The sequence below is a fragment of the Pseudophryne corroboree genome, chromosome 2 (assembly GCF_028390025.1).
Source record: "Pseudophryne corroboree isolate aPseCor3 chromosome 2, aPseCor3.hap2, whole genome shotgun sequence".
Lineage (NCBI taxonomy): Eukaryota > Metazoa > Chordata > Amphibia > Anura > Myobatrachidae > Pseudophryne > Pseudophryne corroboree.
Window position 1 is genome coordinate 640,151,384 of NC_086445.1, and position 144,179 is coordinate 640,295,562.

The following is a 144,179-nucleotide window of genomic DNA, read 5'->3' on the forward strand; positions in this document are numbered from 1 at the left end:
TGGCTGCCCGGGGTGTCTCGGCTTTACAGCTTTGCCGAGCAGCTACTTGATCTGGGTCGAACACTTTTGCTAAATTATACAAGTTCGATACTTTGGCCTCTGATGACCTAAAGTTTGGTCAGGTTGTTCTGCAGGAACCTCAGCACTCTCCCTCCCATACTGGGAGCTTTGGCACATCCCCATGGTACTAAAATGGACCCCCAGTATCCTCTAGGACGTAAGAGAAAATAGGATTTTAATTACCTACCGGTAAATCCTTTTCTCATAGTCCGTTGAGGATGCTGGGTGCCAGCCCAGTGCTTCGTTTTCCTGCATTATTACTTGGTTCAGTATTGTTGTTTCAGCCGTTGCTGAATTATTCCAAGTTGGTTAGCTTGGCTTTCCTTTTTGTTATGTGTGAGCTGGTGTGAATCTCGCCACTATCTCTGTATTTCCTTCTCTCAAAGTTTGTCCATCTCCTTGGGCACAGTTTCTAGACTGAGTCTAGTAGGAGGGGCATATTTAAACTCTTAAAGTGCCAGTGGCTCCCAAAGGACCCGTCTATACCCCATGGTACTAAAATGGACCCTAGCATTCTCCACGGACTACAAGAAAAGGATTTACCAGTAGATAATTAAAATCCTATTTTCAGAATTAGAGCTGGGAATTTGGCACGTCTAGCAAACCAGCAAATTGCCGGTTCTCAGCCCATACCCTGGTAAAGAGTAGGGGTGTTGACCCAGACATAGTTTGCATTCACACAAAGCAAAATCCCAGGTTTCTGTGGATTCACGTGCAAAGACTGGGGCAGGTTGAAGGCCCCCCTAGGCACAACAGTACTGACTACCCCCCCCCCCCCTCTCCCAGCATCCAAGTGCCGCTCCCCAACAAGTGCCCCTAGGCACGTGCCTCACAGGAAATTCACCACTGTCAATGACTCAGGATTTTGCCTCTAGGGTGATAGGGGTATAATTCTACGTTCAAACAGTATTATTATTATTATTATTATTATTAAAATTTCTTTATAAACCGCTATAAGTGTTTAGCAGCACTGTGTCACGATCCGGGTATCTGGACGCCATTACTTACCCTTCAGATGCCTCCTAAGGCTGGCTCAGCGTTCCAGGACCGGATCCCGCTGTTCCTGAGTTTCCACATGCAGAATGTCAGAGTGGTGATTTCATCAGCCGCGGCCTCCGCTGTGCCCGCGTGGTTAAATGTGCGCTTGTCAGTCTGGCGTCTCCTGTCTCCTGTGGCCGGCGTCGCCATTACTGTTTCAATTCTCACATGGATTACAAACCAAACTTCCCTCCAAGTGTCTGCATGGGCGCAGCCATCTTGGATTTTGTCATCTGATCATTTCCACCAATCTGTTGTCAGTATTGTTAATCTGCATAATTGCCAAGCCAATCCCTTCCTTGCTGCAGGTATAAATACACTGTGCCTGAGCAAGGAAGGCGTCAGTGCTTTGGTTGTCTAACCTAGTTCCAGTTTGTCTCTCTCCTGTGGTTGTCTTCCAGGTTCCAGCTCCTGTCTCCAGACTTCTGCTATAGAGACCCGCACCAGCATTCCATCTGCGGTGTAGCCTGACTCCCCGATCCATTCTGGACTCACCTGTTTCCAGCTACAACAATCACCTGCTTCCAGCCCAGCTTCCAGCAGTGTACAGCTTCTCTTAAAGGGCCGGTGTCCTTTCTGCAGTTTACCACTCTCCACCGGTATTATTATTTCACCGCTCTCAAACAATCACCTGCTTCCAGCCCAGCTTCCAGCAGTGTATAGCTTCTCTTAAAGGGCCGGTGTCCTTTTCTGCAGTTTACCACTCTCCACCGGTATTATTATTTCACCGCTCTCAAACTCCAAACTTCATTATTATTTCATCGCTCTCAAGTTCGTTTATTATTTAACTGGTTCCAGCCAGTATCCACTCCGTACCAACAACAGTCTGGTTCCAGCCAGTATCCACAGCAGCCGTTTTACCTTCAGCAGCCCAGCCTTTCCTGGAACATCAGCTGGTACGATCCTGGGTTCTCTCCATTGCTACAGTCAGGCCTGGTAAGGACTTTCCAACTAGAAGATTATAAGAACTGTCTCACACTACCAGTGCCTGTGGCCCTTGCCACCCTGTAGTACCCAGGAATTGTATTTATCCTCTGTTGACTTTTATGTTTCCTTTACTGCTGCTGTGTTACGGAATTTGTCATAATAAACATCATTGACTTTTATCCTGGTTGTCGTGGTCACGCCTTCGGGCAGTTATTCTACATGTTACTTACATGTCTAGGGGTCTGATACAACCTCCCAGGTTCCGTTACATCTCAGCCCCTACAACTGAGGCTGCCTCCCGTCAGCTCAGGCCCTCAGTTGTGACAGTAAGCACTGACCTAATGAATCCAGCCGGAGACCAGGATCAAGCTGCCAGGCCGATGCAAGAACTGGCAGCCCGACTTGAACATCAGGAGGCTGCACAGGGCCACATCATCCGCTGTCTCCAGGATCTCTCTACACGGCTGGATGGGATTCAAACGACCCTCCGTGGACCTGGCACGTCCGGTGCGTCCACTACAGTGACACCAGCTGTAACCCCACCCACCTTACCCATTTCCAGTCCACATCTTCATCTTCCAACGCCAGCAAAATTTGATGGATCTCCAAGGTTCTGCAGGGGATTTCTCAATCAATGTGAAATCCACTTTGAGCTTCTACCTGGCAATTTCTTCAGTGACCGTACCAAAATTGCCTATATCATCTCCCTTCTGAGTGGCTCAGCCCTTGACTGGGCATCACCTTTTATGGGAGAAGTCTGATCCCCTGCTATCCTCATATACTGACTTTGTAGCTACATTCAGGCGTATCTTCGACGAGCCAGGCCGGATAACATCTGCTTCATCTGAGATTCTCCGTTTACGCCAGGGAACACGTACTGTGGGACAGTATCTTATACAGTTTAAAATCCTGGCATCCGAACTGGCATGGAACGACGAGGCCCTGTATGCTGCATTCTGGCATGGCTTATCAGAACGCATCAAGGATGAGTTAGCTACCAGAGACTTGCCCTCTAAGTTGGATGAGCTAATTTCTCTTTGCACGAAGGTTGATCTACGTTTCAGAGAGAGAGCAACCGAGCGAGGAAGATCATCTACTCCTAAATCTTCTGCTCCTCCTCCTCGTCAACCATCTCCATCCAAGGATGAGCCTATGCAAATTAGTCGTTCCCGTCTATCTCCCGCTGAGCGCCGAAGACGTCTCTCTGAGTCTCTCTGTCTCTACTGTGCAGCTCCGTTGCACACTATCAATGCCTGTCCCAAACGCCCGGGAAACTCCAGATCCTAGCTCGCCAAGGGGAGGGCCGGCTAGGAGTAATGATCTCCTCTCCATCTCCTCATGACTGTAACCTCCCAGTGTCGCTCCAAATTGCTCAACGTTACAGGAACGTCATTGCCCTCCTTGATTCCGGAGCAGCTGGGAATTTCATAACCGAAGCTTATGTTAAACGGTGGTCCGTACCCACCGAGAGACTGTCCTCGTCCATCTCTTTGACTGCCGTGGATGGCAGCAAGATTTTTGACGCAGTCATTTCCTTAAGGACTCTTCCAGTTCGTCTGAGAGTGGGAGTTCTTCATTCTGAGTATATTTCTTTTTTAGTGATTCCAAGAGCCACACATCCAGTGGTTTTAGGCCTTCCATGGCTCCGTCTCCACAACCCATCAATTGACTGGACGACTACGCAAATACTGGCATGGGGTCCCTCCTGTGCTGAGACTTGTTTAGCCAAAGTTCTTCCTGTTTGTTCTTCCTTCCCCAGGTCATCTGATGTTCCGCCTCCTCCATATCAAGACTTCACGGACGTGTTCAGTAAAGCCTCTGCTGATATCCTTCCTCCTCATAGAGAATGGGACTGCCCAATCGACCTCATTCCAGGGAAGGTTCCACCGCGAGGTCGAACTTATCCGTTGTCTCTGCCTGAGACACACTCCATGGAAGAGTACATCAAAGAGAACCTGGCGAAGGGTTTCATCCGACCATCTTCTTCTCCAGCCGGCGCAGGCTTCTTCTTCGTTAAGAAGAAAGACGGTGGTCTGCGTCCGTGCATCGACTACAGAGGTCTGAACGACATTACCGTCAAGAACCGATACCCTTTACCCCTGATTACCGAGCTCTTTGATAGAGTTAGTGGTGCAACTATTTTCACAAAGCTGGACTTGAGGGGTGCCTACAATCTCATCCGAATCCGTGAGGGTGACGAGTGGAAGACCGCCTTTAACACCCGTGACGGACATTATGAGTACCTCGTCATGCCCTTCGGATTGAGCAACGCTCCAGCAGTCTTCCAGCACTTCGTGAATGAGATTTTCAGGGACATCTTGTACCGCCATGTCGTGGTTTATCTAGACATCCTCATCTTTGCTAATAATCTCGAAGATCATCGTTTCTGGGTAAAAGAGGTTCTTTCCCGTCTCCGTGTCAATCACCTCTATTGTAAATTGGAGAAGTGTGTGTTTGAAGTTAAAACCATTCCGTTTCTAGGTTACATTGTGTCCGGTTCCGGACTAGAGATGGATCCTGAGAAACTCCAAGCAATCCAGAATTGGCCTATACCCTTAAGCCTCAAAGGGGTCCAGAGGTTCTTAGGGTTCGCCAATTATTATAGAAAATTTATACGAGACTTTTCCACCATTGTGGCGCCTATCACTGCATTAACCAAGAAAGGTGCTAATCCGTCCAAGTGGTCCGAGGAAGCTACACAGGCCTTTCACCTTCTGAAGCAACGGTTCATCTCTGCACCAGTTCTGAAACAGCCCGACACCGACTCTCCTTTTATCTTAGAGGTAGATGCCTCCTCCGTTGGAGTAGGAGCAGTGTTATCCCAGAGGGTCAAAGATGGACATCTACATCCTTGCAGTTTCTTCTCCCGGAAGTTCTCCCCAGCTGAGCGCAACTATGCCATTGGCGATCAGGAGTTGCTAGCCATCAAGCTCGCTCTGGAGGAGTGGAGATACCTGTTGGAGGGAGCTTCCCACTCAATCACCATACTTACCGACCACAAAAATCTTTTATATCTCAAAGGCGCACAATGTCTGAATCCTCGTCAGGCCAGATGGGCACTTTTCTTCTCTAGGTTTGACTTTAAACTCCAGTTCTGTCCGGGTTCTCAGAATCGTAAGGCCGATGCCCTTTCCCGCTCATGGGAGCAAGAAAATGAGTCCGAGTCTGCAGACAAGCATCCTATTATTAATCCGTTGGCATTCTCCACGGTAGGGATGGACTCTACGCCTCCACCAGGGAAAAGTTTTGTTAAGCCAGTTCTAAGGAAGAAGCTCATGCATTGGGCCCATGCTTCCCGTTTTGCTGGACATACAGGCATTCAGAAAACCCTTGAATTTATTTCTAGGTCCTACTGGTGGCCAACTCTGAAGAAGGACGTTATGGAATTTATTGCCTCCTGCCCAAAGTGTGCCCAACACAAAGTCTCCCGCCAGTCGCCTGCGGGGCAACTGGTTCCATTATCTGTTCCCCGTCGACCTTGGACCCATTTGTCGATGGACTTTGTTTCCGATCTATCTATCTGCAACAAGTTTAATACCATCTGGGTGGTAGTTGACTGGTTCACCAAGATGGCACATTTCATCCCTCTCACCGGTCTTCCGTCAGCTTCCAAGTTGGCTCAAGTGTTTATACAAGAGATCTTCCGACTTCACGGTCTTCCTGAAGAGATCATCTCGGATCGTGGAGTACAATTTGTAGCCAAATTTTGGCGAAGTTTGTGTCAAGCCCTCCAAGTCAAGTTAAAGTTTTCCACGGCTTACCATCCTCAGACCAATGGTCAAACCGAGAGGGTGAATCAGGACTTGGAGGCCTTCCTCCGTATATATGTGTCTTCCTCTCAAGATGACTGGGTTCAACTCCTTCCTTGGGCCGAGTTCAGCCACAACAATCAATACCATTCCTCATCTTCTTCTACACCATTCTTCATTAATTATGGATTCCACCCTAAAGTCCCAGAATTCCAACCGCTTCCCGCAACTTCTGTTCCAGCAGTGGATGTCACCTTGCGTCAGTTTTCAAATAACTGGAGGAACGTCCGCACAGCCCTGCTTAAAGCCTCATTCAGGTATAAGAAGTTTGCCGATAGGAAGCGTAGAGCGGTTCCTGCTCTCAAGGTGGGTGATCGTGTGTGGCTGTCCACGAAGAATTTGAGGTTGAGAGTTCCCAGCATGAAATTTGCACCTCGCTACATCGGACCCTTCAAGATTGAACAAGTCATCAATCCTGTTGCCTACAGGTTACAGTTACCATCCTTCTTGAAAATACCCAGGACATTTCATGTTTCTTTGTTGAAACCGCTGATCCTGAATCGGTTTCATTCCGCACTTCCTCCAGCTCCCAAAGTTCAGACTCAACGGGGAGTCGAGTACGAGGTGGCCAAGATTTTGGACTCACGTTTCCGTTACGGTCAGTTACAATACCTCATTGACTGGAAGGGCTATGGTCCTGAAGAACGCACTTGGACCAATGCCTCAGACGTCCATGCTCCTGCCTTGGTCCGAAATTTCCACGCAAAGTTTCCTTTAAAGCCTAAGAAGTGTCCTGGGGCCACTCCTAAAGGGGGGGGGGGGTGCTGTCACGATCCGGGTATCTGGACGCCATTACTTACCCTTCAGATGCCTCCTAAGGCTGGCTCAGCGTTCCAGGACCGGATCCCGCTGTTCCTGAGTTTCCACATGCAGAATGTCAGAGTGGTGATTTCATCAGCCGCGGCCTCCGCTGTGCCCGCATGGTTAAATGTGCGCTTGTCAGTCTGGCGTCTCCTGTCTCCTGTGGCCGGCATCGCCATTACTGTTTCAATTCTCACATGGATTACAAACCAAACTTCCCTCCAAGTGTCTGCATGGGCGCAGCCATCTTGGATTTTGTCATCTGATTATTTCCACCAATCTGTTGTCAGTATTGTTAATCTGCATAATTGCCAAGCCAATCCCTTCCTTGCTGCAGGTATAAATACACTGTGCCTGAGCAAGGAAGGCGTCAGTGCTTTGGTTGTCTAACCTAGTTCCAGTTTGTCTCTCTCCTGTGGTTGTCTTCCAGGTTCCAGCTCCTGTCTCCAGACTTCTGCTATAGAGACCCGCACCAGCATTCCATCTGCGGTGTAGCCTGACTCCCCGATCCATTCTGGACTCACCTGTTTCCAGCTACAACAATCACCTGCTTCCAGCCCAGCTTCCAGCAGTGTACAGCTTCTCTTAAAGGGCCGGTGTCCTTTCTGCAGTTTACCACTCTCCACCGGTATTATTATTTCACCGCTCTCAAACAATCACCTGCTTCCAGCCCAGCTTCCAGCAGTGTATAGCTTCTCTTAAAGGGCCGGTGTCCTTTTCAGCAGTTTACCACTCTCCACCGGTATTATTATTTCACCGCTCTCAAACTCCAAACTTCATTATTATTTCATCGCTCTCAAGTTCGTTTATTATTTAACTGGTTCCAGCCAGTATCCACTCCGTACCAACAACAGTCTGGTTCCAGCCAGTATCCACAGCAGCCGTTTTACCTTCAGCAGCCCAGCCTTTCCTGGAACATCAGCTGGTACGATCCTGGGTTCTCTCCATTGCTACAGTCAGGCCTGGTAAGGACTTTCCAACTAGAAGATTATAAGAACTGTCTCACACTACCAGTGCCTGTGGCCCTTGCCACCCTGTAGTACCCAGGAATTGTATTTATCCTCTGTTGACTTTTATGTTTCCTTTACTGCTGCTGTGTTACGGAATTTGTCATAATAAACATCATTGACTTTTATCCTGGTTGTCGTGGTCACGCCTTCGGGCAGTTATTCTACATGTTACTTACATGTCTAGGGGTCTGATACAACCTCCCAGGTTCCGTTACATCTCAGCCCCTACAACTGAGGCTGCCTCCCGTCAGCTCAGGCCCTCAGTTGTGACACACTGTACATACAACACACATTAGAACAATACAGGGTATACATAACTTAACATCACAGAAAACTGAAAACAGAGCACGGGTAACAATTAGCCTCATAGTTCTCAGTACACAATACAGCTGAGATGTCAGGAAGCAAAGAAGTAATCGGTCTACTACTGGGGGCGGGCAGCCGTTGGAAGAGATGAACAGTCACGAGCAAGAGGAGATGCAGGTATAGACAGTCACTGAGTAGGAGAGAGCTGTAACTGAAGTGCAAGAGAAGAGTGCTGCGAGAACAGGAGGGAAGAGGGCCCTGCTGCAAGGAGCTTAGAATCTAGGGGGAGAGGGAGACAGACAGGTGACCTGAGGTACAAGTAAGCGGAAGCTGGCCTGGTGTCAGGCAGTAAGCAAGGCAGAGATGTCCAAGGCGTAAAGATGGGAGAGCAGCTTCAAGACTGGGTTATGCGGAAGGGTGCGCTTTGATGAACAGGTGAGTTTTCAGTGTCCCCGTTTGCAGCTTTGTAAGGTTGGGGAGAGTCTAAAAGAGCAAGGCAGCTTGTTCCAGTTAAGAGGGCAGCGTGGGCAAAATCTTGGATTTGCGCATGGGATGTAGTGACCAGGGTAGACGAGAGGCGACGGTCATTGGCCGACCAGAGTGAGCAGACGGGAGTATGAGGTTGGAGATGTATGGTGAAGTGTAATTAGCGAGGGCCTGGTATGTGAGGGTGAGGAGTTTGAAGAGGATTCTGTGAGGGAATGGGTGCCAGTGTAGGTTTTGTCGAAGGAAGGGGCAGATGTGGAGCGGCGAAGTCTAGCTGCGGAGTTGAGAATAGATTGTAGTGGAGCAAGATGGGAGAGTGGGAGGCCAGTGAGGAGAATGTTGCAATAGTTGAGCCGTGAGATGACTAGCGAGTGGATAATAAGTTTAGTCGCACTCAGAGAGGAATGGCCTTATGCGAACGATATTGCATAGCTGGAATCGACAGGATTGAGCCAGAGATTGGATGTGGGGGGAGAAGGAGAGTTATGAGTCAAGAGTGACACCCAGGCAGCGGAGTAGGGGAACAGGAAAGATGATAGTCTTGTCAACAGTGAAATAAATATTTGGGGGGCTCGGGGAGACTCTGGATGGAGGAAAGATGATGATCTGTTTTGTCCAAGTTGAGCTTCAGGGAGTGCTCAGACATCCAGGAGGAGATGGCAGAGATGCAGCTGGCTACCCAAGAGTATAGAGGGGAGAGGTCAGGAGAAGAGAGGTATAGTTACGTATAATCCGCATAGAGGTGGTATTGGAGGCCGAAGGAGCATATGAGCGAACCCATGGAAGAGGTGTACAGGGAGAAGAGAAGGGGTATACTATCTGTCAGAGATCACAATACTGAGTACTAAGGGCCAAATTCAAGGTTGATTGCAAAATAACATTTTCCTCTAATGCAGGGGTGGCCAACCAGACAGAGACAAAGAGCCAAGAAATCTTGTAAGGTACATCAAAGAGCCGATTTTGAGCCGAAGGCGCACTTGCAAAAATGGGGTGTGACCTTGTGCCTGCTAGGCATAAAATACATTGAAAATGCCAGATCCAACATAAAATACAATGAAAAAGCCACTTCTACATCAAACAATTGAAAAAGCCAGATCCACATACAATATATTGAAAAGCCAGATTCACATAATACACTTCAGTGTCACTCCAGCCAGCTCCCCCATGTGTATTTGACTCCCTCAGTTCTCAGTCTACGTAGTGCTGCTGCATGTCTGACTGGAGTGCAGCGGTTTACAGATCTCTTGTGGTCACGTGACTTTGACTGTTGAGAGCCACATTTGAATGAAGAAAGAGCTGCATGTGGCTCAAGAGCCACGCGTTGGCCACCACTGCTCTAATGGGTAAAACCAGGTGCACTGCAGATGGGGCAGATACAACATGTGCAGAGAGAGTTAGATTTAGGTGGGTTATATTGTTTGTGTGCAGGGTAAATACTGGCTGCTTCATTTTTACACTGCAATTTAGATTTCAGTTTGAACACACCCCACCCAAATCTAAAGGTGTGTACACACGGTAAGATATTTTCTTCCGATTCTGACTATATAGTCAGAATCGGAAGAAAATATAGTGCAGATCGCAAGGTGACAGTCACCTTGCGATCCCGATCCGATGCCGATGCGCGGCCCCGCGCGGTCGGCATCGGAAGAAAAAATAGGCTGTGCAGGCAAGTCAATCCTGACTATCTCTATAGAAGAGATAGTCAGGATTGAAATCGCACATAGCCAGCATCGCAAGCACAGTTATTATGTGCTTGCGATACTGGCTAAGTGCCGACCCGGCCCCCTGTCGCACGGTGAGAATCGGATAAGTCCGAATCTCACCGTGTGTATGCACCCTTACTCTCTGGACACTGCATGCATTAGGCTTTATGGCAGGCATCCCACCGATGTTAGCAGGCAGTGCTGATTACAGCAGGATAGATTGTGAAGTTCAGCTGAGAGTGGCTAGCACTAGTGCAGACTGAACCGCAGGGAAGGAGCACTCAGGATCAAATTCAGGTAAACTTTATATCTTGCTTGAGCTCTGGAGACAATGGGGGTCATTCCGAGTTGTTCGCTCACTAGCTAGTTTTAGCAGCCGTGCAAATGCTATGCCTCCGCCCACTGGGGAGTGTATTTTAGCTTAGCAGAAGTACGAACGCATGTGCAGCCGAGCTCTGCAAAAACAGTTTGTGCAGTTTCAGAGTAGCTCTGAACCTACTCAGCGCTTGCGATCACTTCAGCCTATACGTGTCCGGATTTGACGTCACAGCGAACACCCTGAAAACGATCAATTAACACCCAGAAACGCCCCCTTCCTGTCAATCTTCTTGCGGCCATCAGTGCGACTGAAAACTTTGCTAGAACCTGTGCACAACCACAACGGGCTTTGTACCCGTACGATGCGCGTGCGCATTGCGGTGCATAGCAGAAAAGCCGTTTTTTAGCCTGATCGCTGCACTGCAAACAACGGCAGTTAGCGATCAACTCGGAATAACCCTCAATGTGGGTAATTGTAACTGAATGAAGCTGGAGATCTGGAACAATGCAGATGCTGGACCTCAGAGCACTGGAACCGCTTCTGTCACTTAAGACCAAGACTCCTACAAGACTGATACTGCTGATACACCGAATTGCCGGGTCGCACCCAGAATTTTGTAGCCGACTACAACCCAGATCAGTCTGGTGCCAGGGCTCGGCTTATTGCCGGGTTGGTAACATCAGTGGTCACGTGTGCAGTGATGGTGCTAGGACTTGAGATCATCTCTTAGCGCTGATTTTCCTATGCTGTAAATGGATCCTGGGTCCCATCAACCTGGCTTACCCATTTACCCATTTACACTGCACCGCAACCCGGGCCCTTCCCAGGACCAACCCTGCAAGCTAGCCGGGTTGGATTCCTAGGTCACTGGACCCGGGTAAACCCTTTTACACCAAGTCATGACCCGGATTAACAAGGGGTCAAAAGCTTGGTGTAGAAGGGGTATTACTGTACTGGCAAAGTACATGTGGCCAGAAGAAGTTTATATAGGGAGCTCTAGGAGTAGATTGGTAATGTAAACATGTGAGCAAAGGAATGCTGTGAATGTCTGGAATGACGCAGCTGAGCTTAAGCAAGATAGCGGTGCCCTTGCTGCCCCCAGACCATACTTGCCTACTCTGCCGGAAGTTGCGGGAGGCTCCCGATTTTTGGGGTAGCCCCCACACCCCCGGCAGTTCTCCCGCTTCCTGCCCGCACCCTAGTGATGCTGGCAGGATGAAGAGATACTCACACTGGTATATTCGCGCTTCGTCGGCCTATGCGGTGGGGGAGGGGCTAAAATTACACAAATTGCTTTATTTTGGCCTCACCCACGGACACGAGAATAGTAGTGATGAGCGGGTTCGGTTTCTCGGAAACCGAACCCCCCCGAACTTCAGCCTTTTTACACGGGTCCGAGGCAGACTCGGATCTTCCCGCCTTGCTCGGCTAACCCGAGCGCGCCCGAACGTCATCATCCCGCTGTCGGATTCTCGCGAGGCTCGTATTCTATCGCGAGACTCGGATTCTATATAAGGAGCCGCGCGTCGCCGCCATTTTCACACGTGCATTGAGATTGATAGGGAGAGGACGTGGCTGGCATCCTCTCCGTTTAGATAGAGAGTGAGACACTTGATTTACTGGAGCATTAGGAGTACTCAGAGAGTGCAGAGTTTTGCTGATAGTTATACTAGTGACCACCAGTTTTATTTATTATTTAATATAATCCGTTCTCTGCCTGAAAAAAAACGATACACAGTCACATACCATATCTGTGCTCAGCCTCAGTGTGCTGCATGATAATATCATCTATGTATATCTGACTCTGCTGAGTAGTGCTCACTGCTCACACAGCTTAATTGTGGGGGAGACTGGGGAGCCGTTATAGCAGGAGTACATATTTAACAGTGCACACTTTTGCTGCCAGAGTGCCAGTGTGACTGACCAGCAGTGACCACCAGTATATTGTCTGCCTGAAAAAGTTAAACACTCGTGTGGTGTTTTTTTTTTTTATTCTATAAACGCATTCTGCTGACAGTGTCCAGCAGGTCCGTCATTCATTATATTTCTATCTTCTTCATACTAGTAGTTTAGGAGTCTGCAGTGCTGACAGTGTCCAGCAGGTCCGTCATTATATAATATATACCTGTCCTGCAGTAGTGATATATATATATTTTTTATATCATTATCATCCAGTCTATACTAGCAGACGCAGTACGGTAGTCCACGGCTGTAGCTACCTCTGTGTCGGCAGTCGCTCGTCCATAATTGTATACCTACCTGTGGTGGGTTTTTTTTTTCTATCTTCTTCATACTAGTAGTTTAGGAGTCTGCAGTGCTGACAGTGTCCAGCAGGTCCGTCATTATATAATATATACCTGTCCTGCAGTAGTGATATATATATATTTTTTATATCATTATCATCCAGTCTATACTAGCAGACGCAGTACGGTAGTCCACGGCTGTAGCTACCTCTGTGTCGGCAGTCGCTCGTCATCCATAAGTATACTAGTATCCATCCATCTCCATTGTTTACCTGAGGTGCCTTTTAGTTGTGCCTATTAAAATATGGAGAACAAAAATGTTGAGGTTCCAAAAATAGGGAAAGATCAAGATCCACTTCCACCTCGTGCTGAAGCTGCTGCCACTAGTCATGGCCGAGACGATGAAATGCCATCAACGTCGTCTGCCAAGGCCGATGCCCAATGTCATAGTACAGAGCATGTAAAATCCAAAACACCAAATATCAGTAAAAAAAGGACTCAAAAATCTAAAATAAAATCGTCGGAGGAGAAGCGTAAACTTGCCAATATGCCATTTACCACACGGAGTGGCAAGGAACGGCTGAGGCCCTGGCCTATGTTCATGGCTAGTGGTTCAGCTTCACATGAGGATGGAAGCACTCAGCCTCTCGCTAGAAAAATGAAGACTTAAGCTGGCAAAAGCACAGCAAAGAACTGTGCGTTCTTCGAAATCACAAATCCACAAGGAGAGTCCAATTGTGTCGGTTGCGATGCCTGACCTTCCCAACACTGGACGTGAAGAGCATGCGCCTTCCACCATTTGCACGCCCCCTGCAAGTGCTGGAAGGAGCACCCGCAGTCCAGTTCCTGATAGTCAGATTGAAGATGTCAGTGTTGAAGTACACCAGGATGAGGAGGATATGGGAGTTGCTGGCGCTGGGGAGGAAATTGACCAGGAGGATTCTGATGGTGAGGTGGTTTGTTTAAGTCAGGCACCCGGGGAGACACCTGTTGTCCGTGGGAGGAATATGGCCATTGACATGCCTGGTGAAAATACAAAAAAAATCAGCTCTTCGGTGTGGAAGTATTTCACCAGAAATGCGGACAACATTTGTCAAGCCGTGTGTTGCCTTTGTCAAGCTGTAATAAGTAGGGGTAAGGACGTTAACCACCTCGGAACATCCTCCCTTATACGTCACCTGCAGCGCTTTCATCATAAGTCAGTGACAAGTTCAAAAACTTTGGGCGACAGCGGAAGCAGTCCACTGACCAGTAAATCCCTTCCTCTTGTAACCAAGCTCACGCAAACCACCCCACCAACTCCCTCGGTGTCAATTTCCTCCTTCCCCAGGAATGCCAATAGTCCTGCAGGCCATGTCACTGGCAATTCTGACGAGTCCTCTCCTGCCTGGGATTCCTCCGATGCATCCTTGCGTGTAACGCCTACTGCTGCTGGCGCTGCTGTTGTTGCTGCTGGGAGTCGATGGTCATCCCAGAGGGGAAGTCGTAAGACCACTTTTACTACTTCCACCAAGCAATTGACTGTCCAACAGTCCTTTGCGAGGAAGATGAAATATCACAGCAGTCATCCTGCTGCAAAGCGGATAACTGAGGCCTTGGCATCCTGGGCGGTGAGAACCGTGGTTCCGGTATCCATCATTACTGCAGAGCCAACTATAGACTTGTTTGAGGTACTGTGTCCCCGGTACCAAATACCATCTAGGTTCCATTTCTCTAGGCAGGCGATACCGAAAATGTACACAGACCTCAGAAAAAGACTCACCAGTGTCCTAAAAAATGCAGTTGTACCCAATGTCCACTTAACCACGGACATGTGGACAAGTGGAGCAGGGCAGACTCAGGACTATATGACTGTGACAGCCCACTGGGTAGATGTATTGACTCCCGCCGCAAGAACAGCAGCGGCGGCACCAGTAGCAGCATCTCGCAAACGCCAACTCTTTCCTAGGCAGGCTACGCTTTGTATCACCGCTTTCCAGAATACGCACACAGCTGAAAACCTCTTACGGCAACTGAGGAAGATCATCGCAGAATGGCTTACCCCAATTGGACTCTCCTGTGGATTTGTGGCATCGGACAACGCCAGCAATATTGTGTGTGCATTAAATCTGGGCAAATTCCAGCACGTCCCATGTTTTGCACATACCTTGAATTTGGTGGTGCAGAATTATTTAAAAAACGAGAGGGGCGTGCAAGAGATGCTGTCGGTGGCCAGAAGAATTGCGGCACACTTTCGGCGTACAGGCACCACGTACAGAAGACTGGAGCACCACCAAAAACGCCTGAACCTGCCCTGCCATCATCTGAAGCAAGAAGTGGTAACGAGGTGGAATTCAACCCTCTATATGCTTCAGAGGTTGGAGGAGCAGCAAAAGGCCATTCAAGCCTATACAACTGAGCACGATATAGGAGGTGGAATGCACCTGTCTCAAGCGCAGTGGAGAATGATTTCAACGTTGTGCAAGGTTCTGCAACCTTTTGAACTTGCCACACGTGAAGTCAGTTCAGACACTGCCAGCCTGAGTCAGGTCATTCCCCTCATCAGGCTTTTGCAGAAGAAGCTGGAGACATTGAAGGAGGAGCTAACACAGAGCGATTCCGCTAGGCATGTGGGACTTGTGGATGGAGCCCTTAATTCGCTTAACAAGGATTCACGGGTGGTCAATCTGTTGAAATCAGAGCACTACATTTTGGCCACCGTGCTCGATCCTAGATTTAAAACCTACCTTGGATCTCTCTTTCCGGCAGACACAAGTCTGCTGGGGTTCAAAGACCTGCTGGTGAGAAAATTGTCAAGTCAAGCGGAACGCGACCTGTCAACATCTCCTCCTTCACATTCTCCCGCAACTGGGGGTGCGAGGAAAAGGCTCAGAATTCCGAGCCCACCCGCTGGCGGTGATGCAGGGCAGTCTGGAGCGACTGCTGATGCTGACATCTGGTCCGGACTGAAGGACCTGACAACGATTACGGACATGTCGTCTACTGTCACTGCATATGATTCTCTCCCCATTGAAAGAATGGTGGAGGATTATATGAGTGACCGCATCCAAGTAGGCACGTCAGACAGTCCGTACTTATACTGGCAGGAAAAAGAGGCAATTTGGAGGCCCTTGCACAAACTGGCTTTATTCTACCTAAGTTGCTCTCCCACAAGTGTGTACTCCGAAAGAGTGTTTAGTGCCGCCGCTCACCTTGTCAGCAATCGGCGTACGAGGTTACATCCAGAAAATGTGGAGAAGATGATGTTCATTAAAATGAATTATAATCAATTCCTCCGTGGAGACATTCACCAGCAGCAATTGCCTCCACAAAGTACACAGGGAGCTGAGATGGTGGATTCCAGTGGGGACGAATTGGTAATCTGTGAGGAGGGGGATGTACACGGTGATATATCGGAGGATGATGAGGAGGTGGACATCTTGCCTCTGTAGAGCCAGTTTGTGCAAGGAGAGATTAATTGCTTCTTTTTTGGTGGGGGTCCAAACCAACCCGTCATTTCAGTCACAGTCGTGTGGCAGACCCTGTCACTGAAATGATGGGTTGGTTAAAGTGTGCATGTCCTGTTTATACAACATAAGGGTGGGTGGGTGGGAGGGCCCAAGGACAATTCCATCTTGCACCTCTTTTTTCTTTCATTTTTCTTTGCGTCATGTGCTGTTTGGGGAGTAGTTTTTGGAAGGGCCATCCTGCGTGACACTGCAGTGCCACTCCTAGATGGGCCAGGTGTTTGTGTCGGCCACTTGGGTCGCTTATCTTAGTCACACAGCTACCTCATTGCGCCTCTTTTTTTTTTTGCGTCATGTGCTGTTTGGGCGGTGTTTTTTGGAAGGGCCATCCTGCGTGACACTGCAGTGCCACTCCTAGATGGGCCAGGTGTTTGTGTCGGCCACTAGGGTCGCTTAGCTTACTCACACAGCTACCTCATTGCGCTTCTTTTTTTTCTTCTTTGCGTCATGTGCTGTTTGGGGGGTGTTTTTTGGAAGGGCCATCCTACGTGACACTGCAGTGCCACTCCTAGAAGGGCCAGGTGTTTGTGTCGGCCACTTGGGTCGCTGAGCTTAGTCATCCAGCGACCTCTGTGCAAATTTTAGGACTAAAAATAATATTGTGAGGTGTTCAGAATAGACTGAAAATGAGTGGAAATTATGGTTATTGAGGTTAATAATACTTTGGGATCAAAATGACCCCCAAATTCTATGATTTAAGCTGTTTTTTAGGGTTTTTTGAAAAAAACACCCGAATCCAAAACACACCCGAATCCGACAAAAAAAATTCGGTGAGGTTTTGCCAAAACGCGTTCGAACCCAAAACACGGCCGCGGAACTGAACCCAAAACCAAAGCACAAAACCCGAAAAATTTCCGGTGCTCATCACTAGCGAATAGCGGCATTTTCCAAATGTGGGAGCAGGGCTTGATGTCACAACCTTGCCCCCCCCCCCCCCCCCCAAAGTTCCCTGCACTGTCGCCTCTCCCGCCGAGGATAAATTAAAAGTAGGCAAGTATGCCCCAGACTGCAACCTAAAGTGAATTCTGATATGACTAGCCAGCCAGGTGAAGTAGCAGCTGCGAATATGGTAATCAGGTTTAAGCATCCATTTGATATTTTTTTTTATCAAATATTTCCTTACTATTGACACACTTTTGTTCTAGTTTTAGGTCTGCTGTATATTTCTGTTGTCATTAGAGAAGAGGTTTCTCCTTTTAATTTAACCAATAAATGTTATATTTCACTTATTACACCACCAAGAACAATTACTGTCCTATCCTCCTTTCCTCTTAGTTCATTAAATATTATCCACCAACACATTTACATTCCTGAAACAATAAAAACTTCACTTGATTGGATGTTGTTAGGATTCAGAAATTATTACTTGGAGTTGCAGGAACTGGGTGTTTATGCATGCTCAATCACAGCAATAACATCAAAAATTGGCTGCAATCTCAGGTTAGGGTTTTCCAGATTCTAATAACATCACACCTGTGAAGATGCAGTGCTCACGTATGTCATATTGGTCTGCCACCCCTTTCATGGTTTGAATTAAATATCTTTGCTGCAGATTTTCAATGAGCTGGCAGAATGAATGAGCAGCTACTGGTCTCTTATAAAAGGAAATGTGCCATCTGGTGGTTAGCTGGCTTTCCTTTTGTTACATATCTATTAAGCAATGCTGATATATATTTGTCCATCTAGTGCGGGCTCAATACAGAGCTGATGGGAGGCAATATCCCCTCCCTCTCCTCACAGCCATTGGCTGCCAGCCCCGGCCACAAACTACACTTGAGGAAGGTCCCGACCTAGATCAACCACTACCCCACTGCTGGATCCCACCCCCTAGGTCTGTGTTTGTGTGCTCGGCTTGGGCAGCTGAGGGAGAGCTGGAGGGTTGGAAGGAGGCGGCTTTCGTAAGTATAGAAAGTATGCAGTAGGGAGGGGAGACAGGAGAGGAGTGGGGGGGGGGGGGGGGGATAGGTGGAGTGGGAGAGAGAATAGGGGAAAAGAGATAGGATACAGTGTGAGAGAATAGAAGATAGAGAGAGAGAGATGGACATTGGGAAAGAGAAGAGGGGGAGATGGAGAGATAATAGTGTGTCAGAGTGGGATGGGTAGACAGAAAGAATTGGGAGAGATGTTAAGAGAATAGTGATGATGGGGACATAGGGGTATATTCAATTAGAGTCGGAAACTGCCGTCTTATCGGAAAGATGGCAGTTTACGACTAGAATAGGTCGGAAGGGGTTCCAACTTACTCAATCCAGCCTCATTTTTTCAGACAAGTCGGGAAATCCGACTTGTCAGAAACCACGTGGATTGGCGGAACAGCCGCCGATCCGCGTGCTTCTGACGGAAAGGGGACCAAATCCGACAGGTTTTAGCCCCGTTTCCGACAATGTCAATCTGACTTTTAAAAAGTCAGATTGACACTGTCCGGACCGGGCCAAACCTAGCACAACAAAGCCCCTTGCGGGCTTGCTGCGCTCTCCACAGGTTTTATTCCCACTCTAAGGGTGTCGTGGGCACCCATGGAGTGGGAGTAGTCCCTGTGTGTCAGCATTCTGATTGCTCAGTTTCCCGGCATTGGCATGGTGACCACTGGGATCCCGTGCGACGGTCACTGTATCAGCTCATCTTACTGCAAACTTAGAGGATTTAAATAAGAAATACAATATCAATGTTGGATCTGTTACCTGGATTATGGTTGTAATTGGTTTTTCAACACATTCTATAATTTCTATTGTTAGAAAAATATGGTATAATTATTAACTATGCATGATTAAAGATATCTGGAAAACGCCTTTATTTAAAAAAAAAAAAAAGATTTTCATTACCTACCGGAAAATCCTTTTCTCGTAGTCCATAGAGGATACTGGGGATCCATTCAGTACCATGGGGTATAGACGAATCCACTAGGAACCATGGGCACTTTAAGAATTTGATAGTGTGGTTTGGCTCCTCCCTATATGCCCCTCTTACCAGACTGTCTAGGATACTGTGCCCGAGGAGACAGACAAAGGGGGTCATTTTGACCCGATCGCACGCTGCAATTTATCGCAGCAGTGCGATCGGGTCAGTACTGCGCATGCGTCGGCACATGCCAGACGGCCGGAGGCCGTCGTTTCCTAGCGATCGCCTCTGTCTGACAGGCAAAGCCGGTCGCTGGGCCTGAGGGGGCTGGATGGCGTCGTTTAGCTGCCGTTGCGACCCGGGCAGCCGTTGCGACCCGACACAGCCGCTGCGACCCGGGCAGCGAAGAGGTTCCATTGCCAGCCGCAGGAGCTGCCCTGGCCGGGAGTTATTCCTCAAATGCAAAAGCATTGCCGCTGTGCGATGCTTTTGCATTTCTGCGGGGGGGGGGGGGCTTTACTGACATGCGGGGCGGACTAGCCCTGTGCTGGGCGTCCTCCCGCATGTCTGAGTGCCTGATCGTAGCCGTGCTAAATTTAGCACAGCTACGATCAACTCGGAGTGACCCCCTAACTATGAGAGAGGGATATAAAAGGATAGTGGTGAGATTCTGAACCAGCACACACAAACAAGAGGAAAGCCATGCTAACCAAGCTTGGAACAGGAACAGCTGAACCAAACAACAATACTTAACCAAGTAACAGTGCAGGAAGAACGAAGCACCGGGCAGGCGCCCAGTATCCTCTACGGACTATGAGAAAAGGATTTACCAGTAGGTAATTAAAATCCTATTTTCTCTTACATCCTTGAGGATACTGGGGATCCATTTAGTACCATGGGGAAGTACCAAAGCTCCTAAACCAGGTGGGAGTGCTGAGGTTCCTGCAGAACTGATTGACCAAACTGAAGGTCCTCGGAGGCCAAAGTATCGAACTTGTAGAACTTGCAAACGTGTTCAAACTTTACCAAGTAGCAGCTTGGCATAGCTGTAAGGCTGAGACACCGCGGGCAGCCACCCAAGAAGAACCCCCCCACCTAGTCGAGTGGGTCTGTGCAGATTTAGGAACCAGCAATCCTGCCTTGGAATAAGCATGCTGGATAGTGAGCCTGATCTAGCGCGCAATTGATTGCTTTGAAGCAGGACACCCAATCTTACTGGGATTGTAAAGAACAAACAGCGAGTCCAACTTCCTGTGACGAGCTGTCCTCTTCTCATACACCTTCAAAGCCCTCACAACATCCAAAGACTTTGAAGTAACAGAGGTGCGTCTGTGGTTAGCAGAATCCAATTCGGTATCCCGAACCGTCGGCCCTCGATTAGGCGAGAAGTCTGTAGCCACCACAGAAGGGAGAGCCTGGCCTTTGGTGACCAGACGGATTCTCTGGTGCATGTGAAGACGTGAGCCAGGCCATTTGTCCAACAAATTGAGCTGGAAGGGTCTTGCATGAAACCTTCCGTACTGAATAGCCTCGTAGGAGGCAACCATTTTCCCCAGAAGGCGAATGCATTGATGCACCATCGACTGGATTATCAATGCCGTTTCCAACGGAAGAAAAACTTTCTGCGACTGTGTGTCCAGTATCATTCCCAGGAATGGGAGCCTCCGAGTTGGCTCTAAGTGAGATTTCCTGAAGATTTAGAATCCATCCGTGATCCAGGAGTAGTTTGGTTGTGAGGCCAATGCTGTTCAGCAACCTCTCCCTGGACGGTGCCTTTATCAGAAGATCTTCCAGGTATGGAATTATGTTCACTCCCTGCTTACGAAGGAGAAACATCATCTCTGCCATCACCTTGGTGAACACCCTCAGTGCCGTGGAGAAACTAAAAGGCAGGGCCTGGAACTGGTAGTGACAGTCCTACAGTGCAAATCGTAGATAAGCCTGGTGAGGTGGCCAGATCGGAATGTGAAGGTACGCATCCTTGATATCCAGAGACACTAGGAATTCCCCCTCCTCCAGACCTGAGATCACAGCTCTGAGACTCCATCTTGAATTTGAACAAGTACGGATTCAACGATTTTAGATTAAAAGTCTGCCTTACCGAACAATCCGGTTTTGGTACCACAAACAAGTTGGAATAATGGGGGTCATTCCGAGTTGATTGCTTACTAGCTACTTTTTTCAGCTGTGCAAACGCAGTCGCCGCCCACTGGGGAGTGTATTTTAGCTTTGCAAGTGTGCGAACGCCTGTGCACTGCAAAAATAGTTTGTGCAGTTTCTGAGTAGGTCTGAACTTACTCAGCCGCTGCGATCATTTCAGCCTGTCCGGTCACGGAATTGACGTCAGAGACTCGTCCAGCAAACGCTTGGACACGCCTGCATTTTTCCAACCACTCTCTGAAAATGGTCAGTTGACACCCATAAACGCCTTCTTCATGTCAATTTTCTTGTGATCGGCTGTGCGAATGGATTCGTTAAAGCTATCGCCCAGCAATGATCCGCTTTGTACCCGTAAGACGCGCCTGCACATTGCGGTGCATGCACAGTAGTGACCTGATTGCTGCGCTGTGTAAAAACGGCAGCGTACGATCAGGTCGGAATGACCCCCAATATCCCTTGTTTTGGAAATGAGGTTGAACTGGAACAATGACTTGAGTCTGTACCAGTCTTGATATCCTGTAAGGTTATACTTGCCTCTGTTGGCTGTAGAAGAGCCTCTGGCTTTGCCCTTAAACTTGGCAATCCGAAAGGACTGAAGAGTAGGTCCTGAGTAAGTCTTCCTGGTTGGGGGATCTGTAGAATGACGATATATGGATACATGGACTTACCCACAGTAGCTTTGGAGATCCATTTGTCTAGTTCATCTCCAAATAAGGCCTCTCATGTAAAGGGTAGGCCTTCCACGCCTTTCCTGGAGTCCACGTCCGCAGTCCACTGGCGTAACCATAAGCCCCTGCGTGCTGATGCTGTCATAGCAGTGGTGCGTGCATTAAGCAAACCTACCTCTTTTATGGCTTCCACCATAAAGTTCGCAGAGTCCTGTATATGTTGCAGGAGTAACACAATCTCCACCCTAGATAAGGAATCCAACTCTTCAATGAGGTTACCCGACCATATAGCAATGGCTTTAGTAATCCACGCACATGCTATAGTGGGTCTCTGAGCCACCCCAGCAGCTGTGTACAAGGATTTGAGTGTAGTCTCAATTTTGATATCAGCTGTGTTTTCAGGGAGGCTGCACCAGGGACAGGTAATACAATCTTCCGTGACAACCTGGACACAGATGCATCCACTATCGGTGGACTTTCCCATTTTTTCCTATACTCAGCAGGAAAAGGAAAAAGGAAATTTATGGTAGACTTACTATAGTTAAAATCTTTCTGTGAGGTACACTGGGTTCCACAGGGAATATATCAGGGTGTACAGTTGGATCTTGATCCAGAGGCACCAACAGGCTAAAGCCTTGACTGTTTCCAGGATGCATTGCATAGTCTCCTCTATAACCCCACCTCCGGACACTGGAGCTCAGTTTCGTTAACCAGTTCAATGCAGTAACAGGTAAAAGAGAAGGCAGATGTTAGTCACATAGAACCACACTCTCATGACATGAAAAGGGATCAGCAGCTAATGCCATACAAACCCAAAAGACACTAAGTGCGTCAGGGTGGGCGCCCAGTGGAACCCAGTGTACCTCGCAGAAAGAGATTTAACTATGGTAAGTCTACCATAAATCTAATTTTCTGCAGCGGGGTACACGAGCCTGCCTCGGGTACGCCTGACCCTTTGCTTTCCCGGGAGGTCGAAAGGAACAAAAAGTGGTACTCTTAACCTTCGGTGCAGAAGGATTAGTACTTGGTAAAAATGCAGTCTTAGCAGTCGCCAAGTCACTTCATTCACCCCTCCACACGCTTATGCGTTGGTTCCTTCAGTGGGGTGACAGGCAGAGTAGATGGCACCACAAGACGGGCGACATGAGAGTCCACTGGCGGTTGATTTTCCCACTTGTTACTCAACTCCGTAGGGATAGGAAAATGAGCTAGCATCTTCTTAGGGAGAATTTCTTTCCTGGAGAAGACCAGGATTCCTGACATATGTCGATTAAATGGTCAGAATGTGGTAAGACTACTTTAGCAACCTTCTGACGTTTTCTTAAACACCGTAGTGGGATCTACCTCATCCTCAATTTGTAGAATCCGCTTAATAGCCTCCACTCGGTCAGGAACATCAACCTGATGTAGGTTCCTCGTCAGAAGCAACTGTATCAGTGTCTGACGGATCAGTATATTCCCCATCCTCAGAAGAATTATCGGAAATATTAGTGGATTGTGAGGAGGAAGCAGCCCGCTTAGATGACCCTTTGACCCTAGAGAGACATGGGGTAGATTTTTGTCCAACCAAAGATTGATTTAATTGTTGTATCTGGGTAGACAGAGTGTCCGCCCAGGGCGGATTAACTACAGGGACAATATGTTGCTGTAATGGCACAGGAGGTCCCAAAGGGGGCGTAAGACGCGTCACAAGTGTATTCAGCATACTTGAGAATGCTGCCCCAGGGGGCTCCTGATTGGCTGCGGGCTGACTGGGAGATATATGGCACCCAGTACACAAACCATCAGTTAAAACCTCCCCCTCAGGTAAATCCTTGGTGCAAGCACTACATGATGCAGAAGAGTCCACAGATTTCCTGCCCTGTGTGGCAGACATAGTGAATGTAGCCGTAGAGCGTAACAGTACAATATAGCCAGACAAATACAATACCTGCAAAAAAAACCCTGATTTATTTATGCGACAGTAAATACAGGACAAACAGAGAATTAAAGCGGTATGAGGTGACTGAAAAACACAGTAAAATACACTAAACAGTATATACTGTGCAGCACTATATGAGACTCTGACGCACCTAGCCCCCCAGGATACAGAATACAGTGACAGCAATAGGTGTGATACACGAGAAATGAAATGCACACGGCAGCTACAGGCACGCTCAGTCACAGTTACAATGCAGAAATTATTTCAAACAAACAAAACTGCACTGGACTAGTAAAACTAACTAATATATATATATATATATATATATATATATATAAAGAATTTACTCACCGGTAATTCTATTTCTCGTAGTCCGTAGTGGATGCTGGGGACTCCGTAAGGACCATGGGGAATAGCGGGCTCCGCAGGAGACTGGGCACTCTAAAGAAAGATTTAGTACTATCTGGTGTGCACTGGCTCCTCCCTCTATGCCCCTCCTCCAGACCTCAGTTAAGGAAACTGTGCCCGGAAGAGCTGACATTACAAGGAAAGGATTTTGGAATCCAGGGTAAGACTCATACCAGCCACACCAATCACACTGTACAACTTGTGATAAACTTACCCAGTTAACAGTATGAACAACAACTGAGCATCACTCAACCGATGCTACATAACCATAACCCTTTGTTAAGCAATAACTATATACACGTATTGCAGAAAGTCCACACTTGGGACGGGCGCCCAGCATCCACTACGGACTACGAGAAATAGAATTACCGGTGAGTAAATTCTTATTTTCTCTAACGTCCTAGTGGATGCTGGGGACTCCGTAAGGACCATGGGGATTATACCAAAGCTCCCAAACGGGCGGGAGAGTGCGGATGACTCTGCAGCACCGAATGGGCAAACACCAGGTCCTCCTCAGCCAGGGTATCAAACTTGTAGAACTTTGCAAATGTGTTTGAACCCGACCAAGTAGCAGCTCGGCAAAGCTGTAATGCCGAGACCCCTCGGGCAGCCGCCCAAGAAGAGCCCACCTTCCTTGTGGAATGGGCTTTCACTGATTTTGGATGCGGCAATCCAGCCGCAGAATGAGCCTGCTGAATCATGTTACAGATCCAGCGAGCAATGGTTTGCTTTGAAGCAGGAGCACCCAGCTTGTTGGATGCATACAGGATAAACAGCGAGTCAGTTTTCCTGACTCCAGCTGTCCTGGCAACATAGATCTTCAAAGCCCTGACTACATCAAGCAACTTGGAATCCTCCAAGTCACGAGTAGCCGCAGGCACCACAATGGGTTGGTTCAAATGAAAAGATGACACCACCTTTGGCAGAAACTGCGGACAAGTTCGCAATTCTGCCCTATCCATATGGAAAACCAGATAGGGGCTTTTACATGACAAAGCCGCCAATTCTGACACACGCCTAGCTGAGGCTAGGGCCAACAGCATGACCACTTTCCACGTGTAATACTTTAGCTCCACTGTCTTAAGTGGCTCAAACCAGTTGGATTTCAGGAAAGCCAAGACCACGTTAAGATCCCAAGGTGCCACTGGTGGCACAAAAGGAGGCTGAATATGCAGCACTCCCTTAACAAACGTCTGAACCTCAGGCAGTGAAGCCAGTTCTTTTTGAAAGAAAATGGATAGGGCCGAAATCTGGACCTTTATGGACCCTAATTTTAGGCCCATAGTCACACCTGACTGTAGGAAGTGCAGGAATCGACCCAGCTGGAATTCCTCTGTAGGGGCCTTCCTGGCCTCACACCAAGCAACATATTTTCGCCATATATGGTGATAATGTTTTGCTGTCACGTCCTTCCTAGCCTTTATCAGCGTAGGAATAACTGCATCCGGAATGCCCTTTACTGCTAGGATCCGGTGTTCAACCGCCATGCCGTCAAACGCAGCAGCGGTAAGTCTTGGAACAGAAAGGGCCCCTGTTGCAACAGGTCCTGTCTGAGAGGCAGAGGCCATGGGTCCCCTGTGAGCATTTCTTGCAGTTCCGGGTACCAAGTCCTTCTTGGCCAATCCGGAACAATGAGTATTGTTCTCACTCCTCTTTTCCTTACGATTCTCAGTACCCTGGGTATGAGAGGAAGAGGAGGAAACACATAGACCGACTGGAATACCCACGGTGTCACCAGTGCGTCCACAGCTATCGCCTGAGGGTCCCTTAACCTGGCGCAATACCTCTTTAATTTTTTGTTGAGGCGGGACGCCATCATGTCAACCTGTGGCAGTTCCCATCGATTTACAATCTGCGTGAAGACTTCTTGATTAAGTCCCCACTCTCCCGGGTGGAGGTCGTGTCTGCTGAGGAAGTCTGCTTCCCAGTTGTCCACTCCCGGAATGAACACTGCTGACAGTGCTTGCACGTGATTCTCCGCCCAACGAAGAATCCTGGTGGCTTCCGCCATTGCCACCCTGCTTCTTGTGCCGCCCTGGCGGTTTACATGAGCGACTGCCGTGATGTTGTCTGACTGAATCAGCACTGGTTGGTCTCGAAGCAGAGGCTCCGCTTGACTCAGGGCGTTGTATATGGTATCCGTTCAGATGGTCGAACATGTTATGGTCGACAGTCATTAGGTCGACCACTATTGGTCGACATTGACATGGTCGACATGGACACAGTCGACACATGAAAATGGTCGACACATGAAAAGGTCGACATGAGTTTTTTAACTTTTATTTCTTTTGGGGAACTTTTCCATACTTTACGATCCACGTGGACTATGATTGGAACGGTAATCTGTGCCGAGCGAAGCGGTAGCGGAGCGAAGGCACCATGCCCGAAGCATGGCGAGCGAAGTGAGCCATGCGAGGAGACGCGGTGCACTAATTGGGGTTCCCAGTCACTTTACGCAAAAAACGACACCAAAAAAAGTTAAAAAACTCAGGTCGACCTTTTCATGTGTCGACCATTTTTCATGTGTCGACCATGTGTCCATGTCGACCATGTCAATGTCGACCAATAGTGGTCGACCTAATGACTGTCGACCATAACATGGTCGACCATTCATACCGGAACCGTTGTATATGGCCCGTAGCTCCAGGATATTTATGTGCAGACAAGTCTCCTGACTTGACCACAACCCTTGGAAGTTTCTTCCTTGAGTGACTGCCCCCCACCCTCGGAGGCTTGCATCCGTGGTCACCAGGACCCAGTCCTGTATGCCGAATCTGCGGCCGTCGAGGAGGTGAGCACCTTGTAGCCACCACAGAAGAGACACCCTGGCCCTGGGGGACAGGGTGATCATCCGATGCATCTGAAGATGCGATCCGGACCACTTGTCCAGCAGATCCCACTGAAAGATCCTCGCATGGAACCTGCCGAAGGGAATGGCTTCGTATGACGCCACCATCTTTCCCAGGACTCGTGTGCAGTGATGCACCGACACCTGTTTTGGCTTTAGGAGGTCTCTGACCAGAGTCACGAGCGCCTGAGCCTTCTCCTCCGGGAGAAACACCTTCTTCTGGTCTATGTCCAGAATCATGCCCAGGAAGGGCAGACGCGTCGCAGGAATCAGCTGCGACTTTGGAATGTTCAGAATCCAGCCGTGCTGACGCAACACTTCCTGAGAGCGTGCTACGCTGATCAGCAACTGCTCCCTGGACCTCGCCTTTATGAGGAGATCGTCCAAGTATGGGATAATTGTAACCCCTTGCTTCCGAAGGAGCACCATCATTTCCACCATCACCTTGGTAAAAACTCTCGGTGCCGTGGACAGGCCAAACGGCAACGTCTGGAATTGGTAATGACAGTCCCGTACCACAAACCTGAGGTACTCCTGATGAGGCGGATAAATGGGGACATGCAAGTAAGCATACTTAGTGTCCAGAGACACCATAAAATCCCCGTCTTCCAGGCTTGCAATGACCGCTCTGAGCGATTCCATTTTGAACTTGAATTTCTTCAGATAAATGTTCAGGGATTTTAAATTTAAAATGGGTCTGACCGAACCGTCCGGTTTCGGTACCACAAACATAGTGGAATAGTAGCCCCTTCCCCGTTGAAGGGGGGGAACCTCTACCACCACCTGCTGGAGAAAAAGTTTGTGAATTTCCGCCAACACTATCTCCCTTTCCATGGGGGAAGTTGGTAAGGCCGATTTTAGGTAACGGTGAGGGGGCGTCACCTCGAATTCCAGCTTGTATCCCTGAGACACAACTTGTATAGCCCAAGGATCCACCTGTGAGCGAACCCACTGGTGGCTGAAATGTCGGAGACGCGCCCCCACGGCTCCTGGCTCCGCCTGTGGAGCCCCAGCATCATGCGGTGGATTTAGTGGAAGCCGGGGAAGACTTTTGTTCATGGGAACTAGCTGTATGGTGCAGCTTTTTTCCTCTACCAAGAAAGGACGCACCTCTGACCTTCTTGCTCTTCTGAGAACGAAAGGACTGCATTTGGTAATACGGTGCTTTCTTAGGCTGTGGAGAGACATAAGGCAAGAAATTTGACTTCCCAGCCGTAGCTGTGGAAACTAGGTCCGAGAGACCGTCCCCAAACAATTCCTCACCCTTATAAGGTAAAACCTCCATGTGTTTTTTAGAGTCGGTATCCCCTGTCCATTGCCGAGTCCATAAGACCCTTCTGGCAGAAATGGACATTGCGTTTACTCTAGAGCCCAGCAGGCAAATGTCCCTCTGGGCATCCCGCATATATAGGACCGCGTCCTTGATATGTGCCAGGGTCAGTAGAACAGTGTCCCTGTCCAGGGTATCTATCTCCTCAGACAGAGTATCCGTCCATGCAGCTACCGCACTACACATCCAGGCCGAAGCAATTGCTGGCCTCAGCAGTGTGCCAGAATGTGTATAAACAGACTTCAGGATACCTTCCTGCATTCTATCCGCAGGATCCTTTAGGGCGGCCGTATCCTGAGACGGCAGGGCCACCTTCTTAGACAAGCGTGTCAACGCCTTGTCTACTCTAGGGGAGGATTCCCAGCGTAACCTGTCCGTTGGCGGGAAAGGATACGCCATAAGTAATCTCTTAGAAATTATCACCTTCCTGTCAGGGGAATCCCACGCTTTTTCACATAATTCATTTATTTCATGTGAAGGGGGAAAAGTCACTTCATGCTTTTTCTCCCCATACATATAAATCCTCTTGTCAGGGACAGGATTTTCCTCAGAAATGTGTAATACATCCTTCATTGCTACAATCATGTAGCGGATGGCTTTAGTCATTTTAGGCTGCAACTTTGCCTCATCGTCATCGACACTGGAGTCCGATTCTGTGTCGACATCTGTGTCAACTGTGATAATGTGCGCTTTTGAGACCCTGACGGCCTCTGCGCTGTAGGATCAGGCAAGGGTTGAGACCCCGACTGTCCCAAGGTTAAAGTTTTATCCAATCTGTTATGCAAGGAGTTTACATTATCATTTAACACCTTCCACATATCCATCCAATCAGGTGTTGGCACCGTCGGCGGCGACACCACACTCAGCTGCACTTGTTCTGCCTCCACGTATCCTTCCTCATCAAACATGTCGACACAGGCGTACCGACACACAGCACACACACAGGGAATGCTCTGACTGAGGACAGGACCCCACAAAGGCTTTTGGGGAGACAGAGAGAGAGTATGCCAGCACACACCCCAGCGCTATGTAACCCAGGGATTACACTGTACCTTAGTGTTTACCCCGTAGCTGCTGTTAAATATATTTCTGCGCCTAAATTTATGTGCCCCCCCTCTCTTTTTTACCCTCTATTGCACCTGTATACTGCAGGGGAGAGCCTGGGGAGCGTCCTTCCAGCGGAGCTGTGAAGAGAAAATGGCGCTGGTGTGCTGAGGAAGAAGGCCCCGCCCCCTCAGCGGCGGGCTTCTGTCCCGCTTTAATGTGTAAAAAATGGCGGGGGCTCGGGCATATATACAGTCCCAGACTGTATATATGTCTATTTTTGCCAAAAAGGTAATTAATTGCTGGCCAGGGCGCCCCCCCCCCCCCTGCACCCTACAGTGACCGGAGTGTGCGGTGTGCTGTGGGAGCAATGGCGCACAGCTGCAGTGCTGTGCGCTACCTTAAGTGAAGACAGGAGCCTTCAGCCGCCGATTTCGATGTCTTCATGCTTCTGCTGCTTCTGTTCTTCTGGCTCTGCGAGGGGGACGGCGGCGCGGCTCCGGGAACGGACGATCAAGGTTAAGTACCTGTGTTCGATCCCTCTGGAGCTAATGGTGTCCAGTAGCCTAAGAAGCGCTACCTAGCTGCCGTGAGTAGGTTTGCTTCTCTCCCCTCAGTCCCTCGTAGCAGAGAGTCTGTTGCCAGCAGAAGCTCTCTGAAAATAAAAAACCTGACAAAATACTTTCTTTTCTAGCAAGCTCAGGAGAGCCCACTAGGAGCACCCAGCTCTGGCCGGGCACAGATTCTAACTGAGGTCTGGAGGAGGGGCATAGAGGGAAGAGCCAGTGCACACCAGATAGTACTAAATCTTTCTTTAGAGTGCCCAGTCTCCTGCGGAGCCCGCTATTCCCCATGGTCCTTACGGAGTCCCCAGCATCCACTAGGACGTTAGAGAAATACATTATATATATATATATACACATACATACATACATATAATCAATGCACAGTCAGCTACTGGATGTATATCTCAGAATACTTGTACTAAATATTCGGGTAGCAGTACACTTGTTTTTAACGAACAATGTCGAAAATGTCATGTAGAATACGTAAGTGACTGTAAATGCACAGCGCTGAGTAAACAGTCGGATTTACAGAGGAGACATTGCCCTGCAGTCTCAGAGATGAGCCGCAGCGACTTGTGAAAAGATGGTGCCCAAATCTGTCAGGGAGGGAGAGTAAGGAGCAGCTCCAGGGAGGGAACACCAGCTGTAGATGGCGCCCGGAGCTGGGGGAGGGGCTACAAGTCAAGCGCCTTATCCCCTATGCTGGTCCTCACCACCGAGTACTGTGGAGCCCTGTTAAACAGGATTTTCGTAAAATCTGACCTGTGCTCCCTGCCCTGGTGGATATAGTGGGGTCCCTGCTCTTACACAGTGTCCACGTCAGCGTCGCGGCCCGTCTCCTAAGACCGCGACCGGTACGCGATTTCGGCGGGTCCCACTTGGGGACCCTCTTACCGTCTCCCAAGAAGCAGCCACGCGATCCTGGAGAGCGCCAGCGGCATGTGCCTGTAAACCGCAGCGCCTCCGCCGCAAGTACCCGGGAACTCAGCCAGCGGGGAGTATGCGGCGTTGCTGGTGAGGTGTTGGAGCCACAGCATAGTATGTCACTCCGACATAGAAGATTCTTCAGGGGGTGCAGCACTTTTGACAAAAGCTATTTTCAGGGCTGACTACCACAGCCTTCCTTGTTAAGTTACCTGCTCTGCAGGCACCAACTTACAAACTGAACTCCAGTGTCAGGAGGCGGGGTTAAAGAGGAGGCCATGCAATGCATCCTGGGAACGGTCAAAGCTTTGGCCTGTTGGTGCCTCTGTATCAAGATCCAACTCTACACCCCGATGTATTCGCTGTGGAACACAGTGTACCCCGCTGCAGAAAGATGAGTAACCTTTTAGGGATTTGAAATGTCTTATCAGGATTAACCCACGGTTCTTCAAACAGGGTATTCAATTCCTATGACACAGGAAAAGTGACTGAGGACTTCTTTTTCTCATTAAAATAAGATTCCTCACATTCCATTGTCACCTTATCTAGAATTTGCAGAACGTCTCTGATAGCTTCTATAAGAGACTCTATTCCCTGTGACAGAGCAGCGTCCCCCCCCACCACCACTTCTGAATCCACCTCCTCCATGTCTGATTTCCCCCTAGCGGCAGAGTTAGACTGCAGGACATGGGCCAGAATTTGTTTTTGTGGACAAATGGCAGGGGAATGAGACGCTTGTTTGGGGACTGTTCATAATGTCATCCACAGACTGTCTTAAGTATTGCATCTCTTTCTCATTGTGGGACAATTTATGGGAGATATTGGAGATCATTCCTTTAATGGAATCAAGCTACGCTGGTTCATAGTAGTGAACTCCCTGGGGAAGAGGAACACTCTGCCGTACAAGAAACACACTCTTTGCCTGACATATTGTAAATATGACAGCACACACACACATGAAAAGGTTAAAAGCACAATTAACCCACAAAGAGCCCTTCCAGGGAGACAGAGATATTTTGGAGCCAGCCCACAGCGTCCTTATTGCCAATGCCACGCTTAGCCGGATCAGACTAAGTACCCAGATTGGGGATTTAGTACACTAATAATCACACACACACACACACACACACACACACACACACACACACACACACACACACACACACACACCCCCCCCCCCCCCCCCCCCCCCCACCTGCCATGGCCCCCCGGTACTGCTGAAGTAATCTGGAGTCACACCGGAGGAGCTACGTGTCCCTGTCAGTCAGCGTCTGTGTCCACTGCAGCGGGAAAATGGCGCTGGTGAGCTGCTGGGTCCGCTTATAGTGCAGCCCCTCCCCTTCAATGGCGTGCAGTCTTCCCGCCTTTTTTTATACCAGCTGGGGTATCAAGGTTAGCCATCACTGCTGTACTGAGACAGAGTTGTGTACCGAGTCTGGATGTGTAGTACAACAACAGCTGGAGTGTCAAGGTTAGCCATCACTGGTGTACAGTGTACTGAGAGGGAGTTGTGTACTGAGTCTGGAGACGCAATGCACCCCGGTTAGAAGCTGTGCGTCTCCGTACCATCATGCCGCCATAATGGCCGGCGACCCGTTAACCGGGACGCCGGCTTAGTACTCCCCACACTTCTGGCTCTGTTAGGGGTGGCGGTGTGCTGCGGGAATGTACGCTCGCTGTGGTGGGGCTTGCGAATAGTTGCCTCAGGAGCTAGTGTCCGGTCAGCGGGGAACGGGAGGTTCAAGAGGTTGGGCCGTTCCCTCACTCCTAAGTCCCACGAAGCAGGCAGGCTGGTGCCATCCAGTCGTGCCTGAAAACAACAAACAGAAAAATAAATGCAGAAAACTCTTCAGGAGCTTCCCTAAGCGTGGCCGGCTCCTCCGGGCACATTTTCTAAACAGAGTCTGGTAGGAGGGGCATAGAGGGAGGAGCCAGCCCACACTATCAAATTCTTAAAGTGCCCATGGCTCCTAGTGGACCCATCTATACCCCAAGATACTAAATGGATACCTAGTATCCTCTAGGACGTAAAATAAATACTGGTGATGTTACCAGTATGCATTATACATATATAGCATTCATAGTCATGTACAGCACCTGCTTCTCTACCCACCTTAAAATTAAAGATAAAACAAATAAAGGAAAAGGCCTATCTTACACACAACTCTGCCACCCTAGATTCAGACCAATGACAACACTAATCCAGGGAGTTTTGCCCTTATGCACCCATTCTCTACACAGATATGACCTGCAACCAGTTTTTTCAAAACCCCCACGGAGCACATCTTGGGCTGGAGGCAGCCATGCAATCAATTTTATTTTTTAAAATGGGAGTTTAAGTCATAATGAAGTATGATACCACTATATAAATATTAGCAATGTGGTATGAGCACAAATACAATATTAACACTGGTTTCTCTCTGTAGTTTAACTGCAAATGGTAGTATGTAGGGAGACAGGCTTTCCCCAATTCTTTGTAAAATTGTGTGTAAAGGATTAGGGAGCAGATTTGTTAAGCCTGGTGAAGTGATAAAGTGGAAGGTGATAACGCACCAGCCAGTCACCTTTTAACTGTCATTTTTCAAACCGAGCCTGAAACATGGTAGTTAGGAGCTGATTAGCTGGTGCATTATCACTTTCTACTTTATCACTTCACCAGGCTTAATAAATCTGCCCCTAGGTACATTAGGGCATACCTGCTAGTGAATAATATCTGTTTGAACAGTGCATATTCAATATTTTCCTAGATTAAAAAAAAAACGATGTCCTATATGTGACCAGGTAAAGTAAGATTTCAATCTTGTGCTTTGTAGAGGATTTATGAACATCTAATGTAAGCATTTTACACACACTGTATATTCATAGGATTTACCATTTCAGAAATAGAAGTGGGAGAGAGGGGGAATTCCATGCTAACCAGTGGCGGCTCCAGAGTTGGGGCTGCAGCACAGTGCAAAGTTCATATAGGGGAGCCACACCAACTGCCAGTGATTCAGTTTGGGATGACCGTTGGTGTTGCTCCACTATTTGAAAATTGGATGCGCTACAGCTCCACCACAGGAGCAGCCACTGAAAGCAACCACACTATGATCCAGTCTTAAACAGTGTCTACAATGAGAAATAAAGGCGCTTCAAACAAATACTGAATCCAGCTTTATTTATAAGAACTTTAACAGCAGGGTCTACGGGAATAAAGTTCTAAGACCATGACAACCAAATACAGTATGCAATTTTTGCATAAAAAGTGTAAATTATTAAAAGTGAATCAGTACATTGGAGCAGATGTATTAACCTGGAGAAGGCATAAGGAAGTGATAAACCAGTGATCTGTGCAAGGTGATAAAGGCACCAGCCATTCAGATACTAACTGTTAATTTACATATTGCAGCTGATTGCTTGGTGCCTTTATCACCTTGCACATATCACTGGTTTATCACTTCCTTATGCCTTCTCCAGGTTAATACATCTGCCCCACTATCATTCATATTAATATACAGATAATGCTTTAAATATATGCTCAGACACAAAATCCATGTGTATTCTGATGTGTAGTTTCCATCTCTTCTGTTGACTATAATGATGCCCCAATAATTTTGAACTATAGTCAATGCCCGTACTGTACTTACCCAAGAAAATCAACTAATTGTTTTTCCATCTCAAAATGTTTTTCTTTTCTAAATGTGCATTGGCATCACCTATATGGCACTTAATGGTCATTTGTGCCTCTGGTTTCCAGCATTTTAAACCCTTATCCCCAGTCTCCTGCACTTTGACTATTCCAGTATCAATTGGCTGCAGACCAATCTCTTACCATAAGATTTAATGTTAACTGGTATAGTCAAAGAAAATGGTTTCATTGTTTCAGGAGTAGCTTTGACAAAAATATTGCTGGTCTAAGAACCATAGAAATGTGTACATGATAATTACACCAAACTGCACCACATTAACTATGAAATATATTACAAAGCATGAAGTCGCATGCTAGAATGTAGTATTCCCATAGCAGAGTATATTTAGTCTTGTCATAAAGTTTCCAGTTCACATCTTTTCCTGTGTTATTTGCTCCTGGTCCCAGGTTTACCAGAAATGTGACGAAGAGAGTTGCCAGGAACGTCATTTCACTTTATTAACAAGACATAAAAGGCCATAGCACAACAGGACAAAGCGACTGACAAGTGCAGACGAGAGCCAATCACTGCAGCTAAAAGTAAATAAATAAAAAGATGTCACATTAAAATATCAATTATTTTGTTTAAGCAAAACATTCAGTTTCTAGCATTTGACAAAGAAGCAATTTATGAATTACAATAGGAAATTAACTGAAACCTGACTGATCTATGTAATTCAATTGTAGAACGGAGCATGAATTGCAAACCTATTATAAACCCATGAACATATAGTTGTGCTTGAAGGTTTGGGAACCCTTCAGAACTTTTGTTTCATTTATTCTGAAATTTTCACACAAGCCTTAAAAAGTAGAGAACCAAATCAAAAGAAACGAAACAAAAAATTAGATGTGCTCATTTTTTATTGAGGAAAATTATCCAATATCACATCTGAGTAGCAAAATTATGTGAACCTTTAGGCTTAGCAGATATTTTGAAGGTGAAATTAGACTCAGGAATTTCAATCTAAGTGATGACAATTAGGTGTGAACAGACAACTTTTTTTTTTTTTTTTAAATGAATAAGGATCTATCAAAGTCTGATGTTCACAACATGTTTGTTTAAGTGTATCATGCCACGATCAAAGGAGATTGCTGAGGACCTGAGTCGTCGTTGCTCACCAGGCTGGAAAAGGTTAAAACAATCCATCTCTAAAGCTTTTGGACTCCACCAATCAACAGTCAGACAGATTGTGTACAAATGGAGGAAATTCCAGACTATTTATCCTCCCCAGGAGTGGTCGTCCAACAAAGATCACGGCAAAAGCAACACTGCATTACAGCATAAAACCCTCATACCATCTGTGAAACACGGTGGTGGTAGTATCATGGTTTGGGCCTGTTTTTACTTAATCTGGCCCAGGACAACTTGCCATCATTGATAGGACAATGAATTTTGAATTATACCAGAATATTCTAAAGGAAAATGTCAGAACATCTGTCCATAAGCTGCATCTCAAGTTAACTTGGGTCATGCAGAGAGACAACAACCCACAGCACACAAGTCATGCGACCAAAGAATGGTTAAAGAACACATTTAAAGTCCTGACCTTAATCCAATCGAAAGGTTGTGGATGGACCTGAAGCGAGCAGTTAATGGGAGAAAACCCACCAACATAACCGAGGTGAAGCTGTTTTTTTACGGAGTAATGGGTTAAGATTCTTATAAGCAGATGTTTAGGACTAATCAACAATTACTGTAATTGTTTGAATACAGTTATTGTTGCACAAGGGGGTCATACCACATACTTTTAGATTGTAAGCTTGCAAGAGTAGGGCCTTCTCTCATGTGCCTTTCCTTCTCTTACTTATCCTATCTTATACTCAATACTCTCTTTGATAGCGCCTAACCTCTGGTTTTCTGTACATACACATTGTACTTATTATATATGGTCTCAAACTGTAAGTGCTTTTTTATTGTTTTTATAATTTTTTATGTGCTCTAATGGGTGCTGCGGATCCCTTGTGGTGCCATATAAATATAGAAGATAATAATAATAATAATAATAATAATAATACTAAAATCAAAGGTTCACATACTTTTTCCCCTCACAGATATGTGATATTGGACAATTTTCCTCAATTAAAAAATAAGCACGTCTAGTTTTTTTGGTCTCATTTGTTTGATTTGGTTTTCTTTATCTACTTTTAGGGCTTGTGTGAAAATCGGAGGTAGTTTTTAGCCAAAATTTCCTCAGAAATATAGAAAATTTTGAAGGGTTCACAAACTTTCATGCACCACTGTATATAATTATAGATACATGAAGCATATAGAACCATTGTTCCAAAGCACCAGTGACTGGACAAAAAGGGGCACCGAATCAGGAGAGGGGAAGGATTGTGCTATCTGCGCATGCTCCAGTAGGAGGAGAGGTGGATGTGTGGAAGGGCTCCTTGGGATATCTACATATCTGGGGATATCTAATGGGCATATAAAAGGGGCAAAGGGTGGGCCCCGACTTTGTTATCTTTTTGGGACTCAAGTTTGAGTGGTTGGTCGCTCCTGAAATAGACCGTTTCTTCTACTTTATGTACAACAGGACACGACTTATGCTGGGTCATACACTTGGCAGATGGATCAGCCATCTGGCCAACCAATCTAATGATTTGTAAGGTTTATGCACAAAAGTTCTTGTGCATACACACTGACCAATCCGCCGCCCAACATACCTGGCCACAGTAACAGGTAGTGAAGTCATTGTCTGTTGTTCATGCAGCTAGCATATGGGTCAGTTGCCTGTACCAATAATTCTGGTATATGCTATGTGTGTGTTACACAGACATATCAGCTGGATACATGAGCAAATGGTCTAACCGATATATCGTTTGCCAGCTGTGCAAATTCTATATATGGCAAGTGTGTACCCAACCTCAGTGTAAGCTTCATAGTGGCTAGCTGTCAATCTGCAGTGAAGTTGTTACTTGTAAAGCAGTTACAATGCAAATTATCCCTAAATGAAGACCCCAATTGCTCCTTTTTTTTTTAATGCATGAAGGCAAGGCCAAATTTTAAAACATAACCATAAATTACCTTTATAGAAAACTCCCCATACTCCTTTCTTTTCAGACAAGAGCCAAGAGCGCAAACGTGGCACTTTCCTGAAATAAGCGCAAGTACAGACAAAGAGCAAAGAGAAGACCAGAAGTCCATCCAGGGTGTAAGCTAATAAAGAGAAATAACAGATTGAACAAATAAATTTCAGTTACATTGTCTTCATTTGCTTAATATGGCTATTAAAAGTGCTTTCTACTTTTCAAAAAATAAAAAAATAAGATTTTACTTACCGATAAATCTATTTCTCGTAGTCCGTAGTGGATGCTGGGGACTCCGTCAGGACCATGGGGAATAGCGGGCTCCGCAGGAGACAGGGCACATCTAAAAAGCCTTTTAGGTCACATGGTGTGTACTGGCTCCTCCCCCTATGACCCTCCTCCAAGCCTCAGTTAGGTACTGTGCCCGGACGAGCGTACACAATAAGGAAGGATCTTGAATCCCGGGTAAGACTCATACCAGCCACACCAATCACACCGTACAACTTGTGATCTGAACCCAGTTAACAGTATGATAACAAAACGAAGTAGCCTCTAAAAAGATGGCTCACAACAATAGTAATAACCCGATTTTTGTAACAATAACTATGTACAAACATTGCAGACAATCCGCACTTGGGATGGGCGCCCAGCATCCACTACGGACTACGAGAAATAGATTTATCGGTAAGTAAAATCTTATTTTCTCTAACGTCCTAGTGGATGCTGGGGACTCCGTCAGGACCATGGGGATTATACCAAAGCTCCCAAACGGGCGGGAGAGTGCGGATGACTCTGCAGCACCGAATGAGAGAACTCCAGGTCCTCCTTAGCCAGAGTATCAAATTTGTAAAATTTTACAAACGTGTTCTCCCCTGACCACGTAGCTGCTCGGCAAAGTTGTAATGCCGAGACCCCTCGGGCAGCCGCCCAGGATGAGCCCACTTTCCTTGTGGAGTGGGCCTTTACAGATTTAGGCTGTGGCAGGCCTGCCACAGAATGTGCAAGTTGGATTGTGCTACATATCCAACGTGCAATCGTCTGTTTAGACGCAGGAGCACCCATCTTGTTGGGTGCATACAATATAAACAACGAGTCAGATTTTCTGACTCCAGTTGTCCTTGAAATATATATTTTCAATGCTCTGACAACGTCCAGTAACTTGGAGTCCTCCAAGTCGCTAGTCGCCGCAGGCACCACAATAGGCTGGTTCAAGTGAAAAGCCGAAACCACCTTAGGGAGAAATTGAGGACGTGTCCGCAATTCTGCCCTGACCGAATGGAAAATCAGATATGGGCTTTTGTACGACAAAGCCGCCAATTCTGAAACTCTCCTGGCTGAAGCCAGGGCCAATAGCATGGTTACCTTCCATGTAAGGTATTTTAAATCTACCGATTTTAAAGGCTCAAACCAATGAGATTTGAGAAAATTTAGAACCACGTTCAAATCCCACGGTGCCACTGGAGGCACTATTGGGGGTTGTATATGTAGTACACCTTTTACAAAAGTCTGTACTTCAGGCACTGACGCCAATTCTTTCTGGAAGAAAATTGATAAGGCCGAAATTTGAACTTTAATGGACCCCAATTTTAGGCCCATAGACAATCCTGCTTGCAGGAAATGTAAGAATCGACCCAATTGAAATTCTTCCGTTGGAGCCTTCTTGGCCTCACACCACGCAACATATTTTCTCCAAATACGGTGATAATGTTGTGCGGTCACATCTTTCCTGGCTTTAATTAAAGTCGGAATAACTTCCTCAGGAATGCCCTTTTCTTTTAGAATCCGGCGTTCAACCGCCATGCCGTCAAACGCAGTCGCGGTAAGTCTTGGAACATACAAGGTCCCTGTTGAAGCAGGTCCCTTCTTAGAGGTAGAGGCCACGGATCCTCCGTGAGCATCTCTTGAAGTTCTGGATACCAAGTTCTTCTTGGCCAGTCCGGAGCTATCAGTATTGTTCTTACTCCTCTTTTCCGTATAATTCTCAGTACCTTTGGTATGAGAGGCAGAGGAGGGAACACATATACTGACTGGTACACCCATGGTGTTACCAGAGCGTCCACAGCTATTGCCTGTGGGTCTCTTGACCTGGCGCAATACCTGTCCAACTTTTTGTTGAGGCGAGACGCCATCATGTCCACCTTTGGTTTTTCCCAACGGTTCACCATCATGTTGAAAACTTCTGGATGAAGTCCCCACTCTCCCGGGTGAAAGGTCGTGTCTGCTGAGGAAGTCTGCTTCCCAGTTGTCCACTCCCGGGATGAACACTGCTGACAGTGCTACGACATGATTCTCCGCCCAGCGCAGAATCCGTGCAGTTTCCGTCATTGCACTTCTGCTTCTCGTGCCGCCTTGTCGGTTGACGTGGGCGACTGCCGTGATGTTGTCGGACTGGATCAGCACCGGCTGATCCTGAAGCAGAGGTCTTGCTTGGCTTAGGGCATTGTATATCGCTCTTAGCTCCAGTATATTTATGTGAAGAGACTTTTCCAGGTTTGACCACACACCCTGGAAGTTTCTTCCCTTTGTGACTGCTCCCCAACCTCGTAGGCTGGCATCCGTAGTCACCAGGACCCAGTCATGTATGCCGAATCTGCGGCCCACTAACAGATGGGCCGTCTGTAACCACCACAGGAGAGACAATCTTGTTCTTGGTGACAATGTTATCCTCTGATGCATGTGCAGATGCGATCCGGACCATTTGTCCAGTAGATCCCACTGGAATGTCCGTGCATGGAATCTGCCGAAAGGAATCGCTTCGTACGAAGCCACCATTTTTCCCAGGACTCTCGTGCATTGATGTACTGACACAGTTCCTGGTTTTAGGAGGTTCCTGACAAGTTCGGATAGCTCCTTTGCCTTCTCCTCTGGGAGAAATACCTTTTTCTGAACCGTGTCCAGAATCATGCCCAAAAACAACAGATGTGTTGTCGGAGTCAATTGAGATTTTGGAAGATTTAGAATCCACCCATGTTGCCGAAGCACTACTTGTGATAGTGCCACACTGGCTTCCAGCTGTTCTCTGGACTTTGCCCTTATTAGGAGATCGTCCAAGTACGGGATAATTAATACGCCTTTTCTTCGTAGAAGAACCATCATTTCGGTCATTACCTTGGTAAAGACCCGAGGAGCCGTGGACAAACCAAACGGCAGCGTTTGAAACTGATAATGACAGTCTTGTATCACGAACCTGAGATACCCTTGGTGTGAAGGGTAAATTGGGACATGTAGATAAGCATCTTTTATGTCCAAGGACACCATGAAGTCCCCCTCTTCCAGGTTTGCCATCACTGCTCTGAGTGACTCCATCTTGAACTTGAATTTCTGTATATACAGGTTCAAGGATTTCAGATTTAGAATAGGTCTTACCGAACCGTCCGGTTTCGGTACCACAAATAGTGTGGAATAATACCCCTTTCCCTGTTGTAGGAGGGGTACCTTGACTATCACCTGCTGAGAATACAGCTTGTGAATGGCTTCCAAAACCAACGTCCTTTCTGAGGGAGACGTTGGTAAAGCAGACTTTAGGAACCGGCGAGGAGGAGACCTTTCGAACTCCAGCATGTACCCCTGAGATATTATCTGCAGGACCCACGGGTCTACTTGTGAGTGATCCCATTGATTGCTGAAATTTTTGAGCCGACCCCCCACCGCTTGTACAGCCCCAGCGTCATGCTGATGGCTTAGGAGCGAAAGGACTGCGGCTGAAAAGACGGTGTCTTTTTCTGTTGGGAAGGAGTCTGAGGTAAAAAAGTGGATTTGCCGGCAGTTGCCGTGGCCACCAAGTCCGAAAGACCGACCCCAAACAATTCCTCTCCCTTGTATGGCAATACTTCCATATGCCTCTTGGAATCCGCATCACCTGACCACTGTCGCGTCCATAAACTTCTTCTGGCAGATATGGACATTGCGCTTACTCTTGATGCTAGAGTACAAACATCTCTTTGAGCATCTCGCATATAAAGAAAAGCATCCTTTAATTGCTCTAGAGTCAATAAAATACTGTCCCTATCCAGGGTATCAATATTTTCAGTCAGAGAATCCAACCACACTACCCCAGCACTGCACATCCAGGCTGAGGCTATTGCCGGTCGCAGTATAACACCAGTATGCGTGTATATACTCTTCAGTGTAGTTTCCAGCCTCCTATCTGCTGGATCCTTGAGGGCGGCCGTATCAGGAGACGGCAACGCCACTTGCTTTGATAAACGTGTGAGCGCCTTATCCACCCTAGGGGGTGTTTCCCAGCGCGCCCTAACCTCTGGTGGGAAAGGGTATAATGCCAATAACTTCTTTGAAATTGGCAATTTTCTATCGGGGGTAACCCACGCTTCATCACACACATCATTCAATTCCTCTGATTCTGGGAAAAATACAGGCAGTTTTTTAACCCCCCACATAATACCCCTTTTTGAGGTACCAGTAGTATCAGAGAGCTGCAAAGCCTCCTTCATTGCCGTGATCATATAACGTGTGGCCCTATTGGAAAATACGTTTACTTCCTCACCGTCGACACTAGATTCATCTGTGTCGGTACCCGTGTCGACTGACTGAGGTAAGGGACGTTTTACAGCCCCTGACGGTGTCTGAGATGCCTGAACCGGTACTAACTGGTTTGCCGGGCGTCTCATTTCGTCAACTGACTTTTGTAATGTGCTGACATTATCACGTAATTCCATAACCAAAGCCATCCATTCCGGTGTCGACTCCCTAGGGGGTGACATTACCATCATCGGCAATTGCTCTGCCTCCACACCAACTTCGTCCTCATACATGTCGACACACACGTACCGACACACACAGCAGCCACACAGTGAATGCTCTATTGAAGACAGGACCCTCCTAGCCCTTTGGGGAGACAGAGGGAGAGTTTGCCAGCACACACCAAAAGCGCTATACTGTATATAACAACCCTAGAAGGTGTTGTTTCTATATATGCGCTCTCAATATATAATTATATCGCCAATTTATGCCCCCCCTCTCTTTGTTACCCTGTTTCTGTAGTGCAGTGCAGGGGAGAGTCGTGGGAGCCTTCCTCACCAGCGGAGCCGTGCAGGAAAATGGCGCAGAGTGCTGAGGAGAATAAGCTCCGCCCCTTTTTCGTCGGGCTTTTCTCCCGGTTTTTCTAATAAACTGGCCTGGGTTAAATACATACATATAGCCTTAATGGCTATATGTGATGTATTTATTTGCCTCTAAGGTACTCTATATTGCTGCCCAGGGCGCCCCCAGCAGCGCCCTGCACCCTCCGTGACCGAGATCCGTGAGCCGTGTAGCAACAATGGCGCACAGCTGCAGTGCTGTGCGCTACCTCTATGAAGACTGAAGTCTTCTGCCGCCTGTTTCCGGACCTCCGTTCTGCCGTTCTTCAGCGTCTGTAAGGGGGATCGGCGGCGCGGCTCCGGGACGAACCCCAGGCTGACCTGTGTTCCGACTCCCTCTGGAGCTCAGTGTCCAGTAGCCTAAGACTTCAATCCTCCTGCAGGCAGGTGAGTTGCAAGTCTCTCCCCTAAGTCCCTCGTTGCAGTGCTCCTGTCGCCAGCAGGAGACACTGATTAGAAACCTAAAAAAAACTTTTCTAACTAGCTCTTTAAGAGAGCCACCTAGATTGCACCCTCTCGGACGGGCACAAAAACCTAACTGAGGCTTGGAGGAGGGTCATAGGGGGAGGAGCCAGTACACACCATGTGACCTAAAAGGCTTTTTAGATGTGCCCTGTCTCCTGCGGAGCCCGCTATTCCCCATGGTCCTGACGGAGTCCCCAGCATCCACTAGGACGTTAGAGAAAGGATATTTGTTGCATACAGTATGTATAGCAGTATAGATCAAGAACAACGAAACCTAGAGCGCACAATAAGCATAGAGCAGGGTTTGGTGAAGAAATTTTGAGTAATAACTTCCACCCACGATTGGTACCAGACGAGGCAGACATACAGGGCACACCACGTAGGATTACACTGGGTGGAAAAGGTCAAACCTAGAAGAGATTACACAAAATGGGTGGTTGCAGCATTCACACGCTAGAAGTAGGATCCCAACAGGCATTGGAGGTATAACCTTACACGTTTAGCATACAGTGGGGTGGAAGTACATGGTAAAACACAAAAACACTAGCTACAGAGGTGACAATGTGAGAAATGTGTGTAAATGTAAAACAATTATGCTGCACTAATAATAAAGCAAATTGCTACAAGTCTCGTGATTCGGGGACAGTGACAGTGTTCGAGCTAGGCCGTTATAGCAGGGCGCCGCAAAGTGCGCCCTACCCCTTTAGCGGCATCCTGCTAAAATAGCCAGCTGTTGCCGCCATGCATCTATTCACATTAAATGGAGACCTTGGGGGAAGCCTTCGGCGCACACAAACACACTGCCCCCAAAACCACTGCACGCTTAGAAATCTAGTGGGAACACTAGACACAGGGTCCATTTAAGGAGTCACCACACTGCATTGCTTCAGACATCTGCCAGGAATGGACCGGCAGGGCTGCGGGCAGGAGTGGTGATTCAGGGACATGGTGGAAACAGAATTTTTGTACTTACCGATAAATCCCTTAGGGGGACTTATTCCATAGGGGACGCTAGAGTATAGTACCATGGGGTATAAATGGGTTGATCAGGCGAGCCGGCACTTTAAAAATTTTTAATGTGTGTGACTGTCACCTCCCCCTCTATACCCCTCCACAGACCAGTTAAGAAACTGTGCCCAACGAGAGACTCAATACGACCAACAGAGGAGGAGGCAAGCCAGACAACCATAGAGAGAGATCTCGGTAAAACAGGAACTTCAGAAACACACAGAGATATTTAACATGCGCGTGTATACAGATAGAGATACATAGACATAGATACACAGAGGATTGTGATCGATCGTAGGTCACACAGGTCGTACAGTCACACCCAGGATTAGAACCCATGACCTGTTACACTGAACGCAGAGACCTTACAGGCTGGTTATTCTGCAAGCAGAAATAGAAAGACAAAATGACAGTAACGCATGGAAACCTTGAAAACAGGTCCGAAGGACACCAGGCCACCCATAACCACCGGTACAACCAGTAGTATAACCACACCGCCAGAAGAGAGCAGCGCAGGGTGGGCATCCAGCATCCCTTATGGACTCATCGGTAAGTACCAAAAAATAGGCTTTTAATACCTACCGGTAAATCCTTTTATCTTAGTCCGTAGAGGATGCTGGGGATGCTTCAAGAACCATGGGGTATAGATGGGATCCGCAGGAGACATGGGCACTTTAAAACTTTAAAAAGGGGTGTGAACTGGCTCCTCCCTCTATGCCCCTCCTTCAGACTCCAGTTATAGGAACTGTGCCCAGGGAGACGGACATTTCGAGGAAAAGGATTTCATTTTTATTAAAACTAAGGTGAGATTCATACCAGCTCACACCTTCAACACGCTGTACAACATTGCATTCAACAACAACGCATGCAACGGCATGACTAACATCAGCCCCAGACTGACTGAACTCAACACAACATGTAACCATAACCAATAACTGCAGATACAGCCCGCACTGGGACGGGCGCCCAGCATCCTCTACGGAGTAAGAGAAAAGGATTTACTGGTAGGTATTAAAATCCTATTTTCTCATACGTCCTAGAGGATGCTGGGGATGCTTCAAGAACCATGGGGTTTATACCAAAGCTCTAGAATGGGCGGGAGAGTGCGGATGACTCTGCAGCACCGATTGACCCAACAAGAGGTCTTCCTCAGCCAGGGTATCAAACGTGTAAAACTTCGCAAAGGTATTTGATCCCGACCAAGTAGCAGCTCGGCAAAGCTGTAATGCCGAGACCCCTCGGGCAGCCGCCCAGGATGAGCCCACCTTTCTGGTAGAATGGGCCTTCACTTATCTCGGTAACGGCAATCCTGCCGTAGAATGAGCCTGCTGAATCGTATTACAGATCCAGGGTGCAATAGTCTGCTTGGAAGCAGGAGCCCCAATCTTGTTGGGAGCCCACAGGACAAACAGGGCCTCTGTTTTCCTAATCTGAGCAGTTTTAGCGACAGATTTTCAAAGCTCTGACCACATCGAGAGACTTCGATTCCTCAAAGGCGTCAGTAGCCACTGGCACCACAATAGGCTGGTTTACGTGAAACGATGAAACCACTTTTGGCAGAAATTGCTGACAAGTTCTCAACTCCGCTCTATCTGCATGGAAGATTAAATAAGGGCTTTTGTGAGACAAAGCCGCCAATTCAGACACCCGCCTTGCGGATGCCAAGGCCAACAGCATGATCACTTTCCAAGTAAGGAATTTCAACTCAACCTTACGCAAAGGTTCAAACCAATGAGATCGCAGAAACTGCAACACCACATTAAGATCCCACGGTGCCACTGGGGGCATAAAGGGATGTTGGATGTGCAGTACGCCCTTCACAAAGGTCTGAACTTCTGGAAGGGAGGCCAATTCTTTCTGAAAGAAAATAGACAATGCCGAAATTTGTACTTTAATGGAGCCTAACTTTAGGCCCGCATCCACACCTGCTTGCAAAAAATGGAGCAAATGCCCCAGCTGAAATTCTTCCGTAGGAGCCTTCTTGGATTCACACCAAGACACATTTTCTCCAAATACGGTGGTAATGCCGTTACTTCTTTTCTAGCCTGAAGTAGTGTGGGAATGACTTCACTAGGAATACCCTTTGGGGCTAGGATTTGGCGTTCAACCGCCATGCCGTCAAACGCAGCCACGATAAGTCTTGATACATGCATGGTCCTTGCTGTAACAGGTCCTCTCGTAGAGGAAGAGGCCAAGGATCTTTTATGAGTAATTCTTGAAGATCTGGATACCAAGGCCTCCTTGGCCAGAACAATGAGGCTCGCCTGAATCTTTGTTCATCGTATGATCTTTATCACCCTTGGAATGAGTGGAAGTGGAGGGAACACATAGACCGACTGAAACACCCACGGTGTCACCAGGGCATCCACCGCTATTGCTTGAGGGTCCCTTGACCTGGAACAATATCTCTGAAGCTTCTTGTTGAGGCGAGATGCCATCATGTCTATTTGAGGAATTCCCCAACGACTTGTCACTTCTGCAAAGACCTCTTGATGAAGACCCCACTCTCCTGGATGAAGATCGTGTCTGCTGAGGAAGTCTGCTTCCCAGTTGTCCACTCCTGGAATGAAGACTGCTGACAGAGCTAGTGCATGTTTCTCCGCCCAGCAAAGAACTTTTGTGGCCTCCGCCATCGCCGTTCTGCTCTTTGTTCCGCCCTGGCGGTTTATGTACGCCACTGCTGTTACGTTGTCTGACTGAATCAAGATGGGCAGACCGCGAAGAAGATGTTCTGCTTGCCGAAGGCCGTTGTAAATGGCCCTTGATTCCAGAATGTTGATGTGCAGACAAGCTTCCTGGCTTGACCATTTTCCCTGGAAATTTTCCCCCCGTGTAACTGCTCCCCAGCCTCGGAGACTTGCATTCGTGGTAACCAGGATCCAATCCTGGATCCCGAACCTGCGTCCCTCTAGGAGGTGAGAACTGTGCAACCACCACAGGAGAGAGATTCTGGTCCTGGAAGATAGGATTATTTTCCGGTGCATGTGGAGGTGAGACTCGGACCACTTGTCCAACAGGTCCCACTGAAACACCCTGGCATGGAACCTGCCAAACTGAATGGCCTCGTAGGCCGCCACCATCTTCCCCATCACCCGAGTGCATTGAAGAATCGACACTCTTGCCGGTTTCAGAATCTGTTTTACCATGTTTTGTATTTCCAGAGCCTTTTCCACTGGCAGAAAAACTCTGTAATTCTGTATCCAGAATCCTACCCAAGAACAACAGCCGCGTTGTCGGAACCAACTGTGATTTTGGCAAGTTTAGGAGCCAACCATGTTGTTGCAGAATTGTCAGGGAGAGAGTGTAAAGTTGTTCAGTAATTGCTCCTTGGATCTCGCCTTTATCAGGAGAACGTCCAAGTACGGGACAATAGTGATTCCCTGCTTGCGCAGGAGAACCACCATTTCCGCCATAACCTTGGTGAAAATCCTCGGAGCCATGGACAGACCAAACGGCAACGTCTGAAATTGGTAATGACAATCCTGGACAGCAAACCTCAGATAAGCCTGATGTGGAGGATATATGGGGACATGCAAGTAGGCATCCTTTATGTCGACCGACACCATAAAATCCCCCTCCTCCAGACTGGAGATCACTGCTCGGAGAGATTCCATCTTGAATTTGAATTTTTTTAGATAGAAGTTGAGGGATTTTAGGTTCAGAATCGGTCTGACTGAGCCATCCTGCTTCGGGACCACGAACAGGCTCGAATAAAAGCCTTCCCCCTGTTGTGACGGGGGGTACCGTAACAATGACTTGATTTTGACACAGCTTTAGTATTGCAGCGCATACTACCTTCCTTTCTGGAAGAGAAGCTGGCAAGGCCGATTTGAAAAATCAGTAAGGGGGCACGTCTTGAAACTGCAGTTTGTACCCTTGGGCTACTATTTCTAATACCCAAGGATCCAGGGCCGAGCGAACCCAGACCTGACTGAAGAGTTGTAGACGTGGCCCCACTGGTGCGGACTCCCGCAGAGGAGCCCCAGCGTCATGCGGTGGATTTGGTAGAAGCCGGGGAGGACTTCTGCTCTGGGGAACTTGCCACAGCCTGTGATCTACCTCCCCTTCCTCTTCCTCTCGTAGCAAGGAAGGAAGACCCTCATTCTTATTTGTATTTATTGGGCCGAAAGGACTGCATCTGATAGTGGGGCGTTTTCTTTTGTTGCGCAGGAACATAAGGTAGGAACGATGACTTACCCGTGGTAGCCGTAGATACCAGGTCAGTGAGGCAGTCACCAAACAAGACACTACCGTTAAACGGCAAAGACTCCATAGTGTTCTTAGAGTCAGCATCAGCATTCCATGGATGAATCCACAATGCCCTCCTAGCTGAGACTGCCATGGCATTGGCCCTTGATCCCAAAAGGCCAACATCCCTCACAGCTTCCTTTAGATAGGCTGCAGCGTCCCTGATATGACCCAGTGTCAAAAGCACACTATCCCTGTCCAGGGAATCCATATCAAATGACAAGTTATCTGCCCACTTTTCAATGGCGCTACTCACCTATGACGATGCAACAGCACGCCACAATCATGTACTGAATGCTCTTAGCCAGTTTAGGATTCAATCTGGCATCACTATAGTCGACACTGGAATCAGAGTCCGTGTCGGTATCTGTATCCGCTATCTGGGTAAATGAACGCTTCTGTGACAATGCATCCTCCATGGATTTTCTCCATGTCTGGTTCTGAGACTCAGATTTATTTAATCTCTTATTCAACCGAGCCACATATGCATTCAAAACGCTCAACATATTTACCCAATCAGCCGTCGGCGGTGCCGACACAGTCACTCCCACAGTCTTTTCCGTCCCCACTCCAGCCTCCTCCTGGGAAGAGCACTCAGCCGCAGACATGTCGACACACGCGTACCGACACCCACAACCACACTGGGGCTAGAGGGGACAGACCCACAGCAAAGCCTGTTAGAGAAAAACAGAGGGAGTTTTGCCAGCTCACACCCCAGCGCCTATCCTGGTACTGAAACGATTAAAATAATGCCTCAGCCCTGTTAGCGCTTCTCATACCAATAAACCAGCACCAAAATACTGTGCCCCCCATCCCCCCGTTTTGCACCCTGTTATTAGTACAGCAGTGTAGGCGGTCAGGACCAGCGTCTCTGAAGCTCTGTGAAGAGAAAATGGCGCTGATTAGAGCTGTGAGGGCTAAGCCACGCCCCCTTAATGGCGCACTTCAGTACCGCTAATTTTCATATTCTTTATACTGGCGGGGGTCTGGACATAGTGCCAAAGCACTGTATTCCTCTTTTGCCAGGTATTTATGAGGTATTCTGCTGCCCAGGGTGCCCCCCCTGCTCCCTGTAGTGCCGCTGTGTGTGTTGAAGCATGGCGCGCAGCGCAGCCGCTGCGTGGTACCTCAAAGACACTGAAGTCTTCTGCCGTCAATGAAGTCTTCTGATCTTCTTTTACTCACCCGTCTTCTGACTTCTGGCTCTGCAAGGGGGGTGACGGCGCGGCTCCGGGAACGAGCATCTAAGCGTACCTAGCGATCAGACCCTCTGGAGCTAATGGTGTCCAGTAGCCTAAGAAGCAGAGCCTTGAAACTCAAAGTAGGTCTGCTTCTCTCCCCTCAGTCCCACGATGCAGGGAGCCTGTTGCCAGCAGGTCTCCCTGAAAATAATAAACCTACATAAAGTCTTTTTCTGAGAAACTCAGTAGAACTCCTCAGTGTGCATCCAGTCTCACTGGGCACAGAATCTAACTGGAGTCTGGAGGAGGGGCATAGAGGGAGGAGCCAGTTCACACCCCTTTTAAAGTCTTAAAGTGCCCATGTCTCCTGCGGATCCCATCTATACCTCATGGTTCTTGAAGCATCCCCAGCATCCTCTAGGACGTATGAGAAATCCTGTTTTCTCTATCATCCATAGGGGACGCTAGAGTATAGTACCATGGAGACGTCCTAGAGCTTCCGGGCGGGAAAGCGCTTAGAATTATGAAAAATGCCCTTGAAAAAGGGCGGTCCAGATAAACCTCCTTGCTGGACCGGAGACGGAATACTACCATATCATAGTCTTCCATCAATAAATAGTGGAGAGGACTGGAAACCATCAGTGGATGGCAGTGCGCTTCTAGAAGCTTCCGTCAACATGTTTCATTCTTCCCAAACCTGTAGGAATAGGATGTACACATATACATATATATGACTTATACAGATATGCAATGTATCTATCCTGAATAATTGGAAGGTAATAGACTGGAATAAAAATGACCCAAAGTGTCAATTTCTCCCGTTTCGATAAACCTCACCTTACCAGCAAACCAGTTTCTGGTAGCGAAAATAAACTGCTCTGTACATCTTTCAAGCTGTTAGTGGGCAGCCCCATTTTAAGGGAAAGCACAAAACACTGCATGTGGAAAACTCCCACCGGTAAACAAAATGCCGAGCTCCGAAAGCGTATCAGTAAACTAGAACGGTCTCTTAGACGTTTATTTGTGCTGTACAGAATCACAATCTTGCGAAAACTAGAACAAAAGAGAAGGGATGGAACATACCTTGAATTGGGTGGTCTTCAGTATGCCGAATGTCGGGATCCCGGCGCACAGCATACCGACGCCGGAATCCCAACACCCGGCATACCGACAGGTATTCTCCCTCGTGGGGGTCCACGCCCCCCCTGGAGGGAGAATAAATAGCGTGGCGTGCGTAGCGCACCACCGTGCCTGCAGTGTGGCGAGCGCAGCGGGCTCATTTGCGCTCGCCACGCTGTCGTATGCCGGCGGTCGGGCTCCCGGCGACCAGCGCCGGGAGCCCGACCGCCGGCATACAACAGCGTGGGAGCCCGGCCGCTGGCATACCATACTACACCCCCTTGAATTATCTTCTTACAACATCCTGTCTAAGCAGGTTCTGATGAGTCTCAAATACTCCCGTTCCTTGTAGCTGAATTCAGCTGGGAGGAGAAAACCGACTTGACCATAGTCAAATGTACACTCGGTTAGATGCCTGTATTGTAGGAACTGTAAATTGTCTTCTATACAAATTCCTGTCTAATCCGGTTCCGATGAGCCTTAAATACTTCCCTTCTGGTTGCAGGGCCGAGAAAACAGACTTGACTCTATTTAAATGGACACTTAGTCAGATGCCTGTATTTGTGGAATCTGTGGTGAAGACTACTCATAACAGTACAGGCTGGAATACACTTCAGTGGTTGTTCCCTAGTACTGCACACAGTTTGCCTTTGCAATAAGAAGTAAAGAGCTTCAGTAAGCCCAAATATGAGGATATCTTCACGTGGTTTATAGACATGTTCGTTTCACATTACATAGTTGCACCGGTCCTGTAGGTACTTCCCTACCAGGTCAATGCGTGGAGTGGACAGAGCAAACTCGTCTTCCATCTCCCTGATGTAAAATCCATGTAATATAGGGTCCCCTGATAAGGGGCGTATCAGCTATTAAACTGATCAGAACAGATACTACACTGATTCTAGCCAAAAAGCCGAGCATGTGATTGATTCACTGCACATATGTTACCAACAGTGTCTATCAGTATACTACAGGGCCCGCAGATGGCACCTGACACTCTAAGGTCAAAACAGGAACTATAAAAAAATAAAATAGGATTTTAGTACCTACCGGTAAATCCTTTTCTCCTAGTCTGTAGAGGATGCTGGGGACTCCAAAAGGACTCCACAATAGGTTGGTTCAAATGAAAAGATGACACCACCTTTTGCAGAAATTGCGGACGAGTCCGCAATTCTGCCCTGTCCATCTGGAAAACCAGGTAGGGGCTTTTACATGACAAAGCCGCCAATTCTGACATACGCCTAGCCGAAGCTAAGGCCAACAGCATGACCACCTTCCACGCGAGATACTTTAGCTCCACAGTCTTAAGTGGCTCAAACCAGTGGGATTTCAGGAAACCCAACACCACGTTAAGATCCCAAAGAGCCACTGGTGGCACAAAAGGGCGCTGAATATGCAGCACTCCCTTAACAAACGTCTGAACCTCAGGCAGTGAAGCCAGTTCTTTTTGAAAGAAAATGGATAGGGCCGAAATCTGGACCTGTATGGACCCTAATTTTAGGCCCATAGTCACTCCTGACTGTAGGAAGTGCAGGAATCGACCCAGCTGGAATTCTTCTGTAGGGCCTTCCTGGCCTCACACCAAGCACATATTTTCGCCATATACGGTGATAATGCTTTGCGGTCACGTCCTTCCTAGCCTTCATCAGCGTAGGAATAACTTCATCTGGAATGCCTTTTTCCGCTAGGATCCGGCGTTCAACCGCCATGCCGTCAAACGCAGCTGCGGTAAGTCTTGGAACAGACAGGGCCCTTTTTGCGACAGGTCCTGTCTGAGAGGCAGAGGCCATGGGTCCTCTGTGAGCATTTCTTGCAGTTCCGGGTACCAAATCCTTCATGGCCAATCCGGAACAATGAGTATTGTTCTCACTCCTCTTTTTCTTACAATTCTCAGCACCTTTGGTATGAGAGGAAGAGGAGGAAACACATTGATAATGCTGATTTTGATTACCTTATAACCTTCACTATATGGGTAAGAGACTCAGTACGCAATTGGCGTATGGGGTACCGTGAGGGTACGCGCTTAGCGTAGCATACGCTCGGCCGTGATCGAGACGCACATGCGGCACGCTCGCTCACAGCTTAATGCGTGGTGTCGAGCACGCTATAGGCGGGCGACTACCGTAATGCTACGCTACCAGTGTAGCGGACGCTCGAGACCACGAGGCGATCACGAGCGGCGCAGACGCTCACAAGATGACAATCAGTAAACCTTGAATGTAATACACAGAAAGGATACTCTTATACTGTAAACCTTGTACTGAAACACTGTAGCGATATAACGCTGCTTAACCGTGTTAATACTAAAGCTGTTTGAGCGATCAAGACGCTCCTATTACCCTCTGCAATGTAATGAACACACGATACCGTGCTAAGGTTCCAACACCTTTACTAACAAGCTTTTAGTTATATCGAAAAGGGGTAAAACAGTTTACAAGTCATACACTACAAGCTAACATATAATTCTAACAGAATATCTAGACAGAAATATACAATAACGTTACAATCTTATACTAAACACACAGAGAGAGAGAGAGAGAGAGAGAGAGAGAGAGAGAGAGAGAGAGAGAGAGAGAGAGAGAGAGAGAGAGAGAGAGAGAGAGAGAGAGAGAGAGAGAGAGAGAGAGAGAGAGAGAGAATGTGGCCAATACAAACAAAGAGCGAGATGATTACAGAGAATTACTTACACACACTGGGAATGATCGCTGCGCAGCCTGGTACCAGCTCCGAGTTAGTCAATATGAAAACCGTTTGTGGAGAGTGGGGGAGCTGCCCAGGCTGGCTGATCTTATATACACTGAGTACAGTATACTACAAAGGGACCTATAATCTCATTGTTCATTGGACACAGGAATGTCTCCTCGCATCATAACAAAAGGTCATAGGTTAGTTTGAACAGGTGGGCTGTGACTATATCAAACTGCTCAGGTGGGTGGGAATCTGAAGATTCCCGCCGCATGGGTAATGAATCGCAAATATATGAAATGTCCAGAATCTACTAATGGCCATAACTATACGCAGGAGCGATTAATCTTCACCTAACCAACACCGGATTGTAGCTATTAAAATGTTCTTTAGTTAGGTACCAGACACAGCTGTTCAAACCGTCTGACCCTTCGTACCATACAAAGAGGAATTCCTCTGTCCAGCGACCATTTACATTAAACAAACTTACAGTCATTATTAAGGGGAACATTATCTATAAAACATACTATTTGGTGTTATTATTTAACGATTGAGTCGCCCGCTAGACGCACACAAACTCTACCGTAAATGCACATACCACGTGCTCGAGCGCATGGCCGAGGCGCCATCACGCGGCTGCGAGTATCCGCACGCACGGGAGAGAATGTGCACGTGCAGCAGGCACGCGCATGAGGTGAATATATGGCAACGTGCAGCGTGATATTTTTCTGACTTTGACAACATAGACCGACTGGAACACCCACGGTGTTACTAGTGCGTCCACAGCTATCGCCTGAGGGTCCCTTGACCTGGCGCAATACCATTTTAGCTTTTTGTCGAGGCGGGACGCCATCATGTCCACCTGTGGCAGTTCCCGTCGATTTGCAATCTGCGTGAAGACTTCTTGGTGAAGTCCCCACTCTCCCGGGTGGAGGTCGTGCCTGCTGAGGAAGTCTGCTTCCCAGTTGTCCACTCCCGGAATGAACACTGCTGACAGTGTGCTTACGTGATTCTCCGCCCAGCGAAGAATTCTGGTGGCTTCTACCATCGCCACCCTGCTCCTTGTGCCTCCTTGGCGGTTTACATGAGCCACTGCGGTGATATTGTCTGACTGGATCAGAACCGGTTGGTCGCGAAGCAGGGTCTCCGCTTGACTTAGGGCGTTGTATATGGCCCTTAGTTCCAGGATATTGATGTGAAGGCAAGTCTCCTGCCTTGACCACAGCCCTTGGAAATTTCTTCCCTGTGTGACTGCCCCCCCACCCTCGGAGGCTTGCATCCGTGGTCACCAGGACCTAGTCCTGAATGCCGAATCTGCGACCTTCGAGAAGGTGAGCACTCTGCAGTCACCACAGGAGAGACACCCTTGCTCTGGGGGATAGGGTGATTAACCGATGCATCCGAAGATGTGATCCGGACCACTTGTCCAGTAAGTCCCATTGGAAGGTATGGAACCTGCCGAACGGAATGGCCTCGTATGGTGCCACCCTCCTTCCCAGGACTCGAGTGCAGTGATGCACTGACACCTGTTTTAGTTTTAATAGATTCCTGACCAGTGTCATGAGCTCCTGAGCTCTCTCTATCGGGAGATAATCCTTTTTCTGGTCTGTGTCTAGGATCATGCCTAGAAGAGGCAGATGAGCTGTAAGAATCAACTGCGACTTTGGAATATATAGAATCCAGCCGTGTTGCCGTTTCACTTCCGGAGAAAGCGATACGCTGTTCAGCAACTGCTCTCTTGATCTCGCGTTTATGAGGAGATCGTCCAAGTACGTGATAATAGTGACACCTTGCTTCCGCAGGAGCACCATCATTTCCGCCATTACCTTGGTGAATATTCTCAAGGCCGTGGAGAGACCAACCGGCCACGTCAGAAATTGGTAATGACAATTCTGTACCGCAATTCTGAGGTACGCCTGATTAGGTGGATAAATGGGGATACGAAGGTATGCATCCCTTTTGCCCCGAGACACCATAAAATCTCCCCCTTTTTTAGGCTTGCAATGACCGCTCTTAGCGATTTCATCTTGCACTTGAACCTTTCCAGGTATATGTTCAGGGATTTTAAATTCAATATGGGTCTGACCGAACCTTAAGGTTTCGGGACTACAACCTGGTGGAATAATAACCCCCTCCTTGTCGAAGGAAGGGAACCTTGACCACCACCTGTTGAAAATACAACTTGTGAATTGCAGTTAACCCTGTTATCCTCTCGCAGGGGGAAGCCGGCAGGGCCGTCAGTAAGGAGGCATCTTCTCCAAATCCAGCTTGTATCCCGGAGACACAACATCTATTGCCCAGGGATCTAATAGGGAGTGAACCTACTTGTGGCTGAACTTATATATATCTATATCTATCTTAAGACAGCATCATATATATATATATATATATATATATATATATATATATATATATATATATATATATCTATATATATATATATCTATCTATCTATCAAAAGATAAAGTACCCTTTTTTTGCGCTAATATACAATAAAGCTCGTACCACTGAGAAATGCCTCCTGTCAGACAAGGCACAGAATTGGGAATAGAAAAAAGATTCTCATGGGAGCTAGACCACCTCAGATGTCACAAACAGATGTGTTTATTTTTAAAATTTAACAGCAAAAACTGTAACCATATAAAAAAACATCAGTAAAACATATCTATTAGTTATAGCTGTGAATGAGAATCCTGAGAGAGCACTAGGGATATTGACTCAGTTTGAGTCTACTATAGTATACTCATTCAGAATTGGATTTGTCAATTTACACCCAAAAGGTCACTGTCACAGCAATTTTTCTTCTTTTTATATACATTGGTGAACTTTATATGATAGACACGAATATTGGAATATCTTCTATCTTTGAGAATATTGCACACACCCACGGCAAAAGCTGGATGGGATATTGAATCTTACAAACTTTGACCTTATTGATTACGACCCCTGATGAAGTCCTGTATGGACGAAACGCGTTGGGCATTCACGCATTTGTGAATTGAACATACATCTGAACGCTTTATTGGAAGAATTGATATTGGATTCAATTGTGGATATCACCAATACAAAATTCATCAAGATAACTATCAGTCTGTATTGTTCATTTATAGTACAAAGCCATGTGTATGTTTTACTGATGTTTTTTTATATGGTTACAGTTTTTGCTGTTAAATTTTAAAAATAAACACATCTGTTTGTGACATCTGAGGTGGTCTAGCTCCCATGAGAATCTCTTTTTTCTATATATATATCTCTTAAGACAGCATCTTCAATATATTATATATATATATATATATATATTATATATATATATATATATATATATATATATATATATATATATATATATATACACACACACACATACATACATACATACATACACATACACACATATACAGGTTGAGTCTCCCATATCCAAAATGCTTGGGACCAGAGGTATTTTGGATATGGGATTTTTCCGTATTTTGGAATAATTGCATACCATAATGAGATATCATGGTGATGGGACCTAAATCTAAGCACAGAATACATTTATGTTTCATATACACCTTATACACACAGCCTGAAGGTAATTTTAGCCAATATTTTTTATAACTTTGTGCATTAAACAAAGTGTGTCTACATTCACACAATTCATTTATGTTTCATATACACCTTATACACACAGCCTGAAGGTCATTTAATACAATATCTTTAATAACGTTGTGTATTAAACAAAGTTTGTGTACATTGAGCCATCAAAAAACAAAGGTTTCACTATCTCACTCTCAGTCAAAAAAGTCCGTATTTCGGAATATTCCGTATTTCGGAATATTTGGATATGGGATACTCAACCTGTATATGTGTGTGTATATATATATATATATATATATATATATATATATATATATATATATATATATATATATATATATATATATATATATATATATATATATATATATATATTATATATATATCCCTACTAGGGTCTCAATCTCTGCCGATAAGGTACCTGTCCACGCTGCCACAATCGCCGGTCTGAGTAGCGTACTAGAATGTGCACGCTATCTGCAGGATACCTGAGAATAGCTAGTGCTACCTTCTGTGCAAACGTGACACCCTAGGGGAAGATTCCCATCACATCCTGGCCTTAGTGGGGAAAGGATACTGCCTGAGAATTTTTTTTTTGTGTGGGAAGCTGCAGTCTCTTGTCTGGAGTTTCCCACTCTTTTTCCTCATGAGAGGAGGGAAATTTACCTCAGCTTTCTTCCCCTTAACATTTGTACCCTTGTGTCAGGGACAAATGAGTCATCAGTGATATGCAAATCATCTTTTATTACAATAATCATATATTGAATACCTTTCAGCCATTTTGGCTGTAACTTTGCATTATCGTAGTCGACACTGGAGTCAAACTCCGTGTCGATATCAGTGTTTATTATTTTGGATAGTGAGCATTGTGAGACTCTGAAGGTCTCTGTGACATAGGGACAGACATGGGTTGATTTCCTGTCTGTTCTCTAATCTTTTGTGCCATAAATTCACCTCAGCACTTACACATATCCAAACAGGTGTCGGCGTTGTCGACGGAGACACCCTCTCACACACATATTTGTCCTATCTCCTCCTTAGGGGAGCCTTTTACTACAGACATGTCGACACACAGGTACCAACACACCACACACACAGGGGATGCTCTATTTGAAGACAGTTCCCCCACAAGGCCCTTTGGAGAGACAGAGAGAGAGTATGCCAGCACACACCCCAGCGCTATATGACCCAGGAATCACACAGTAACTTAGTGTTAACCCAGTAGCTGCTGTATATATTGTTTTTGCACCAAATTTATATGCCCCCCCTCTCTTTTTACCCTCTTCTATTGCAGGGGAGAGCCTGGGGAGCTTCTCTCAGCGGATCTGTGGAGAGAAAATGGCGCTGGCGAGTGCTGAGGAAGAAGGCCCCGCCCCCTCAGCGGCGGGCTTCTGTCCCGCTTCTGTGTAAAAATAATGGCGGGGGCTCGTACATATATACAGTGCCTGACTGTATATATGTATAATTTTGCCAAAAAGGTATCTTAATTGCTGCCCAGGGCGCCCCCCCCTGCGCCCTGCATCCTACAGTGACCGGAGTGTGCGGGAGTGCTGTGGGAGCAATGGCGCACAGCTGCAGTGCTGTGCGCTACCTTAAGTGAACACAGGAGTCTTCTGCCGCCGATTTCGAGGTCTTCTTGCTTCTGCTGCTTCTGAACTTCTGGCTCTGCGAGGGGGACGGCGGCGCGGCTCCGGGAACGGACGATCAAAATTAGGTACCCGTGTTCGATCCCTCTGGAGCTAATGGTGTGCAGTAGCCTAAGAAGCGCAACTTCGCTGCAGTGAGTAGGTTTGCTTCTCTCCCCTCAGTCCCACGTAGCAGAGAGTCTGTTGCCAGCAGAAGCTCTCTGAAAATAAAAAAACCTGACAAAATACTTTTTCTAGCAAGCTCAGGAGAGCCCACTAGGAGCACCCAGCTCTGGCCGGGCACAGATTCTAACTGAGGTCTGGAGGAGGGGCATAGAGGGAGGAGCCAGTGCACACCAGATAGTACTAAATCTTTCTTTAGAGTGCCCAGTCTCCTGCGGAGCCCGCTATTCCCCATGGTCCTTACAGAGTCCCCAGCATCCACTAGGATGTTAGAGAAATCTTGTTTGCATTATTCTAATCATTTTTATAGCCCAAACTCTGGAGTAAAAAGTCTATGGCAGGTGAGGCAGTGCCTCACCTGTGTATCCTTTCCACACATCTCTAATCAAAACTCACCAAATTTCCAGGAGTATAAAATGCTGCACCTGTGTATAATGCCCAGATGTACCCTTTGGCTCATATATTGCATGCAAATCTGGCTCTGGGGTTAGCCAGTGCCTCCTGAGCCATTTAGCTCACCGCACGTCCCTGGTGTGAACTGGCTCCTCCCTCTATGCCACTCCTCCAGACCTCAGTTATAGGAACTGTGCCCAGGAAAGACGGACATTTCGAGGAAAAGATTTTAGTTCAAACTAAGGGCTAGAACATACCAGCCCACACCACAACATACCGTACAACCGGAGTAACAGCAAACCAGATAACAGTATGAATTTAACTGCAGCAACCAGCTGAAACAACAAATACACAACCTGTGTGTACACCAATGCAACTAATAAGAACGCACTGGGATGGACGCCCAGCATCCTCTACGGACTAGGAGAAAAGGATTTACCGGTAGGTACTAAAATCCTATTTTCTCTTACGTCCTAGAGGATGCTGGGGACTCCAAAAAGGACCATGGGGTCTATACCAAAGCTCCAACACAGGCGGGAGAGTGCGGACGACTCTGCAGCACCGATTGAGCAAACATGAGGTCCTGATCAGCCAGGGTATCAAACTTGTAAAACTTAGCAAAGGTGTTTGAACCCGACCACGTAGCTGCTCGGCAAAGCTGAAGTGCCGAGACGCCTCGGGCAGCCGCCCAAGATGAGCCCACCTTCCTGGTAGAATGGGCCTTCACTGACTTCGGCACCCGTAGCCCAGCCGAAGAATGAGCTTGCTGAATCGCACTACAAATACAGCGTGCAATAGTCTGCTTCGAAGCAGGATGACCAATCTTGTTGGAAGCATACAGGACAAACAGCGCCTCTGTTTTCCTGGCCACTGCCGTTCTGGCGACGTAGATCTTCAAAGCTCTCACAACATCAAGAGACTTTGGAACTGCCACAGCATCTGTAGCCACAGGCACCACAATAGATTGGTTAATGTGAAATGAAGAAACCACCTTCGGCAGAAATTGTTGACGAGTCCTCAATTCCGCCCTATCCGAAGGGAAGATCAAGTACGGACTCTTGTGTGACAAGGCCGCCAACTCAGACACCCGCCTGGCAGACGCAAGAGCTGACAGCATGACCACCTTCCAAGTGAGAAATTTTAACTCAACCTTACGCAAAGGTTCAAACCAGGAAGACATAAGAAACTGTAAGACCACGTCAAGGTCCCATGGTGCCACCGGGGGCACAAATGGAGGATGGATATACATCACTCCCTTCACAAAAGTTTGAACCTCAGGGAGAACCGCCAATTCCTTCTGAAAGAAGATAGATAAAGCCGAAATCTGCACCTTGATGGAACCCAATTTCAGGCCGGCATCGACGCCTGCCTGCAAAAAATTGAGAAACCGACCCAAGTGAAATTCTTCCGCAGAAGCCGTTTTAGTCTCACACCACGAAACATACTTTCTCCAAATACGGTGATAATGTTTCGCCGTAACTTCCTTCCTCGCCTTAAGGAGAGTGGGAATGACCTCCCCGGGAATACCTTTCTGAGCTAAGATTTGGCGCTCAACTTCCATGCCGTCACACGCAGCCGCGGTAAGTCTGGAAACACGCATGGTCCTTGCAATAACAGGTCCTCCCTTAGAGTAAGTGGCCAAGGATCTTCCACAAGTAATTCCTGAAGATCTGGATACCAGGCCCTTCTTGGCCAATCTGGAACTACAAGAATTGCTTGCACTCTTGCTCATCGAATGATTCCCAGCACCTTTGGAATGAGAGGAAGCGGAGGGAACACATACACCGACTGAAAGACCCACGGAGTCCACTGCACTGGCTTGGGGGTCCCTTGACCTGGAACAATACCTCGGAAGCTTCTTGTTGAGGCGAGACGCCATCATGTCGATCATCGGAGTTCCCCAACGCTTCGTCAGTTCTGCAAACACCTCTTGATGATCGTGTCTGCTGAGGAAATCTGCTTCCCAGTTGTCCACTCCCGGAAGGAAGACTGCTGACAGGGCGCTCACGTGCTGTTCCGCCCAGCGAAGGATTCTTGTGGCCTCCGCCATATCCGCCCTACTCCTTGTTCCGCCTTGACGGTTTATATGCGCCACCGCAGTTATGTTGTCTGATTGTATCAGGACAGGCCGACCCTGAAGAAGGCTTCTTGCTTGTAGCAGGCCGTTGTAAATGGCTCTTAACTCGAGAACATTTATGTGGAGACAAGATTCCTGGAGCGACCATTTCCCCTGGAAATTTCTTCCCTGGGTGACTGCGCCCCAGCCTCGAAGACTTGCATCTGTTGTCAACAGGACCCAATCCAGGATACCGAATCGGCGGCCTCCTAGGCGGTGAGAACTTTGTAGCCACCACAGGAGAGAAATCCTGGCCCTGGGAGATAGACGTATCTGCCGGTGCATGTGCAGGTGAGACCCGGACCACTTGCTCAGCAGATCCCACTGAAACGCGCAGGCATGAAACCTGCCAAACGGAATGGCTACGTACGCCGCAACCATCTTCCCCAGAACCAGAGTACATTGATGAACCGACACACTCTTTGGCCTCAGAAGTTCCCTGACCATCGTCTGAAGTTTCAGAGCTTTTTCTTCCGGAAGAATCACCTTCCGTAAGACCGTGTCCAGAATCATGCCCAGAAAGGGCAACCGAGTGGTCGGAATCAACTGAGACTTTGGCAAATTTAGCAGCCAACCGTGTTGTTGCAGAACGGACAGAGACAAATCCACATTTCTTAGTAACCGTTCCCTGGACCTCGCCTTTATCAGGAGATCGTCCAAGTACGGGATAATGGTAACTCCTTGCTTGCGAAGGAGAACCATAATTTCTGCCATAACTTTGGTGAAAATCCTCGGGGCCGTGGAAAGCCCAAACGGCAACGTCTGAAATTGGTAATGAGAATCCTGTACCGCAAACCTTAGGAAGGCTTGGTGCGGAGGATATATCGGAACGTGTAAGTAGGCATCCTTTATGTCGACTGACGCCATAAAGTCCCCCCCTTCTAGGCTGGCAATCACAGCTCAAAGAGATTTCATCTTGAACTTGAAAACCTTCAAGTATGGATTGAGGGACTTTAGGTTCAGAATCGGTCTGACCGAACCGTCCGGTTTCGGTACCACAAAGAGGCTTGAGTAGAACCCCTCCCCCCGTTGGAACGGGAACAATGACCGTCTGTTGACACAACTTTTGTATTGCTACCAGCACCACCTCCCTGTCCGGAAGAGACACTGGCAAGGCCGAAATGAAAAACCGGTGAGGGGGTCTCTCCTGAAACTCCAGCTTGTATCCCTGAGATACAATCTCTAGGACCCAAGGATCAAGGCCTGATTGAATCCAGACCTGACTGAAGATCCGCAGACGGCCCCCCACCGGTCCGGACTCCCCCAGGGAAGCCCCAGCGTCATGCGGTGGACTTGGTAGAGGCAGGGGAGGACTTTTAGTCCTGGGCGCCTGACACTGCAGGCGACTTCCTTCCCCTTCCTCTACCCTTTGAAGCGAGGAAGGACGAACCTTTTCCTCGCCTGTATTTATTTGGACAAAAAGACTGCATCTGCTGATGTGGTGCCTTTTTCTGTTGTGTGGGAACATAGGGAAGAAAAGACGACTTACCCGCAGTCGCGGTAGAAACCGAAGCCGTCCCCAAACAAGACATTACCTTTGAAGGGTAAAGCTTCCATAGCTCTCTTGGAGTCGGCATCAGCATTCCATTGATGGATCCACAGCGCCCTCCTGGCCAAGATCGACATGGCATTGGCTCTTAATCCCAAGAGACCAACATCCCTCAGGTAATCTGCAGCGTCCTTGATATAACCAAGAGTCAAAAGAACAGTATCTTTATCAAGGCTATCCATATCAGCAGCTAAATTCTCAGCCCATTTAGTAATAGCACTACTCACCCATACCTACGCCACAGCAGGTCTGAGCAATGCACCCGTATTAGCGAAAATGGACTTCAGAGACGTCTCCAGCTTACGATCCGCCGGATCCTTGAGAGATGCCGTGTCAGGAGACGGAAGCGCCACCTTCTTAGACAAACGAGATAGAGCTTTGTCAACATTTGGAGGCGCCTCCCATTTTTCCCCTGTCCTCAGAGGGGAAAGGATACGCCATGTAAATCCTCTTGGGAATCTGCCACCTCTTGTCCGGCGACTCCCAAGCCTTTTCACAAAGAGTATTCATTTCATGAGGGAGGGGAAACTTCACCTCAGGTTTTTTCACCACAGGTTCATCAGAAATGCGTAAAACATCTTTTATAGCCACAATTATGTATTGAATACTCTTAACCACTCGTGGATGTAAAGCAGCCTCAGTGAAGTCGACCTCGGAATCAGAATCCGTATCGGTATCAGTATCTACCTGGGTAAACGGCCGCTTTTGCGACCCCGATGGGGTCTGCACCGGAGACAAAGCATCCTCCATGGATTTTCTCCACACCTGTGTTTGAGACTCTGATTTATCTAACCTCTTTGACAAAGAAGCCACATTTGTATTAAGTGTATTTAACAATGTGAATAACTCAGGCATCGGCTGCGCCGACAGAGCCAACTCCAGACCCGCATCTGCTCCCCCAGTAACCTCCTCCGGTGAATAACATTCAGCCTCAGACATGCCGACACTGAGTATCGACACACACACACACACACACACACACACACACACACAATGCCTCAGCTAGGGGACAGGCCCACAAGGAAGCCCGGATAGAGGAACACGGAGGGAGTATGCCAGCTCACACCCCAGCGCCCATATATCACACCAACTAATATATGGAAAAAGCGCTGCTTTGAAACATTACATATGCACCATAAAACTGTGCCCCCCCCCCCCCCCATTAGCTCCCAGTTACTTGTAGTGAAGCTTTTGGAGGTCCCAGGCCAGCGTCTCATGCAGCCGCTTGTATGAGGGAAAATGGCGCTGGTGAGCGGCGCGATTAAGCTCCGCCCCTTTCCGTAGTGCTTCAGCCCGCTAAATTTGAAAGATGAAAATGCTGGCGGGGGTTTGAAAAACGGTGCCGAGGCACCGAAAAGCCTTCTGCCGGTATCCCAGACCTCAGTAGATGCTGCCCAGGGCCCCCCCCCCAGCGCCCTACACCCTGTGAGTGCCGTTGGAGAAGTGTGTGGGAGCATGGAGAGCAGTGCTACCGCTGCGCTGTACCTCACTACTGAAGTCTTCTGCCTTCTGCATACTCACCCAGCTTCTTTCTTCTGGCTTCTGTGAGGGGGGTGACGGCGTGGCTCCGGGAACAAGCAGCTTGGCCACCAAGTGATCGAACCCTCTGGAGCTAATGGTGTCCAGTAGCCGAGAAGCAGAGCCCTTAAACTAAGAAGTAGCTCCTGCTTCTCTCCCCTCACTCCCACGATGCAGGGAGCCTGTAGCCATCAGGTCTCCCTGAAAATAAAAAACCTAACAAAGTCTTTCAGAGAAACTCAGGAGAGCTCCCCTAGTGAGTGCCCAGTCAGTCCTGGGCACAAAGTCTGAGGTCTGGAGGAAGGGCATAGAGGGAGGAGCCAGTTCACACCCAGTCAAAGTCTTTTCAGTGTGCCCAAGCTCCTGCAGATCCCGTCTATACCCCATGGTCCTTTTGGAGTCCCCTGCATCTTCTAGGACGTAAGAGAAAAATAATAAGATTTTACTTACCGATAAATCTATTTCTCGTAGTCCGTAGTGGATGCTGGGGACTCCGTCAGGACCATGGGGATTAGCGGCTCCGCAGGAGACAGGGCACAAAAATAAAGCTTTAGGATCAGGTGGTGTGCACTGGCTCCTCCCCCTATGACCCTCCTCCAAGCCTCAGTTAGGATACTGTGCCCGGACGAGCGTACACAATAAGGAAGGATTTTGAATCCCGGGTAAGACTCATACCAGCCACACCAATCACAACGTACAACTTGTGATCTGAACCCAGTTAACAGTATGACAACGTAGGAGCCTCTGAACAGACGGCTCACAACAAGAACAATAACTATGTACAAGTATTGCAGACAATCCGCACTTGGGATGGGCGCCCAGCATCCACTACGGACTACGAGAAATAGATTTATCGGTAAGTAAAATCTTATTTTCTCTAACGTCCTAGTGGATGCTGGGACTCCGTAAGGACCATGGGGATTATACCAAAGCTCCCAAACGGGCGGGAGAGTGCGGATGACTCTGCAGCACCGAATGAGAGAACTCCAGGTCCTCTTTAGCCAGGGTATCAAATTTGTAGAATTTTACAAACGTGTTCTCCCCCGACCACGTAGCTGCTCGGCAGAGTTGTAATGCCGAGACCCCTCGGGCAGCCGCCCAGGATGAGCCCACCTTCCTTGTGGAATGGGCCTTGACAGATTTAGGCTGTGGCAGGCCTGCCACAGAATGTGCAAGTTGAATTGTGCTACAAATCCAACGAGCAATCGTCTGCTTAGAAGCAGGAGCACCCAGCTTGTTGGGTGCATACAGTATAAACAGCGAGTCAGATTTTCTGACTCCAGCCGTCCTTGAAATATATATTTTCAATGCCCTGACAACGTCCAGCAACTTGGAATCCTCCAAATCGCTAGTAGCCGCAGGCACCACAATAGGCTGGTTCAGGTGAAATGCTGACACCACCTTAGGCAGAAAATGAGGACGCGTCCGCAGTTCTGCCCTATCCGAATGGAAAATCAGATATGGGCTTTTATACGATAAAGCCGCCAATTCTGACACTCTCCTGGCTGAAGCCAGGGCCAGTAGCATGGTTACTTTCCATGTAAGATATTTCAAATCCGCCGATTTGAGTGGCTCAAACCAATGGGATTTGAGAAAATCCAAAACTACATTAAGGTCCCACGGAGCCACTGGGGGCACAACCGGGGGCTGTATATGTAGTACTCCTTTTACAAAAGTCTGGACTTCAGGAACTGAAGCCAATTCTTTCTGGAAGAAAATCGACAGGGCCGAAATTTTAACCTTAATGGACCCCAACTTGAGGCCCATAGACAATCCTGTTTGCAGGAAATGTAGGAATCGACCCAATTGAAATTCCTCCGTGGGGGCCTTCCTGGCCTCACACCACGCAACATATTTTCTCCAAATGCGGTGATAATGTTGTGCAGTCACCTCCCTCCTGGCTTTAACCAGTGTAGGAATGACCTCTTCTGGAATGCCTTTTTCCCTTAGAATTCGGCGTTCAACTGCCACGCCGTCAAATGCAGCCGCGGTAAGTCTTGGAATAGACACGGTCCCTGCTGAATCAGGTCCCGTCTTAGAGGTAGAGGCCACGGATTTTCCGTGAGCATCTCCTGAAGTTCCGGGTACCAAGTTCTTCTTGGCCAATCCGGAGCCACGAGTATCGTTCTTACTCCCCTTTGCCGTATAATTCTCAGTACTTTGGGTATGAGAGGCAGAGGAGGAAACACATACACTGACTGGAACACCCACGGTGTTACCAGAGCGTCCACAGCTATTGCCTGAGGGTCTCTTGACCTGGCGCAATACCTGTCCAGTTTTTTGTTGAGGCGAGACGCCATCATATCCACCTTTGGTTTTTCCCAACGGTTCACAATCATGTGGAAGACTTCTGGATGAAGTCCCCACTCTCCCGGGTGTAGATCGTGTCTGCTGAGGAAGTCTGCTTCCCAGTTGTCCACTCCCGGAATGAACACTGCTGACAGTGCTATCACATGATCTTCCGCCCAGCGAAGAATCCTTGCAGCTTCTGCCATTGCTCTCCTGCTTCTTGTGCCGCCCTGTCTGTTTACGTGGGCGACTGCCGTGATGTTGTCTGACTGGATCAACACCGGCTGACCCTGAAGCAGGGGTTTTGCCAGGCTTAGAGCATTGTAAATCGCTCTTAGCTCCAGTATATTTATGTGAAGAGACATCTCCAGGCTTGACCATACTCCCTGGAAGTTTCTTCCCTGTGTGACCGCTCCCCAGCCTCTCAGACTGGCATCCGTGGTCACCAGGACCCAGTCCTGTATGCCGAATCTGCGGCCTTCTAACAGATGAGCACTCTGCAACCACCACAGAAGAGACACCCTTGTCCGTGGCGATAAGGTTATCCGCTGATGCATCTGCAGATGCGATCCGGACCATTTGTCCAGCAGATCCCACTGAAAAGTACGTGCGTGGAATCTGCCGAATGGGATTGCTTCGTAAGAAGCCACCATCTTTCCCAGGACTCTTGTGCATTGATGCACAGACACTTTTCCTGGTTTTAGGAGGTTCCTGACCAGTTCGGATAACTCCTTGGCTTTCTCCTCCGGAAGAAACACCTTTTTCTGAACAGTGTCCAGAATCATTCCCAGGAACAGCAGACGTGTTGTCGGGGTCAACTGAGATTTTGGAAAATTCAGGATCCACCCGTGTTGTTGCAGCACTACTTGGGTTAGTGCTACTCCGTCCTCCAGCTGTTCTCTGGACCTTGCCCTTATCAGGAGATCGTCCAAGTAAGGGATAATTAATACGCTTCTTCTTCGCAGAAGAATCATCATTTCGGCCATTACCTTGGTAAAGACCTGAGGTGCCGTGGACAATCCAAACGGCAGCGTCTGAAACTGATAATGACAGTTTTGCACCACGAACCTGAGGTACTCTTGATGTGAAGGGCAAATTGGGACATGCAGGTAAGCATCTTTTATGTCCAGGGACACCATAAAGTCCCCTTCTTCCAGATTCGCTATCACTGCTCTGAGTGATTCCATCTTGAACTTGAATTTTTGTATGTACAGGTTCAAAGATTTCAGATTTAGAATAGGTCTTACCGAGCCGTCCGGCTTCGGTACCACAAATAGCGTGGAATAATACCCCTTTTCCTGTTGTAGGAGGGGTACCTTGACTATCACCTGCTGAGAAAACAGCTTGTGAATGGCTTCCAATACCGTCGCCCTGTCTGAGGGAGACGTTGGCAAAGCAGACTTTAGGAACCGGCGAGGGGGAGACTTCTCGAATTCCAACCTGTAACCCTGAGATACTACCTGCAGGATCCAGGGGTCCACCTGTGAGCAAGCCCACTGCGCGCTGAAATTCTTGAGTCGACCCCCCACCGTTCCTGAGTCCGCTTGTAAAGCCCCAGCGTCATGCTGAGGGCTTTGCAGAACCCGCGGAGGGCTTCTGTTCCTGGGAAGGAGCTGCTTGCTGCCCTCTCTTACCCTTTCCTCTGCCTCGGGGCAGATATGACTGTCCTTTTGCCCGCTTCTTATAGGACCGAAAGGACTGCGGCTGAAAAGACGGTGTCTTTTACTGTTGGGAGGGGGTCTGAGGTAAAAAGGTGGATTTCCCGGCAGTTGCCGTGGCCACCAAATCCGATAGACCGACGCCAAATAATTCCATATGCCGTTTGGAATCCACATCACCTGACCACTGTCGTGTCCATAAACTTCTTCTGGCAGATATGGACATCGCACTTACTCTCGATGCCAGAGTGCAAATATCCCTCTGAGCATCTCGCATATAAAGAAAAGCATCCTTTAATTGCTCTAAAGTCTGTAAAATACTGTCCCTATCCAGGGTATCAATATTTTCAGTCAGGGAATCCGACCAGACCACCCCAGCACTGCACATCCAGGCTGAGGCGATGGCTGGTCGCAGTATAACACCAGTATGTGTGTATATACTTTTTAGGGTAGTTTCCAGCCTCCTATCAGCTGGATCCTTGAGGGCGGCCGTATCAGGAGACGGTAACGCCACTTGTTTTGATAAGCGTGTGAGCGCCTTATCCACCTTAGGGGGTGTTTCCCAGCGCGCCCTAACCTCTGGCGGGAAAGGGTATAATGCCAATAACTTTTTTGAAATTAGCACTTTTCTATCTGGGTTAACCCACGCTTCATCACATACATCATTCAATTCCTCTGATTCAGGAAAAACTACAGGTAGTTTTTTCACCCCCCACATAATACCCCTTTTTGTGGTACTTGTAGTATCAGAGATATGCAAAGCCTCCTTCATTGCCGTGATCATATAACGTGTGGCCCTACTGGAAAATACGTTTGTTTCTTCACCGTCGACACTAGATTCAGTGTCCGTGTCTGGGTCTGTGTCGACCGACTGAGGTAAAGGGCGTTTTACAGCCCCTGACGGTGTCTGAGACGCCTGGGCAGGTACTAACTGGTTTTCCGGCCGTCTCATGTCGTCAACTGATTTTTGTAATGTGCTGACATTATCACGTAATTCCATAAACAAAGCCATCCATTCCGGTGTCGACTCCCTGGGGGGTGACATCACCATTACCGGCAATTGCTCTGCCTCCACACCAACATCGTCCTCATACATGTCGACACACACGTACCGACACACAGGGAATGCTCTATTGAAGACAGGACCCCACTAGCCCTTTGGGGAGACAGAGGGAGAGTTTGCCAGCACACACCCAAGCGCTATAATATATATGGGAACAACCCTATATAAGTGTTGTATCCTTATAGCAGCTTAAATATAGTAATATCGCCAAAAAAAGTGCCCCCCCTCTCTGTTTTACCCTGTTTCTGTAGTGCAGTGCAGGGGAGAGTCCTGGGAGCCTTCCTCACAGCGGAGCTGAGCAGGAAAATGGCGCTGTGTGCTGAGGAGAATAAGCCCCGCCCCCTATTTCGGCGGGCTCTTCTCCGGAGTTTGTGAGATCTGGCAGGGGTTAAATACATCCATATAGCCTCAAGGGCTATATGTGATGTATTTTTTAGCCATAAAAAGGTATTATACATTGCTGCCCAGGGCGCCCCCCAGCGCCCTGCACCCTCCGTGACCGCTGTGTGAAGTGTGCTGACAACAATGGCGCACAGCTGCAGTGCTGTGCGCTACCTCAGGAAGACTGAAAAGTCTTCTGCCGCCTGCTTCTGGACCTCTTCCATCTTCGGCATCTGCAAGGGGGGTCGGCGGCGCGGCTCCGGGACCGGACTCCATGGCTGGGCCTGTGTTCGATCCCTCTGGAGCTAATGGTGTCCAGTAGCCTAAGAAGCCAATCCATCCTGCACGCAGGTGAGTTGACTTCTCTCCCCTAAGTCCCTCGATGCAGTGAGCCTGTTGCCAGCAGGACTCACTGAAAATAAAAAACCTAAAAACTTTTTCTAAGCAGCTCTTTAGGAGAGCCACCTAGATTGCACCCTGCTCGGACGGGCACAAAAACCTAACTGAGGCTTGGAGGAGGGTCATAGGGGGAGGAGCCAGTGCACACCACCTGATCCTAAAGCTTTATTTTTGTGCCCTGTCTCCTGCGGAGCCGCTAATCCCCATGGTCCTGACGGAGTCCCCAGCATCCACTAGGACGTTAGAGAAATATATATTATGTTAGAGGGAAGTTAATTATACACCTGTATCCGTGACTGTGTGGGAATCAAACCTGGAATGCTGAATTTCCAAGTCAGGTAATCTAACCACTAGGGCACAAGAGCTGCACTTGTACAGTAAGTATACACAAACATGTTAATACATATGTCCACAGAAAACTTAAGGGCCATACACACTAAACTATTATTTTGCCCAATATGGCAGATACCGACGATTGTGACGATATATCGTTCACATCGTCTAGTGGGTATGGTCCTGCAATCAACGATGCGCGCACTCACGCTCGTTGATTGCAGGTTGGCGGTCGCCCGTGCAGCATGCTCAATGTGAGCAATGTCACTTGTGACATCGCTCATCACGGTACATGTGTACGGAGCCGCGATAAGTGATGTACACAATGTGACATTGCTCACCTCCCCGGCAGGTGGATCCCTCCCCGGCAGCGGCTTCATTCTAGCTGAGCCGCTGACCGCTCAGCGTCTCCGACCACTGCCCCACCAATTAATTATTTTTTTCCTTACCCACTGCCCCAACAATTCTTGTGTAGAGTCACTTCCACGAGAAAGTGATCATTGGTTGAAATTGAAAAAGGGTGCATTCAAATGTAAAGGTTGCGTGAATGGCTCACTGGGAACACTTTTCAACATCCAACTCAGGGGACTGTATACCATCTGAAACATCAGATGAGACGTGACACGCGATATGTCACATATGCTATCATCTGTCCTTGCAAAAAGCTCTTTGTGGCCAAGTCTATACGGATGTTAAAAGAAAGGATTGCAATGCATAGGTCCTCAATTACAAAAACAGGATTTTAATACCTACCGGTAAATCCTTTTCTCCTGGTCCGTAGAGGATACTGGGGTCCATTTCATGACCATGGGGTATAGACTGTTCCGCAGGAGCCATGGGCACTTTAAGACTTTTCAAGGGTGTGAACTGGCTCCTCCCTCTATGCCTCTCCTCCAGACCTCAGTTACTGGAACTGTGCCCAGGGAGACGGACATTTCGAGGAAAGGATTTACATTTATACTAACGGTGAGAATCATACCAGCTCACACCTCAACCATGCCGCACAACCTGGCATTCAATATAACACACGCCAACAGGCATGAACCATTTACAAGATGATGCTGGGGGAAAAAAAAAAAAAATGTGACACAACTTGTGTAACTAACTGAACAAAACAGCAGGTAAAGTACGCACTGGGACGGGCGCCCAGCATCCTCTACGGACTAGGAGAAAAGGATTTACCGGTAGGTATCAAAATCCTGTTTTCTCATACGTCCTAGAGGATGCTGGGGTCCACTCCATGACCATGGGGTTTATACCAAAGCTCCAGTACGGGCGGGAGAGTGCGGATGACCCTGCAGCACCGATTGACCGAACTTGAGGTCTTCATCGGCCAAGGTGTCAAACTTGTAGAATTTTGCAAATGTGTTTGACCCCGACCAAGTAGCTGCTCGGCAAATTTGCAATGCCAAGACCCCCCAGGCAGCCGCCCAGGATAAGCCCACCTTCCTAGTGGAATGGGCCTTCACCGACGTCGGTAACGGCAATCCAGCCGTAGTATGAGCGTGCTGAAACGTACTTCTGATCCAATGCGCAATAGTCTGCTTGGAAGCAGGACACACAATCTTGCTGGGAGCATACAGGACAAAGACTCTGTTTTCCGTATTCGAGCTTTTCTAGCGACATAAATCTTCAAAGCCCTAACCACATCTACACACTTTGACTCCGTGAACTAGTGATGTGCACCGGACATTTTTCGGGTTTTGTGTTTTGGTTTTGGATTCGGTTCCGCGCCCGTGTTTTGGATTCGGACGCATTTTGGCAAAACCTCACCGAAATTTTTTTGTCGGATTCGGGTGTGTTTTGGATTCGGGTGTTTTTTTCAAAAAACCCTAAAAAAACAGCTTAAATCATAGAATTTGGGGGTCATTTTGATCCCATAGTATTATTAACCTCAATTACCATAATTTCCACTCATTTCCAGTCTATTCTGAACACCTCACAATATTATTTTTAGTCCTACAATTTGCACCGAGGTCGCTGGATGGCTAAGCTAAGCGACACAAGTGGCCGACACAAACACCTGGCCCATCTAGGAGTGGCACTGCAGTGTCAGGCAGGATGGCACTTCCAAAAAATTGTCCCCAAACAGCACATGATGCAAAGAAAAAATAAGAATTTACTTACCGATAATTCTATTTCTCGTAGTCCGTAGTGGATGCTGGGGACTCCGTCAGGACCATGGGGAATAGCGGGCTCCGCAGGAGACAGGGCACATCTAAAAAGCTTTTTAGGTCACATGGTGTGTACTGGCTCCTCCCCCCATGACCCTCCTCCAAGCCTCAGTTAGGTACTGTGCCCGGACGAGCGTACACAATAAGGAAGGATCTTGAATCCCGGGTAAGACTCATACCAGCCACACCAATCACACCGTACAACCTGTGATCTGAACCCAGTTAACAGTATGATAACAAAACGAAGTAGCCTCCGAAAAGATGGCTCACAACAATAGTAATAACCCGATTTTTGTAACAATAACTATGTACAAGCATTGCAGACAATCCGCACTTGGGATGGGCGCCCAGCATCCACTACGGACTACGAGAAATAGAATTATCGGTAAGTAAATTCTTATTTTCTCTAACGTCCTAGTGGATGCTGGGGACTCCGTCAGGACCATGGGGATTATACCAAAGCTCCCAAACGGGCGGGAGAGTGCGGATGACTCTGCAGCACCGAATGAGAGAACTCCAGGTCCTCCTTAGCCAGAGTATCAAAATTTGTAAAATTTTACAAACGTGTTCTCCCCTGACCACGTAGCTGCTCGGCAAAGTTGTAATGCCGAGACTCCTCGGGCAGCCGCCCAGGATGAGCCCACCTTCCTTGTGGAATGGGCATCTACATATTTCGTCTGTGGCAGGCCTGCCACAGAATGTGCAAGCTGAATTGTACTACAAATCCAGCGTGCAATAGACTGCTTAGAAGCATGAGCACCCAGCTTGTTGGGTGTATACAGTATAAACAGCAAGTCAGACTTTCTGACTCCAGCCGTCCTAACTATATATTATATTATATATATATATATATATATATATATATATATATATATATATATATATATATATATATATATATATATATAATATATATATATATATTTTTAGGGCCCTGACCACGTCTAGTAACTTGGAGTCCTCCAAGTCCCTAGTAGCCGCAGGCACCACAAGAGGTTGTTTCAGGTGAAAACGCTGACACCCCTTTATGAAGAAACTGGAGACGAGTCCCAGTTCTGTCCTGTTCAAATGGAAAATTTTAATATGGGCTTTTGTAAGACAAAGCCGCCCATTCTGACAATCGCCTGGCCGAGGCCAGGGCTAACAACATGGTCACTTCCCATGTGAGATATTTGTCAACAGCATGGTCACTTTCCATGTGAGATATTTCAAATCCACAGATTTGAGCGGTTCAAACCAATATGATTTTAAGAAATCCCAACACTATGTTGAGATCTCACGGTGCCCCTAGGGGCACAAAAAAGCTGTATATGCAATACATCCTTTACAATCTGGACTTCAGGAACTGAAGTCAATTCTTTCTGGAAGAAAATCTACAGGGCCGAAATTTAAATGTTAATGAACCCCAATTTGAGGTCCAAAACACTCCTGTTTTCAGGAAGTGTAGAAATCGACCTAGTTGAATTTTCGTCGTGGAGCCTTCCTGGCCTCACCCACGCAACATATTTTCACCACATGTGGTGATGACGTTGTGCGGTCACCTCCTTCCTGGCTTTGACCAAGGTAGGTATGACCTCTTATGGAATGCCTTTTCCCCTCAGGATCCGGCATTCAACCGCCATGCCGTCAAACGCAGCCACGGTAAGTCTTGGAATAGACATGGTACTTGCTGAATCAAGTCCCTTCTTAGCTCCCCAGGCCCTTAGTCCTCTGTGAGCATTTCTTGAAGTTCCGGGTACCAAGTCCCTCTTGGCCAATCCGGAGCCACTAGTATAGTTCATACTCCTCTATGTCTTATAATTCTCAATACCCTGGTTATGAGAAACAGAGGAGGGAACACATACACAGACTGGTACACCCACGGTGTTACCAGAACATCCACAGCTATCGCCTGAAGGTCTCATGACCTGGCGGAATACCTGTCCCGTTTTTTGTTCGGGCGGGACGCCATCATGTCCACCTTTGGTATTTGCCAACGGTCCACAATCATGTTGAAAAACTTCCCTATGAAGTTTCCACTCTCCCGGGTGGAGGTCATGCCTGCTGAGGAAGTCTGCTTCCCAGTCGTCCACTCCCGGAAAGAACACTGCTGACAGTGCGATCACATGATTTTCCGCCTAGCGAAAAATCCTTGCAGTTTTCACTGCCCTCCTGCTTCTTGTGCCGCCCTTCTGTTTACGTGGGCGACTGCCGTGATGTTATCCCACTGGATCAATACCGGCTGACCTTGAAGCAGAGGTCTAGCTAAGTTTAGAGCATTATAAATTTGCTCTAAGCTTATTTATGCGGAGAGAATTCTCCAGACTTAATCACACTTCCCTGGAAATTTTTTCCCTGTGTGACTGTTCCCCAGCCTCTCAGGCTGGCCTCCGTGGTCACCGGCATCCAATCCTGAATGCCGAATCTGCGGCCCTCTAGAAGATGAGCACTCTGTAATCACCACAGGAGAGACACCCTTTTCCTTGGATATAGGGTTATCCGCTGATGCATCTGAGGATGCGATCCGGACCATTTGTCCAGCAGATCCCACTGAAGAGTTCTTGCGGGAAATCTGCCGAATGGAATTGCTTCTTAATAAGCCACCATTTTTGCCAGGACTCTTGTGCAATGATGCACTGACACTTTTCCTGGTTTTAGGAGGATCCCGATTAGCTCGGATAACTCCCTGGTTTTCTCCACTGGGAGAAACACGTTTTTCTGGACTGTGTCCAGAATCTTCCCTAGGAACAGTAGACGTGTCGTCGGAAAAAGCTGCGATTTTGGAATATTTAGAATCCACTCGTGCTGTCGTAGAACTACTTAAGATAGTGCTACTCCGACCTCCAACTGTTCTCTGGACCTTGCCCTTATCAGGAAAGCGTCCATGTTTCTTTTAAGAAAAATCCTCATTCCGGCCATTACCTTGGTAAAGACCCGGGGCGCCGTGGACAATCCAAACGGCAGCGTCTGAACTGATAGTGACAGTTCTGTACCAGGAACCTGAAGTACCCTTGGTGAGAAGGGCAAATTTGGACCTGTAGGTAAACGTCCCTGATATCCAGTGACATCATATCGTCCCCTTCTTCCTGGTTCGCTATCACTGCTCCGAGTGACTCCATCTTGATTTGAACGCTTGTATGTAAGTGTTCAAATATTTCAGATCTCACCGAGCCGGTTGGCTTCCGTACCACAATATAGTGTGGAATACTACCCCCTTCCTTGTTGTAAGAAGGGTACTTTGATTATCACCTGCTGGGAATACAGCCTGTGAATTGTGTGAGGGGGAGACGTCTCGAATTTCCAATGTACACCTGGGATATTACATGTAGGATCCCGGAGTTCCCTTGCGAGTGTTGCTGAAACTCTTGAGATGACCCCCTACCGCACCTGAGTCCGCTTGTACGGCCCCAGCGTTATGCTGCGGACTTGGCAGAAGCCGTGAGGAGCTTCTGTTCCTGGGAATGAGCTGCTTGCTGCAGTCTTCTTCCCTTTCCTCTCCCCCTGGGCAGATATGACTGGCCTTCGCCCGCCTGCCCGTATGGGGACGAAAGGACTGAGACTGAAAAGACTGTGTCCTTTTCTGCCAATATGTGACTCGGGGTAACAAAAGGTGGATTTTTCAGCTGTTGCCATGGCCACCAGGTCCAATGGACCGCCCCTTTATACGGCAATACTTCCATATGCCGTCTGGAATCTGCCTCACCTGACCACTGTCGTGTCTTCGTCTGGCAGATATGTACATCACATTTACTCTTGATGCCAGAATGCAAATATGCCTCTGCGCATCACACATATATAGAAATGCATCCTTAAAATGCTCTATAGACAATAAAATCCTGTCCCTGTCAAGGGTATCAAAATTTTCAGTCAGGAAATCCGACCAAGCCCCCTCAGCGCTGCACATCCAGGCTGAGGCGATTGCTGGTCGTAGTATAACACCAGTATGTGTGTATATACTGTTATGATATTTTCCAGCTTCCTATCAGCTGGCTCCTTGAGGGCGGCCGTATCTGGAAACGGTAACGCCATGTTTTTTATAAGCGTGTGAGCGCCTTGTCCACCCTAAGGTGTGTTTTCCAACTCGCCCTTACTACTGGCGGGAAAAAGGGTATACCGCCCATAACTTTCTGTCGGAGGAACCCCACGTATCATCACACACTTCATTTAATTTATCTGATTTAGGCAAAACTACAAGTAGTTTATTCCCACCCTACAAAATACCCTTATTTGTGGTACTTGTGGTATCAGAAATACGTAACACCTCCTTCATTGCCCTTAACATGTAACTTGTGGCCCTAAAGGAAAAATACGTTTGTTTCTTCACCGTCGACACTGGGGTCAGTGTCCGTGTCAGTGTCTGTCGACCGACTGAGGTAAATGGGCGTTTTTACAAGCCCCTGACGGTGTCTGAGACGCCTGGACCGATACTAATTTGTCCGCCGGCTGTCTCATGTCGTCAACCGGCTTGCAGCGTGTTGACATTATCACGTAATTCCATAAGTAAGCCATCCATTCTGGTGTCGACTCCCTAGAGAGTGACATCACCATTACAGGCAATTTTCTCCGTCTCCTCACCAACATTTTCCTCATACATGTCGACACACACGTACCGACCTACAGCACACACATACAGGGAATGCTCTGATAGAGGACAGGACCCACTAGCCCTTTGGGGAGACAGAGGGAGAGTTTGCCAGCACACACCAAAAGCGCCATAATGTATATAACAACCCTAGAAGGTGTTGTTTCTATATATGGGCTCTTAATATATAATTATATCGCCAATTTATGCCCCCCTTCTCTTTAACCCTGTTTCTGTAGTGCAGGGGAGAGTGGGAGCCTTCCTCACCAGCGGAGCTGGTCAGGAAAATGGCGCTGAGTGCTGAGGAGAATAAGCTCTGCCCCTTTCACGGCGGGCTTTTCTCCCGGTTATTAGGAAAACTGGCCTGGGTTAAATACATACATATAGCCTTAATGGCTATATGTGATGTATTTATTTGCCAAATAGGTATTTATATTGCTGCCCAGGGCGCCCCCAGCAGCGCCCTGCACCCTCCGTGACCGTGTCAGTGAGCCGTGTAGCAACAATGGCGCACAGCTGCAGTGCTGTGCGCTACCTCTCTGAAGACTGTGAAGTCTTCTGCCGCCTGTTTCCGGACCTCCGTTCCGCCGTCTTTCTTCAGCGTCTGTAAGGGGGATCGGCGGCGCGGCTCCGGGACGAACCCCAGGCTGACCTGTGTTCCGACTCCCTCTGGAGCTCAGTGTCCAGTAGCCTAAGATCCCAATCCATCCTGCACGCAGGTGAGTTGGAGATCTCTCCCCTAAGTCCCTCGTTGCAGTGATCCTGTCGCCAGCAGGAATCACTGATTAGAAACCTAAAAAAAAAACTTTACTAAACAGCTCCTTAAGAGAGCCATCCAGTTTGCACCCTTCTCGGACGGGCACAAAAACCTAACTGAGGCTTGGAGGAGGGTCATGGGGGGAGGAGCCAGTACACACCATGTGACCTAAAAAGCTTTTTAGATGTGCCCTGTCTCCTGCGGAGCCCGCTATTCCCCATGGTCCTGACGGAGTCCCCAGCATCCACTAGGACGTTAGAGAAATGAAAGAAAAAAAGAGGTGCAAGATGGAATTGTCCTTGGGCCCTCCCACCCACCCTTATGTTGTATAAAACAGGACATGCACACTTTAACGAACCCATCATTTCAGCGACAGGGTCTGCCACACGACTGTGACTGAAATGACTGCTTCTTTTTTGGTGGGGGCACAAACCAACCAGTCAATCTCTCCTTGCACAAACTGGCTCTACAGAGACAAGATGTCCACCTCATCATCATCCTCCGATTCCTCACCCCTTTCACTGTGTACATCCCCCTCCTCACAGATTATTAATTCGTCCCCACTGGAATCCACCATCTCAGGTCCCCGTGTACTTTCTGGAGGCAATTGCTGCTGGTGAATGTCTCCACGGAGGAATTGATTATAATTCATTTTGATGAACATCATCTTCTCCACATTTTCTGGAAGTAACCTCGTACGCCGATTGCTGACAAGGTGAGCGGCTGCACTAAACACTCTTTCGGAGTACACACTGGAGGGAGGGCAACTAAGGTAGAATAAAGCCAGTTTGTGCAAGGGCCTCCAAATTGCCTCTTTTTCCTGCCAGTATACGTACGGACTGTCTGACGTGCCTACTTGGATGCGGTCACTCATATAATCCTCCACCATTCTTTCCATGGTGAGAGAATCATATGCAGTGACAGTAGACGACATGTCAGTAATCATTGGCAGGTCCTTCAGTCCGGACCAGATGTCAGCACTCGCTCCAGACTGCCCTGCATCACCGCCAGCGGGTGGGCTCGGAATTCTTAGCCTTTTCCTCGCACCCCCAGTTGCGGGAGAATGTGAAGGAGGAGATGTTGACGGGTCACGTTCCGCTTGACTTGACAATTTTCTCACCAGCAGGTCTTTGAACCTCTGCAGACTTGTGTCTGCCGGAAAGAGAGATACAGCGTAGGTTTTAAATCTAGGATCGAGCACGGTGGCCAAAATGTAGTGCTCTGATTTCAACAGATTGACCACCCGTGAATCCTGGTTAAGCGAATTAAGGGCTCCATCCACAAGTCCCACATGCCTAGCGGAATCGCTCTGTTTTAGCTCCTCCTTCAATGTCTCCAGCTTCTTCTGCAAAAGCCTGATGAGGGGAATGACCCGACTCAGGCTGGCAGTGTCTGAACTGACTTCAGGTGTGGCAAGTTCAAAGGGTTGCAGAACCTTGCACAACGTTGAAATCATTCTCCACTGCGCTTGAGTCAGGTGCATTCCCCCTCCTTTGCCTATATCGTGGGCAGATGTATAGGCTTGAATGGCCTTTTGCTGCTCCTCCATCCTCTGAAGCATATAGAGGGTTGAATTCCACCTCGTTACCACCTCTTGCTTCAGATGATGGCAGGGCAGGTTCAGGAATGTTTGGTGGTGCTCCAGTCTTCTGTACGCGGTGCCTGAATGCCGAAAGTGGCCCGCAATTCTTCGGGCCACTGACAGCATCTCTTGCACGCCCCTGTCGTTTTTTAAATAATTCTGCACCACCAAATTCAATGAATGTGCAAAACATGGGACGTGCTGGAATTTGCCCAGATGTAATGCACGCACAATATTGCTGGCGTTGTCCGATGTCACAAATCCCCAGGAGAGTCCAATTGGGGTAAGCCATTCTGCGATGATCTTCCTCAGTTCCCGTAAGAGGTTGTCAGCTGTGTGCCTCTTATGGAAAGCGGTGATACAAAGCGTAGCCTGCCTAGGAACGAGTTGGCGTTTGCGAGATGCTGCTACTGGTGCCGCCGCTGCTGTTCTTGCTGCGGGAGGCAATACATCTACCCAGTGGGCTGTCACAGTCATATAGTCCTGAGTCTGCCCTGCTTCACTTGTCCGTGGTTAAGTGGACATTGGGTACAACTGCATTTTTTAGGACACTGGTGAGTCTTTTTCTGAGGTCTGTGTACATTTTCGGTATCGCCTGCCTAGAGAAATGGAACCTAGATGGTATTTGGTACCGGGGACACAGTACCTCAATCAAGTCTCTAGTTGCCTCTGAATTAACGATGGATACCGGAACCATGTTTGTCACCGCCCAGGCTGCCAAGGCCTGAGTTATCTGCTTTGCAGCAGGATGACTGCTGTGATATTTCATCTTCCTCGCAAAGGACTGTTGGACAGTCAATTGCTTACTGGAAGTAGTACAAGTGGTCTTCCGACTTCCCCTCTTGGATGACGATCGACTCCCAGCAGCAACAACAGCAGCGCCAGCAGCAGTAGGCGTTACACTCAAGGATGCATCGGAGGAATCCCAGGCAGGAGAGGACTCGTCAGACTTGACAGTGACATGGCCTGCAGGACTATTGGCTTTCCTGGGTAAGGAGGAAATTGACACTGAGGGAGTTGGTGGTGTGGTTTGCAGGAGCTTGGTTACAAGAGGAAGGGATTTAGTGGTCAGTGGACTGCTTCCGCTGTCACCCAAAGTTTTTGAACTTGTCACTGACTTATGATGAATGCGCTGCAGGTGACGTATAAGGGAGGATGTTCCGAGGTGGTTAACGTCCTTACCCCTACTTATTACAGCTTGACAAAGGCAACACACGGCTTGACACCTGTTGTCCGCATTTGTGTTGAAATAATTCCACACCGAAGAGCTGATTTTTTTTGTATTTTGACCAGGCATGTCAATGGCCATATTCGTCCCACGGACAACAGGTGTATCCCCGGGTGCCTGACTTAAACAAACCACCTCACCATCAGAATCCTCCTTGTCAATTTCCTCCCCAGCACCAGCAACACCCATATCCTCATCCTGGTGTACTTCAACAGTGACATCTTCAATTTGACTATCAGGAACTGGACTGCGGGTGCTCCTTCCAGCACTTGCAGAGGGCGTGCAAATGGTGGAAGGCACAAGCTCTTCCCGTCCAGTGTTGGGAAGGTCAGGCATCGCAACTGACACAATTGGACTCTCCTTGGGGATTTGTGATTTAGAAGAACGCACAGTTCTTTGCTGTGCTTTTGCCAGCTTAAGTCTTTTCTTTTTTTCTAGCGAGAGGATGAGTGCTTCCATCCTCATGTGAAGCTGAACCACTAGCCATGAACATAGGCCAGGGCCTCAGCCTTTCCTTGCCACTCCGTGTCGTAAATGGCATATTGGCAAGTTTACGCTTCTCCTCAGACGCATTTAATTTTGATTTTTGGGTCATTTTACTGAACTTTTGTGTTTTGGATTTTACATGCTCTCTACTATGACATTGGGCATCGGCCTTGGCAGACGACGTTGATGGCATTTCATAGTCTCGGCCATGACTAGTGGCAGCAGCTTCAGCACGAGGTGGAAGTGGATCTTGATCTTTCCCTATTTTAACCTCCACATTTTTGTTCTCCATTTTTTAATGTGTGGAATTATATGCCAGTATCAATAGCAATGGCCTACTACTATATTTACTGCGCACAACTGAAATGCACCACAGGTATGGATGGATAGTATACTTGACGACACAGAGGTAGGTACAGCAGTGGCCTACCGTACTGCTATATATAGTATACTGGTGGTCACTGTGTCAGCAAACTGCAAAACTAAAATGCACCACAGGTATAAAATGTAGATGGATAGTATACTTAATGGATGACGACACAGAGGTAGGTACAGCAGTGCACTCTGCACTGTACTCCTCCTATATAATATTAATTATACTGGTGGTCCCCAGTCCCCACAATAAAGCAGCACACTGAGCACAGATATGGAGTGTTTTTCAGGCAGACAACGTATACTGGTGGTCACTGTCAGCACAACTCTGCACTGTACTCCTGCTATATAATACAGCTGCTCCCCAGTCCCCACAATTAAGCAGTATGAGCACTCAGCACAGATATATTATGCAGCACACTGAGCACAGATATGGTATGGAGCGTTTTTTTCAGGCAGAGAACGGATAAAAACTGGTGGTCACTTATCAGCAAAACTCTGCACTGTACTCCTCCTAACAGCTGCTCCCCAGTCCTCCCCACAATTAAGCAATAAAGCAATCAACTTCAACAATAAACGGAGAGGATGCCAGCCACGTCCTCTCCCTATCATCTCCAATGCACGAGTGAAAATGGCGGCGACGCGCGGCTGCTTATATAGAATCCGAATCTCGCGAGAATCCGACAGCGGGATGACGACGTTCGGGCGCGCTCGGGTTAGCCGAGCAAGGCGGGAAGGTTCGAACCTGCCTCGGACCCGTGTAAAAAGGGTGAAGTTCGGGGGGGTTCGGTTTCCGAGATACCGAACCCGCTCATCTCTACCGTGAACGTGTCAGTAACTACTGGCACCACAATAGGTTGCTTTATGTGGAAAGATGAAACCACCTTCGGAAGAAAATGTTGACGAGTCCTCAACTCTGCCCTATCTTCATGGAAGATCAGGTAAGGGCTCATGTGAGACAAGGCCCCCAATTCAGACACCGACCGTACGGATGCCAATGCCAAAAGCATCACCACTTTCCAAGTGAGAATCTTCAACTCTATCTCTTGTAGAGGCTCAAACCAATCCGACTGAAGGAACTGCAACACCACGTTAAGGTCCCATGGTGCCACTGGAGGCTGGATGTGCAGAACCCCTTTCACGAAGGTCTGAACCTCTGGAAGAGAGGCCAATTGTTATTGGAAGAACACTGACAAGGCCGAAATCTGGACCTTGATTGATCCCAATCGGAGGCCCGCCTCCACACCAGCCTGCAGAAAATGGAGAAAACGTCCCAACTCAAACTCTTCCGTAGGAGCCTTCTTGGATTCACACTAAGACACATTTTCTCCATATACTGTGGTAATGTTTCTACGTTACTCCTTTCCTGGCCTGAATAAGGGTGGGGATGACTTCCTTGGGAATACCCTTTCGGGCTAGGATCCGGCATTCAACAGCCATGCCGTCAAACGTAGCTGCGGTAAGTCTTGATATACGCACGGCCCCTGCTGCAGCAGGTCCTCGCAAAGAGGATGAGGCCGAGGATCTTCTATGAGCAACTCCTGAAGATCTGGGTACCAAGCCCTCCTTGGTTAGTCTGGGGCAATGAAGATTGCTCGAACTCTTGTTCTTCTTATGATCCTGAGCACTTTTGGGATCAGCGGAAGTGGAGGGAAAACATGCACCGACCGGAACACCCACTGGGCCACCAGCGCATCCACTGATATTGCTTGAGGGTCTCTCAACCTGGAACAATATTTCTGAAGCTTCTTGTTGAGACGAGATGCCATCATGTCTACTTGAGGAACTCCCCAAAGACTTGTCACCTCTGTGAAGACATCTTGGTGGAGGCCCCACTCTCCTGGATTGAGATCGTGTCTGCTGAGGAAGTCTGCTTCCCAGTTGTCTACTCCCGGAATGAAAATTGCCGACAGAGCCTTTACATGTCTTTCTGCCCAGACGTGGATCTTCGTCACCTCTGCCATTGCCGCTCTGCTTTTCGTTCCGCCCTGCCTGTTTATGTACGCGACTGCGGTTACATTGTCCGACTGGATCTGCACAGGATGATCTTGAAGATGTACCGCTTGTTGAAGGCTGTTGTAAATGGCTCTCAATTCCAGCACGTTTATATGAAGGCAGGCTTCCTGACTTGACCATTTTCCCTGGAAGCTTTCTCCCTGAGTGACAGCTCCCCAGCCTCGGAGACTTGCATCCGTGGTTACCAGGAGCCAGTCCTGAATCCCGAACCTGCGTCCCTCTAGTAGGTGAGAACTGTGTAGTCACCACAGGAGAAAAATCCTGGCTTTTGACGACAGGATTATCTTCCGGTGCATGTGAAGGTGGGATCCCGACCAATTGTCCAACAGGTCCCACTGGAATACTCTGGCATGGAACCTGCCAAACTGTATGACTTCGTAGGCCGCCACCATCTTCCTCAACAACCAAATGCACTGATGGATCGACACACTTGATGGTTTCAATATTTGTTTTATCATTTTCTGGATTTCCAGAGCCTTTTCCACCGGAAGAAAAACTCTGAACTTCTGTGTCCAGAATCATCCCAAGAAAAGACAATCTTGTCGTCGGTTCCAACTGTGACTTTGGATAATTTATGATCCAACCGTGTTGTTGGAGTATTGACAGGGAGAGTGTGATGTTTTGTAACAACTGCTCCCTGGATCTCGCCTTTATCAGGAGATCGTCTAGATAAGGAATTATATGAACTCCTTTCTGATGCAGGAGAACCATCATCTCCGCCATCACCTTGGTGAATACCCTCGGCGCCGTGGAGAGACCGAAAGGCAACGTTTGGAATTGGTAATGGCAATCCTGAACCGCGAATCTCAGATAAGCCTGGTGAGGAGGATAAATGGGAACATGCAGGTAAGCATCCTTTATGTCTACAGACACCATGTAGTCCCCCCTCCTCCAGACTGGAAATCACTGCCCTCATTGATTCCATTTTGAACTTGAATCGTTTCAAGTAGAGATTCAGATTTTTTAGGTTTAGGATTGGTCTGACCGAGCCGTCCAGCTTTGTAACTACAAAAAGACTTGAATAAAAACCTTCTCCTTGTTGTGACAAAGGTACCAGGACTATGACCTGATCCTGACATAATTTTTGGATTGCCGCTGTTACTGCTTCCCTTTCCGGAAGAGAAGCTGGCAAGGTCAATTTGAAAAATCGGCATGGGGGAACGCCTTGAAACTCCAGCTTGTATCCCTGGGACACTACTTGCAACATCCAGGGATCCAGGCCAGACAGAATCCAACCTTGGCTGAACAGTTTGAGACGTGCCCCCCACCCGAGCGCCCTCCCGCAAAGGAGCCCCAGCGTCACGCTGAAGATTTGGCAGAAGTAGGGGTAGACTTCTGCTCCTGGGACCCTGAAGTCGCTGCGGACTTCTTTCCCTTTCCCCTTCCTGCAAAGAAGGGGGAACCTCTTGCTTTTTTGTATTTATTGGGCCGAAAGGACTGCATGTGTGGGTGATATGTCTTCTTTGCCGGTGCAGGCGCAGAGGGCAAAAATGTTGACTTACCTGCAGTAGCCGCCGAGACTAATGCATCCAGTCCATCGCCAAATAAGGCCTCACCTTTATATGGGAGAGCCTCCATATTTCTTTTGGAATCTGCATCCGCGTTCCATTGGCGAATCCACAACGCCCGCCGAGCCGATACTGCAATGGTAGCGGCTTGTGAACTCAAGAGTCCAATATCTTTCATTGCTTCTAGCATGTATGCGGCAGCGCCTTTGATATTCCCTAACTTAAGGAGTATCTCATCTTTATCAATTGTGTCAATTTCTGATGACACGCTTTCTGACCATTTTTCAACAGCGCGACTCACCCACGCGCAAGCAATAGTGGGCCTGAGCAGCATATCATTGGCAACATAAATGGATATCAATGTAGTTTCCATCTTTCGGTCTGCCGGCTCTTTTAGTGAAGGGAGAATTACCTTCTTTATCAACCTGGACAGTGCACTGTCTAACACAGGGGGTGTCTCCCATTTTTTCCTGTCCTCCACTGGGAAAGGATAAGCTATCTGAATTCTCTTGGGAATACAAAATTTCCTTTTTGGGATTCACCCACATCCCTTCAAAGAGAGTATTAAGCCCGTGGGAAGGAGGGAAGGTGACCTTGGATTTCTTTTCTTTATAGAAATAAACCTTCTCCTGAGGTACAGGAGTGGCTTCCGTGACTTCCAGCACTTCCCTTATAGATACAATCATATATTGTATATTTTTTTCCAATTTATGATCTATTTCTCTGGAGTCACTATCGTCGACACAAGAATCAGTGTCCATATCAGGATTCACAATATTCACAAATGGTCTCTTATGTGACCCAGAGGGGTCGCCTGCGGATGGAAGAACAGAGCCCTGAAAAATCACATCTTCCACAGATTTTTTCCAGCACTCAGCATGAGATTCAGCCTCACCTAATCTCCTATTGATATGATGCATACTATCACGTATTTCTTTCACCCATGCAGACTCTTGTGTGCCGGCAGCGCCGCCACATTACAACTCTGTGTCCCTAAAATGCCTTCCTCCGGGGAGGAACTCCCTGCCTCAGACAGGTCACACACACGTGTAAAACACACACTCACAGACACACTGGGACTTATAGGGGACAGACCCACAATAAAATCTGTCCGAGGGACACAGTTTAGGAGCAGCCAGTTCACAACCCAGCGCCAAAGAAAAAATCCCCGTGCCACGTACTTCGTACACAGAGACAAAATCCCCATGTCGCGTACCCCGTACACAGAAACCTTTAAGCGCTATTATATTATGAACAATATGATTTAGCACCCAGGCCCCCCTTTTTTCACCCCGATACTTGTTCAGAAGTGGAGGAGGACCAGCGTCTTCTCTGCAGTCTGTGAATGAGAGAAAATGGCCCTGAACAGTGTGCTGGCTGCCTGAGGAGGAAGCTCCGCCCCCACAATGGCGCGTTTCTCCTCAGAGATTTTTTTTCACATAATATTTATACTGGCGGGGTTAGGCTGTGCCTTGGCATCTTATGCCCCCTTTTATCCAGTTTACGAGGTTATTTGCTGCCCAGGGCACCCCCCCCCCCCAAGCTCCCTGCACCCTGCAGTGCCTGTGTATGTGTGGCCAGCAATGGCGCGCTACGCTCCCGCCAGCCGAGCGGTACCTCAGCCGTCACTTTACTTTATTGAAGATCTGTCTTCTTACACTCACCTGTCTTCTGGCTCTGTGAGGGGGGTGACGGCGTGCCGTGGGAGTGAGCATCTAGACACGGCTAGCGTTCAGTTCCCTTCAGGAGCTAATGGTGTCCTGTCAGCCAGAAGCAGAGCCATGAAACTCTTCAGGAAGTTGGTTCCTACTTCTACCCCCTCAGTCCCACGAAGCAGGGAGTCTGTTGCCAGCAGTTCTCCCTGAAAATAAAAAACCTAACATAAGTCTCTTCAGAGAAACTCAGTAGAGCTCCTCAGAGTGCATCCAGTCTGCCTGGGCACATAGAGGGAGCATAGAGGGAGGAGCCAGTTCACACCCATTGAAAAGTCTTAAGAGTGCCCATGGCTCCTGCAGAACCGTCTATACCCCATGGTCATGAAGTGGACCTCAGCATCCTCTAGGACGTATGAGAAAAAAAAGTCACAATAACTTTCAACATTTTTTGTCACTTATTAAATTTTTAATACATCAGCCCCATTATCATTTAAGGCCCATACACACTACACGAGAAAGTAAAAGCTATCGCTCAGAAGGGCCAATCTGAGCGAGATCTTTTACAATCTTGTTTAGTGTGTACACTCAATGTCATTAACGATGCACGTTCCTGCGCATCGTTAACGACCCCTCTCTCGTCTGACCATGTACAGACGAAGGAGGTCCTCGTTAACGACAGCTGCAGCATGGGTGTTGTTCCTCCTGACTTCACTCCCTTCCCCACTGGCATCGGAAAGTGTGTATGCACTTGCCGATGCCAGCACCCCGCTGCCGCCAATATCAGCGTCGACAGGGACTAGTTTAGCGTGTATTGGGCTTAATAGATTTTTCCATGTAGTAAACTACAAAAGTCAAGCAGAGTTTTTCTATTTGAAAATTATTTACAAATCTAATAACAGTGTGTGAGTGTGTGCGTGTGCGTGTGTGGGAAGGGGGAAAGGGGATTAGCCGCTGTAAATTACCGTTGCTAATCGATCCCCAGGAGGTAATTCAATTGACGCCATTAGCCGGCATTATCAGGGATTTAGTTTTGTGTTTCACCTGGCCAGAGGTAGGGGAAACAAAATCCGAGATAAGTGCCATTTTTCAAGACCGCGGTATCAAAAACACATGGATCCGGGAACCTATACTGGATCTAGTGTGTTTTTGCATGAAAACAGGTAAAAAAAAATTCCAGCAAAAAAAAACAGGCACCTAACTGAATCCAATGTTATTCTCTGGTAGTTTCTACCTCTATGGGGTCAATTCTATTCTCCGACAGTTGAATAGCGCCGGGAGTTTGCTACTGGCGCTATTCAATACAGCGACGAGTGACCCTCAATTGTCGGGAATTCTTCTCTCATCCCCGGGGGATGAGAGAAGAAACCCGACAAAAGTGCTGCCTCGCGGCCGGTGCGAGGCTGATTCTGTCGGGAATCAGCCTCGCGCCGGGGAGTTAAGTCGGAGAATGACGGTTCTCCCGACAATTCAACCTGTTTAGTCGTCGAAAACGGGCCATCGCCGACTTAACTGGAGCTGAATTGAATAGCGTCGGGAGCTAATTCCCGGCGCTATTCAACTGTCGGAGAATATAATTGACCCCTATGAGTCGGAAAGTAGCATAGTACCCGACTCCAAGAACTGCTTTGGAGTCTGTGGTCATCAATTGCCAGTAGAAAGATCTGGCACAGTACTTGTGATCTACTACTTGAAGCCAGGAATTAGTACGATACATGCACCCACTTACTGCATACCTGACCCTCTCCATGAGGGAGAAAATGCTGTTCCTGGACTTTCCTGGTAATGTATGATTACCATCACCTGTGGTGAGCTAGTTAATTGATAAGAAAGGTGTTTCACCACAGGTGATGGCAATCATACATTACCAGGTAAGTCCAGGAACAGCATATTCTCCCTCATGGAGAGGGTCAGGTAGGTAAGTATGACTTACTGCCTGTATAGTATAGAACTGTACAGTACATGTGACCATGAACTCATTTAGGAGTAAGCAACCTGTGGCACCCCAGCTGCTATGGAACTACATATCTCAGCATGACACATTTACTAACAACAAAACTGTGGCAGGAAATGCTAGGATGTGTAGTTCCTTAATAGCTGGCAGGTTGCAGAACCCTGATAACTGGTGCCAAGACTTGAACAATGCCTGTAATAACTAATACCCCTTTCAGACTGACAGGGCCGGGTCACACCCGGGAATGTGTTCCAAGACGCATCCCGGGATTGACCACTTTCAGACTGCACTTAGACCTGGGATCGACCCGGGACAGCCCCATTCACACTGATCCCGGGAAATCCCTGCAAATGTATATGTATGTCATTAGAAATTAAATTTTTTTCTGTCCACCCCATTCTTTTTACAGTTGCTGTCATGCAACTTCAAGAACTGCTTCTTTAGAGTCTTCATTTTATTTACAGCTTGCTTTTGTGTACGTATAATGCCTCTTGCTTCAAGCAGCTTTGCAATATGTTTATAAATGACTGCATCCTTCACTGTGCCTGTGATCCGTTTTTAATCTCTTCCTCACCCCTCATGCTGAGCAGCTCTTTCACCTCCTGATCTGTCCAGGTCACCATGACTGTCTCCTCCGCTTCCTGGACGCTTCGCCGGGCTCTGGATGATGACATCATCTTTTCTGAGCCCAGGGAAGCTCCAATGAGAGGCCTTTTAACAGTCCCGGGTACTGAATACCGGGTATGGCCCATTCACACTACACTGCATCCCGGATTCAACCCTGGTCGAGACCTGGGATGAAATCCCGGAACGCTCGTCACGGGATATTGTTCCTGTACCCTTTCACACTGTTCAATTTCCTGGGTTGATGCGCGTTCATGTGCAATAACCCGGGAAATTTTTGTCAGTCTGAAAGGGGTATAATAAGCACAGGGCCTGTATCTCTGGCAACAGATACAATTCTTCTTTTACTTAATTACCCCAAACCTATGTAAGCTTGTTTTGAAAAAGCCATCTTTACCAGCTGATATCACTGCAACATGATGGCCTAAAAGTACAGAGCTGTGAAATACCTGCAATTTATAAACTAAAATAATGTCTAGATCCACTGCATGGCCAGATCATTGCAGCAAATTTCCACAAACGACTGAACAATATGAGTGATGCAAAAATTGCTCATTCCAGCATGATGTGCAGTGCGCACAAATGCCATACATACGGTAGGCTTAATTTGTGCATTTTAATATGCATCCACACTGAGCTGAGAAAATGCACACGTTAGAGGTGATGAACAAGCACAGTTACTCGCATTCAAACACAGTCACACCAGTATATCGCCCGCATTGCCCATGCATTAATCCTCGCTGAATTGACCACACTGAATATATCCTTTGCCTACCTATCCCAGGCTAAATAAATAATAAAATGAACAAACTTTGCAAATATCTCATATTTCTGGTGTACCACGCATAATACAAGTGGTCTTGCTCTGTCTGTTAGACAAAAGACTAGCCAGCTGTTTTTTTGTATTAGAAATGGCAACACAATCTAAAATAGGAAAAAAAAACAACTACTAATAAACACCTGGGTAATAGCAACAATCACACCCAGGCCACGTATGTACAGCACAGAAAGCAGCTTGTAACTGGGTGAGACAGACAACGCTCTCCATCTGTCTCTAGGGGGCGCTTATTACCAACCCATTTGATCAGCGCACTGACAGAAAGCGCAGCACTGTGTACAACGCGTCAGTATGCGCCGCCACATTCCCCGTCTCACCATTAGTCATGACTGCTATATCCGGGCTCTCTACTACAGCTACAGTCTTCTCCCTCTCGGTTTCACACGCCAAACACCATGTCCAGCAGGAAGGGACACCGCACAGTTACGTAACGTTAGATTCCGGGAGTTAGTAATGAAGTCACATGATATACGCGCAGAGCAGTGTGGGAGAGGATGTGCAAGTGCAAAGCATTGCGGGAGAAAGGGCAGTCTCTGTCTCTGCAAGCGGCAGCTTGGGAAGGTGCAGTGGACAAGTGAGTGGAATAGAGATGGGAATCGAAGGTGGCTGTGTGCCAGCTGTTGAATAAAATTGACGATGCTCAACAAAAAGCCCGTCGATTGCACAACATCAATTACTCAGGGCCGGGGGATGTTGACTTTTCTCTATGAGTGTATTTAAGCTGTCCAATCATCGTTTCTCTTACGTCTCGAGGATGCTGGGGTCCACATTAGTACCATGGGGTATAGACGGGTCCACTAGGAGCCATTGGCACTTTAAGAGTTTGAGAGTGTGGGCTGGCTCCTCCCTCTATGCCCCTCCTACCAGACTCAGTTTAGAAAATGTGCCCGGAGGAGTCGGTCACAGCTAATGGAGCTCTCCTGAGTTTTCCTAGTAAAATGTTGTTTTAGACTTTTTTATTTTACAGGGAGGCTGCTGGCAACAGCCTCCTTGCAGCGAGGGACTGAGGGGGGGAGCAGTGTCCGCCCTGCGGGGTCTGAGCCACTGTCTCCGCTGTCTGGACACTGAGCTTCAGCGGGGTCTGATCGTTCTCCACCACAGGGGACCGCTCGCCCCAGCAGCATGCCGCCACCCCCTTGCAGGGCTGCAGAATCGGTGGCGAGTGAGACACCGATGCCCTTGCAAGCGGGGGGACGGTGTAAAGATGCCGGTAACAGGATAGGAGCCCAGTATTAAGTGCGCTCCGGGATGGCTCAGCGGTACATGGTGCGGCGCTGTGAGGGGCGCCCAGAGCCAGTGCTACACCTTACACTGGTCCAGAAGCCTGTCGGGGTCCCAGGATCTCAGCCAACACTAAATCCTCAGGCCAGTATAAGCAGAAGAAGAGCGGGAAGACAGCGCCATTTTGGGGGCGGAGCTTCTCAGAGCGGACCCAGCAGCGTTTCAGCGCCATTTCTCTATCGTCCTAGTGGATGCTGGGGTTCCTGAAAGGACCATGGGGAATAGCGGCTCCGCAGGAGACAGGGCACAAAAAGTAAAGCTTTTCCAGATCAGGTGGTGTGCACTGGCTCCTCCCCCTATGACCCTCCTCCAGACTCCAGTTAGATTTTTGTGCCCGGCCGAGAAGGGTGCAATTCTAGGTGGCTCTCATAAAGAGCTGCTTAGAGAAAGTTTAGCTTAGGTTTTTTATTTTACAGTGATTCCTGCTGGCAACAGGATCACTGCAACGAGGGACAGAGGGGAGAAGAAGTGAACTCACCTGCGTGCAGGATGGATTGGCTTCTTGGCTACTGGACATCAGCTCCAGAGGGACGATCACAGGTACAGCCTGGATGGTCACCGGAGCCGCGCCGCCGGCCCCCTTGCAGATGCTGAAGTAAGAAGAGGTCCAGAATCGGCGGCTGAAGACTCCTGCAGTCTTCTAAAGGTAGCGCACAGCACTGCAGCTGTGCGCCATTTTCCTCTCAGCACACTTCACACGCAGTCACTGAGGGTGCAGGGCGCTGGGGGGGGGCGCCCTGGGAGGCAAATGTAAACCTATATAAAGGCTAAAAATACCTCACATATAGCCCCCAGAGGCTATATGGAGATATTTAACCCCTGCCTGTATTCACAAAATAGCGGGAGACGAGCCCGCCGAAAAAGGGGCGGGGCCTATCTCCTCAGCACACGGCGCCATTTCCTCTCACAGCTCCGCTGGTCAGGACGGCTCCCAGGTCTCTCCCCTGCACTGCACTACAGAAACAGGGTAAAACAGAGAGGGGGGGCAAATTTAATGGCAATATCTTGATATATATAAAGCAGCTATAAGGGAGCACTTATTATAAGGCTATCCCTGTCATATATAGCGCTTTTTGGTGTGTGCTGGCAGACTCTCCCTCTGTCTCCCCAAAGGGCTAGTGGGTCCTGTCTTCGTTTAGAGCATTCCCTGTGTGTCTGCTGTGTGTCGGTACGTGTGTGTCGACATGTATGAGGACGATATTGGTGTGGAGGCGGAGCAATTGCCAAATATGGGGATGTCACCTCCTAGGGGGTCGACACCAGAATGGATGCCTTTATTTATGGAATTACGGGATAGTGTCAACACGCTAAAGCAGTCGTTTGACGACATGAGGCGGCCGGACAATCAATTAGTGCCTGTCCAGGCGCCTCAAACACCGTCAGGGGCTGTAAAACGCCCTTTGCCTCAGTCGGTCGACACAGACCCAGACACAGGCACTGATTCCAGTGGTGACGGTGACGAATCAACCGTATTTTCCAGTAGGGCCACACGTTATATGATTTTGGCAATGAAGGAGGCGTTACATTTAGCTGATACTACAGGTACCACTAAACAGGGTATTATGTGGGGTGTGAAAAAACTACCTATAGTTTTTCCTGAATCAGAAGAATTAAATGACGTGTGTGATGAAGCGTGGGTTGCCCCTGATAAAAAGCTGATAATTTCAAAGAAATTATTGGCATTATACCCTTTCCCGCCAGAGGTTAGGGAGCGCTGGGAAACACCTCCTAGGGTGGACAAGGCGCTAACACGCTTATCAAAACAAGTGGCGTTACCTTCTCCTGAGACGGCCGCACTTAAAGATCCATCAGATAGGAGGATGGAAAATATCCAAAAAAGTATATACACACATGCAGGTGTTATACTACGACCAGCTATAGCGACTGCCTGGATGTGCAGTGCTGGGGTAGTTTGGTCAGAGTCCCTGATTGAAAATATTGATACCCTGGACAGGGACAATATTTTACTGTCGTTAGAACAAATAAAGGATGCATTTCTTTATATGCGTGATGCACAGAGGGATATCTGCACACTGGCATCACGGGTAAGTGCTATGTCCATTTCGGCCAGAAGAGCTTTATGGACGCGACAGTGGACAGGCGATGCGGATTCAAAACGGCATATGGAAGTTTTGCCGTATAAAGGGGAGGAGTTATTTGGAGTCGGTCTATCAGATTTGGTGGCCACGGCTACAGCCGGGAAATCCACCTTTCTACCTCAAGTCACTCCCCAACAGAAAAAGGCACCGACTTTTCAACCGCAGCCCTTTCGTTCCTTTAAAAATAAGAGAGCAAAGGGCTATTCATATCTGCCACGAGGCAGAGGTCGAGGGAAGAAACAGCAACAGGCAGCTCCTTCCCAGGAACAGAAGCCCTCCCCGGCTTCTACAAAAGCCTCAGCATGACGCTGGGGCTTCTCAAGCGGACTCGGGGACGGTGGGAGGTCGTCTCAAAAATTACAGCGCGCAGTGGGCTCACTCGCAGGTAGATCCCTGGATCCTGCAGATAATATCTCAGGGGTACAGGTTGGAATTAGAGACAGATCCACCTCGCCGTTTCCTGAAGTCTGCTTTACCAACGTCCCCTTCCGAAAGGGAGACGGTTTTGGAAGCCATTCACAAGCTGTACTCTCAGCAGGTGATAGTCAAGGTACCTCTTCTACAACAAGGGAAGGGGTATTATTCCACTCTATTTGTGGTACCGAAGCCGGATGGCTCGGTAAGGCCTATTCTAAATCTGAAGTCCTTGAACCTGTACATAAAGAAGTTCAAGTTCAAGATGGAGTCACTCAGAGCAGTGATAGCGAACCTGGAAGAAGGGGACTTTATGGTATCCTTGGACATCAAGGATGCGTATCTCCACGTTCCAATTTACCCCTCACACCAGGGGTACCTCAGGTTCGTTGTACAAAACTGTCACTATCAGTTTCAGACGCTGCCGTTTGGTTTGTCCACGGCACCTCGGGTCTTTACAAAGGTAATGGCCGAGATGATGATTCTTCTTCGAAGAAAAGGCGTATTAATTATCCCATACTTGGACGATCTCCTAATAAGGGCAAGGTCCAGAGAACAGCTAGAGATGGGATTAGCAATATCTCAAGAGGTGCTAAAGCAGCACGGATGGATTCTGAATATTCCAAAATCCCAATTAATGCCGACAACTCGTCTGCTGTTCCTAGGGATGATTCTGGACACGGTTCAGAAAAAGGTTTTTCTTCCCGAGGAAAAAGCCAAGGAGTTATCCGACCTGGTCAGGAATCTCCTAAAACCAGGAAAGGTGTCTGTACATCAATGCACGCATTTTCAGATGCACCTGCGGATAACCCTGTCTCCAAGGACAAGGGTATCTCTTCTGTGGTGGTTGCAGAGGGCTCATCTATTGGAGGGCCGCAGATTCGGCATACAGGATTGGATCCTGGTGACCACGGACGCCAGCCTGAGAGGCTGGGGAGCAGTCACACAAGGAAGAAACTTCCAGGGAGTGTGGTCGAGCCTGGAAAAGTCTCTTCACATAAACATTCTGGAACTAAGCGCAATCTACAATGCTCTAAGCCAGGCGGAACCTCTGCTTCAAGGAAGACCGGTGTTGATCCAGTCGGACAACATCACGGCAGTCGCCCATGTAAACAGACAGGGCGGCACAAGAAGCAGGAGTGCAATGGCAGAAGCTGCCAGGATCCTTCGCTGGGCGGAGAATCACGTGATAGCACTGTCAGCAGTGTTCATCCCGGGAGTGGACAACTGGGAAGCAGACTTCCTCAGCAGACACGATCTTCACCCGGGAGAGTGGGGACTTCATCCAGAAGTTTTCCACATGCTAATAAACCGTTGGGAAAGACCAATGGTGGACATGATGGCGTCTCGCCTCAACAAAAAACTGGACAGGTATTGCGCCAGGTCAAGAGATCCGCAGGCAATAGCTGTGGACGCGCTGGTAACACCTTGGGTGTACCAGTCGGTGTATGTGTTTCCTCCTCTGCCTCTCATACCAAAGGTATTGAGAATCATACGGCAAAGCGGAGTAAGAACGATACTAGTGGCTCCGGATTGGCCAAGAAGGTCTTGGTACCCGGAACTTCAAGAGATGGTCACGGACGATCCGTGGCCTCTACCTCTAAGACAGGACCTGCTTCAGCAGGGACCGTGTCTATTCCAAGACTTACCGCGGCTGCGTTTGACGGCATGGCGGTTGAACGCCAGATCCTAAAAGGAAAAGGCATTCCAGAAGAAGTCATTCCTACCTTGATTAAGGCAAGAAAGGAAGTCACCGCGAAGCATTATCACCGCATTTGGCGGAAATATGTTGCGTGGTGCGAGGATCGGAGTGCTCCGACGGAGGAATTTCAACTGGGTCGTTTCCTACATTTCCTGCAATCAGGATTGTCTATGGGTCTCAAATTGGGATCTATTAAGGTTCAAATTTCGGCCCTGTCAATATTCTTCCAAAAAGAATTGGCCTCAGTTCCTGAGGTCCAGACTTTTGTCAAAGGAGTACTGCATATACAGCCTCCTGTGGTGCCTCCGGTGGCACCGTGGGATCTAAATGTAGTTTTAGATTTCCTCAAATCCCATTGGTTTGAACCACTAAAAAATGTGGATTTGAAATATCTCACATGGAAAGTGACTATGTTACTGGCCCTGGCGTCCGCCAGGAGAGTATCTGAACTGGCGGCTTTATCTTATAAAAGCCCTTATTTAATTTTCCATTCGGATAGGGCAGAGCTGCGGACGCGTCCGCATTTTCTCCCTAAGGTGGTATCAGCGTTTCACCTGAACCAGCCTATTGTAGTGCCTGCGGCTACAAGCGACTTGGAGGACTCCAAGTTGTTGGACGTTGTCAGAGCTTTAAAAATATACATTTCAAGGACGGCTGGAGTCAGAAAATCTGACTCGCTGTTTATACTGTATGCACCCAACAAGTTGGGTGCGCCTGCTTCTAAGCAGTCGATTGCTCGTTGGATTTGTAACACAATTCAACTTGCACATTCTGTGGCAGGCCTGCCACAGCCTAAATCTGTTAAGGCCCATTCCACAAGGAAGGTGGGCTCATCTTGGGCGGCTGCCCGAGGGGTCTCGGCATTACAACTCTGCCGAGCAGCTACGTGGTCAGGGGAGAACACGTTTGTAAAATTCTACAAATTTGATACCCTGGCAAAGGAGGACCTGGAGTTCTCTCATTCGGTGCTGCAGAGTCATCCGCACTCTCCCGCCCGTTTGGGAGCTTTGGTATAATCCCCATGGTCCTTTCAGGAACCCCAGCATCCACTAGGACGATAGAGAAAATAAGAATTTGCTTACCGATAATTCTATTTCTCGGAGTCCGTAGTGGATGCTGGGCGCCCATCCCAAGTGCGGATTATCTGCAATACTTGTACATAGTTATTGTTAACTAATTCGGGTTATTGTTTAGGGAGCCATCTTTCAGAGGCTCCTCTGTTATCATACTGTTAACTGGGTTTAGATCACAAGTTGTACGGTGTGATTGGTGTGGCTGGTATGAGTCTTACCCGGGATTCAAAATCCTCCCTTATTGTGTACGCTCGTCCGGGCACAGTACCTAACTGGAGTCTGGAGGAGGGTCATAGGGGGAGGAGCCAGTGAACACCACCTGATCTGGAAAAGCTTTACTTTTTGTGCCCTGTCTCCTGCGGAGCCGCTATTCCCCATGGTCCTTTCAGGAACCCCAGCATCCACTACGGACTCCGAGAAATAGAATTATCGGTAAGCAAATTCTTATTTTTCCTGCCTGCACAGCACTGACCAGGAAAGAAAGTCCCTCCACAGCAACTCCAGCTATCTGTAAACCGTACCAGGGGGTTGTAGAACGGGGGGGAGGCTGCAATACGACTGTGTATCCTATTAAGGTGCACAGTCAGCGCTGACAAGGGGTCTCCGTTTGGTAAAAGCGCTGTGTGTGGGTTGGCTCCAATCTCTGAGTCTCTCTTGCCATTCTTGGGGGGGAAACTCTGTATGCCCTCACCTGTGTGTGTGTAGTGTTTGGTGGTCTCCTATAGCCATGTTCAGGGACACTGTGTCATATGCTGCGGAGGATATGTCCTCACAGGATGATCCCATTCCATGTAATCAGGATAGCACTGGTTTAGCACAGATTCCAGCAAGGGAACCGGAATGGTTTTCCTCTGTCAAATCTTGGATTACTCAGATTTCTGACAGGGTTGCGAGTAATGAGTCTGTAACCCAGATATTACAGAACTTCATGGCAGTATGGCCCGATTCTGGTACCTCAGGACGCCCCCCTTTATACCCCCAAAAACGTGCGCGTGTTAACATCATGCAAGATGACATGGATACCGATTCTGATACCACAGACGGTAATGGTGATGTGTTGCGGGGGTCTGCCTCTCTTGCAAAGGGGGTGCAATTAATGATAGAGTGTATCAGGGATGTGTTAAATATAAATGATACCACACCTGAGCAGGATGAGGAGTCTTTTTTTCACTGAAAATAAGAAAGCCTCGCTAACCTTCCCTGTGTCAAAGGAATTGAATGCTATATTTGAGAAAGCATGGGAAAACCCGGATAAAAAATTCCAGATCCCTAAAAGGGTCCAGGTGGCGTTTCCTTTCCCTGAGGAGGATAGGGAAAAAAAATGGGAAAACCCGCCTATTGCTGATGCATCTGTGTCCAGACTCTCAAAAAAGGTGGTTTTACCTGTTCCAGGATCTACCGCCTTAAAGGAGCCAGCTGATAGAAAAATTGATAATACACTTAAATCAATGTACACTGCTTCAGGGGCCATATTACGTCCCACTATTGCTAGTGAATGGATTGCAAGAGCTATAGTAAAGTGGTCGGCTTCCTTACTAGAGGATTTGGATACGATGGATAGAGGGGATGTTGAATTGTTTTTGCGAAACATTCACGATTTAGCAGGTTTTATGTTAGAATCCATGAAAGACCTGGGTTCCATGGCTGTGGGGAACTCTTCCATGTCTGTTTCAGCTCGTCGGGGACTGTGGCTGCGCCAGTGGTCTGCCGACGCGAAATCCAGGAAAAGTGTGGAGTAACTACCCTACGCAGGTCAGGCTCTCTTTGGGGAAGCTTTGGATGCGTGGATATCCACGGCTACAGCGGGTAAGTCTCCGTTTCTTCCCTCAGCTGCTCCTGCTCCGAAGAAATACTTCTCTTCATCAGCATCTCAGTCCTTTCGGCCTAACAAGCCTAGAAAGGCCAAACCTTCCAATACCTTCTTTAGGGGAGGTCGAGTTAAATCCAAGAAACCTGCTGCTGCAGGTTCCCAGGAACAAAAGCCTGCTTCAGGTACGCCAAAGTCCTCCGCATGACGGTGGACCGTGCGGCCTGGAGGTGGGGCCGGTGGGGGCGAGACTCAGACAGTACAGTCACGTATGGGTATCGTCCAGCCTTGATCCCTGGGTGATAGATATTGTGTCCCAGGGATACAGGCTGGAATTTCAAAATCTCCCTCACCGATTTTTCAAATCAGGCTTGCCAGTTCTACTGGCAGACAGAACTGTACTACAGGAAGCTGTCCAGAAGTTGGTGGAGCCACAGGTCTTTGTACCAGTTCCTCCTCATTTACAAACCACAGGTTACTATTCTCACCTTTTCGTGGTACCGAAACCGGATGGTCCGGTCAGGCCCATTCTGAACCTAAAATCACTGAACCCCTTTCTAAAGGAGTTCAAGTTCAAAATGGAGTCTCTCAGGGCGGTGATATCATGTCTGGAAGAGGGGGAATTCCTGGTATCCCTGGATATCAAGGATGCGTACCTCCACATACCGATTTGGCTGCCGCATCAGGCTTATCTCCGTTTCGCTTTATTGGACTGTCATTTCCAGTTCCAGGCCCTGCCCTTCGTCCTCTCAACAGCACCGAGGGTGTTCACCAAGGTGATGGCAGAGATGATGGTTCTCCTCCGCAAACAAGGGGTGAACATCATTCCATATCTGGACGATCTGCTAATAAAGGCTTCATCCAAGGAGAAGCTGTTGCAGTCCATTGTTTTCACAACGCACCTACTCAAAGTCCACGGTTGGATTCTGAATCTCTCAAAGTCACATTTGGAACCGACCCAGAGGTTGTCTTTTCTGGGGATGATCCTCGACACAGAAGTACAGAGGGTGTTTCTTCCGCAGGAAAAGGCGTTGGTGATACAAACAATGGTCCGGGATGTCCTGAAGCCAGCCCGGGTGTCAGTTCACCACTGCATTCGCCTTTCGGGAAAGATGGTGGCCTCTTACGAGGTTCTCCAATACGGGAGGTTCCATGCTCGGGCCTTCCAACTGGATCTCCTGGACAAGTGGTCAGGATCTCATCTCCACATGCACCAGAGGATTCGTCTGTCGCCAAAGGCCAGGATTTCACTCCTGTGGTGGCTCCAATTGGCTCACCTTCTGGAGGGCCGCAGGTTCGGGATTCAGGACTGGGTCCTTCTAACCACGGATACGAGCCTTCAGGGCTGGGGCGCAGTCACTCGGGGAAACATTCCAGGGAAGGTGGTCAAGTCTGGAAGCCGGCCTGCCCTTCAACATCCTGGAACTAAGAGCCTTATACAACGGTCTTCTTCAGGCGGCCCATCTTCTAAGAATTCAGGCCATTCAAGGGCAGTTGGACAATGTAACAACAGTGGCCTACATAAACCGACAGGGCGGAACGAAGAGCAGAGCTGCAATGTCAGAGGTGACAAGAATCATCCTCTTGGCAGAAAGACACGCGTTGGCGCTCTCGGCAATCTTCATTCCGGGAGTAGACAACTGGGAAGCAGACTTCCTCAGCAGACACGATCTTCATCCAGGGGAATGGGGTCTCCATCCGGAGGTGTTCAAGGAAATTACAGACCTTTGGGGGTTACCCCAAATAGACATGATGGCCTCTCGTCTCAACAAGAAGCTTCAACGCTATTGTTCCAGGTCGAGGGACCCACAAGCAGTGGCAGTGGACGCCCTGGTGTCTCTGTGGGTGTTCCGGTCGGTGTATATGTTTCCAACTCTTCCACTCATTCCAAGAGTTCGGGTTCAGGTGATCCTCATTGCTGCGGACTGACCAAGGCGGGCTTGGCACGTGTACCTTCTGAATCTCTTGCTGGAAGAGCCGTGGCCTCTTCCTCTTCGGGAGGATCTGCTGCTGCAGGGACCGTTCGCCTATCAAGACTTACCGCGGCTACGTTTGACGGCATGGAGGTTGAACGCCTGATACTAGCTCTGAAGGGCATTCCGAAGAAGGTATTTCCTACCCTGATACAGGATAGGAAAGGGGTAACATCTAAACATTACTATCGTATTTGGAAGAAATATGTTTCTTGGTGTGAATCCAAGAAGTTTCCTACGGTGGAGTTTCAACTCGGACGGTTTCTACTCTTCCTGCAAGCAGGTGTGGATATGGGCCTGAGGTTGGGATCTGTGAAGGTCCAGATTTCGGCCCTCTCCCTCTTCTTCCAGAAACAATTGGCTGCTCTCCCTGAGGTTCAGATTTATTTGAAGGGAGTTCTACGGCGCCTTGGGACCTTAACGTGGTGTTGCAGTTTCTCCAGTCGGATTGGTTTGAACCACTACAGGAGGTTGAGGTCAAATTTCTTACTTGGAAGGCGGTCACGTTGTTGGCCTTAGCTTCTGCTAGACGTGTGTAGGAATTAGGGGCTTTGTCCTGTAAAAGTCCTTACTTGATCTTCTACGAAGATAGAGCTGAACTCCGGACACATCAGCAGTTTCTTCCAAAGGTTGTGTCGGCATTTCATATCAACCAACCTATTGTGGTGCCAGTAGCTACTGACTCCTCAATTACATCAAAGTCCTTGGATGTTGTAAGGGCTCTGAAGATATATATGAAGAGAACTTCTCGTCACAGAAAGTCGGACTCTCTGTTTGTCCCTTTATGATCCCAAGAAGCTTGGGTGCGCTGCTTCTAAGCAGACTATTTCTCGCTGGATTCGGTTCACTATCCAGCACGCTTATTCTACGGCAGGACTGCCGTGTCCAAAATCTGTTAAGGCCAACTCTACTCGTAAGGTGGGGTCTTCCTGGGTGGCTGCCCGGGGTGTCTCGGCATTGCAACTTTGCCAAGCTGCAACTTGGTCTGGGTTGAACACGTTTGCAAAGTTTTACAAGTTCGATACTTTGACTGAACTTCAGATCATCAGAGGCCAATCAGTTCTGCAGGAGCCTCCGCGCAATCCCTCCCGTTCTGGGAGCTTTGGTACATCCCCATGGTACTAATGTGGACCCCAGCATCCTCTAGGACGTAAGAGAAAATAGGATTTTGGTTACCCACCGGTAAATCCTTTTTCTCGTAGTCCGTAGAGGATATTTTCCTGCAACCGTTATCTGGTTCAGTACGACTTTGTTTAGTTAGGTACTGCATTGTTACTTGGTAAGTAATGTTTCAGCAGTTGCTGAGTTTTCAAGCTAAGCTAGCTTGCTGTGCCTTGTATGTGTGAGCTGGTATGAATCTCGCCACTGTCTGTATTAAATCCTTCTCTCGAAGATGTCCGTCTCCTCGGGCACCGTTTCTAGGCTGAGTCTGGTAGGCGGGTCATAGAGGGAGGAGCCAGCCCACACTCAAACTCTCAAAGTGCCAATGGCTCCTAGTGGACCCGTCTATACCCCATGGCACTAATGTGGACCCCAGCATCCTCTACGGACTACGAGAAAAAGATTTACCAGTAGGTAACCAAAATCCTATTTTCTCTGAGGCTGCTGCTGCTGACCCTCTGGTTAACTTTTTTCAGACTGCTAACCCAGCGCCCGCATCCCCCTCTCGCAGGCACCAAAAAACATTACCAGGAAACATTAAAAAAAAAAAATAGCTTTGTCGCCTTCCACAAATATTTGCTCCACTATGGGATGGGAAGAATCGATATGAACGATAGCTCATCAAGATGATTTAACTTTAAGTGCACTGTGATCTACACAGGTTCTATGGTTCAATCCTGCTTTTCGCCTGCATTAACTTTTCTCTTACGTCCTTGAGGATACTGTGGTCCATTTAGTACCATGGGGTATAGATGGGTCCACTAGGAGCCATGGGCACTTTTAAGAATTTGATAGTGTGGGCTGGCTCCTCCCTCTTTGCCCCTCCCACCAGACTCAGTTTAGAAAATGTGCCCGGAGGAGCCGTCACGCTGAAGGAAGCTCCTGAAGAGTTTTCTGCTTTTTTTTTTTATTTTTTTTAATCTGTTTATTATTTTCAGACAGGACTGGTTGGCACCAGCCTGCCTGCTTCTGAGCTCCTGAGGGACCTATTCGCAAGCCCACCATAGTGAGCGTACAGTCCCGCAACACGCTGCCACCCCTAACAGAAGATTGAAGAGTGATGAGTACTGAGCCGGCGCCCCGGCTAGTGGGGCGCCGGCCATTATGGCGTCATGTGGGTATGAAGATACACGGCTTCTGAACGGGGCGGAATGCCTCTCCGGACACAGTACACAACTGCGTCCCCGTACACTGTACACAGTACCCATACTGGCACAACACCCTTAAAACGGTTTTCTCAATTGTTAGCACCAGATTCCTCAGCCAGTATAAAAAAAAGCGGGAAGACCACGTGCCGTTGAGTGGGCGGGGCTTCACTGTGAGAGGATCCAGCAGCTCACCAGCACCATTTTCCCTCTGCAGTGGACACAGATGCTGACAGGACAGGGATGCGCAGCTCCTCCAGTGTGACTCCAGATTACCTCAGCTGTACCAGGTGGTCATATCAGGGGGGGGAGCGACTGTTAGTGTACTAGGTCCCCTATCAGGGTACTTAGTCTGCGACTCGGCTAAGCTTGGCATTAGTGATAAGGGTGCGGTGGGGCTGGCTCCAAACAACTCTGTGTCTTCCTGAAGGACTCTTTGTGGGTTAATTGTGCTTAACCTTTTCCTGTGTGTGTGTGTGCTGTCACATTACATTATGTCAGGCAAAGAGTGTGTTTCTTGTACAGCGGAGTGTTCCTCTTCACCAGGGGGCTTCCTACTGGGTACTCAGGGTTCACAGGCTAGCGGAGCTGAACCGGAATGGGTTAATTGTCTTAAAAAAATGGATCTCCACAGGTACTGCGGATAAGTCTATGTATCTTGCTTCCGCAGCCCCCCCAATCAAGAAGACTTATTCAGTTTCTAAGTTACAATCCTTTCGGACGGCCAATTTCAAGGGCAAATCCAGAGGTGCTTCTACGTCCTCCAGCGGCGCAAGAGGTAAACCACGCAAACCACCAGCAACAGCAGGTGCTCAGGAGCAGAGCTCAGGCTCTGCTTCCTCAAAGACTTCAGCATGACGGTGGACCGCAATGCCTGGAAGGCTGTCGGGTGGGAGCACGCCTACAATTCTTCAGTCAGATCTGGTCAAATTCGTACCAGGATCCCTGGATCATAAATCTTATTTCCCAGGGCTACAGCCTGGAGTTCCAAGAGCTCCCACCTCACAGATTTTTCAAATCAGGCTTGCCAGTTTCATGAGAGGAAAGTATAACTTTACAACATGCCATCCACAAACTGGTACAGACTCACGTCATTGTTCCAGTTCCACCTCATCAGCTTAACAAGGGGTACTATTCCAACTTGTTTGTAGTACCGAAACCGGACGGTTCGGTAAGACACCAATTTTGAACCTCAAGTCATTGAACCCGTACTTGCGAGTGTTCAAATTCAAGGTGGAGTCTGAGTGCGGTGATCTCAGGTCTGGAGGAGGAGGAATTCCTAGTGTCTCTGGATATCAAGGATGCGTACCTTCACATTCCGATCTAGCCGCCTCATCAGGCTTATCTACAGTTTGCATTGCAGGACTGTCACTTCCAGTTCCAGGCCCTGCCATTTGGCCTCTCCACGGCACAGAGAGTGTTCATCATGGTGTTGGCAGAGATGATGTTTCTACTCCAAACAGGGAGTGAACATAATTCCGTACCTGGACGATCTCCTGATAAAAGCACCATCCAGGGAAAGGTTGCTGGACAGCATTGCTCTCTCAACCAAACTTCTCCAGGATCATGGGTGGATTTTGAACCTTCCGAAATCTCACCTAGAGCCAACTAGTGATGAGCGGATTCGGTTTTACTCGGTTTTACTCGGTTCTCAAAACGGCATCTTATTGGCTCACGGATGTCACGTGTTTTGGATAGCCAATAAGATGTCGTTTTGAGAACCGAGTAAAACCGAGTAAAACCGAACCTCGCTCATCACTAGAGCCAACACGGAGGCTTCTATACCTGGGCATGATACTGGATACGGAGTCGCAGTAGGTGTTCCTTCCTTTGGAAAAGGCATTAGTGATCCAGTCGATGGTTTGGGATGTCCTGAAGCCGTCTCGGATATCGGTGCATCTATGCATTCGCCTTCTGTGGAAAATGGTGGCCTCTTATGCGGCACTTCAATACGGTAGGTTTCAAGCAAGACCCTTCCAGCTCAATCTGTTGGACAAATGGTCCGGATCGCATCTTCACCTGCACCAGAGTATCCGTCTGACGCCAAGAGCCAGGATCTCCCTTCTGTGGTGGCTACATCTCACCTCGTCGAGGTTCGGAATTCAGAACTGGATTCTGCTAACAACAGACGCAAGCCTCAGACGTTGGGGAGCAGTCACTCAGGGTACAGTTTCAAGGAAGATGGTCAAGTCAGGAAGTTGTCCTTCCAATCAACATTCTGGAACTCAGGGCCATATACAACGCCCTTCTGCAGGCCTCACATCTTCTTCAAGATCGGGCCATTCAGGTCCAGTCGGACAATGTGACGGGACTCGCGTACATAAACCGACAGGGCGGAATGAAAAGCAGAGCAGCAATGTCAGAGGTGTCAAGAATTCTCCTCTGGGCAGAGAGAAACGTTGTGGCGTTGTCAGCGGTCTTCATTCCGGGGGTAGACAACTGGGAAGCAGACTTCCTCAGCAGACATGATCTGTACCCGGGGGAGTGGGGTCACCCGGGAGTGTTCATGTGCTTGACAAGTCGATGGGGATATCCACAGATCGAAATGATGGCCTCTCGTCTCAACAAGAAGCTCAAGCGGTATTCTTCCAGGTCGAGAGACCCACAAGCGGTAGCCGTAGATGCCCTGACAACTCCATGGGTCTATCAGATGGTGTACGTTTTCCCTCCACTTCCACTGATCCCAATAATTCTAAAGAGAATAAAAAGGAAAAAGGTTTAAGCAATTCTAATTGCTCTGGACTGGCCAAGAAGAGCCTGGTATGCGGACCTTCTGGAGATGCTCCTTGAAGATCCGTGGCCTCTACCTCTTTGCGAGGATCTTCTACAACAGGGCGCGTTCGTCTATCAGGCTACGTTTGACAGCATGGAAGTTGAACGGCTGATTCTAGCCAGGAGAGGGATCCCTAACAAGGTTATCCAGACTATGATCCAAGCCAGGAAGGGGGTAATGTCTAAGCATTACCATCGTATTTGGAAGAAATACGTCTCTTGGTGTGAGAGCAGAACATTTTCTGCAGTGGAATTCCATCTATGACAGTTCCTGCTTTTTCTACAAGCAGGAGTGGATGTGGACCTACTTCTGGGCTCCATAAGTCCAGATTTCGGCCTTGTCCATTTTCTTTCAGAAACAATTAGCTTCTCTCCCTGAGATCCAGACGTTCTTGAAAGGTGTTCTGCACATCCAACCTCCCTTTGTGCCTCCCACGGCACCTTGGGATCTTGATGTGGTGCTGCATTTCCTCCAATCGGACTGGTTTGAGCCATTACAGGAGGTGGACGTAAAAAATTTTATGTGGAAGACCGTCACACTGTTGGCTTTGGCTTCAGCAAGATGTGTGTCGGAGCTGGGGGCTTTGTCTCTCAAAAGTCCCTTTTTAATTTTCCATGAGGACAGTGCTGAACTCAGAACTCGTCAGCAATTTCTTCCTTAGGTGGTGTCTGCGTTTCACATCAACCAACCTATTGTGGTCCCGGTTGTCACCGACACCTCTGATACTTCAAAGTCTTTGGATGTTGTGAGGGCTTTGAAGGTGTATGTGAAAAGAACAGCTTGTCACAGAAAGACGGACTCGCTGTTTGGTCTGTATGATCCCAATAAGATTGAGTGTCCTGCTTCAAAGCAGACTATTGCACGCTGGATCAGACTTACTATCCAGCATGCTTATTCCACGTTTGCCGTGTCCACAATCTGTACAGGCCCACTCTACTAGATCAGTGGCTTCTTCCTGGGCGGCTGCCCGGGGTGTCTCGGCTTTACAGCTCTGCCGAGCAGCTACTTTGTCAGGTTCAAACACGTTTGCAAAATCTAACAAGTTCGATACTTTGGCCTCTGAGGACCTTCAGTTTGGTCGATCAGTTCTGCAGGAACCTCAGCACTCTTCCACACGGTTTGGGAGCTTTGGTACATCCCCATGGTACTAAATGGACCCCAGTATCCTCTGGGACGTAAGAGAAAATAGGATTTTAATTACCTACCGGTAAATCCTTTTCTCGTGGTCCGTAGAGGATACTGGGCGCCCGCCCAGTGCTTCATTCTTCCTGCACTGTTACTTGGTTAAGTAATGTTGGTTCAGCCGTTGCTGTTCTTGTTTCAAGTTTGGTTAGCGTGGCTTTCCTCTTGTGTGTGCTGGTTTGGAATCTCACCACTATCCTTATCTATCCTTCTCTCGAAGTATGTCCGTCTCCTCGGGCACAGTTTCCTCGACTGAGTCTGCAGGAGGGGCATAGAGAGAGGAGCCAACACACTATCAAATTCTTAAAGTGCCCATGGCTCCTAGTGGACCAGTCTATACCCCATGGTACTAAATGGACCCCAGTATCCTCTACGGATTAGCAACTACTACACACATATAAATATATAGAGGAAGCGGTTAAAATGCTGCCAGTTGGGATCAATGCAGTCACAAAACCGACGCCAGAAACCCAACAGATGATGAAATGCCGCCATCGGAATATCTGAGACGCCTATAGATTGAGAATATAACCTGTGGCGAGTTCAGAAAGCCACTGCGCCCGAAACGTGGTGAGCCTGTAAGGGGTTTTCTAGCGCTCACCTCGCTGCCGGCATTCTGGCTGATGGTATCCCACTGTCGGTTTAATGACAGCCGGCATCCCATCCGCCGGCAAATCGTACATATCCCACATATATATACAGTGTGTATATATATGTGTGTGTGTGTGTGTGTGTGTGTGTGTGTGTGTGTGTGTGTGTGTGTATGTATGTATGTGTGTGTGTACAGTTGTGCTCATAAGTTTACATACCCTTATGATGAAAGGTACACCATTCCTACTGTGAAACACGGAGGTGGATCGCTGATGTTTTGGGGATGTGTGAGCTACAAAGGCACTGGAAACTTGGTCAAAATTGATGGCAAGATGAATGCAGCCTCATGGAGTCTGTTTCTGATCGTTTGAGTAGACACATGCACATTTGTGGCTTGCTGGAGGTCATTTTGCAGGGCTCTGGCAGTGCTCCTCTTGTTCCTCCTTGCAAAGGCGGAGGTAGCGGTCCTGCTGCTGGGTTGTTGCCCTCCTACGGCCTCCTCCATGTCTCCTGATGTACTGGCCTGTCTCCTGGTAGCGCCTCCATGCTCTGCACACTACGCTAACAGACACAGCAAACCTTCTTGCCACAGCTCGCATTGATGTGCCATCCTGGATGAGCTGCACTACCTGAGCCACTTGTGTGGGTTGTAGACTCCGTCTCATGCTACCACTAGAGTGAAAGCACCGCCAGCTTTCAAACGTGACCAAAACATCAGCCAGAAAGCATAGGAGCTGAGAAGTGGTCTGTGGTCACCACCTGCAGAACAACTCCTTTATTGGGGGTGTCTTGCTAATTGCCTATAATTTCCACCTGTTGTCTATTCCATTTGCACAACAGCATGTGAAATTGATTGTCAATCAGTGTTGCTTCCTAAGTGGACCGTTTGATTTCACAGAAGTGTGATTGATTTGGAGTTACATTGTGTTGTTTAAGTGTTCCCTTTATTTTTTTGAGCAGTGTATATATGTGTGTGTGTGTGTGTGTGTGTGTGTGTGTGTGTGTGTGTGTGTGTATATACACTGAGACTGGAGGGGGGGAGGTTCATGGGAAATTTAAGGAAAAATTAATTACTTCACAGAAAGGGTAGTGGATAAGTGGAATAATCTCCCATCAGAGGTGGTAGAGGCTAAGAGCAATTTAAACATGCTTGGGATAGGCATGTGAATATCCTTACAAAGAATTAGGGTTCAAAAAGGGTTGAGATTACATAAAGGATAAAAAAAAAGGGGCAGACTAGATGGGCCAAGTGGTTCTTATCTGCCGTCAAATTCTATGTTTATATATATATATATATAATTTAATTCAATGAACCTGGCACTCACACTCTCTAGTTAAAATATCTTGCTCCCGTGCCTTCCCACCAGAGGCTTGCACCCCAATTCAATATGTAGGTGAGCGGCGGTACTCAGAGACTCTCAATTTAAGTGAAAAAGTGTGTCCTTTTAATCGACGTTTCGTGGTAACATCCCCATCATCAGCATATCCCAAAACGTCAATTAAAAGGACATGCATTTTCATTTAAATTGAGAGTCTCTGAGTGCCGCTGCTCATCTGCTACATATATTTATATTCATATTTTTTTTATTTTATATATATATATATATATATATATATATATATATGTGTGTGTGTAAGAATATTAGAGGGCGCTGTAGTAATGACTCTATTATAGAGTTTTTAGAAATACAATTAATTAATTTTTCACTTTTTTTTTGTATAATGATTTTTATTAGTTTTAAACAAACACAAAACCAAGAACAATAGCACACAGTACAGAGGATATTCAAGAGAGTTGACTGAATCGAGTAATCAGCATAACTTGCATATTACAATAATCATACAACGGGGTATCCAGTTTGCTAATCGTGTACTACCGAATTCGGCACCAAACAAATATAAACCAAAGAAAACAATAAATAGAGCAAGTAGAAGAGTAAGACATGGAGAGAGACAATACGGTGACACAAATAGGAAAACATAAAGACACAGGTCAGATTCTACTTATTGGAGTGTTCCTAAAACGACATAGTCAAACATAGATATTAAATAGTAAGTAAGGGATATCAAGTGTAATCTGGTAGTATCAGATTGTGGTGAATATATTTGTGATAAATCTATAGAGCTAGCAATAGTCAAAGGAAGCCCTCTTCGCTCTTGAAATTCCTTCCATTTCAACCATTTTTTTCTGCACCGGAGGGGATAATGAATTGTATACCTCCTGCTGTCTCAAATAAGAAATGCTTGTGGGTATTATTGACAATAACTTGGATGGTGGGTATCGACTGTGATTTCCACAGCTGTCCAATAGCCGCCTTAGTGGATATTAAGACATGGCCAGCAACATATCTGTCACATTGCAATAATTCAAACTTTGAATAATGAAATAAAGCAAACCTAGGGTTCATTGGCACCTCCACCCACAGCAACTCCCGGATAAGAGAGAACACTTCGGTCCGCAGCGGCCTCAAAGTCGGGCATTCCCAGAAAATGTGCAAAATATTACCCACATGGCCGCAATTTCTCCAGCAAAGCTGGGAAACTGAGGGCCAAATGCTATGAAGCCACTGCGGAGTAAAGTACGCTCTGTGTCACAATTTAAAGTACATTTCAGAATGTTGGAGGCATCTAGAAATCTTAAAACACATTGAGGAAATGGAGTCCCACTCTTCCTCTCAAAGAAAAATAGAGAGGTCTCTTTCCCATTTCAGCTGCGAAGGAGTTTTACCCTGTTTAGTCAGAAGAACAATGTACTGATACCATTTACAAATCTCACCGCCATGTGCAGGGGAATTCATTCTAGAGCGCAAGGAAGCAGGAAGGGGGACAGGACCCACGAACCCACCAGCACAGGAGTGAAGCCAATGACGTATCTGCAAGTATTAAAGAAGTCCCGTTTTGATATACCTGAATGAATTTGTAGGCTAGAGAAGGTCACCAAACCTCCCTCCGAGCAAAGATCTCTCAAATGTACAATCCCAGCATCAATCCAAGCGTCCAGCACAAGATTAGGAATGATACTAGCAATAGTTCTAATAGACAAGTCGGCCGACGGCAACAAAATAATCGGATCCAATGCAACAACCGCATGCCAAAGCTTCAAGGTGCATCTAATCGCTTCCCCCGTGCCCTGCCATTTTGGGACACTATGGACGGGCAACAAGAATAGATCTCTCATGTCTATCGGGCCCAGAAAGGTCCGTTTAATGAGGACCCACGGTTTGGGATTGTGCATATTGAACCAATCTCGAGCCTGACTAAGAAGGCAGGCGGAATGGTACACTTCTAAATTAGGGTAGGCTACACCTCCAACATTTTTAGGTAACATCAAAACCTGTCTAGCAATACAGGGCCTAGACCCCTTCCATATATAATGGGTAGTGTTCACTCTAGGCTGTTTTAGCAGGGCGCTGCGCAGCGCCCTGACCATTTTTTAAAAGGCAAAACACGCCCTGCCCCTTTTGCGGCGCCCTGCTAGAACAGCCGCCCGCTTCCTGCCCTCCCAGCGTGTAAAGATGCCATGCGCATGCGCGTGGCATCCATTCACACATTGGGAGAGAGCTAGGGGAAGCCCTCCCCCAAAAGTGACGTCGCTGGCCACAGACGTCCTCTATAGTAGCGTCTGTGGGCCGCACCGCCCACTAAAATGACGGTGTCGTGGCCACGCCCCCTAATTTGCATGTCCGCGCCCCCATTTTGGGCACCAATGTGCCCCCGAACTCCGGCGCCCTGCCCCTGCCTCATCCTAGGGGGAACACTAAATGAGAAATGATCTTGTTAGCCCTTATGTTAAGAGGTTTGGGGAAACTGCGAGGGATAGCCCTGAACAGGTATAAAAGTTTAGGGAGTAAATTCATCTTGGTTGCGGATATACGTCCTAGCCAGGAAATCTCATGAAGGGACCATTCTTTAATTCATTTTTCAAATGCGCTTAAGAGAGGTAAATAATTACAGTCGTACAAGTCCCTGTCTAAGGAAAGATGAATACCCAAATACTTGATAGATCTCTCTTGCCAAGCATATCGGTTTCTGTCTTTGAGCAAGGTCACAGTACGTGGCGGGATATGGAGCGGTAGAGCTTTGGTCTTAGAAGTGTTCAATTTATCATAGGAAATATTGGAATATCGATCCAAGATACTATGGAGAGCGGGAAGAGAGGTGTCAGGGTGAGTTAAACAAAGTAAAATGTCGTCAGCAAATAAATTGATCTTGTGAGTCAGACCTCCTATCTCTGGACCTGCTAGGGGTTCTATAGCTAAAGCGAAAATAAGTGGCGACAAGGGGCAACCCTGTCTAGTGCCATTCGAAATGTCGAAGTCCCCCGACAGACAACCATTGACAAACACCCTTGCAGAGGGGGCAGAGTATAAAGCAAATATGGAGTCCAAGAACCTCCCAACAAATCCAAATTTATCCAGAACAGCTCTCAGATATCCCCAGTGGAGTCTGTCAAACGCCTTCTCTGCGTCCAACGACAATATGAGAAGGGGCGTTTTATGTGCATCGCAATATTCCAATATGTTATAAACTCTCCGAGTGTTGTCCGGAGTCTGCCTGCCCGGAACAAAGCCAACCTGGTCAGCAGCTATGAGAGATGGAAGCAGTGGGGAAAGGTGGTTGGTGATAAGCTTTGCAAAAAGCTTAACGTCTGTGTTCGACAGAGCTATGGGGCGGTAATTGTGGACATATGTAGGGGGTTAACCAGGTTTAGGAATAGTAACTATTTGTGCCTCAAGCATTTCCCTCGGAAACCTCCCCACAGCCGATGCCTCATTAAAAACAGACAACAGTACAGGGGCCAAGTCAGCCTTATATGATTTTTAAAAATTTGAATGGAAGCCATCAGGGCCAGGGGCCTTGTCTCTCGGGAGATCAGCAATAGCTGCTTCTAATTCTTTTATTGTCCAAGGTGAGCTATGGGACAGGCAGGTCGCGGAGTCCAACATCGGGAGGGAGATCTCCTTCAAGAAAGACTGAATATCAACTGCTCTGGGTCGAGGAGTAGTCTGGTCTGATTGTAATCCGTAGAGTCGGGAATAGTACTCTGCAAAGGTTTTTGCAATATCATAGGGTTCAGACACCCTAGATCCCGTGGAGGAACAAACCTAGTGAATTCTAGCTCTAGCTCGCCTACCTCGTAGCTTCCGAGCCAAAAGGCGACCGCCTTATTACCAAGTACATAAAACCTCTGGTTCAGTCGAGCAATGTTACGTTGCACCTACCGGAGAGAGAAAATGTTAACCTTTTCCCTAGCAGCTAGCAGAAGCCGCAAAACAGATCTATTTAAGGCAGGGGTGGGGAACGGCCCGCAAAGACACTTCACCCGGCCCGCCCAGCCCGCTCACAGTACCGCAGCCGCAGAAGAGGAGTGAGGAGGGAGAGACGGCATTTCACAGAGGAGGACGCTGGGTAACCTGGCAACCGTGCAGCGTGCGCCTAGGGGGGGGGGGGGGCGGGCGGCGTCGCTGCGCTGCAAGGGGACGCATAGAGGAGGAGGGACAATGGGAGGCTGTCATTTTACTCATCCCTTCCCGCTCTTCCTCTGAGTCCTGCGCAGGAGAATTGGGGGTGGGAGCGTGGCTGAGACAACGCGGTGAGGAGAAGGATGGATATCGGAGAGCAGAGGGGGAGAACTATGGGGAGCCGGCCAGTGGGAGGAGAGCACAGAGAAGGGGAGATTCTGCAGCGTTAGACACTGCCATGTGTGGCAGTCAACGCTGAAAGAAAAAAGGTAAATAAATTAAAGATGGGGGGACTAACCTGCTGTTGGGGGGGAAGCCTGTTGGTGTGCAAGGGGGATCATATTGCTGTGCAGAGGGGACATTTTAATGTGCAGGAAGATAATGTTGATGTACACTACAGGGGGCATGATGGTGTGCAGGGGATCATACTACTGTGTTTGGTAGAGTATTGTTGGTGTGCAGGGGGATATTGGTTTGATGTTAACGTTAGTGTGCAAGAGAAGTATTTTTTGTGCAGGAGGAGTGTGTTGGTACAGCCTTGTTCCTCTCATCCTCAGAGGACTGGATGAGTGTTGAGGGGGAGGCAGTGCGATCGCGGCTAGGAGGAACAACACTGCAGCACCAAGACTGAGCCACGCTGCAATGATTGTATGGCGTAATGTTAATGTGGCTCATACTGTGTGGCACAATGTGAATTTCGGCTCATACTGTGTGGCGCAATGTGAATTTCGGCTCATACTGTGTGGTGTAATGTGAATTGGAACTATTATGTGGCCACGCCCCTTCCCCACCAAGCCATGCCCCTAAATTTTTGCTGCGCGCCTACGGCGCGCACTATCCATGCTCTGCGGTATGGGAGGAGGAGCACCAATTCACTTTCTGCCGAAGAGCACCAACATGTCTAGTTACAGCTCTGGTGCAGAGTGTCCTGTATGCTACACAGCCCATCAGCATTGTCACTCCCTCCAAGCGGCACTACTAGGGGGCATATCTACAGGGGGGAAAACATACTGGTGGCATATCTATAGGGGGCAGGCTAATTTTTAAGTTGAAATTTTTATATGGCCCCCGAAGGATTTTCTAAATATCCAAATGGCCCTTGGTAGAAAAAAGGTTCCCCATCCCTGATTTAAGGGGTCAGCTTTATGCAGTAATTCAAGTCTGGCAGCCTAACTTTCAGCTAGTAAACGCTCAGTATGTTGAGAACGTTTAAGCCTGGAAGAGTTTGAATGGCAGAACCCCAAATCACTGCCCTAAAGGAGCACCAGTTATTAAAGATCGAGGTATCCTCCGGTTTATTTGTGTCTAAGTACAACTGTATAGAACGTTGTATGGCGAGAAAAGTATCGGGGTGGCCAAGTAAGAAATTCCCCAGTCTCCAGGGCCCTGGAGAGACTTTACAGGCCTCCAGTTCCCATACTACCAATAATGGGGAATGGTCGGACCAAGTCATTGGCAATATAGTAATTTCACGAATGGCCATCAGAGTCTCTTTATTAGTCAAAACAAGGTCTATCCTAGAATACGAGGAATGAACATGCGAGTAGAAAGAGTAGTCCCTTACTGTTGGATGTTTGGTTCACCATGCGTCATAAAGATCGTATTCACTCAGTAAGTGTCGAAGGCCTACCTTCCCATCCCGGATGTTCTGATTCCCAGACAGGGTACTTCTAGTAGTGCGAGATCTATCCATAATGGGATCAACAACTAAGTTGAAATCCCCCAAAATCATAACAGCCCCCCTAGTGTGCTTTTGTATTAAGGAACATAATTTCTTACAGAACCCAAGCTGACCAGAGTTCAGAGCATAGCATGAAACTAAAATGACCATAACGTTTTCAAGCAGTCCTATCAATATGAGGTACTGACCCTCAGGGTCAACAATTTGGGATTCAAGGGTGAAAGAGCAGTTCAGGGAAAACAGAATCGCTACTCCAGCCTTTTTTGTGGGACCATTAGCCATATAGCAAGTTGGGAAACGGTTATCATGAAATCTAGGGAGGGTCTAACTTCCTAAAATGGGTTTCCTGGATTGCAACCACATTCGCCTTCAACTTATAGAAGGAGGACAGTGCCAATTTACGCTTCTGTGGGGAGTTCAGCCCTTTAACATTTAGTGAAACTATCCTGACCATAATTAATCGGGGAGCGAGACGGCAGCTGAGACCAACGAGTGCAATCAGAAGCAATACCGTATCTTGAACATTGTAACATAGTAGAAGCGGAACCCTGGGGGAGACAAGACAAGGGGAACTCACAGGGGTAGAAGAGAGAGAGAGATAAGAAAGAAAGGCAAGAAACAGACCCCGTAAAGAACTGGAGCCATAGTAAGGCGCCAAAACATCCAGCGCCTCACTCTACAAAATAGAGAGGTTGGTGTCCAACCTCCCCACTGTCAAACAGCCGAGGCTTGTGAATCTCGGTATGTAAAAGCTCACGCGACATACAGAACATATAAACACAAAACTACAGAGACATGCAAACCTAAGCAAATCATTGAGATCTAGCGTAAACAGGTTAACCCAGAGTCAACAGCAAAAAAAATCTATCTGAGCGGTGCATAATACGTATTTATGATCCTTAAAACAGAAGCTGTAAACTGCACATATTTGAGCAAACCTGGAGAAAAGGAACCACAAAACAATCTCAATGATGGTAATCAACACATGCAATAACTATAGTAGTCTCTGCAGTAAAACATCCTGGAAATGCAATATCATTCTACTTCTCCACCGTCGACCAGTCCTGCTGGAGTCGGCGGTCAGGAGAGCCAGACCCGCGATCACCCCCCAGATTCCGTTTACGCAGAAGCCTCATACCATCATCCACCGAGGAGATAGCAATAGTGGAGCCGTCTCTGGAAATTAGCAGACATGTGGGGAAACCCCATCTATAGACAATGCCAGCCTTCCGAAGAGCTATGGTAACAGGTTGGAAAGAGCGTCTTTTGGTAAGGGTGTACTGTGATAAGTCTCCAAATAGTTGAAGCAGGCCTAAGGCCTCTGTGGAGTCAGAAGAGGGTCTAGCCACTTTGAGCAGGGGTTCTTTAATGTGGAAGAAGTGAACTCTCATTAGAACATCCCTCGACGAACCCTCTGGAGCACTCCGGGCCTTCGGAATCCGATGGATGCGGTCTATAAGCAGATCCGAAGAACTGGCGGAGGGCAGCAATTTCTTGAAGATCTCCATAGTGTAGTCGTGGAGACTGCTATTGGAAACCGAATCAGGGACCCCTCTGAGTTTAAGGTTGTTTCTGCACGAGCGATCCTCCAATCCGCTACTTTATCGCGCAGAGCAGCCACTTCTCCCTCAAGGGTATCGTGAGAATCAATAAGTGAATTATGCGAGCCCACCACCTCACCCATCTTCGTTTCCAGCTGGCCGGTCCTCTCGCCCAAATCTTCAATGGAGCTCTGGCAGGATTTCAACATGGCTCTAAACTCAGATGTTACTTCGTCTTTAAACTGATGCAACAAAAGCTTCATACTGCCCACTGTTAAAGCTTCACCATCTTCTAGACGCGGTGGAGAGGTGGGGTCATTGGAAAGGGAAGCAGACGCCAGAGGGGAGGACAGCATGGTCGGGGCTGATGAGCCAGCCGCAGGAGCTCCAGCCTCTTGAGGCTTATTGCGAAAGGGAGAAGGCTTAAAAAAGGCGACTTGAGAGACCGGCTTGAAGGCTTTATGCTTCTTCAGAGGCATGACACCGGACTCTCCAGAGAAGCTCCTAATACAGTAGAAAGGGGGTACAGCGGGCCTCAATCCAATAGAATAATGACCATGTCGCGTGTAGAAATGTGTCGGCTAGAGTGACTGCAGGGAGGCACTAGGAGAGCATAACGCAAAGAGGGTCACATCTCAGCACGTGAGTGACGGATCCGATTCGCAAGAGCGACCAATAAATGCTTCTTGATAGTATGCTCCAGGAAGCAAGGGAAGTTCATGTGAGGCGTCTCAGGTGAAGCGAGTCTTGAAGTATATTTCCAGAGGAGACTACAGGCCTACCCCAGGGTGAGCCGACAGGAGGGTCGGTACCGCGTCCAGCCTGGCAGCACGATTAGGGCTATTGAAAGCTGCTGCTGCCTGTAGACAGTACAGGCAGGGCCACAGCAGAGGAGGCCTCCACACGCAATATGGGGCTGGGGAGAAGCTCACCTTGGCCCGTGGGGGGATCACCCCCACCGAGTGTGTCTCCGGACCACCTGTTCCTGCGCCCAGCCGGCCTCTCCTCCCTCCCACAGCGCCGCTGGTCCCAACGGCACAGGTGAGACGATCCGGCGGCGGGAGCGCAGAGCGGGGGTCTCCGTCAGGCGCTCCAAAGATGTGCGCTACGAGGCTGGTGGTGCCGGCCGCAAATCGAGGTTCCTGCTTCAAGGTGGAGGGCAGGCCGCAACCTGCAGGACCCAGAATACCGGCTCCCTGATTCTGCAGCGCCGCCCACCACTATCAGGGCACCTCTCCTCTGCAGGGACAGACACCCTGGGGCCTCCAAATCACGGGGGGGACAGAAAAAAGGTCAGAATCCTTTCAATAAAACGGAGCTCACTGACAATGCTACCGTTTAGTTCAGCCTCCAGGCCACGCCCCCCAATTTTTCACTTTTTAACGCCGGACTGAACAGAGCTGCTGCAATATTGTTTGGGATTTCTCAAACGTCCTAGAGGATGCTGGGGACTCCGTAAGGACCATGAGGTATAGACAGGATCCGCAGGAGACATGGGCACACTATAAGGCTTTCAATGGGTGTGAACTGGCTCCTCCCTCTATGCCCCTCCTCCAGACCTCAGTTAGACTTTGTGCCCAGGAGAGAATGGACACACACTAGGGGAGCTCTACTGAGTTTCTCTAATAGACTTTATTGTTAGGTTTTTTATTTTCAGGCAGACCTGCTGGCTACAGGCTCCCTGCAGCGTGGGAGTGAGGGGAGAGAAGTCAGACCCACTTCTTCTTAGTTAAGGGCTCTGCTTCTTAGGCTACTGGACACCATTAGCTCCAGAGGGTTCGATCACTTGGTTCGCCTAGCTGCTTGTTCCCGGAGCCGCGCCGTCAACCCCTTCACAGAAGCCAGAAGAAAGAAGCCGGGTGAGTATTAGAAGAAAAGAAGACTTCAGTGACGGCAGAAGGCTTCAGTAACGGAGGTAACATGCAGCGGTCGCGCTGCGCTCCATGTTCCCACACACCAACGGCACTCACAGGGTGCAGGGCGCTGAGGGGGGGTGCGCCCTGGGCAGCAAGTTACTGTAAGTTAAAAAGGCACCGACGGCAGATATATACAGTTTAAGTGCCTGGGCACTGGTTACCATACCCCTGCCGGATACCGCAATGGCCGCGCTGCGCACCATTGCTCACACATACCAACGGTCGGTACAAGGGTGCAGGGCGCTAGGGGGGAGCGCCCTGAGCAGCTATATAGATATATATATTTATACTTGGAGGCACCTATACAGTATGTGTCACTGTATAGGCACCCCCGTTTGCTTAAAAAAAGCTATAATGTGGAGCGCCTAGAAGGGGCGGATCTTAGCCCTCACTTCGGGAAGCGCCATTTTTCTGTATGTCCCCGCCAAAAGACAGTGCAGGGGCACGGTGTTTAGTGCTATAGAGTGTAGATATAGCACTATTTTAGGCATTTGGGGCATTTCCTCTGTATATTATGCATGTGTATGTATTTATATAGAGATCAGTGTACTCCCTGTCGGTTATCCAATATAGTTAGTCGACATGTGTCGTCAGGAGTGAGTGCTCTGGCTTGAGGTCACTGTCAGCATCGCCGACGCCTGTTTCAGTGGGTCGGTAGTTGTGTACTTGTCGACAGTAATCACTGTAGGGGAGACACAGTTAGTATGTGACCGACTCTGTCGGCACCAGCTGTTTTTACTGGGTGTTAATTAACATGCAGTAATTAGCTTAGACCGGTATATATGTTTATATGTATGTATAGATATATGGTGCGGGTGCCATGGGCCTGTAGCCCGAGCACAGACATAGGGGGAGTGTTATTAAATTTAGTTATGTATACTTCCCTCGGTCCCCTCGGGGTTGCATGACTGTTTTGCCTGCTTACTACTCCCGGCTGTCGACGAATACTTGTTTTCTGTCGACCATACTGTTTCCTAGTAGATCCACGCCTGGAGCGTTCAGTACATGGTCATACACATTCAGAACACATTAATGTCACTTGGGACCTGATGGTTCCGGATTTCCCTGTGACGGTGTACCGCTGTTTGGGGTTACATCAGTGCAGTTAATCTCGGCGGATACTGCTGGTGATTCTAACTTGTGAGTTAGTTTCCTTCACAACGGTTGGTGACGCATTCTTTTGTGGGATGCCAAATGTATACACTCCTGTCCCACCTACTGTGTGAACAAGGGTGTACACTCCCAAGCGCTGGTACTAACCGAGAAATGGAGGTTAAATGATGGTGCAGGCTGCCGCCCCAATTATAAGGATAATTGTATTCCTTATATTCCACAAAAAAAAACACTAATTTGCATAGGAAAAAACCCCTTGCAAATAAAGAGGGGCGCTGTCTGCACCAATCAATGGAGACCACATCAATATATCAATAAAAATGACATATGATTTATTTTTAAAAAAGCTCAATTCTTACATATATATGCTGCAGCACAGAACAGAAAATTAAAATATTCAATTAAACAACCATGATTGGATGAACAACAGATCAATTCATGAACTTATATATTCCCCCCAATCTACAGACCATCATTACTAAGGGTCCTAATCAATTAATTGAAACTTGATATGTAGATATTTTCTACTAGCGTCCACTGGGTTATATAACTGAAGTGGTATGGGCTGATCTTCAAACACTAGGTGTTCATATGTCCCCAGAATTGCGTGGGATCTCTCCTAGAGATGTGTGCACACACTGCTTTATATAGTTAGATGTTAATATGCATATTTATATCACCTCCAGACGATTTCAACTTTTGTATTGATCCATGATTCAACTCCCTCTGCTGGTACTTATTCCGTTTTGTTGCAGACTATCTGGAGTATGAATTCTATTCACAGGCGAACTGAGGAAGCCGCTGAGGTACTAGAAGGCGGAGAAACGCGTTTTCAAGTTGACTGAGTCAGGCTGCATCACCTCCATCTAAATCGATTTGGAATCCAGTCTAAGATCCACGGCATAATCGTCAGTGTACCTGCAATTGCGGCTAACCACTGTGGATGCCTGTGAATAGAATTCATACTCCAGATAGTCTGCAACAAAACGGAATAAGTACCAGCAGAGGGAGTTGAATCATGGATCAATACAAAAGTTGAAATCGTCTGGAGGTGATATAAATATGCATATTAACATCTAACTATATAAAGCAGTGTGTGCACACATCTCTAGGAGAGATCCCACGCAATTCTGGGGACATATGAACACCTAGTGTTTGAAGATCAGCCCATACCACTTCAGTTATATAACCCAGTGGACGCTAGTAGAAAATATCTACATATCAAGTTTCAATTAATTGATTAGGACCCTTAGTAATGATGGTCTGTAGATTGGGGGGAATATATAAGTTCATGAATTGATCTGTTGTTCATCCAATCATGGTTGTTTAATTGAATATTTTAATTTTCTGTTCTGTGCTGCAGCATATATATGTAAGAATTGAGCTTTTTTAAAAATAAATCATATGTAATTTTTATTGATATATTGATGTGGTCTCCATTGATTGGTGCAGACAGCGCCCCTCTTTATTTGCAAGGGGTTTTCTCCTATGCAAATTAGTGTGTTTTTTTGTGGGATGCAGTCCTTTTAACCGGTTCGATACCGTTCCTTTTTATTTTTCTGTACAGACAGTGGAAGGTGAAAAGGTAAGAGTTCTGCAGCCTTGTGAGGTTCGCAGGAGCGGATGTCGTTTTCAGTTTCTACCACATCCACCACATGTCGCGGAGTCTATCTGACGGGAGCCCACTCCGGTGGGAACTCGTCTACTACTTTTCAGTCAGTCCGAGAATAGACTGGGACCTGTGAGTTAATTATGGAATCCAAAGGGGGCCATTCTGGTGTTACAGATGTTTCCCCTCACTAAAATTTCTAATAAATCTTGCCATTCCCTTTGGGAAGGGGAGGCAGTATGCGACGCCATACCAGAGGTGCGTCAGGTTCAGGGCTTTGTCCTGCTGGCCCTGTTTAAAAAAAAAAAAAAAAAGAAACTAAGTGGTTTAAATGCGTTGTTCTCCGCATTCAGTTTCCCTGGGTGGATATCCAGGATGGTTTTGCAATTTCACCGGAGTGATGGCAGTGGGATGGTATTCTTTCAATAGTAAGAGCCATTGTTGTTCTGTACTGGGACACTCTCCTGATTAAGGTGAGGTCAAAACACAAGTGGTGCAAATCGTTGTTGTCTCTCTGACTGTTCCTCAACACAGGGGAAGGCTGTTATTCCCAGCGACGCAGGCGTCGGAGGTGGGTGGCAGCGTAGATACGGAACGGTTGAAGTTCTGTGTGTTCCTATGGAAAAAGATCTTAGGATCCGGAGTCGGATCAGTTTGGCAGTAAATCCATCAATATGTTCCATTGATGAAGAGATAGGGGGGCCTGGTTTTTAAGGGGCCCGTTGGAAAGGTGGTCTGGGTCTCACCTGCGCATGCGCCGGAATATAATCCTGTTGGCCAGGTTTTCACTCCTGTGGTGTCAGCTAAGTTTTCATCTACTAAAGGGACGAAGTTTCGGAATACAGGATGAGATCCTGGTGTCCATGCATGCAGACCTCCGAGACTGGGGAGCAGTCTTTGCAAGGGAACTATTTCCGGAATAAAAATTTCAAGCTGGGAGGCTTGTCTGAAATAAGCTTTCTTGATTTAGGAGCTATTTTCAAGGGACGTATGCCTTGTGATCTGCCCGTGTTAATTCTGCAGGACGACTTGACAGCAGTGGTGTAAGTAGGCCGCTAGGGCGGAACAAGGAGCAAAGCGGCAATGGCAGAAACCGGAAAAAAGGTTTTCCGCTGGGTGGAAGGACTGGTGAACGCTATATTAGCAGTCTTCGTTCCGGATGTGGACGATGGTGAAATAGATTCCTCTGCGGACGCGATCTCCTTCCGGGAGCAATACAATCGTCATCAAGAAGTTTCACTAAAGTGACAAGTCTTTGAGAAGTGCCTCAATTGGGCATGTTGGCGTCTCGCCTCGACGAGGGATCTCAGGGATATGGTTCCAGGTCTGGGGATACTCAAGCTATAGCAGTGGACGTCCTCGGGACACCTTGGGTGTCTTCAGTCGGTCTGGGTGTGCCCTCCGTTTTCACTCTTCTGAAGGTGATAAATGTAAGAAGAACAAAGGTTCCGGCGATCCTCATTGTTCCGGTCTAGTCACGGAGGGCTTGGTATCCAGTTCTTCAAGATTTACTCATAGAAGATCCCTGGCCTCTTCCTCTACGTGAGGAACTGTTACAGCAAGATCCGGGCGTGTATATAGACTTGCTGCGGTTGACGGCGTGGCGGTTGAACGCCATATCCTAGCCAGAAAGGGTGTTACCAGTGAAGTCAGTTCCACACTTCTTCAGGCTAGGACAGAAGTAACGGCAAGGCCTTGCCGCCGTGTTTGAAGAAAATATGTGTCTTGGTGCGAATCCAAGAAGGCTACAAAGCAAGGCTTTCAGCTGGGTCGTTCTCCGTTTTTTGCAAGCAGGCGTGGGTGTAGGCCTAAAGTTAGGGTCAAGTTAAGTGCGGTTTTTGGCCTTATAAATTTTCCTTTCAAGTAGGATTTGGCAACCTTTCCGGAAGATCGGTACTTCGTGAAAGAATACTGCACATCCAGCCTCCATTTGTGTTCCCATTGACACCATGGGACCGTGACGTAGTGTTGCGTTTTCTTGTGTCACACTGATGGGAACCTTATGAAAGGTTGTGTTAATATTTCTCTCTTGGAGAGTGGTCATATTTTTGGGGTTGGCATCCGCTGGGCGGATGTCGGAAGTAGCGGCTGGGTCTCACAAGAGCCCTGTTTGATCTTCCAGTGTGGATAGAGTGGTTTAAGAACTCGGATAATAGTTCTGCCAAAAGTGGTTTCAGTGTTTCGCAGAATCCTGCCTGTTTGATGCCTGTGGTTGCTTAAGCATTGAATGATTCAAGGTCTCTCGATGTAGTCAGGGCTTTGAATATTTCTGTCGCCAATTTGGCTCAGATTGGGGAATCAGAGGCTCGGATTGTCCAGTATGCCCCAGCGAGTTTGGGGCGCCTGCGTTTCTGCAGTCTGTTACAAGATGATAAAATAAACACATGCACATAAAATATATAAATATATCAATTGATTAAAAAATCCCCCATGCTGCAGCGATTAGGTTTGGAAAAAACACTTGTGTATCCAGATTTAAAAGTTCAAGATGTGAAATACGGTCCTGAGAGAAAAAAATTCCTGTGCAAAAGAACAGAGCTGATATCTATCGTTAGTGTCCAGCTGTGAGCATATGTGTGTGCTCAGAATAGACTCCAATGAGTCACTGGCTTTTGACTCCCGGTAATTGCTGCCAGCAGGCAGCCAAATTGTTTGAAGTGTTATGACTTTAAAGTCCGTAATTTGTGGATTTATAGGACCATACTCGCTGTGCTAATAGGGCCACTTTGCAGTGTTGTCCACTATACTCACGACCAAAAGCGTGCCTGTTGATAGTCCGTGGACAGCCCCCGTTTTGCAGTGTCAGTCACAGCCGAGTAGTAACACTTCTCCTTAATGCAGGATGCACCTGGGATTCTCTCAATGGTCTGTTTCCAAACAACCAAGATGATATTGGTAGGTATAAATCGCTGACAGGATAAGAGGACATCAGAATATAACCCCAGTCCTTACGCGTTTCTCCGCAATTATCCGTGTGCGGTTTCGTCAGAGGATAAAAAGGGGGCTATCTTGCTTGTTATTTAAATGCCAGGGAACCAATCACGTTGCAAATTGCCTCATTGTCACACCTGAATAATCATACAGTCTCACATGTGTTTAATGAATTACAACCATATAGTGACCAATATAACATTGCAATATAAAGTAATTTTGCTATACAGCAATGTAAATGTAAGTATGGTAATGAATAATAAATTACCTAAAAAATACCTAATTGACAGAAGACAGAGGTGATGGCATGCAATCACTAAATGTATACAGAAATAACAAGTCTACCAGAAACTATATCCTTTATAAAGCCTCTACTATAGGCTAGTGGTCTAATGCACGCACTAGCACACACAGGGTCCCAGGTTCAAATCCTGAACAGATCACAACCTCAGATAATAATTTTTATTTTTATATACATTATTATTTCTTTGAATATAATAATCTACAATTCCTATATATATATTACAACTAATAAAGATATATTTCAAGTGCATTATATCTAGAGAACAATAATGAAGAGAACCAAGTATATTCTGATGTCCTCTTATCCTGTCAGCGATTTATACCTACCAATATCATCTTGGTTGTTTGGAAACAGACCATTGAGAGAATCCCAGGTGCATCCTGCATTAAGGAGAAGTGTTACTACTCGGCTGTGACTGACACTGCAAAACGGGGGCTGTCCACGGACTATCAACAGGCACGCTTTTGGTCGTGAGTATAGTGGACAACACTGCAAAATGGCCCTATTAGCACAGTGAGTATGGTCCTATAAATCCACAAATTACGGACTTTAAAGTCATAACACTTCAAACAATTTGGCTGCCTGCTGGCAGCAATTACCGGGAGTCAAAAGCCAGTGACTCATTGGAGTCTATTCTGAGCACACACATATGCTCACAGCTGGACACTAACGATAGATATCAGCTCTGTTCTTTTGCACAGGACTTTTTTTTCTCTCAGGACCGTATTTCACATCTTGAACTTTTAAATCTGGATACACAAGTGTTTTTTCCAAACCTAATCGCTGCAGCATGGGGGATTTTTTAATCAATTGATATATTTATATATTTTATGTGCATGTGTTTATTTTATTGTATATAAATAAATTTGTTATTTACACAGTTATATGCGCTCTCTGATAGTATATTATATTATCAATTCTTGTTGCTGCATTTGTGGACAGATCAGTACTGTCCAATTGAGAGCTGCTATTTCTTAACATATACGACCATAATTATATATTTTTAGGAGTTTTAAGACGCGCTGGAATTATTTGTCTTTCTTTTTTGTGGTTTTTACTGTTTTGTTTCTGGCAGCGGATTAACAAACTACTATTTGTAGATATGTCTTCGTTTAAAAGTGTGACAGATAGATTGGTGAGGAGACAGAGGTTGATGGCAGATAATACTATACATAATGTTGATGTGGGCACCGATACACCAGAAATTGGCAAATTATTTTTTGAATTAGAAACCTTATTAAAAACAGAAACTCGCCACTGGTGGGATCAGGTGACGCTCACAAAATATTTGGACACAAAAGTGATTCCACGAGGTTTACGTATTTACAAATCATGTTCATTTAAGGATGACCCTGATTTGACGAAACAATGGAATGATATATTGGACTCATGTTCATTCTCCCTTATTAAACTTTTAATTAAATATAGGGAAGAAAAGGTTCACAAACTCTCTAGAGAAATTGAAAAGATACAGGAACAACTTAAACCTTTTGAAGCCAATAAGGATTTTGTTGAACGAGATGGGTTACTAAATACGGAGATTAAAGAATTTGAACAGTCGCTTATTGCTTTCAAAAGAAGGAAGTTAGAAAGAGATAACAAGGACTACAATTTAGATCAAGTGAGATCTTACAATAGGGGTAATAGAAATGGAAACAACGAGAGAGGGGGTTACCAGGCTAGGACGAAAGATTATGAAACCAATTCTACTAACAGGTTTAATACAAATAAGAATAAGAGAGTTAGTTCCCCATCAATATATGGTTATCAAGAGATGAAAACAAATAGACATGAGGGGGCAACAAGCAATGAAGGATCACAACAAGAAACAGGTAGAGGTTTTAAAAGGGAAGGGAATTATTTCCAAAACAAAAGGAGGGGGTCTTATGAAAATAGAGGAGCGAGACCAAAAGAACCCTATAAGATGGAAGGAGAACATAGGTTTGAACAGAAGTCAAAGAAAGATTTTTTAGGAGTAGGGAGAGGACATTTAGAGACACAAAATCGATTTCAGATGTTGCAACCCAATACCCCCAAAAGGTCAAGACAGGAAGAAGTAGAGGGTGTAGAGGAGGAACTAAGACACAATACCAAAAATGTAAGGCTAGGGTAAGAAATAAAGGTATTTTCAACCTGTCATCCAGAGTATTGAGCGAACATGAAAAATCTGTAATTGCTAAGGGCCTTAAGTTCGCACCATCGGTGAAACCTGATATATTTGAACTCTTTGTAGCTCTTAATAGATATACTAGGGATTTGTGCCGTAAGAGATACTTTATCAACAAATCCTTAAAAAAACAGGATATTGAAGGCACACCTATTATATTGAATGTTGATGATCAAAGGGGAATAGAGATGTTGAATTCACTCTTAATGGAGAATGATAGTTTAGAACAGGATAATGAGAGAGAATTTAAGAGGGTTTTTGACATTTTGGATAATACATATGAGGAGGTTGATGCTAGTAAAAATATTTTCAAGAAAAAGTCAGAATTTTATCCTATTCAACATAGAAGCTCTTATATTGAGACCTTCTATACCTCAACATTAAATGATTTTCGTTCATTATGTGCAAGTAAAAAATGGGTTAAAAAGGGTGACAATCTAAATATCAATGAGAGACGAGCCCTCAAGGCACTTAAAGATGATCATACCATCATCATCAAAAGTGCGGACAAGGGGGGAGGGGTTGTGTTACAAGATAGGACCATATATCTAGAAGAAGCTTCCCGACAATTGGGGAATGAGAAGTTTTATTCTAGACTTTCCTCCAATCCCACAATGACCTATGTTCAAGTTTTCAAATCATTTCTCATGCAAGCCCTAACCGAGGGAGCAATTACGAAGGATGAGTACTTATATCTTTTTACCCCTTATCCAGTTATCCCCACATACTATCAACTCCCCAAAATCCATAAATCCTTGGTAGCACCTCCTGGGCGTCCTATTATTTCTGGTGTTGGGTCCCTCACATCTAATCTATCAGCATTCGTGGATTCCTACTTACAACCCCACGTCGTCGGACTTCGGTCATACATCAGGGACACCACTCACTTTCTCCATCTAGTGAGTGGTATTGAGTGGCGAGAGAGCTATGTACTTTTGACTTGTGATGTCGAGTCGCTTTACACCAACATCCCCCATCAAGGAGGGGTTGAGGCCTGTCGCCACTATCTTGAACCCGTTGTGGGGCTGTCGTCCAGGCGACGGGGGTTTGTGTTAGAATCCATGAATTTCATTTTATCACACAATTATTTTTTATTTAATTCACAGTTTTATCTTCAAGTGCACGGTACCGCCATGGGCACCAAGTTCGCGCCGAGTTTTGCTAATCTATATATGGGGCTCTTTGAGGAGCAATATATTTGGGGGGGCCCTTCGGCGCGAATTTGGTGCTCTATGGTCGGTACATTGACGATCTATTTATTATTTGGGATGGGGCTTCTAGTGTGTCTTCTTTTCTTTCTTATCTTAATTCCAACACTTTTGGGCTTAAGTTTAGTCACTCTTGTCACTCTACACACATTAATTACCTCGATGTTGCTCTCTCGGTTAGGGACAATAAATTAGTCACTAAAACCTACAAAAAAGAGGTAGACTGTAACAGTTTTTTGAATTATGGTAGTTGTCATCACCGCAAATGGAAAGAGAACATACCCTCGGGACAATATCTTAGGATGAAACGGAACTGCACCGATGAAGAGTCATTTCGAGAACAATCAAATGCTCTCACGTGTGCATTTCTTGACCAAGGTTACCCTAAGAAACTTCTAGATGATTCCTTGGAAAGGGTGGCCATGAGGGAGAGGAGTTCTCTCCTCTCTACGACTACCAAATCAGGGATACTAAATGAAAGATATGACAATAATTTGATTATGCCTTTTATAACTAAATACAACACATATGCAGAGGATGTTAAGAAAATTATAAAGAAGAATTTTGGACTTTTGAAATTGGACAAAATACTCAACCCCTGTTTGGGAGATTCAGCCAGAGTAGTATTTCAAAAGGCTAAGAATTTGAAGAATCACTTATCTCCTAGTTTTTTTCAGGCCAATGCACAAACATTGGTTAAAAAAACCTGGTTGAATCAAAGTATAGGTTGCTTTAGATGTGGTAAGACTAATTGTATCACCTGTAAATTCATAATTCATAGAAGTGTCTCCTTTAAATCAACAGCATTCGAATTGGACTTTGGAATTGAGACCTTTATCAATTGCCAACAGACTTATGTTATTTATTTGATTAGTTGTATATGTGGAAAACAATATGTGGGGAGGACGGTTAGGAGTCTCAACATTAGGTTTCTCGAACACAGACGAAATGTCTTAAAGAAGAACAATTATCACAGTGTGTCGAGACATGTAACTCAACATCATGATGGAAATGTTGACTCTTTGAGAGTACAGGGTATAGAATCTGTGGCCCCTACTCCTAGAGGAGGCGACAGGTTCAATAGGCTGTGTACAAGAGAAGCATTCTGGATCTTTAATCTAGGAACTTTGGTTCCTGACGGCTTAAATGAAAATATGGAGATCAACAACATCAGATAAAGTCCAGGAGTTTATCTATAAATTGGTTGCCATCTTTATATACCATATGCCTTTCCTCTCCGTACCCATCTTTCCTTGTTTCCTTCCCTTTAATCCTTCACAAAATATCTATATGTCTAATGAGCTCCATTAAGGGTTTTAAATTTAATAATGACATTAATGATAATGATTAAAATAAAATAAAATGACTATTAGATGCTGCTATTGAGTAAACTATAAGTAATTTAATAGGACCAAGAGGTGTGGAGATAAATGGGGGTCATCACCACTGCTTTTGGTTTACTTGGTTCTCTTCATTATTGTTCTCTAGATATAATGCACTTGAAATATATCTTTATTAGTTGTAATATATATATAGGAATTGTAGATTATTATATTCAAAGAAATAATAATGTATATAAAAATAAAAATTATTATCTGAGGTTGTGATCTGTTCAGGATTTGAACCTGGGACCCTGTGTGTGCTAGTGCGTGCATTAGACCACTAGCCTATAGTAGAGGCTTTATAAAGGATATAGTTTCTGGTAGACTTGTTATTTCTGTATACATTTAGTGATTGCATGCCATCACCTCTGTCTTCTGTCAATTAGGTATTTTTTAGGTATTTTTTAGGTAATTTATTATTCATTACCATACTTACATTTACATTGCTGTATAGCAAAATTACTTTATATTGCAATGTTATATTGGTCACTATATGGTTGTAATTCATTAAACACATGTGAGACTGTATGATTATTCAGGTGTGACAATGAGGCAATTTGCAACGTGATTGGTCCCCTGGCATTTAAATAACAAGCAAGATAGCCCCCTTTTTATCCTCTGACGAAACCGCACACGGATAATTGCGGAGAAACGCGTAAGGACTGGGGTTATATTCTGATGTCCTCTTATCCTGTCAGCGATTTATACCTACCAATATCATCTTGGTTGTTTGGAAACAGACCATTGAGAGAATCCCAGGTGCATCCTGCATTAAGGAGAAGTGTTACTACTCGGCTGTGACTGACACTGCAAAACGGGGGCTGTCCACGGACTATCAACAGGCACGCTTTTGGTCGTGAGTATAGTGGACAACACTGCAAAGTGGCCCTATTAGCACAGCGAGTATGGTCCTATAAATCCACAAATTACGGACTTTAAAGTCATAACACTTCAAACAATTTGGCTGCCTGCTGGCAGCAATTACCGGGAGTCAAAAGCCAGTGACTCATTGGAGTCTATTCTGAGCACACACATATGCTCACAGCTGGACACTAACGATAGATATCAGCTCTGTTCTTTTGCACAGGACTTTTTTTTCTCTCAGGACCGTATTTCACATCTTGAACTTTTAAATCTGGATACACAAGTGTTTTTTCCAAACCTAATCGCTGCAGCATGGGGGATTTTTTAATCAATTGATATATTTATATATTTTATGTGCATGTGTTTATTTTATTGTATATAAATAAATTTGTTATTTACACAGTTATATGCGCTCTCTGATAGTATATTATATTATCAATTCTTGTTGCTGCATTTGTGGACAGATCAGTACTGTCCAATTGAGAGCTGCTATTTCTTAACATATATGACCATAATTATATATTTTTAGGAGTTTTAAGACGCGCTGGAATTATTTGTCTTTCTGTTACAAGATGAGTCTCTGATACGGTTCGGCGTGCTTGTTCTACGACTGGATTGCCGTTACCGAAGTCGGTAGTGACCCATTCTGCTAGGTAGATGGGGTCTGTTTGGCGGAGGCCCGAGGAGTCTCGCTGGTTCACCTTTCCCGAGCGCATACTTGGTCGGGTTCAAACGCTTTGGCTAAGCTGTACAAGTTTGATACCCGGGCTGAGGGGGACCTCATGTTTGCTTAATCGGTGCTGCAGAGTCGTACGCACTCTCCCGCCCGGCCTGGAGCTTTGGTATAATCCCCATGGTCCTTACGGAGTCCCCAGCATCCTCTAGGACATTTGAGAAAATAGGATTTTAATACCTACCGGTAAATCCTTTTCTCTTAGTCCGTAGAGGATGCTGGGTGCCCGTCCCTGGGCAATATTTACTAAAAAATCGAGTTTGTCCGATTTGTGTTTTTTTTTCTAAGTCCCAACACGGGAATTCACTAAGCACCAATCTCGGCAGTGTTTGGACTATTCGTAATGGTTTGATTTTCAAAGTTCAGAAATACGAATGAATAGACCATCGGTCAAACGCGGCTGTTATTTCATACAACACGGGTATTCACTATTCATTCGTATTTGGGTGTTAGTCTCTGAGTGCTCAATTGCGGTCGTATTTTTTTGCGATTCGTTAAAAAAAGCGGCAAAAAAATAGACCTGCTTTTTTCAGCCGTGTTTACATGTGTTGCAACTCAAAAATCAATCACACCTGAATACGGATGCCTATAAAAGGATGTTAGGCCCAATTCAATCCACCTCCACTCAGAAATGGCATCAGGACTGTGCACCAGTGATATTTTGTGTGCTGTGGGATTCCTCAGACTCAGACATCAGCCTGTAAGTAACCAGGGCCAACAAACTGAACATGGTCAGCAGGTTGTACAGGTTCGGTGGAGGCTGCGCAGGCCTCGTATTTTAGGGGGCGTTTAAACTTGAACGCATTATCCGATGATACGGTCATACAAATGTTCCGTCTAAATCGTAATAACATTTTCCATCTGTATGACCTTGTCAAACTGGGCCTAGACCCTGAGACAGCATGCTCTCGCTCTGTCTCAGGCCTGCACAAACTCCTGGCTGTGTTGCACTTTATGGCTACTGGCAGCTTTCAGGCTGTGTCTGGGGATGTCATAGGAATCTCACAGCCCTCATTTTCGAGAATATTAACACAGGTGATGTATACCTAACTACCTCTTTTTTTATTTTATTTTTTTTATTTATCGGTGACCAGTTCTGTCCTAAAATCTCATGTTTATTGTTCTTTCAAATATACACACAGGTGTTGGCTGTTTTGCAGCCCCACATCGATGCCTCAATCTGCTTCCAAACCCAGGAGTCTCAGTGGCATGTCGTCAGGGTAGATTTCTATGAGCTGGCTGGCATGCCCAATGTGCTTGGAGCCATAGATTGCACACACATTCAGCTGAGACCACCTAGGGGCAGGCAGCACATCTATACTAATCGACATCTAGAGCACTCCACAAATGTGCAGGTGGTTTGTGATGCAAATCTAAAAATAATGAGTGTTGTTGCTGGTTACCCTGGGGGCTGCCATGACTCCTTCATCCTCAGTCAGTCATCCCTCTTTGATAAGTTTGAGGACGGACAAATGCCAGATGGATGGCTGCTGGGTATGTAATTTGATATGTGTAGGGCTGCGTATACTTTGTCCAAATACAGGGGCATATGTATTAACCTGTAGAAGGCATAAGGAAGTGTGAAACCAGTGATATGTGCAAGGTGATAAAGGCACCAGCCAATCAGCTCCTATATGTAAATGAACATTTAGGATCAGATTGTACGCTGTCTTTATTACCTTGCACATATCACTGGTTTAACACTTCCTTATGCCTTCTACAGGTTAATACATCTGCCCCACAGTGTGTTACTTATGTGTTGCTGTATCTTAACATGAATGACGTTACTATATCTGTCTTTTAGGTGATGGAGGATATGGCTGTTTCTCTTGGCTTCTAACTCCATTGTCCCGACCTGATACCCCTGCTGAACACAATTACAATCATGCACATAAGTCCACGCGGAATGTGATAGAAATATGTTTTGGTGTGCTGAAACTAGGTTTCGGTGTCTGGATAAGTCTGGTGGCCTTTTGTTGTATAGTCCCTCGAAGGTGACTCAAATTGTGTTCTGCTGCTGCTTTCTTCATAACATGTGTTTGCAACAACATCTGCCACATGTTGAGGAGGAGAAGGAGGATGAAGAAAGCAGCCAGCAAGCAGAGGAATTAGAGACATCTGGTGATACTTGGAGTACAGATGTAGGGAGGCAGGTTAGGCAAGAGCTCATCACTCGCTATTTCTAAGGTAAGTTTGGTTTGTTTATTTCATTTGTTGTGTAATCATAAATAGATGTTGGCCCATTTTTTATTTAAACACCATTACTCAGAATGTGTCTGTCTCCATGAGACATACAAACATACCCTCGCTTTATGCAAAACAAATGTCGCATGTGTATTGTGTTTATTTTAAAACTCAAAACAACAGATTATGAGTGGCATGCATTAAGTCTGGATAAGTGTTCGTAAACTTGCACTGCTAATTTATTACAAGCACACATAATCCATTTAGTCTTTTACTTTATGATTGTGTGTTACGTCCTAATGCACAGGTTTTCAAACTCGGCCCACAGGACCCCACACAGTGCATGTTTTGCACGTAACCCAGTAGGAGCACCTGTGTATGAATTACTCACAGACACTTTTTAAAAGGTTCACAGGTGGAGCTAATTATGTCACTTGTGAATCTGTGATTAGACCTGCAAAACATGCACTGTGTGGGTTCCTGAGGGCCGAGTTTGAGAACCTGTCTTCTAAATAAACACTCCTCAACATATAATATGTTAGCCTTGAGGAATACATGTGTCCCTATGTGTGATGCTCCATCGTATTTAAGGGCAACAAACTTACTATCTTAAAAAATGATTTATTTCGTAATGTTTGCTGCAGTAAACTTGCTGATATGTCAGTAAATACACAGTTTGCCACATATATACATTATTATACACATTATTAGTTTTTTGTTTAAAAAATTACATATTTTTTTGGTTTTTGCATCATTTTTAACACACACAAACATGGCCCAACAATAATGACATTCAATTTGGCACTGAAATATCTGAATTCATTGACAACATATTAAAAGCTTTTTAGGCAACTTAATTGTGTTAATCTTGTAATGTTGTACAGAGAAGAAATGTAAAAGAGTTAACAATCACATTGTAATTTGTATTGGCTGCAGGATAGGAGAATGATTGGAATCTAGAAAGAGTAATGATTAAAAAAAAAAACAAGTGGTCTGGTTACTTCCTGCTAAACATATGGTGGCTGCCTGGCAATGATTGTGTGTGCAGGATAGGAGAATGATTGGAATCTAGAAAGAGTAATGATTAGAAAAAAATCAAGTGGTCTGGTTACTTCCTACTAACATGTATGTGCAGCTCTAACAACATTACCCTCCTCCAAAAAATATCAAAGATGTTAAAGAATAAATGTGCGTACACATTTCATGTTGTTGTTTGTACCACTTATAATTAATGATGTTGTATAAATTGTCAAGGAGCTAAGTGTTATATATATTTTGGCAAACATACAATTACTAACTATTTTGATTAACTTATCAGAAATGTATAAATTAATTTTTGGTTGTTATTTTTTTTTTTGGGTGCCTGCTTGTCCTGCCCTTTGCCTTTAGCAATGTCATGTTGTCGTGCTCTGGTGGAGCGTCTTGTTGGTGATGAGACTGGCGTGATATTTGGAGTAGTCGTACCAGAACTGCTGCTTATTTGCTGTTGGTGCATGGATCTGAGTGTTTCATTCAGGTTAGTGAGGGTGGCATTGAGTTCACGTGTAGCAGCATTTTGATTGTCTACAATTCGGAATAAACTTTCATTTATCTTTTGATTGTTTTGAAAAATGTTCATATAACTTTGCTGTTGTCTGTGCTGTTCTTCCATTAGTCTGTGCTGTTCTTCCATTATGTGCTGTAAGTTGGCCATGACCTGTGTAATGTCTGTACGCATGAGTTCCATGGTATTGCCAATTCTCGAGGTTTGTTCATTTTGTCTACTCATATTTCTGGTTATTCTTCTGAGGTGACATGGTAGGCTTGCAAACATTTGTGTCTGCCTACGCAGGCAATCTTCATTAGTGGCCTGCTGTCTAGCCCAAATGGTCCAAAATACCTGATCAGGGCCTTGTGTTACTGGTGTTGTTGGGCTGTGTTGTGGTAGTGGTGTGCTTTACTGTGGTTGTGTACTCACAGGTGCTGGGGGGCTGATTCCTTGGATTAATGGCTGCATTTCTAAGATTATTGTCTCATCCATGTCACTTTGTTGCTGTTGCGGAGGGATGCTGTTTCCAGGACTAGAAGCTGAAATGTTGTAAAAATATCTGTTAGCTATCCATATGTTTGATAAATGAAAACAAATCACTACACATGGAACACATGTCATTCACTGTTGCTTTCAGATATTCTGCCTAGCAACATCATCACTGTGAACTGAAATGCATACATATGCCTGTTTGTGGCAAATGTGTCTGGTTACTTCATTGTGAAAGCAAACACTTTAGTTTTATTGTAGATCAGACATACTCCACCATAAAAACACATTGTAATCCATAATGTGTTACCTTATAGCTTTTCTAAAACAAACATAGTAATGTTTTTATATGTATTTGGCAATGTGAGATCAAACACACATGCGCAAATTTGTTAAACCACCAAATTATTCTCAAAAAATAAACATGAGTTTCTGTTGCAGCTTCTTACACACAATGTGCTACTGTATGGCTCAAGTGGACATACATATCTTTACTGGATGTGGACAAGGCCATTTTGCTTGGATTCCATTTCATGTTTTACTTACTTTGGTAAGTATATAAGATTTTGATGTGCTTTGACTTAATGCGGTTAAGAAACAGTTTGATTACGGTCTGAAATTGTTTACATTTATTTCAGTTTAATACTCACAATCAAGATGAGGGGAGTGTGGTTGACGTCTTGGAGGTGTGTCCAAAATTTGGAGTGGGGGGACCGAACATACTGTGGATATTCTTCGTGGCGGGGTAGCCTGCTGTGGTTGGCCCTGGACATCAGACCTTGCTTTCTTTGCTGCCACAGGTTTTTTGTGGTGGTGTCTTACAGAAGTCCCACTTCTGCTGCTCCAGACTTCTTTTGATGGACCTATTATTGAAAGTGAAATTTTGTTATGGCCATTCCTTTACAAACATACCTTATACTACAATGGACACTTTACCTGCTTCCGCAGCGTCATCATCATCAGATGTGATGGGAGTTACTGTAGGACGAGTAGTACAGCTTTTTTCTAACACTGTAAAAATATAATAAAAAAACATGGATTCATGCTATTGTTGATACATCCACCCATTATGTTTAGAAACATTTATTCTTAAATAAATGCTTGCTTTATTTTTAACAAAAACATAAGGACCGGAAACCAAAAAACAACTACATAAAACAAGAAACACTGTCCAATAGCCATATGCACTATGGAAAGTGCAACACAGGAAAACATGTACAGGACACTGACATAGGACACAAGTAAAAATACATACATTAACAACCAAAAACACACACATCTACATTTTGTAATGAAAGAAAAAATATTACAGATGCAATATATAAATTGCTCTGTGATGTGGCACTCCAAACACACATTACCACCATATGAGCCAAACAAAAACAAAACACAAATGTAAAAATTACACTGCAGTGTTGTGTCAGGGTACAAATACAAACTCAAAATGAACAAACAAATAGTGGATTTATCAAACAATATATTACATTCAGTAATAATGACATTACACATGTAAGTGGTTCCCAAACCACTTTCCACTACTCCAGCCTCTAACATGACAACCACTGTTTTGGAAACATTGCACATGGATAAACTAAATATAAAACATAGTCCAAATTCAATAATGAAAAATGCCCAAAAGGAAAACATTATTGCTGGACACACCATGACAATGACACAATGACACAACACACACACAACACACAATGACACACCAAGTCCAAACTACACATGGAAAATATACTGGGGAAAAAAACATGACATAAAATAAAGTAAGATGTTACATTGGCTTTTGTAAAAAACATTACCAAAAACAAGGTATTTGCTGACACACATTTGAAGATGGGAGTAATATGCAACGTCACATGACACACATTTGAACAAAAAAAAAAAATGTCATAGAATGTTAATGCAAATACACATGCTCACCATTCTTCCTGGGCCTATCTGAATCCCGGACATGGGTTGCAGAGACTACTTCAGGAGGTATTACACTACGCATGGGCTCCTCATACTCCAGATATCTTGCAATATAGGGCTGGCCACCACCGGTTTTTCGAGCCGACTTCGCCTCCTTGGCCATTTTGGACTTGACACGTCGCTTTATGTCATAGTACCGTTTGCGGCACGTGTCCTCCGTCCGCTTGACCACCCCCTCACTATTGACAGCAGCAACAACTTTCGCCCACAACACCGTCTTCTTCCGTGTTGGTTCCTTGGCGGACTCAGGCCCAAATAGCTTCCGCTGATACTTGATCAGCTCCCGCACCAATGCCACATTTTCTGCATAACTAAACTTGACATTCCGCCCAGTCTTAGTAGTGGTGCGTGGCTGCGGAGCACTCTGACTGTCACTATCACTGCAGCAACCTCACCCACCTCCTCCACCTCACTAACCTCACTCACACTCACCTCCTCCACCTGACCGACCTCGTCCCCCTCACTCACACCCTCCACCTCACCCACCTGTGAGTCACACATAATTGTGTGTCTAAACACTTAACACTGAAAAATCAAAAGACAAACAACACACTCCTCCACTACCACTGCACAAATCACACACACACACACACACACACACACACACACACACAGTGACAAGGGACTATAAATAAAAAAAACTTGGACCAAAAATGAGACAAAACCACAAAAAACAAGACTACAAGAATGACAAGACTACTTTCAAACACAATACTACACTCAGAAATCGCCCACAAAACTCCTCACCAAACCGACTACTCACCAACCTCCACAGCACAACCTCCCTCCTCACCACTAACTAAACCCACGAGGTGCGGACGGTTTGGGGCGTATTTATATGGTTGCGCACAGACACTCCTACCATCTGAAACACACCAATCACGAACGGGGATGAAAAACGAAACCAAAAGTGAAAATGCGGCCGCCGGGAAAAAAAACCCCTTCCGCGTTTAACTTAGAAAAAAAAACAGCAAGAAAAACAAAAACACGTACGCAAACGACAATGACGGCCGTAAATGTGCCAAAAAAAACCGACTGGCATCGACATCGGAAAACACGAAAACCATAAAGTCGACTGCTTCGTAACTTGGCGTATATAGTTTCAAAAAGTTGCATGAAAATGCACCCGATGCAAGACGAGTTTAAACACTATACAAACCGACACAAACACGAATATTAGTAAATATTGCCCCCAGTGCGTACTGTGTCTGCAGTTATTGGTTTTGGTTACACTCTGGTAGTGTTTTCGTTTATGTCAGGCTGTTGCTGGCGTTGTGCATGCCTTGGCAAGAGGTGTCTTATTATTGGGTGTGTTGACACACTGGTTGTGTTACATGTTCTTTCAGCATGTGGCTGTGTATTGTTCATGCTGTGGGCTGGTATTCTTTGAATGCCTGGTTCTGCAGTATATTCGTGGTGTGAGCTGGTATGACACTCACCGTGTTTAAACAATAATTCTTTCCTCAAAATGTCCATCTCCCTGGGCACAGTTTTCTAACTGAGGTCTGGAGGAGGGGCATAGATGGAGGAGCCAGTTCACACCCATTGAAAGTCTTATAGTGTGCCCATGTCTCCTGCGGATCCCGTCTATACCCCATGGTCCTTACGGAGTCCCCAGCATCCTCTACGGACTAAGAGAAAAGGATTTACCGGTAGGTATTAAAATCCTATTTTTTCATACAGAGAATTTCAAAACTGTTTTCTAAAGTTAAAAGCCAGATTTTAAGTCTTTAAGAATCCACAGTACGAACTCAGATTACAAATCATTCTGTCGGTGGAATTCAAATAAGACTACTATAGAAATATTTTTTAAAAAACAAACTTTAATTTAAAAAGGAACACTGCTATTATCTCAGCAAAATTGTTTACTACTACATTATTTGCATAACCTGCACCAGTCAGCAATGAATGGAAATCATTTATATCATTAAAAAATATGAAAATATAAAGAAAATTAACACCCCTGAAGAAGTCGCCTAAGACAAAACGCCTTGGGTGAAAACTGTATGTTATATCTGTAAAAGTGAATGGGCTATTAAAAGCCTGAAAGTTGTCATAGCTATTTTTGGTGAAAAACTGTTTTGTGAAAATGGAAGCTCTATTATTTTAACAATTGTATTTACTGTATTTGAATAAATTAACCTTTATATATGTATACATTGGTTGTGTGCATTAAGGTAATAACAGTCATTCCTCAGTTCATATTCTCTACTATTCTAAGTGGTTTTTAACCAATTGAGACATTTCTTTTTTTTTTTCAAAAGTGTTTTTATTTCGATTTTACAATTAAAACATTTGAAAATACAATACCAACAAAGCAGTAATTACAACAACAACAAAAAATAGATGAAAGGCGATACATTATAGAATAGTTATAATACAGGATGTTATATTCATAATATTGAAATCACAGAATATCCGCAAGATATATAACCACTCAGGAAAGAGCAGTCTCTTCCAGGAGAAAGAGTAGAAAAAGAGAAAAGAAACAAGGGAGAAGAAGAAGGTATAGAAAAGCAAGAAAGGGGAAGGAAAAGGTAGACAAGGTAAAGAAAAAAGGAGGGGGGGGGGGGGGGAGAGAAGGATGGATCGCCTGCAGCCCAACAACTCCCAACCATTTTAACTCAATCGAATGGGGGGGTCAAATAGAAGTGTTGTAGTCTCATACCATAAAGTTGTATGAAAACATTTGTGAATCTGTTTCTTTATTGAAATGTTTAAAGTATCAATAAAAGATTCCCATACATCAAAAAATTTCTCAATGCGTTCTTTATGTAGTGAAGTCTCCATCCAGTCCATTTTAAATACATGAAATAGTTTATCCTTAAACATTTGTAATGAAGGAGGAGATGGATGTATCCATTGTTGTAGAATAATTTTTTTTGCCACAGCTGAAAGAATCAACAATAGTTTACGACATCCCGGGGATATTCTAGAGGTGGTTGTCAGTATACCAAAAATGGCCCATTCCGGAGACAATGGTAGAAAATTAACTAGATCCGAAGTGGCGAATTGTTTTACTTGGAGCCAGAATTTTTTAATGTGAATACAATCCCACAAACAGTGAAAAAGAGTCGCCTCAGGGCGAGTGCATTTCGGACATGTCGAGGTGGAAGACATTCCCATTAATTGACAACGAGAGGGCGATAAATAACCCCTATAAAAAATTTTGAAGAACATTTCCTGATACATAATGGTTGGGAGGGTATGATTTGAATGTAACAGTGCTTTTAGAATAACTGCTTCACTAAGATTAGGAAAGTGTCTCTGCCATCTGACAATCCCAGTGTCATAGTGGCCTTCATAATATGGTATTCGCAATATTTTGTAGAACATAGAGATAGCCCCTCTAGCATTAATCAAAGATTGAAAGGCCATATCTAACTGGTTCGTCCAATCCATGGGAGAAAGATAAGAAATTACTTTGGAAACATAATGTTGTGCTTGCAAAAAGGCTAAATTATGAATTTGTAAAAAAGAAAATTTAGACTGAGCCTGAGAAAAAGTAAGAGCACGTTGCCTGTTTGCATCAGTAAGCTGACGAACTGCAGTAAGCCCCTGTCTAGCCCACAAAGTAAAGGGGGTCGAAGCCAAACCATGCTGGAAGTTTACATTACCAAGTAGAGGAAGAAACAAAGAGTATGAAGTGTTAAGTCTCCACTTATTGCGGACCGTATGCCAAACCGACCATGCTGACATTAAGAGAGGGTTGTCTAATATTTCTGTTGGGATTTCAGGTTTATGAAAATGCAAGAAACAAACTAAATCTATATTGGTAAGAAAGGATTGTTCCACTAAATAATTAGAATATAATTCAGAATGGGAAATCCAGTCTTTAAAATGTCTACACACAGCAGCATAATTATAGACTTCCATATTTGGAAAGTTGATGCCACCTTCAGATTTGGTTCTTTGTAACAACCGATGACTAAGTCGAGGTTTTTTTTTCTTCCAAATAAATTGTCGGAAAGCCGCATCAATTCGTTTAAGATCCGTCTTAGTAAATACAAGTGGCAGAACCTGAATAGGGAATAACAATTTCGGAAATGTAATCATTTTTATAAGGTTAGCTCTTCCCAAATAGGATAACTGTAAATGTTGCCAATCCTCCAGCTCCTTAAGAGCTGTATCAATAGTACTTTTTATGTTAATGGTGTATAAATCATAAATATTTCTAGGGAGACGAATCCCTAAGTAAGGGATATATGTATCTACCCATTTCAGACCACCAACTTGCAATGCACTCCTATGAAATGAAGCACTTAGGGTCATAATAGTAGATTTGGAGTGATTTATGGAAAAACCTGATATCTTGCCGAAGTCTTCTAACTTAGAAAGAAGGGGCAATAAACACACATGTGGATTAGAAATAAAAAGGAGAAGATCATCAGCAAAGGCGGCTATCTTAACTTCTGTACTGCCATAGAGCATTCCTCGGAAAAGGGGCCAGGATTGGAGAACTCTTAGCAAGGGGTCTAATGCAAGGTTAAAAAGCAAGGGGGATAAAGGGCATCCCTGTCGAGTTCCTCTAAACATTTGAATAGGGTCACCTAAAAGACCATTGATTAACAATTTCGTTCTGGGGGAGTTATAAAGATATTTAATCCAATTAATGAAAGAAGCGCCAAACCCTCGCATTTGTAATACAGTATATAAGTGGGGCCATAAGACTTTATCGAATGCCTTTTCGGCATCCAAACTTAACAATATATTAGAGGAGTGACCCTGAGTCGCTGAAGAATATAAAGCCGCTACCGCCAAGCGGACATTGCGAACCATGTTCCTACCGTGAGTGAAACTAGATTGGTGTGACATCAGGAGAGAAGGAAAAATTGATTGTAAGCGAGTAGCCAGAATTTTTGAAAAATTTTTATAATCCTGATTCAGGAGAGTAATGGGTCTATATGAAGTTACTAAGTCAGGGTTTTTGTTTGGTTTCAATAACAAAATAGTATAAGCATCATTAAATGTAGGATATTCAAGGGTACCTTCTTGAATACGTTTGAAAATATGCGTTAAGGAGGGAATAATATCATCCCTCAATATCTTGTAATAGTTCCCATTAAATCCATCAGGACCCGGCGATTTATTGAGACGCAAGCTATCAATGGCAACCCCAACATCTTCCTCTGTTATATCCCCAGAAAGAAATTCTTTCTGTTGAGTAGTTAAATTTGGTAAATTAGCTTCTTTAAGAAAGGAGTCAGACAGTAGGGGATTAACTGGAGAGTCCTCATAAAGAGAAGTAAAGTATGTATGAAATATATTGTTAATGTCAGCAGGTTTGGCAGCCACCCTATCGGAGTTCGGGTCCAGGATCTTCATAATAAATTGTTTCTTCCGTTGTCGACTTGCCATATAAGCTAAAACTTTCCCCGACTTACCCCCCCAACGGTAATAAGTGTTTTTAGAATAATCTAACTTGGTTTGAGCCTCTTTCATAAGAAAAGTCTCCAACACCTGTTTATGATGTAAATAAGTAGATTTATTATCTGCTGTTGAAAACCGTAAGTAATGACGGTAGGCTTCCTTCAGTCTGTTTTTCAAAGAATGTAATGTCTTCTTATGGGTACTATTACGTTTGGTTATATAAGAGATCACATGCCCTCTCATCACCGCCTTTGAGGCCTCCCAAAATAGAACAGGGTCGTCCCAGTGTTCTAGGTTATCGTCTACATATTCCCTCCATTTGTCTTTCAAATATAATTGAAAATCATCATTCTGGGAAAGAAAGGAAGGGAAACGCCAAAGGCGGGAGGAGTACCAAGGGACAGTCCTAGATAGATCAAAAAGAATAGGGGCGTGATCTGAGATAATGATAGAGTCTATCATGGTGTTACGAACTCGCTGAAACAAAGTGTCCACTACCAAAAAATAATCTATTCTAGTAAATACATCATGAACCCTAGAGTGAAACGTAAAGTCCTTACAAGAAGGATTATGCATTCTCCATTGATCCACTACATCATGATTGGAGCAGAGAAAATCAACCCCATTCACACGGTTTGAAGAGGCAGCGGAGGTGGGGGCTGAATGATCTAATAATGGATTATGTAAGCAATTAAAATCACCGCCAACTATTAAATTAGGAGTATCGTATTTCATAAGGAGGTTGGATAGTTTTTTATAGAAGGCCAAACTAGAAGTGTTAGGGGCATAGATATTTAGAATAGTGAATTTATCACCATGGACTGAAAGATGCATCAACAGAAACCGCCCTTCCTTATCAGCCACTACATTATCAATAGTATATTGAAGATGTTTACTAAGCAAAATTGCCACACCACGTTTCTTCTTATCAAAGGAGGCCGAGACACATTCCTGAATCCATGGTGCTTTAAGCCTCGCTTGAGGGTTACGCAGCCAGTGCGTCTCCTGCAAAAAAGTAATATCAGGGGCCAATCGTTTGAGATGAGACAATATCCATCGTCGTTTACCGGCGGTATTTAATCCGGCCACATTCCATGATAAAAACCGGATAGAGGTTGAAGTCAACTGTGGGGCTAAATTCGAAGCGTCAACCTGGGCTGTCATCTAACTCCACACTTACCAAAAGAGAATATAAACAGTGTATCCTCTATTAGGGCGCCCATCACATCCCAGCGAGTGAGACAGGCGTTTCGAACACAAAGTGGCAATGGCAACTGCAATGAGAAAAAGCAAAAGGGCCACAGGCGATCCAAGGGAAGAAGAAAAAGAGGAAGAAAAAGAAGAAGAAGGAGCAGAAGAAGAAGAAGAAAGGGAAAGGAGAAAGAGCACCAAATATAACACATAAGCAAAGTAAAATACAACGTAAAATTAGGAGGTATACCGTTAATATGATAATTCAAACAGGTTATCATTGCGAGTCCAACCTCTCCATTACCAGGGAGGCAGGAAAAACATTGTTGTGAAATCAAATGAAAGTGTAAACCTCTAAAATAGTACACCATCAACTCATCCATGTGGAGGTGGATTTGTAGAGGAACCTTGCAACTGAATCTTTAGGTGATCTCTAGCTTGGTCAGGAGTATCAAAGGTAAAGATCTTCCCATCAGTGAAGACCCGCAGTTTAGCTGGGTATAAAAGGGCGAATTTAACATTCTCAGTAAACAAATGTTTGCATATTGGGGTGAATTCCTTCCTCCTCTGGGCCACAGAGGCCGAGAAATCTTGAAATATCAGCACTTTAAAGTTGCGCACTTCAAGAGTGCGCTTTTTCCTGTATGCAATGAGTATGTTCTCTTTATCTCTAAATTTCAGGAATTTAGCAATCACAGGGCGGGGACGTACTTGGGAAGAAGGGGGACCTCGATCAGGGCCAATACGATGTGCCCTTTCAATAATCACTGTTCCCGTGGTGGTAGGAACATTGAAAATTTGAACAATGTCAACACTCAGTAGATCAAAGAGATCCGAACCAGCTATTGTTTCTGGGATGCCTATAAATCTAAGATTGCTTCGTTATCCCTATTTTCAAGGTCATCAATCTTTGAGGTCAAAAATGCTATTAGTTGATAATGAGAATCATCAGAATTTTGTAGGGACACAATAGCATCTTCCGCCGAACTAACACGTTGTTCCACCTCTACTAATCGTTTGGTATGAGATTCTAAATGGGACAATACCGTATTTAAAGTTGTTTGGATTGCATGTAATTT

At 46.6% G+C, this 144,179-nt stretch overlaps 1 protein-coding gene and 1 non-coding gene across 2 annotated transcripts; both read right to left on the reverse strand.

Moving 5' to 3' along the window:
• Window positions 1-35,016: 35,016 nt before the first annotated feature.
• On the reverse strand, window positions 35,017-90,829 carry TMEM167B (transmembrane protein 167B). Its single transcript, XM_063954956.1, has 3 exons — window positions 90,567-90,829; window positions 37,611-37,742; window positions 35,017-35,116 (listed from the first exon to the last, which is right to left on the reverse strand). The coding sequence occupies exons 1-3, from the start codon at window positions 90,574-90,576 to the stop codon at window positions 35,034-35,036; spliced, it is 225 nt and encodes a 74-aa protein (XP_063811026.1). The 5' UTR covers window positions 90,577-90,829; the 3' UTR covers window positions 35,017-35,033.
• On the reverse strand, window positions 51,466-51,655 carry LOC135052854 (U2 spliceosomal RNA). The gene has a single exon (XR_010242311.1). It is a non-coding gene; the product is annotated as a U2 spliceosomal RNA (small nuclear RNA).
• Window positions 90,830-144,179: the final 53,350 nt, after the last annotated feature.

Bases quoted from the DNA above. Each gene is read 5' to 3' on its own strand.
- TMEM167B (XM_063954956.1), bottom strand. The intron at 35,117-37,610 runs GTAATTTATGGT...ATTTACTTTTAG, and splicing joins ATGGGGAGTTTTCTATAAAG to CTGCAGTGATTGGCTCTCGT.